The sequence below is a fragment of the Momordica charantia genome (genome assembly GCF_013281855.1).
Source record: "Momordica charantia cultivar OHB3-1 chromosome 2 unlocalized genomic scaffold, Mcharantia_2.0 BLBB01000002.1, whole genome shotgun sequence".
Lineage (NCBI taxonomy): Eukaryota > Viridiplantae > Streptophyta > Magnoliopsida > Cucurbitales > Cucurbitaceae > Momordica > Momordica charantia.
The window spans coordinates 504,309-617,053 of NW_028275160.1; the positions used below are offsets into that span (position 1 = coordinate 504,309).

Genomic DNA, 112,745 nt, shown 5'->3' on the forward strand with positions numbered 1-112,745 from the left:
GTTACAAGCGCTTTTTTGAGCTTTTCTTGGCCTCCAACTCCTCGCATTTCTCCTTTACGATTTCCATTTCGCGAGTTTCTGGTGATATAGTGGTGGGTTTTTATCTAAATGCACTGTAATTTGAGAAAGATTTTGAAGTTTGATGAGCTCCCGATCGATTCTTGGGGTTTTCCGCGGTAGGTTTCTGTAAGATGGCCTGGATTGTACGCAAGTTGAGGAGAATTTTGCATTTTACGAACGCATCTTTTTACTTGTCTGCTTTCATCGGCATTCTGTTGAATATTCTAATTAATCTTCTGAGCTCACTTTCATGCGTTCTGAATGATGATGGATTTGGTTATCAATATTCTCTGAGAATTGATTCCAAGTATGTGGTTTAGATGCCTAATTTTGGAGTGAACTCTAGCTGTGTCTCTCACGGGGATTTTGGATTTGTTTTCTAACAAATTCTGTTCGGTTTTATTCATTTGAATGGTAGAAACAGTAGTTTCCCATGTGGGTGGCCCTTACTTTGTGCTCAAGGGTAATGGCAAGATTTGAAGCCTGTTATTCTATTACCTCTTTTGAAACTCAACATTTGAGGAGCTTATGAGGATTATGAAATATGAATCTTGGTAAATGCTGCTGCAGAATCTAGAGTATGAGATCCACGTGAATTTTAAGGAGATCTATTGATAGGTGAATAGATTCAGTTGAAAAATATGCAAGATGAACCCTAGAATATAAATGTAATATTACCTAAAGTAAGTGTATATGGAGTCAGGCTTTTCATTGTCTCCAGTTGATATTTACATTCTGGAGCAATATGAGCATTCATACCATGGAGGATTGGTGCGATGTGCTCAGATCTTTTAACTCACATTACTTTTTGTAATGGTCTTCCTCATGGCGTGGTAGATTCGAAGTTCCTAACGTGCGGTCGCCATAGGAGCTCTGCTCTTTGCTTTTACTGAACCAGAAAGACACTTGGGGGCAACCTCCAGATTAAGTATTGTCTGTTGTTCTAGAATACTAGTAGACATAAGATCAACTATCCAAATCTAGTGGTGAAAATTTAAGCTACTGTGTGTATTGAAGGCCTTACATGATCCATTGGTTTTGATATGGTTACCTTTTTCTTCTTTTTTCTTTCTTGGAAAAGTTGGTAATGGGTATGTAAACTTTTTTTGAAACTAACTGACAATATGTTGTAGGTTGATTCTGTGTCATGCTATTGTAAAGTGGATTCAGGCTTGAAAACAGTTGTTGGAGCTAGAAAATTCGTCCCTGGCTCAAAAATATGTATCCAGCCTGATATTAATCCAAATGCACACAGAAGTAAAGCTTCACGGAGAGAAAGGACCCGAGTCCAGCCTCCACTCCTTCCAGGCCTTCCAGATGATCTTGCCATCGCTTGTCTGATTCGAGTCCCTCAAGTGGAACACAGGAAACTCCGTCTTGTTTGCAAGAGATGGTACCGACTTCTGATGGGAAACTTCTATTATTCTCTAAGGAAAAGTCTTGGCATGGCAGAAGAGTGGGTCTATGTCATCAAAAGAGACCGTGATCGAAGGATCTCGTGGCACGCATTTGATCCCACCTACCAGCTTTGGCAATCACTTCCACCTGTTCCCGTCGAATACTCTGAGGCCCTTGGTTTTGGCTGTGCTGTCCTTAGTGGTTGTCATCTATACTTATTTGGAGGGAAGGATCCGATAAAGGGATCGATGAGGCGGGTGATTTTCTACAGTGCCCGTACGAACAAATGGCATAGGGCGCCTGATATGCTTCGGAAGCGTCATTGTTTCGGTTCTTGTGTTATAAATAACTGCCTCTACGTTGCTGGCGGTGAATGTGAGGGGATCCAGAGAACCCTTCGTTCTGCTGAAGTTTATGATCCAAATAAGAACAGATGGAGCTTTATTTCAGATATGAGCTCAGCTATGGTGCCATTCATTGGTGTAGTTCATGACGGGTTGTGGTTCCTTAAAGGACTTGGATCTCGCAGAGAGGTCATGAGTGAAGCCTATTCTCCCGAAACTAATACCTGGACGCCAGTTAGTGATGGGATGGTTGCTGGCTGGCGTAACCCGAGTATTTCTTTGAACGGACAGCTCTATGCCTTGGATTGCCGAGATGGATGCAAGCTCAGGGTTTATGACAGAGCAACAGATTCATGGAACAAATTCATCGATAGCAAACTCCATCTTGGAAGCTCTCGTGCTCTGGAGGCAGCTGCACTGGTTTCGCTTAACGGGAAGCTCTGCATTATCCGCAACAACATGAGTATCAGTCTTGTTGATGTTTCAAGTCCAGATAAACAGGTCGAGAGCAATCCTCACCTTTGGGAAAATATTGCTGGGAAAGGTCATTTGAGGACTCTAGTTACAAATCTATTGTCCAGCATAGCTGGCCGAAGCGGGTTGAAGAGTCATATCGTGCATTGTCAGGTGCTTCAGGCATGAGGAGCCGAAGGCGGATCGATATTTTTCAATGGTATGGTGAAACAGGAATGGCAGAGAAAAATAAATATTTTCGGGGAGCTGATGAAGAACAGGGATTTGGTTCAATCAGTTCTGACCGCTTAGTTACAGGAGGAGGGCTTAGTACTAGAATTTGCTTTTGGAGTGGAAATCTGAGATAATTTCATTACATTTTTGAACAGAAAGCAAATACTTGTAAGTAAATCTTATCAATCAATCTCAGACTAGTTTGTTTATTTTGTGGGGGATCTCATGCTCAGTTCTAAATGTAATCTTGGAGATGCCTTGTGAATACAAACATTTCATTAGAATATAAACAACACGAGATTTACGGCTGATTGCGATTAATTTGAATCATCGACACCAAAAACGTTAACGTTTATTATGAGTTCAAATATAAATGATCAAATGAAGAAGAAAGATCAAAAGGCACAGAGCAACTACAGGTAACTTATTGAGTTCCCTCATGCGATCGTTCCCAAAGACGGGTTAGTGACTCCTCTCTCTAAATCTTTAGTTGCTTACGGAAGTTGCTGATAAAAGCTTCAGCTCTTTCATTTATATCGTCTTTCGCGTCCCTCCCGGTCGTCGACATTCGCTTGCTTCTGGGAAAATCTGTGTCCTTGTGGTTGTTCTTGCTCTGGGTTTGAATTGAAATATCTCTGTAGGTCTCCATTGCAGGTAATTCTTGATATTGTGAGAGAAATGTGTGGTGGTGAGCTGGTGAGCTTGGGAGTGGAAATGGCGTTTTATAGGCCAAATGATAAGCAGAGCCAGGAGTATATGTGATGAAGTAAAAAGGAAGCAATTGGGGGGGAAATTAAGCTGAGAAAAAACGCCAACATTTGGTAATAATCTGCACTATTTTATATTCTAAAGTTGGTGAATGGAAAAAGAATTTCAATACAATATGTTGAATTCCCCACGTGGGATTCAACAAATAACCTAATACAAATATCTTCTTTATTTGTTTCTTAACATGGAGCATATGGTTTTATTTCATTATAATAAATTATTTGTTGGGTACAACAGCAAAAGGGAACCACTTCCATTATTCGAATGACATTGATCCGCTATTGGCCAGAGTCTAGACCCGGTTATATATTTATACACCCAATTAATAACTTTAGGAAATAAAATAATATTTAACAAAAAGAATTAAAAATACCAATATAATAAGCTTTAATAAATTTTGATTTAAAAACTAAAAATTAGCCTATCTTCGCTTGTTCCAAACTTTAATTGAATGTTTCAAATTCAGGGATCGAGTCCTATGGCCTATCACTATTAGGGGTTGGACTAAACTAGCCTAATCTGAGCAGTATTTCAAATATTAATTCGATAATACTTTTAGCATTTTTTGATCTATATACTTTTTCAAATTTTGTCTATTTAGCCATCGTATTTCGAAATATTCATTTTAGGCGATACACTTTTAAAGTGATCGTTTTAGTCTTTCATTTTATCTTCTATCTCATTTTTATGAATCACAATTTTAACATGATACTGTATCGTCTATACTCAATATATTTCTTAAAAATATAGCCACAAATTTATACTAAAAGATTTCCGTCGTGAACATAACTTAGTGCTAAACTTTTACAAACAAACACCAAAATGGTTACTTTAAAAATTATAGCGACCAAAACAAATATTTAAAATGAACCAGTACATAAATTAAAATGGATATTTCAAAAATACAAGAACCAAAGTGAATCGGAAAATAATATTTTAACCTAATATTTTCCGATCACTTATCGACTAACCAAACACATAGGAATCAACACAAACTTAATGAAAACCAAGCTAACATCAAATCTTGGATTAGAATTGTGGCAATCAGCTAACATCAATAATTTTTTGTTGAACCATGAAAATGCCTTCATCTTCATTTTCATTAAATTTGAAAGAAATCCCGTTCTTCAAATAATGGCAAAAAAATAAATAATAAAAAATAATGGAACATGCAACACATCCAAACACCACCCAACATTTCCTTGAAGATCACAATTAGCCAAATCTAAGAAACATTGAGACAATTGGAAAAGGTTTTTCTTGTTCGGAGACTGTTGGGATTAATTCGGTGATCTTTAATCGTTTTAAATTGGCAGCAACAAACTACAAGACGTAGGCAATTCATTATAGTTAATATAACATGTCATTCACATACATGGAGTTTATACTTCCTCAAATGCCAAAGTTTTAGGCATTTTTTCTGAGGATCAAGCTGAAGACTCATCCACTATTAACATACCATCATAGTCATATCATAGGTCTTCCAAGATAGACATTGATATTTGACGTCTAAACTGAGACCAGAAGCCTAAAAACTGCTAAACTTTTTCTTCTTCTTCTGCTCATTTAGATAATGCAGTAAGAAGAACTTACAGAACTTGAACAAGTGACGAGCAGCTACTCGGTAATTAGCATCTGGACGTCATCCACGGGCGCTGGGAGCTGTGAACACCAAACGAAAAAGTTTTAGTATGATAGAATCACTCTCAAGCATATTCAATTTGACACCCTTTTCTTAACTTAATTAGGTCGCATTTTAAACTTAATGTAGCGTATTGGTTTGTGATTCATCTAAAATTAGAACACAAAGAAACATCCCCTGAAATAAGTAACTAAATGCCAAAGAAAAACATAAATTAGCAGCAAGCAATAAGTGAGGAAAAATGAAGGGCGGGGGTCAATCCAAATCCAAGCAGATAAATAGAAATGTAAAGAACTGAGAATTATTGTATTAGCACATTGGAAGATCAAACCGTGAAAATAATCATATTCATGAGACATTGTTTCATGAGTAGAATTTGAAACAATAACATAGGTGTGACTGATGGGATATAGACTCAGCTTCGCCCCTCACTAACTTCTATTAACAGAGTTGAGGTGACAAAATGAAGGCAGTTCAGATTAATCTGGTTAGCTGTTCACTGAAGTTGAGCCATGTCCTGAAGAACGATATACAACAATTGCAGGCCCAATAACAATGATAATATAATTCAAACTCTACAAAGATGTGGAACTACAAGTTCAGTTTTCTTATAGCAGAAAAATTCAAAAGAGAGACCACCCAAATGGTTCAAAATGGTTTAGTTCTATAAAATTGAATCAAATCAAACCCATCAAACATCATGATTAATACTTACTAATTTTCTACCACGAAAGGTTCAGTGCAAAAAATGACTAAACAATAGCTATATTCAGCTCTGGATTTCCACAGCACTTGTCGAAGTATATTAACTTCTAGGAATTTTATTTAAATGTTATATCTTCAAAGAACGTGTAAAAATTAGAGTGCTTTCGAAACTTATTTGAATAATGTAATACTTTTGCTCACAAGATAATAACTTGAAGACAAAGGATGATGCACTGCACTTGTTTAAAATCAACACTCCAAAAGAATATTCCACGACGTTACAGAAGATTCTTTCTTCAGAAACTAAAATTAGGAAAACAAAATTTGCTTTTCGAAACATAAATTTTACAGATCAAAGTTCAAGAAACAGCAGCTGTTAAGGTTTAAATTCTCTTCAACTGATTTCTTCTAACAGTCGAGTTCATAATTATTGGCACGCAAGATTTCTAACTTTACATAATCCATCATACTTGTTGGACAAATTACTGTCTAATAGATTTCGCTGGATTGAACAACTACAAAACCACCAAAATCATAGAGTTCTAAGCATGGACACAGCGGAACGAATCACCATGAATTGATTTGATGATAATCAGGGAAAATAACAAAGTAGATTTTCAGCTCCAAAAAAGATTCTGAAGAGAAAAAGATTGCAACTAATAACCAAAAGCTGAAAAGGATTTGAAAGTAGCAAGTGGCGGCGGAGAAGATACCTCAAGAATCCGTTTCCAGGAAGCAAAAGCAGAGCCGAAACCATTGTCCCTGCAGGAGTGGACGGTCATAAACTGGTCGATGTCGAGCTTCTTATTGATAAACCCGACCTGGAAGTAGATGTTATCAGAAGGCGGCAAATCGACTCTGATTTCCTTGACATTCAACCACAGAAACAGTTTCTGGACCTCGATACCGTCCAGATCAGTGATGGAGCCGTATTCGAGCTTTCCGGAGATGGTCTTGTCGTAGTAAACCAAGTAATCGAACTTCACGTAACAGGGTTTCGCCAAATGAACGGCGAATCGACCATCGGACGAGAGGGTGTAGTCGGTGACGGAGTCAGGCAGAAGGCCACGGGGGAGCCCATATTTGGGGAGGATTTCATAGACACTAGGAGCATCGGATCCTGACACAGAAAGCCAAGAAATCGCGGCCAAAACGATTAGACCCAGATGAAATTTGGGGGTCGGAGCCATGCCTGGATTGTTCTTCTTCTTCGAGGAGATGGATTTGATTCGTGGGTCGGGAAGTAGAAATGAAGAGCGCAGTTGATTTGTCTGCGGTGCGTTGGTTTTTCTCGAGGGAGAGAGCGCTACAGATATGGAATTTTGAGCGTTGGATTTGGGAATTGTCGAATTGGGAGATGAGAATCGGATAAAGTTGTTGCTTTGCTTCTTGTTGATCAAGATTGGATTTGACCAATTGTTTAGCTAAAAATCTCGTCTTTGTTAAGCGGCAAACCAAACCAGCCTCATTCCGGTAGTTTAATTGGTTGTTTTTGTTTGCCTAAATGTATTTAATTATATTTTAGTTTCAAATTAATCCTTATTTAGAAAATAAAATCTATTTAATCTCTGGGTTAAATCTTCCAACATATGCGGTAAGATATCATTAGGGCTTTCATGACAATAATAAATCTGGTCTAAATAATAGCAAATATGTTGCAAAATAGTACAAATGTAAGAGTTCATATATCAAACTTGTCATATTTAAAAATTGTATTTTCATATAACAAATTTCAAATATGACAATTATATTGAATCTCTTGACATTGTAACTCCATTAAATCCCATAGTAGTCAATTTTGTTAGGAATATGTTAATTACTTTTTTTAGGAAAGAATATGCTAATTAATTAAACGCCAGACGGTAGCTCGTTATTCACATTTTTAACGTGTTAGGTTTATTAAATATTCTTAATTATAATTAAATTAAAAACATAGCAACATTAACCTATACAAACAACTACCTGGAAGATTTTAAAACTCTCACCCCACTCGTAAAAAAAAAAAAGACAACTGTCTAATTGAAACGAATTTTGAATCCATAAGATTGAAATGGCAATTTAACATATTATTTTTATTTAATAACAAACTATAAAATAAGTAAGATTCTGTAGTTAAATTTATCCATTTCTTCTTCTAAAATAAATAATTTGCATGTCAAATTATCTTTCTTTTTTTTTTTTTTTGGAAAGGAAAAAAGGTCATTTGACATGCAAATTATTTATATAGAAAAAGAAACAACGGTGAGCTTCTTGATAAATGCCTCGGGAATATAAACAATATCAAATTACGATATCAATAGCCATTTTTCAAATTTAGAAAATGATTGAACATTGGACCTAATTTTCCCATGCTTTTAAGTTTTAAGATTACATTTTCCTATTTTTTTTTTAAAGCAAAGTAATACCTAGTAAACTCTTTCCTTTCCAAAAAAGAAAAAAAAAAAAAACTGGAGGATAGTTATCCTTTTTAAAGTTCAACAATGAGTCAGGAGATCGAACCATTAACCTTAAAAGATATCAATAATTTTATTTATAAACGGATATAATTTAGATGTTCACCCAACAATTATAACAGAAAAAAAAAAGTTCATTATTCACCATCTTATCAAGCATCAGTCATGGCCATTTTTCTCCACACTAGTCTTGTATCGTAAAATATTTGATTTATGGAAAAAAACAATTTTTGTAAAGTATAACTGTAAAAACTTAATGCAAAATCTTTGTTAGGTATTAGATAGGATCGAACTTACAACCTCCTGATTGAAGATATTATGTCAATTACTCCTGAACTATGCTCGTTTTGGCACAAAAATAGATATTATATCTAGAAATTTTTGCATTCAAATTTAATTAAAATGAATGTCCAACCTATTTTCATTACCGGCTACAACATTAAATCAAATAAATAACCAACCAACTTTTTTGTCCCTTCCACAACTTGTATGGCTCCTCCATAAATTGCCGTTAAGATTGAGAATTAGACAGTAAAAGAAAGAGAATACAGTGTCACTATATACTATAGGTTACAAAAGTTTAAGATAACCATAAATGTAAGAGTTATCAATAACAACCACATTATAATTAATTAATTGTCATTTCAAACAATTTATCTCAACATGGACGATATAATTAATGTTAGGAAAGCATGCGAAGACAAAATGATTTTATGATTAATTGATCAAACACTTTATTTTTGCAAAGTTGTGAATCACGTGGGTGAAACTTGAAAGAGAGTTTCATAATTATGGAGATGAGAACTAAAATTTGAACTATCAAATACAAATTAGTAGAAGCAATGAAGTGAAAAACCAAAGGAATATCTCCACGCCGAACCATTGTTTCCTCATTCCACCATCACTTTTCCCTTGTGGATTTTCTCCACTTTTTGTAGAATTCCCACTCGCTGCAACAAACACACAACAATTCCACACCATAATAAAAAGGGGTTTTTTTTTTTTTAATTTTTAAGTAGATAAAAAATATTTGTAAGATTCACTCATTTATTTAGGAGGGAAGTCTTCTTTTTCCTAAAAACCCAAAAAGTAAATTTCAATCTTATTTTAGTTGAATTTTCAAAATGTCTATAAATTTTAAATTTAAAACGTTATTTTAGTAAATGCAACTACTTACTCAAAACTCTCCTTAGTCCACTTGTTTAGCTCAAATACATGCCTCACCTAGGTCAACACATTAATGTACAAGCTAAAAAATCAAGGTATCCACTTTGCTAAATTGAAAAATATCAACGTTGATCCAAAATGGGTTTTTTTTGTTGTTGTTGTAATTAAGTCCAGGGAAAAGATAGAAAATTTAGAAGTTTAAATACCAAAATAAAACGATTTAAAAAATTGATGAACCAAATTAAGGATTTAGAAAAGAGAAAAGAAAGATTAAAGAGACGAAGGAATTTTCATTACCTGCAGCTGCTGAAGGAGTGGTTGCAGCAGTGGTGTTATTTTTAGACCCCAGAAAGTCCTTGGCTTCTTGGGAGTTTGGCGGCAGATGCAGAAGGTCTAATTCACATACAGAAGGTGGTAACAACAAAATTATTATTATTTGAATTTTGTTATGAAAACTAGAAACCAAATGGTTACGAGTTAATTACCGACGCATTCGGCTATGTCGGCAGGGGCATGGCAGGCAGTGGGGAGTCCAAGAGCAAGAGTGAGGTTAACTTTGAGGCCGAGGGTGGGGTCATCACGGTCCTTTATCAACACGCAAAGACATTTCTTACTCTTTTGAAGCACGAGCTTGAGGCCGCCGCAGCAGTCCGGCGTCGGCGCTTTGGCCGCCCCGCCCACGTACGGCAGGCATGTGGCCAGCCCAATCACCTGGTCCGCGCACTCCGCCCTGTCCTGCTCTATATTGGACCTCACACAACCCACCAGAAGCACCACCACCGCCAACGCCAACGCGCACCATTTTGAGCCCATGTTGCTAACTGGGCGAATTGGGAGAGCCGAGCCAAGATCAGTGGGTTTTATGCTCCCATGTGGTGGGCGCCGACGGAATTAAAGGAAAGTGGGTGTGTGGTGGATTATGGCTTAGCACTTATTATCCCCTCCCTCCACACCTCATACGTTGTAGTTACATAATTGGACACTTTTCCCCTCCCTAGCTACACCTTGTCTATATCTACCGGTAAAAATATCAGTATTACGAGAGTATCATATTGTATTTGTTCACAGTATAGTTTTCTCTTTATAGATAATTTTTTAATGTTAATAGACCTCACATCATTTTTAATACGATGTTGACGTTTCTAGCAGTGAATGAAATGAGTATCTATACTCCCGTACCTAGTATAGTATAAGAAATTTTCTCATCTCCACTAGCTTCTTGTCATAAAATATGAATGATATTTATGTGTTTTTTTATGAGTAAGTATTTTGTGAGTAACTATTTACTACTTATCACCATTAAAAAATTCCCAACTAAGAGATAAATGTATAAAGGAAGAGGGAGAAAATAGAATAAATAGATGTCAATCTTTTTAACCGTGGTAAATAAGGATATGTACTTATTAGTCGCTAGTCCAACAATCGACTTAATTAAACTTTTGATGAGTTTAGCAGTGATTTAACATGACTCATTACACCTCTCTTTAAATTTTTGTAGTTTTATTTTTGCCCCAATTAATATTATTCCATAACCATAACTACTCGTTGGATTTTTATATAAATTTTCAGATCGACAAGTGAGTAAATATTGCTAAGTTGAATATAAATCAAGTAGATTAGGCATCCAATTAGTCGAAAAGAAAATTTAACCTATTTTAATGTGAGTATTTTTGGCATGTCGTAATTATTATTATTATTGTTCCATCGTTGTCATGCTAGGCTTGAATGGCACATGGAGGTCCATACTATAGCCCTAAAGAAATTAAAAAACACTACGGCACGTATACAAATATTATGTTTATGTATATAAGGATCGTTTCTTAAAGACAGAGAGATAGAGAGAGAGAGAGGGGTGAGAGATGATGGAGTGGGGAGCCAGCGCTGAGCTGTGCGTGAAGAAACTTGGTTGATTAGGCAGGCAGCACAAATGTACATTTAAGAACCAACTTGGCCACAACCCCACAGAAAAAAGAGAAAAACGAGTCGTCACAACCAGAAAAGGTGGTGTTGCAATGAATATGAAGTTAGCCACCACCATATATTACTGCTGGGGCGGATGATCTATATGTACCAGTGCTTTAAAAAATATTTAATTAATAGTATATATTGTGTTTTATAGGCCCGTTTGATAATGTTTTCGTTTCTAATTTTATCTAGGAAATCTAAACTTTTGACAAACTATTTACGTTGGGTTTGTTATAAGCTAATGCAAACAAAGTCTCAAACTGGCTAGAGAAGAATATGATTCATGGTATATACATTAGCACAATTATCTCTGTTAATATAAGCTATTTTGGGTGAAACTAAAAACAAAGCTATGAGAGGCAGAACTATGACTAAAGTGGACAATATCATATCATTATGGAGATATTTGGGGTACGATGGGTACCATTGTCCTTAACAATTTATGTTTCTTGTTTTTCATTTTTACGAACAATCTTAAAATTGTATGGTTTCTGTTTCCAATTTGTTCCAATATAATTAAAGATTGTGTTTTATCATTCTTGAATATAATATGATTGTTGGGATCATGCAATACATTTTTATTTATTAAAAAAGAGGAAACATAGATAAGAGATAACGTAATGGGTTCTTAATGACTTAGTAGGGGGCTTTCTATTTTGATTCACCAAAGTTCGTATTAGATCAAGTTGGAGTCAATTCTATAATTCTTGTAAAAAGTAGAAAATATGATCTATTATTTCACGTTTCATTATCTTTCATAGAACATTTTGTTTTGTATCCCATTTAATAAACTTAATTGGATAAATTATAAGTTTGATTCATAAATGTTGAGAGTATTGAAATTAAAAAAAATATATCCAAAATAGGTCTTTTATCTTTTAATTTTTGTATCTAATAGGTCTTCGAGTTTTTAATTTTATATCGACATATTCAATTTATTATTCTCTTTTTAAAGTTCAAAAATATATTGTACACCAAATTGAAAGTCGAAGATAATGGATTGATTATATTTAAAGAATATTTATCATAAATATTTTAAAGTTTAAAGTCCTATTGAACATAATATTGAAAATTTAAAAGAAAAAACTTGTAATCTAACCAAATTGAGTATCAAAATATACCAACTAACTAAATATGTGTAAATGTGTTGAAAATTATTTTTATATATACAGTCTTAACATAGTGTTACAATTTTCAGCCATATAAGAAGTTCGTTTTGTTCCTCTGTACGTCTCTGTGATGGATAAATCCCCATGAAAAAGGGTTAATTTTTGTTACCTTCCTTAATTTTGAAAATTCTACCATAATATATTATGGATGAAAATAAGAAAAAACGAACCTCCAAAATTCAAATCCACAAACTCTAATATTTATCCTTGAAGTTGACATAAAAATGTAACTAAAAGAAACCATGGTTATTACTACAACTCATGTGAATTTTAGAAACAACGAGAACAAGGTGTCTGGCCTAAAAAGTGTCCCTTCATAATTATCTATTCAAAATTGCATTGCGCCTGGATAAAGCAGGATCAACAAATCTACATGAACTCGTATTTACTATACGTTATTTCGTAGGTGTACGTCTTAATAGTTGAACTGATTTCAGATTAGTTGTCAATTTATGGTAAAATATTTATGATTTTTCTATACTGAAGCAAAATCAATCTTTTAATAAAGCATATAACAGAAAATTTTACTATATTGAATTTTATTTTCTTTCTTCAAGTTTTGTTTGAAAATAAAATTTCCTCTTTTTGCTGCAAGCAACTTATTTTTTAGATTTTTTGATTAATCCATAATCAGCCACATTCAAAGGAGACGAAAAATAAACTATTGAAACCTAAAATTAACAAAAGTATGTTAAGTACGTAAAAAGTCCATAGTAGAATATTGAAAAAATGCTCTAAAATGGCACTAATAAAATAATGTAGTATTTTATTTGCATACGTGTTTGTGTTTGTGTGTTTCTTTCTTCCATGTTAACTTAGACAGGACGGACGTATTTGTATAAAATAAAAAAAAAACAATTATATGTGTTCTTCTATTACTCAATTTCAAAACAATATTGCATAATTTACTTCATCATTTGAGTGGAAATAAAATATGTTGACCCAAATGACATTCCTCTCCTTTCTCTCAATAATGAATGGAGATAAGTATCATAGAGTAGCATAAATGTGAACAATACTTCGTGCTAGTTTTTTATATGTAGGATAGAGAAGTGTAAAATGAGAGTTTTTTTTTTTTCAATTTAAAAAAAAATGAAGAGCGGATAAATTATTAGTAGTGGTCAAAATATTTTTAGCTAGTAATCAAATTCCCTAAATAACAACACTATCACATCATATTTAAACTTTGTAATCTTTATAAGATTTATAATTCAATTTCTATATACTACCCCGAGCATAACTCACCAATCACCTTTTTGAAGGTGAAGGTTCAACCTCTCCTAACCAATACTAAAAAATTCAATTTTATATATTTTCAAATATGATATTCACACAATGGATCGATCCATTTCAGGTTTAACTTAGAGTGTTTTTTTAGGAATAATACTTTAGTTTAAATACTATTTGAGTTCCTCTACTTTTTGATTTTGGTTCATTTTGTTCACTATATTTTAGAAACATTCATTTTGGTTATTGTAATTTCAAACTTTATTCATTTTAGTCATTGTACTTTCAAATTTGATTGTGTCTCTACACTTTTAAAAAGCGACCAATTTGGTTCCTATTTATAAAACTTTAAATATACAAAATTTATACACAATGGAAATTCTTGGATATAAATTTATGACTATATTTCTAACAAAATTATTGAATGGGAGTATCATGCTAAAATTATGATCAAAATAAATGAGATAAACATGAAAAAGAAGTGATCGAAATGGTCACTTTTTAAAAGTACTGGGACTAAATTAGATAATTTGAAAAATAGACTAAAATGAACGAAAGTTGAAAATTTAGGTACTAAAATAGTTTTAAACCTAATACTTAATTGATCCGACAAGCATGTCTATACTCGTAACTTCCAGCCTATGTACCATACTACTTTTGTCCTCCCAAACTACCGGCAGGTCACTAATGTCCTCGCCAAAGTCATTTTTCTTGGAACTATAGAGAATTTCATTCTCATTTTTCTATCAAAGTGGGTCATACTACAACATTATTATTATTATTATTATTATTATTATTATTATTATTATTATTATTATTATTAGATTATACGTGAAAGTGAAACTAAACCTTTTCATTTAAGTACAAGTAAAGAAAATCAATTACTTTTTTTTATGTTTCAATTCTAATTTCAAACAAAAATTTCATAAACATGATATTCAAAATTTTAAACAATTCTCTATGGTTCGGCCTACTAAAATTGAAATATCTTTGTCGGTAAGAATAATTTGTTTTGTTTTGTTTTTTTGTTTTCGGACTCGATAATAATAAATTGATTTTGAAAATAGTAGGGTTCGAAATTTGAACCAATGAAAGCGACAAAACATTGTTTATGAGGTACAAGGGCATTCATGGTAAATAGTTGATTTTCTAACACAACTTATGACGTACCGCATTTTGGGATTTTTTTTTTAACTTATTTTCAAAATATTACTTTTATCAAATTTATTCCACAACTAATTAGAAATTGTTGATGTAAACATTATTTTTTGACGAGTTTAGAAATTATTGGTGCAAATATTATTTTTTGAACAAGTTTAGTAGAAGTAATATTTTAAAAATAAGTTCTAAAAAAAGTCATAACGATCTAATAAAAAACATTTATTGGAGGTTTTTTTTTTCTTTTCTTTTCTTTTTTTTTTTTCCGACAGGAGTAATTAAATGTTAAACCATTAACGGCGTATGCAAAAAAGAAAAAGAAACTGTGAAATTCGTTTGTGTCCCTTAACAATAGGATTTTAAATAATATTATTTTATAAACTAGCTTTTTCAATTTTATTCTACGCATCTTTTCTAGTTTTCTGTTTTCGAGGTTATGTTATTTTTAGTAGGTTTCAAATTTCTTAATGTCATATTTGATCGCTTAGTCAAACTTAAAATAAAAACAAAATAACAAATAGTTTGAAAACTATTTTTTTAGTTTTCAAAATTTGACTTCCATCTAAAAGATGTTTTAAAAAAGTATAGACAAAACAAAGAAATACATAGATGAAATAATGTTTATAACCTTAATTTTCAAAAACAAAAAACAAAAAACCAAATAATACCTAAATAATTTTTTTATTTCTGAAAAAAATATTTTTAATTCAAATGGTGTGAAATAGATATTTGAACATCTAACATGTATGAGATAAATATAAAAATATCTAAGTGTGAGTAAAATTTTGATAATGAGAAAATATGTGTGCATATATATAACAAAAGTAGGAAGGAGGGATTGAATCTCCGACCTCTAACAGTTGAGCTAAACTTGTTGACAAAAAAACAATATATTTGATATGACAAAGATTTCTAGACTTTTTTTTTTCCTGTTTCTCTTTATGCGGTTGACGGTTATCAAAATTCAAGAAAAAAATATATTTAATACATGCAAGCCGTACTAAACAAAAGCATATAAACAGTAGTAAAAAAAGGCCAAAGCGAGCTATACCCTCCCACATTGTACTAAAAAAAACAATAATAAAAAAACAGCAAACATATAAATTAGGGATAATTTACTTTTAATTATATGTATATAAGAAAAGAAAATCCAGTTGAATAACTTGGGCTCAAACCTTTCAGCCTATCTCGTATAGCCGGCCCAGGGCCAGACTCAGGCCCATTCATGTTGGATACTAACTGCAGAAATTGTCGCAACGCTGGACGACAAGTCGGCCCAGTGAGCTGAGAACAAAGGTGCCCGACGGCCGACGGGGAAAACCTTGTTCTGTAATCTGTCTAAAGCCATTTCCCGGAGCACTGGGTTTGCCGCTTTATGTGCTGCAGCTCGTCAATGTTTCGATTCTGAAGAAGATAGCGGTTCAGGTACTTTCATCTCTCCATCGCCTGGTTTCTCTTTGGTTCTTGAGATGACTTGGGCGTGGAAAAGAAAATGGACTTTAATCGTCAAATTCTGCACCCCCTTCTCCCTAAGCAAGCACTAAATAAACAACAAAGTTGTATTTTGCATGTTCACTTTTTATTTTATTTTATTTTATTTTATCAAGCTATGTAATTCCCATGGGAGAAAGAAAGCTTGAAGTAATTAACTTTCCTAATTTCGTTTAATTATATAATTTTATAAATTCATGAATCACGACATTTTTTTTTCTTTAGCTTACTGAATGGATATAATATTTGTGGGTTTTCTTAACCAATGGGTTGGAAATATCGTGTTTTAGAGAATGCATCAATGTGATTATAATGTTATGTGTGCTATGTCGACAGAAACGGTTGTTCCCTGTTAATCAAAGCACAATCGAGTTTTCTTGCAGTGGTTGTTTATATTCCTCCAATAAAACTGAAGATTCAAAAGAACCTTTTCCTTCATAGCACCACAATCTTGATTAGGCCTAATGCCACCTTAAATGTCTGGATAAACCTCCCCAAGCTTCACGATGAAGAGGCATCTCCAAAAAAAATGTGATAAAAAAAATGCTCTCTTGGGTCTTAAATTCTGAAGGTGATACAAATTACAAAGTTCTATCCTGAGAAAAAGCTGAAGCTGCAAGAATCTTGCTGAAATATTCATTAGGATGTTCTTCCTCACTTAATGCTCTCTTGCGTCCAAAATTCTGAAGGTGAACTTATGCAAGTAGTCTGCTGCATAGAATTTGGTTGTGGAAATGCATTTTACTGACCCATTGTCAAATGAGCAGAACATACTTGCAGTAAAAATTTATGGATAACTAAACTCAGCTATTGATATTGATTAAGTTACTAGGCATCAATGTCTGATTTTGCTATACCTTGATACCCCTTTCTGTTAACCAAATTTCATTTTGTAAACTATTATAAAAAATTATTTGAGTTCAAACTATGGTGGTCGCCTACTTAAGATCTAATATTTTACGAGTTACTTTGGCAACCATGTAGTAGGGTTTGGTGGTTGTCGTGAGATTAGTAAAGATACGCTAAAACTGGCTTGAAAACTCATGGATATATAAAAAATAAAAAAAAATAAAAAATAAAAACTATCATAAAATATTATTATACACAGGGCTATACAAGTTTCTTGTTCCGTTTAATATATTATTCATTAATACTTTACAGAGAGTGTAAAATGACAGTTTCAAGTTTATATGTACTCATTATTTCTTATATATGCCATTTTCTTATGTTGTTAAGGTGATTGTAAAACAATGAGTGCAGAGGTCGAGAAAACATCTCATATTGAACCTGGAAATATGAAAATGTCTGGAGCAACTATTTCATCTCCTGCACCAATGGGAAGCCAAAAGGTTTCCATGTTTGCAGCAAAGACTGGATTTGTTATACCAAAAAACAAACTTTCAGGGTCTTTGGTTCCTATCTTTCGAGTGAACAAAAAATCGGGAGGGAATGAATCAGTTAATGGAGAAAATGACAAACAGGCACAAAGAAAAACAAAGTGGGGTCCTGATTTAACACAGGATACTGCAGTCAGAAAGGGGAGGCTCATAGCTTATCAGGTATTTGTGGAGCTTTCTCTTTCTCTTTCCCACCCTTACACTTTTTCGTGTTTCAATGCCATTTGTTCAAGTTACAGCTCACAATCACTAGAAAATGTGCTCCTTCATCTTATTTATTTTGTGGAGCTTTTGAAGTGCCACACTTCACTATCCAATGTAGGCGTTAATTTGTTTTAGGTGCTCTCTGGGATAAATTCCTAATCATATCTCAATCCTAAGCCTTCTCTCTTCTAACCATCACTGTAACTTCTGATATTTGGTATTATGATTTGCATTGTTAATATCATTTATGCCAGTTACTCCTTTACCAGTAACTTTGTTTCAAGCATGCCAATAAATATGGCTGGAACAGAAACACTACGGATGGAAAAAGGAAAAGAAATAAGATTTCAAAACTTCCACCCTGAACAGATTTTTCTTTCTTTGAATTGAAATATTATTCTTTTGAAACCATCTTTCACCCATTTTCATATAATAGTTGAATATTCTCGATTTGATACTATTTAATTTCCCTTTTCTTATCTGGTTCTAAAATGTCAGTGTCTTCTGTGTGACTGTTTTGCATGGAAGATTCCCATTCCAGGTGCTACTTAGTGACATAACTGCCTCTATGGTTAATACATATTTTGAGCAGACTCGATTGGAACAAATCACTGAACTCCTTAAGTCTGGAACTTTGGAGGTTCCAGAAACACAAGATTCAGCATTAGGAGCTGAGAATGTAGAGGATAAATCCCCTGGATCCCAAGCAAGTGATAAGGTAAATTTCAGAGCTTATATTATTTCCACAGACTGTTTTTTATTTCTTTGGATACGGAGCTGCCATTTTAAGAAAATAATAATAATAATAATAATAATAATAATAATGAAGTTGTATAACTGTCATTATTTTTGTATGATTTTGATGTATGCCTCCTTCAGAATATACAGGTGCAGAACACTGAACTTTTGGAACTTGAAAAACGTGAAGTTATTGGTATGCTTAGTTTCTATTTTGTCCTCAAATTGAGATTGAATCCTATCTATAGAATTGTCCTTGATGTTTCAGGTGAAATACTGAAACTGAATCCAAGTTATAAGGCCCCTCCTGACTATAGGCCCTTGTTGAAAGAGGACAGGTTTCCTCTCCCGGTAAGATTGGTCTTGGATAACGTTTCTTCTGTCCAACCTTTTCCGACATTTGGTAATGCTGTTGAACCTAAAAACATATTAACCTTTAATTTTATTCATTCTGCCCTTTAAGGATGACTACGTATTTTGTGTCTTGATCATATCTTTTACTTGTTGCGTATGGGATGAGGCTTGGAAGTATATCTAACTTCTTTAAAGGAAAAACTAAAAAGAATATTTTCAAATGAAAAATTACAAGAAAGTAGTTAGAAGGATATATATATATATATATATTTTTTTTGAGTTCAGGTTGGTGAGTGTATCAAATTATAGCATTGTTATTCTTGTTTTCACAATTCAATCATGGTCTTTTAATTTGCCCCTATCACATGAGGATCATTCACTTGATTTATAAATTAAAATCATGCTAGGAAATTGTCCTTAGCTTAATGATATATACATAGAGATGTATATTTATCAAAATTCAGTCCAAAATTTATGGAACTATTTGTAGATGCAATTCTAAAATTGTGTGTTTCAACATTTGTTTTCCTTTTCTGAATCATAATTTTTAATTTTTATTGAAAAAGTTGGTGAAGTAATAACCTTGATGAACGTAATGAACTGTTTTATGAAAAGAAATGAATTCAAAAGTAATTTGAATCAACTATAAAATAAAATTAAGTTAAACTGATCATTAAACTTTCTATGAATATCTAAGATCCTTAAAATAATTTTAGATATTTGGAAAGCGTGCTGGAACTAATTTGAATATACTACTAGATTTTATTATATCATTTTTTGGGGAAAAAACATGATAAATCATTAACCAAAAGCACTTGTAGTTGGAGATGCTATTGGTCTGCTTAGAAAGGTTTCGAAGCCAAAATTTGATCTTAAAGTTGAATCAGAAAAGAAAGAGTAATGCTTGCTCTCCATGTGTGCTTAAATTGTACTCCATATTGCCTATGAGGCAAGGGATAAAAGGCTGGACGAGATCTCACAATCATCTTTCCTAACTTAATAGTTTAATGTGCTCTAGTTTGCTGGAGATTTTTGCTCGGTCACTTGTTGAGTTCCCTCCGTTTGTAAGCCTTTTTAGACCAATTTCAGCTATTATTTCCATAACCATGTGGAATTTACGTTCAGGTTAAAGAATATCCTGGTTATAACTTTATTGGCTTAATATATGGCCCCAGTGGTGAAAATCAAAAGCGATTAGAAAAGGTAAGCAAATCATTTTAGACCATAAGATGTTCTACTGAAGATTATCTCCATTTTCCTCAACTTTTAATACATGTTTTCATTCGCCTAACGTATCAGGAGACTGGAGTCAAAATGCGAATTTGTGGTATTAAAGCAGAGACAGGTGAAAAGGTAAATCCCCTTGACCCATGAAAGTCGTAATATGGTCCATATATCAGTTATACACGTTCTGGTGTGTCATCTTGTTCATATCTTTTATTCTTATTGCATTGTAAACTAGACGACTATATTTTAGAAAATGGGGAAAATAATTGGTCACCAAGATGGAGAAAACTTCTAGCAGTGGCAATATAGTGTCATCCCTTTCTATTCCCCTGCAAGTGGAACGCCACCTTAAAAATTACAGAAAATAAGTAGTATTTTTTTATATATTGATGATCAAGTGTCCAGGCCAAATTTATACACAACTAATCTCATAAGACAACCACTTAACCCTACAACCCTACAACATTTTATTGTCAAGAAGTAGGTGGTTACTATGAGTTTAAATCCATTTCCCAAAGTCTCTTTTTACTTTTTCGCCGGTCTCAAAGACCAATAGGTTAACCTATGGTGGTTATTTTGTCTATAAGTTAGAATCTGTCCTCTGATAATCTCTCTGAAGTCTGAAGGCACCTCAGGGATCTTTAATTTTGCTGAGATTTAAAACGTGAGGGAGATGTAACCTATAGTTTAATTTGTCCCCCTCTTTTGCAGGACGAAATTAAACCAACTGATGGACATGAAACTCAGAATGCTTATGAAGAGCTGTATGTTTACATGTCAGCTGATACATTTGATAAAATCGATGCTGCAATTTCTGTTATAGAACTCCTAATCACTTCAATATCGGTTAGTCAATTTCTTCAAGATAATGAACTAATCTCTTTCATCTAATTTGAGATAATTTCTGCTCATTATTGATAATTTCTCGACTTCTTCTCACAGGGTAATCTGACCACTGGTTCCACATTTTCTGACTTGGTTTCTACGGAGGTAAGCTCTTCCAGCCAAGCCGAGGGCACTACAATCTCAAATATTGGTCAGACTCCGGTGCCAAACCAGGGAGTTATGCAACAAGTACAAGTTTATGCGCCAACTTCTGTCCAAGGGCAGTTTCATTATCCTAGTACGTGGTTCCCAGCAGGCCCTTCTCACAATTTGACGCCTGCTCCTGGATTTATTTCCCCACAAAATCCTCCATCAGTTAGGAACAATCCAATCCATTTGTCAACACCAACCTCAAACATTTCTAATGTGCCATCATCATTTGCGCGTCCACCTACTCAAATTCCTTTCAACCCAGCTTTCCATGGCCCTCCTGTTCATCCTCCCAGACAACAGTTACCTGTACAAGACTTGCAGCAACCTTTCATGACTCAAACCAGTCATGTTGGCCAGTCCAGAGTTCATGGTTTGACGATTCAACGGCCTCCATTGGTTCAATCTAATGTTTCAAATCCTAACTTCACTGGTAGCGGTCCATTACCTTCAGGACTACTCCCGAATATGCCAGGATCAGCAGTTCCCAGTAGCATTCCACCAGCATCACTGCCTGATCGCCCATTGGCACCTATCATGGTTTCTACTGGTTTTTCTGGACCCACAGTTGGCGGTTCAGCGTCTGTGGGTCCAAATAACATGGGACAGACGGCTCTATCACTTGCCCCACCCTTGGGACCTCATACAGCTCTGCCGCACGGTGTTAATTCTTCTGGCGCAGCACCTGCAAATATGGATGTATATTCATCTTTTCCTTCTGGACCATCCAACCCCCAAGCAACGGGCGTTCATACAAACCGCCCTATTGCAGCTCCAGTGCCGTCACCTCAGATGGGGCATCGCCCACCATTTTCAGTGCCTTCAGCACATAACCCTGCTGGCAACTTCATTGCTGGATCTGCTTCAAACCTTCCAACACCACCTACAAATACAAGTAATTTTACATTCCAACCACGTGGTCCACAAAATCCACCTACTCAAACAATTCTCAATTTAAACATTCAGAACCCTTCAACCGTACCTACATTGCAACACCCTGCATCTGGGGCACCCTCTTACCATCCAGCGGGCCCAAATTTTCCCAGAGTTGGTAATCAACCATTTCCTGGACCCCAAGCTGGCAGCCAGATAGGTAATAATCAAATTCAAGAGATTGCAGCTTCACATCCTATTGGTATGCAAGCCTCACCTAGACTTCCTGCTTTCCTGGATCCAGGGCCTCGAACACCACTACATCAGAGAAACTTCAGTCCAGCCATGCAAATGCCAAATTTGCCAGGAAATTTTCCCCACAGACCAGGGAATCCCATGCAACTTGAACAAGGTTTCCCCATACGAGCTACTCGACCTGAAGTCCGCTTTGCTCCTCCACAGTTTGGTGGCAATCTGACGTTTTGTTCTGGTAAGCCACCTCCAAGTTCGGGAGGGCAGCAAATTTATGATCCATTCTCCCCCACATCTGTGTCAGGCGCACAACAGCAGGGGAGGAATCCTGCGAAATGACAACTGACGAACTGCACCAGGTTTTGTTAAGCCAGGCTGCCCTGAGTTTATTGATTGAAATTTGTCACGGATTCTCTGTATTCAAGTTTTACTAAAAAGAATGTGAAAAATTACCCTCGCTTCTAACGGTGAACGATAGTTTACAACTTCTATGGTGCACTGGGTTAGATTTCACTTATTTCCATAATATCTTTAAAGTTTCTAGCTTCAATGATTACATTACATGATATAGCCCTTGTGGTCTTTTCCTATGCATCTTTGTGTTGAATGCCACAGTTCTGGAAGCCGCTCCGAGTCTTAAGAGAGACATTTCATACTAGGAGTGCAAGATTAAACTGACAAACTAAATCGATTTGGTTGGGTGATAGATTGGTTCAGTTTGATAAAAAAAAAAAAAACGAACTCCATGAATGTGTCTATATATTTATTTGTATTTTTCTAAAACCCTTCTTTCATTTTTCCTTATCCTAAGCCCTTCGGTCACCGGTTCGTAGACTTCTATCTTTGCAGTTGCTCTTTTTTGCCCAGCCTGCCGCTACTTGACCTCACGCTCAGAAATCACCAAACCGAGCCGACAGAATCGTTGGTTTACAGTTTAGTTCGATGCAGTTTACATTCTTTTAGTGGATTTATTTCGGGTTTTGCCTATGGTTTTAAATATCTGTCGACACATTGACATTTCTATCGACATATCTATGTTTTTATGAGTTCAACATCGACCTGAGGAGTAAATCGACATTTCCATCATATTAGAATAAAATCTACAAAATAAAAAAAAATCAACAAAATGTCATAATATATACCTATATTAATATTAATTATTTTTTAACTAATTTAGAAATAGGAAAATGTTTATTTGTTAAATTAAATATTTTTTATGATTTTTTTTAATTTTTTTAATTTTTACAGAAATATCAATCGACATCGACATTTTATTGATATTTCCATCGATATTTTTATAAAAATTGAGACCTCGACATTTTGATCGACATTGACATTTAAAATCTGGGCTCAAACTGAGACAATAACTTTTTTAGCGAGACCATCTGTTTAGTGAACTTTAATCCACTATTCTCAAATCTTCTTAACATCCGGAAGTATCTTCTCTTCTTAACATCCAAAACTATCTTTTCTATATTCTGGCAATCTCATCCGACAATTTTCTTATGAGACATTGGAGGGCCAAAACAATGAATTATTTTAATCAAGTTCAAACACGAAAAAAATCTATGCAACCAAATCTTTTCTCGAATTTAAAACCGTTGGATGCTTAAGAAATTGAGGCACTGAATCTTGAAAAAATACGAAGCAATACAAAAGAGGGAGAGAGGCATGCAGGAAACCGTGGTTCTAAATATCCACCGACACGTCGACATTTCCATCGACATATCCATGTTTCACTGGGTTCGACATTGATACATAATACGATGGATAAATCAACATTTCCATCATAGTACAAGAAAACCAACAAAATATGAAAAGTATCAACAAAATGTCACTAATATATGTATAATATTAATATTTATACATAATATTAATATTAGTTATATTTAACTAATTTAAAAATAAGAAAGTGTTTATTTGTTAATTTAAATATTTTTATTATTTTTTTAATTTTTTTACAGAATTATCCATCGATATCGACATTTTATCTATATTCCGTGTTAATAATATTTCCATGAAATTGATAGCTCGACATTTCCATCGACATTGACATTTAAAGCCTTGTTCACAACCACCGTTAAATTTGTCAAAGAGAGAGAAAAGAGGGAAAAAGTTGGTAGGAATCTCACATTGAAATTTAACAGCTAATTACTTTTTCCAAAAAAAAAAAAAACCAGAAAACCCCCTCTTGGAAACTGAAATATTTAACTAAATTATGACCACGAAAAATGAGATAAAAAAAAATCTTGGCAATAGCTAAATATTAAAAAGAGAGAGAGAGAGAGAGAGAGAGAGAAAAGACTGTTTAAGCACTCCCCGTAAAAGAACCTGATGCTTTTTCAGAATTGCAAAATCGTTGAAAATTTTAAAAAATATTTTTAAATGATTAAAAACATCTTCATTTTTCACCATTTCAAAAATCAGCCCCGCTCTAACATAAGCTGTAATCTTGATCCGGAAAAGGCCACCTCCAATAGCAATTTTTTTAAAAAAAATTAATCGTTTTTTCTTCAATGCCCTAAAATCAGATATCTGCTGCACAAGACGGTTGAAGACTAATTATGTACCCGTCGTGAAAGTTGAGAATAAGATCTCTAATCACATCATCCATACAATTTGTTCATATTTTGACACCTCGAACATCGTTTTGACCAAATGCAGTTCCACATGCAGGACACTTTCGATTCCGGCGTTCAATTCTCTGCTGAATGCATGAACTGCAGAATAGGTGATAACACTTCACAATCACAACCTGCCAAGATCATCAGCAAATATATCATTACATCATCATAACATACCGGAAAAAACATCCCCAACAAATCAATATTTGTATGGATCTATGTGATATCTTACCTCCTTTGGATGATCATTACAAATACTGCACTTCAGAATAGTTTTACAGGAATTAATTTCATCCTGCAATTTCTTTACGGCAGCCTCTCCAGTTTCAGAAGTCAACTTGGCAACTTTACTATTCAGTTCCTTTAACTCTTCCTCGAGCTTCTCCCTGGCACTTCTGTTGACAATTGAACTTTGAATCAGAAGCAGATGAAGTTTCAATCATTGCAGCCATATAATATACAGATGTACTTGAATAGACGTGATATTATACCTCCTACTCTTTCTTACTCACAATGTCCTCCAAAGAAGAAACAAATAGAAAATCGCAAGTACCACAAATATGCAGCTGCTGGTACTTGCCAGTGTAAATACTAGTTTTCTAACATGTCTGGAGCTTAACATATTATGAAGACCGCGACTACATTTGTGACCACAGTAGTGCAGAAAGAATGAAGATAATGTGTGACTTCCTTTCACATATAATACAGATAAAAATAATAACTGATGTTATTTTAACATAAACTAAAACTAGTTAATTTAAACCGACTGAAAATGCACCTAAGACAAACCTTTCACTCTCCAGTTCTGCTTCAATATCGGTAATCTGCTGCTGCGTTTGCTCATAATCCTTCTCAGAAGAAGAAACTGCGGACTTGAGCCACTTCAGTTCCTTCTCAGCATCAGCTAGCTCCCACTTCGCAATTTCAAGGTTAATGGTAAGATGTCTTTCTTCTTGTGTAGATCTAATGACCTCTGTCAGGCTGGCCTTCATCTGCAGAATAAAGGATCCTTATACTGATGATTGATAGAGAGGTCATTGCCATCATTGACCAAGGAAAAGAAAATCTAACCTGATCTTCACTAAGTGCAATCTTAGTTCTAAGAGATTCGAGAGATGCATTAATTTGTTGAAGCTGTTTTTCCAAGGCCTGCTTTTCAGAATGTAAAAGGCTCTGAACCTGCTTTGATTTTACGCTTTCTGAAACTAACTGCATAAATCAATGATCAATTAAAATTTACCGTCAAGTAACTTTAAAGACACATGCAGTAAATCATTCAAAATCTGAGAAATAACTAGTGCAAGTAAATAAAAACACAGACCTTAATATTAAGATCATCCCTCTCCGTCACCTGCTGTAATAAATGCTGATTCTGTGTCTGCATATCTTCATATGCTTGACCAATTGTCTACAAGAAATTAATTCTACAAATCAACCATGGGGGTGGGGGGAAGTTTTGGAGAGAATTATATAAAATTAGCTGGGGGGAGCTGAGAAATATCAATAAGGAGAGTGCAACAAACACAAGATAAGGCACCTCTATTTCTGATATATAAGCCTCTGCTTCCCCATCTTTAATTTTAATGGCCTCAGTAAGCTCAAGAATATCCCTGCATGTAAGAATTATAAACAAAAACAAGCTGGAATGTCCCCAAAAAGGATCATAAAAAAATGTGGGAGATCAAACAAACCATGCTCAGTTACCAAAATAATTGCAACAATGATAATTTTTTGGCAACTGATTCATTCAAGTCCTAAATGTCCCAAAAGAAGGAAAAAAGGCAAGTACCAAACATCATTACTTCATGAGAATTTCAAGTGCTCAAGAGATCACATTCTGAAAGAACAATCATTAGTTTTCTAGAGATACAATAGAAACGGGTGTACCACTAACATACCCCATACTGATCAAAGTTTGGCTTTACTGTGCAGCTTGCCCAAATTAACTCAAAACAGTTGAAAGCTTAGCCTATTAAGATATAGGACATTCTGACCAACCCCCTAACCCTTATTCGTTATTGAAATCTAGATATATGCTCAAGTGTTCTTCATTCATCCAATCTTACATCAACATCCTCCAATAAACCCCCAAATTAGAAAAAGGAAAACTATTTCTTGCTCAATGAGTGAGGAAAAAAGCCATTTGCACAATACCCTGTTCAATAACCAGTGAGAAGTTTATGTCTAAGTAGATTAAATAAGATTAGATAATCTGGAGAACAAACCTCTCTGAGGAATCAAGGTTAGATCGTAACTCTGCTATTTCAGTTTCTGCAGCGGAAAGCCGTTGTTGACAAGCAGCTTCAGCTTCATTCGCAGCTTTCACTCTCAATTCAAGGCTATGCTCATCCAAAGCACTTTTTAAAACATCAGCCTGAGAGCAAGCTCGGCGTTCTGATTCTTTGATTTCCACCAAGTTTCTATAATAAAATTTAAACCACAACGTGTTTGGTTTAAGAAGGCAGCATGAGCGTTAGCAATTGGAACAATAGCACAGTACACAGTAGACTGTAGTCACACAAACATATCAATCTTTACCACAATGTCCAACAAGTTTAATGCATACTTTAATGAAGAGAAGCCCAACAAAGTAATTGATCAAGATACAGCATGATTTCCATAAATATTAGTGAACAGGCATTTTTTTCAAAATTCTTCTTGGGAGAACCTCCAAATCCATTTATCAATGAGGGCATCGTTCCTTTGCTTAATACTATCCCATCCACCGGGGTGGGGGGGGGGGGGGGGGGGGGGGGGGGTGGGGGGAGTACTAATAAGACTTTTTATTACCTAAAATAAAAGGAATTAAATAAAAAAACGCAGCCACTTGAAGTATTGGTGGTTACAGAAAAGTGCTCCAAAATTTTTTTTCCCACGAGAAAAACATATTTCATTGATAAGATGAATTTTTTTTTTTTTTTTTGTCACAAAATCCTTTCATGACGTTCATTGATAAGATGAAATATACAAAATAGGAAAATCAAAAGCTACATAAGGGCCTCCAATTTCTCATAAGGTCATTTAAGCTGTACCTAGACAAGGAAGAGAAATAACTTTTACACCAGTCAAGAGCCAGAAGCAAAACCCCATTACAAAAATTGCTGAAAGGCTGTGCTCCCATATGTATACAACTATAAACTAGTTAAGAAAAATGATTTGTGCAAGCACTCCAAATGGAAGTGTTCCAAACAACCACTTAAAAACATTCAGCATCCTCTCTGTGAATTCATTGAAAGCTCTACTGTTTTTTTTCCTATCATATGTCCCAAAGAGAATCATTGTTCTTCTTTAGAGATTATGACCTAGCTAACTTTGTTCCATTAAGTCTTTTACCGATTAGGGGAGAGGCTCCAAGAGATGCGAATTTGTTAAGGATGTTTTTTTTATATCCGTGAGTGTCCGGGTCAGTTTACGCGCATCTCAACTAATCTCACGAGGTAGTCGCCTGATCCTACCACATTTGGTGCCGGAAAACATATAGTAATTAATTCCTAAGGTAGATGGCCATAATGGGGCTTGAACCCATTCCCTCTCACTTTACCCTAGCCCCTTTGGAGCAATGAGCCAACCATGATGGTTTTGTTAAGGTTGTTAAGGATGTTTCTCCGTAAGGAACTTGCAAACTTGCAATGAAGGAAAATATTACCAGTGTTCTCCCATGCTATTTGCTTAGGATGCACCAATTAGGATAAATTGGTATATTCTGATATTCTTATTGCATTCTCCAAGGAAGAGAGAGTAAATTTTTTATCTTATTGGGAGTTTTCCTCCTCTAAATCATTGTCATGTGTTCATGACCGGTTGAGAAGGCAAAACCGAGAGAAATTTACAAGAGAATGATACCATTACTTTCAATGCTCCATATTCTTCAGTCTTTAGATGGAGAACTTTGCAAGAGATCTAGAAGGGAAGAGAATCTATCATCCTCTAGGTTTCTTCTGAAAATTAGATTCCATGAAAGGGAATCTTTATGTCAATAACCTATGATCTTGCTCCGTCTTTAACAATGGCATAAAGGCTTGGGTTAAGATTCAGCTAGAGAATGTTCCACTTGAACTGAGCCTGTAACAAGTAGAAAATGAAGACGGAACTTTTCACAGGAAATGTGCACTTTAATTGAAGGAACAGTGAAAATTGTGTAAATCACCTCCCTCTTCATTACTTATAACCTTTTCTAGGAACTAATAAACTCCAACCATCTCGTATGTATATTCTATACTAACTGGCCTACTTTCTAATTAAACCTCATTACCTATCAGCTACTCGGACGAGATGGTACATAATAAGAGACAAATTGTGTAAACAAAACTTAACTGCCAACAAGAAGACAATAATGCAGTAAAACAAAACTTTCTTGCACCTTTCATCATACGTTTCCTGTCCATACATGTCTAGAAAGAATTCCAGCTCAAGTTTGTCCTCTCGCAACTTTTCAATCTGCAATATAAATATTCATCATTTCCAGTTATTCTATCTGGACAGAAATCGTCATTAGTTACTGAAAACAGTCAGCAATGAACTTCATGTACCTACACATCAGTACAAAAAGAATACCATTCTACAATTTCTGTCATTGAAGTTCAATATAAATTTTAAGTCTTAACTTCAGTCTCTCCTCGACAATTAAAAATAATCATACTTTATCCTTCCTGCCTCAAAATGGGATATGGTCAAAGCACGCTAAGATATTTCCAGGCTTTGGCTTTAATTAAAGTTCAAAAACCTAGGGACTGATGCCTAGACGTTCAGTAGTTGACCTCATGAAATGTTTAACAACTCCTAAATGGCCCTACCAGATTTTAAACTGATAAAAAACTTGAATGAACCAACGGATCGGGTCATTTTTCAGCATACCAACCCTTACAGATTTCAAGTTCTCAACCATTCAACTTTCATAAGACAAACCTATTTAGTTGCCATGCAAAATCCAGAAAAAGTTACATAGATGAAAAAAAAATAATAACAATAACAAGGTAAAATAATGTGGTTCAACTTAAACAGGCACATGATAAAGGCAATAGCATAAATAAGGTCCACGTCAGTTTATCATGAATTGGATAAGATTATATCATACAGCAGGAGAAAAGAATATCCACGCTGAAAAAGACTCACAAAGGTATATGATACTGTTTAAGTGATATTCATGTAAAAACTTTACATAATACTAAAAACAGTATATAAAAAAATCACTAGAAAAAATTGTTAACAGAAATGGATGGAGTGGAGAATTTTACCAATGCCTTGAGAGACTTTATCTCCACCATTTGTTGAGCACAAATGTCTCTTAAGCTCTTTTTCTCATTTGTCTGAATAATCAACCAATAATGGTCAGCTTCAAATGGCTAAGCATACTTTCATAAGATATAAAGAATGATATATCCAAACTACCAAAGATACAATCAAGCATCATATAGTTAATGATAATAAACCAACAATTTATTGCTACATAATAAGTACAAAAGGTATGGGACTCCCACCCTAAGACCAAGTGAGAATTAAGAGTTACTATAATTGGGAAAAATAAAAATAGAATAATGATTACGAAAGTAACTAGAGAGGGAACATCAATAGAAACTAAACAGCTTAATAAAATTCCAAAGCTCAACAGAATTAGCAGAAGCATCAGCAAAGATTCTTCTTTTCCTGGCTAACAAATATTCCACGGTTGCATATCCTATCAACATCATTCAGAAGTTTATAAAGTAGCTGCAAACTTCTTAAAAATTAAAAAAAAATAAATACAATAAATTAAAAAAAAGAAAAAAAAAAGAAGAAGAAGCTATCAAAGAACCACTCCAGTTGGTATTGGTACTTAGAATTGTAATTACAACAGGGGTGAAAGAGCGCCAAAAACTCAACTCCATTGCTCATGTGCACTTCCAAAGTTTTTCTCTCTCTTGCAAGTTTGGCCCAAATAAAAATTGAGTGTCATTCTAAACATTACTAAACCCAATGGTAATTTCTTCATTGTAATTTCTAAACCAAAGTAATTATAATTGAAGTAATAACATGAGGTTCATCCTCATCTCCGATTATTCTATTCTAATTGTTTTTCATATTCACTCTCCTCAAAATTCATTCTCCTTTAGTAATTGAACATTAAGGGAAAAGACTAGGAGATCCAAGCTAGACATAAATAGCCAAGCCTCCAAAAGAAATGAAGAAAGAAAAAATGCATTACAAAACCATGTAGATGTCTTTCTACAAAAGCACTGATGCCAGCACCATTAAGTAGTTGGCAGACACGTTAACATACCAGCTGAACTACTTGTCCTACAAATAAAACTTGATAATAGCAGAGTATCAAATCATACGCCAAAAGAGAGGAATAAAAATAATCAAGGACCTTTTCCTCTTCTTTAAAACTCAGTATGTATAGGAAATAGAACTAGCAAGCACTCAAGATCAGTATGCATCAAAGGGACAAAAACACACCACCTACAAGTATGATCTTGTATCCTCCCGTCACTACCAAATTCCAAACCCCCACCCACCCAGTTCTCTTCAAGGTTTGGATATTCATTAACACCAGTCACTAGAGAGGAAGGACGATCAGTGCCAAGGAAGGAAATCATTACGCTACCAATTCATATAACTGATATGGATGATGGATAGAAAGGATAAGAACAACCTTCCCACTTAACAAAGTCTCAAGTGCCTGGACTTTCTCACGTATAGAAACTGCTTCATGAGCTGTCTCCTTCCAACGCTTTACCTGAGCTTCCATCATCCCCATTTCTTTAGACAAAGCTGACGCCATTACATGAAATTCTGCTTTGATATCCTCTCTTGCTACAGATGGAAACAAATTTTCAAATCAATACCATATTTCAATACCAAAGGAAGAATGAGAGACATCTTTTGAACTTACCAGAATCTTGAACCGCTTCTTCCATTTCAATCTCTACATCATTTTTTTCAACTAATATCTTTTGGAGCTGATGCTCTAACTCCTCAATCCGAGAACCGCTGTTGTCAATGGAGCTCCTTGCAGCATCTACGGACTCCAGTTTGGCATTCAAGTCTTTCTCCCTCCTCATGACATGAGACCTGTCAGTCTGAAATCTAACCTTTAAATGGACCTCATATCATAGTGGGTATCAACTAACATGGAAATAACATGAGACAAACTATTTAACCTGCAAAGTCTCAGTCAATGATTTGTAACGCTCCACTTCAGCAGTCAAATGTTGGAGTTGGTCATTTAGTAAAATATACAATCGGGACGAACGTACATACTTTTCATCCTTCAGATCATTCTTCAAGAACAGAGAGACAATGTTAAAAACTAACCATGGGGAAAAGAAGTAAACATGGAAGACTTATCCCAAAAACAGCTATTAAGTGAAGAAGATTACAAACCTCAAGATCTTGCAATTGATTTGACAAGGTTGCATTATCTTCCCAGGCATCTCGAAGCTCAAAAAGACGATCAGCTGCCAGTATCTGCATATTATTCATGACATTAGTTTCCAGCGTGAGTGAGAGAGAGAGAGACCAATCATACAACTATACCTTAGTTTCTTCAATAGAATCCTTTAATTCCCGGAATCCTATAGTCCTTTCTGCAGGTTTTTCTGGTGATAAATTTCCATTCACCACACCTGAAGTGGGGGCATGCATTGCAACTGCAACGTCCTTTTGCATCATAAGACTGACAAGTTTTCTTCTACATTCTTCGAGTTCAGCCATACTCTCATCTAGCTCATCTGTCACCGACAAACAAACATAGACGATCGGCAGATTAAAACTCAATTTAGGCAAGATGATCCATGGAAAAAGAATTTTTATCCTCTCGTCTAATTCAAATAAGACATATATTAAATCTAACAGTCTTCATGTCCTGCCATATCACATGAAACAAATATTCACACAATTACATTGCATTAAAGATTAAAAATATAGGGAAGAAATGCCTCAGAGACCTGAAAGGCGTTTGATCTCGGCTCGATCCATCAATTGACTGCTGACATAACTTTGAATCTCCTCGGCATATTCTATATGCTTCAAGTGGAGAATTTCAATGATTTCTTGTAGATTTTTAGCCTCCTCTTTCATCATATCGTCGATCTTTGACAATTGAATGATAGCATCTAAAAAGCCCGTGATCATATAACAATGCATTGTCACATGTCTGCTTCTACAATTGTCATTCAAGTAAAAATGAATTTCCTACATCTAAACATCAGACAATAACCTACTGAGTAAAAGGAATATCAATTCTGGAAGTCCATTAGAGCCAGCTGGCTCATCACTGCATTCCAACTATACTAAATAAAAAAATAAAATAAAAAATCATTCTGACCTTCTGATGATTGTTTCTCATTCCATGCAGAAATTATGTTCTCAGTTTTTTCCCTCTGAGTATAAAGAATATCCTCCAAGAATTTAAACAACTCCATCGTGGATGCATGACGTGAGGTGAGGGCTTCTTTTACATAGTTGATAATTTGTTCACCACGTCTGACTTCAATAGAATCCTTCTGTAGCAATCTACAAAGAAACATATCCTCCGCAGGACATGAAGGAATTGAACCTATAAAGTACCTCAAGTCAATGTACATGAAAAATAACTTCAATTCTACCTTGGCAGGAGACTGAGAGAGAGTAAAGACAACTTTTCAATAGGCAAGTATTTCTATGTACTTGCTATAACCCAAAAGTACCTTGAGAATGACCAGCTTGTCCTAAGTTTTGTAAAACCTCTCCACCTCCTCCAGCTTGTAGTCCAAGAAAAACTAAATCATCAACCAACTAATAGAGAGAGAAAGATCAAACGCATTGAAAAAACAGGCAGTTTACATGCGAAGAAGGAAAAGGTCAAAGGATATCGAAAGATCACCTGATTCCAGAGTTGGTTGATGACAATCAATGAGTCGTCATAAGAACTCTGCTTGACCTTCAATTGACTTATTTTTGCTTCAATATCTTGCAACTCGTGCTTTTGAGCGTCAGTCTGCTGGACGAGTTTTTGATTTTGGAAATGAAGGACAGCTGCATCAACCTGGAATGATGTTCAAAGATATTTAAAGAGCAAAACAAATCATTCTGTTCTCAAACTGGTTTTTCTAGCTCAAAATAATAAAAATATCTTGAGACATGTTTGATAACAATTTTTTTTTATTTTCCATTTTTTTAAAAATTGAGCTGATAGAAACTATTTTTAGTTTTTTACTCATGTTTTCTTTGTTTAGTTTTTCACTTTCTAAAACTCTTTTTGAAATCTTGGCCAAATTTAAAAAATGAAAAAATAGGTTTTTGAAAACCACTTTTTTTTAAGTTTTTAAAATGCTCCTATGATTTTGGAAGTAGAAAACCAAGAAACTGTTTAGTAAATAAGCATATCTTTTAAAAATAGAAAATTATAAACAAAAAGGTTATCACATAGGTCCTAAAATATTGAAATTCTATCTTTTCCCTATAACCGTGGGTATTTGAACCAATCTCCACATTTTATCAATCCCACAGAAAACCACCCGATGAAATGTGACCCTAAAACATCGGATTTTGCGAAGTTGTAAGATATTAATATCCTAGATAAAGATTGGAACCATCATGGCCTCGAGGACATGTGAGTTTTCGACTGGCACTTTGTACTATTAGGCCAGCATGCATCCTACTATGATTAATGCATGTTTAACAGTATCAGAATAGCAGTCACTTGGATGTTGACTCCATAGTACCGCAACAACATAACAATATGTATGTTTGATACGATCATACGAGATAAGATAAAAATAACAGAAGGGATTTTAACAAAAGCGACAGTAAGTAACATAGGGAGGTCAGCAGGCATCCGCAGGGTCAGGCAGCTGAATGAACCTAGCTTTATGCATAGGAATTCATGAAACAGTATATCTAAGCAACCAACCGCGATGAAAGACAGTGAATTAAATGAAGTAAAGCATATTAAATAGCTACATATTATAGGTACAAAAAAGAAAAAAAAAATCCACAAATCACTTAGTTCACAGCTCAAAGCTCATTCTCTGCAACAACCTTCTTCCAGTTGTAAAACAGAGCATAATGAACCACACTGATGCCGGAATTTTAGGTACTACAGGGACGCAGATATCCAATGGCTAAGGTAAGTACAGGCAAACTGTTTAAACAGACTACTTATCCAATTCCAAACGAACAAGAAATATATAAATTGACGATTCGGGGGGGTGGTGTCGAGGCTCACGCTATTATTGTTTGGTTGTGAAGTGGTGGAGTTGCGAGCCATGGCGGGCGTAACGGAGCTCAAATGAGGCCTCTTCTTATCAGGTTCGTCGGGGTCGGCGCTTTCCATTTACGACTGCGAGAATCGGAACGCCAATTCGAGGCATAAAATTGAATGCTTCTCCGAACCCTAATGACGTACCGGAGTTCTGGGGAGCAACCGGGGGAGCGGGAGTTCCCAAAAAGACCGGGAGGCACAGTTTTCTTGCGACGTCGTTTGGTACCCGCCGCTTCGTACCAGGCCGACACGTCGCCTTGGTGGTCTTGACTACTGCAAGCTGCAGCGGCAGTTTTTTCTTTTTTCCTTTTTTTTTTTTTTTACCGGTGCAATTGCAGTAAATTTATTTTGGTTGACATATTTATATTAAATGGTACTCAAAACAAAATTAAAAAATAACTTTAATTAAATGCAGTAAAACGCTATAGTACCTTTTTTATACAGCTAAGCTATGATACTTTTTCTATGTAATCAATCTAAAATAACTTATTGAAACAGTTGAAAGTTTACATTATATTGACTGAAACTAAAAATAATACAATTCATAACACTTTTGACTTTTAAAAGTTTTATTGTGTTTTTATTAACCAAAAATCATATCCGGGATTTTTTTTTTCATTTTTCGTGTATTTCATTAGAAATAACGCCGTTTAGAAATGGAAAAAAAATTAATAGTAACAATATTAGTTTCATTGGACATTAAGACACAATTTAAGTAAAGTTGTTCTACTTTGCAAGTAAACTGTATTTTTTAAAAATACTTCATTCAAAGTTACCTCTCACATTTTTGTTGAATAATTTTTGTATAACCAAGCATATAATTCTATCAGTAATATACTAATATTCATATCATTTTTTTTATAATTTCATCTACCATCCTTTGACTTTACAAAAATGAAAAAAAAAAACTGCTATATTTTGTGTTAAAAATAAAAAAAAATTAGGTTCTTTTATGCTCATAAATGTTTGATAAGTGAGAGAGATAAATGTAAAGATAGATAATTCTTTAAAAAGACAATGGTAGTGGAGTACTCATGACCTAAGTATTTTTGATAAAAAATTTCAATATATAAATCCACTGGATGAATAGTACCAACTTCGACGTAGGTTGCTATTCAAAGTTTTTTTGGTACTGTAGTTTTAAAATGGTTGAGTACTCATGACCGAAGTCCGTGTATGCACAACACAAATACTTATCGGCACTCTATATATTATTTTGAATTAATCAAACATCCATCCCCACGGTGGACCTTTCCGAGTCGATCCCCCACCATTCCCACCGACTTCTCACCTAATTCCCTAGTTCAAAAAAATTCCAAATAAGTTATTTATCTTGCTATTGATTTCTCTCCTGTCACCCCGACTAAATTATATACCATATCAACACAAAACTCCTGCCGCATGTACATGTATATTATATATACACGTGTAACACAATTAGTTAGGTTATGATTAACTTGTTTCTTTAGTTTCAAAAAATATGAGAATATGATGCCCCATTGAACTTTAAACTTAAGTTGAAAAAGATAATAAGTGTAACCATTAATCAAATACCCACCAACCACATATATATATATATATATATTGACAAACGCACGAAAAGTGTTTCTTTGTACAACTTGGATTACTTCTTGGCTCAAGTAATTTTACAAAGTAAGCAAAAAAAAAGTGTTGAATCACCACCTAAGCCTAATGGATAACAATTCTTTAATTAATTAATCACACACATCCAATTTAATCCAAACTAATTAACAAGTCCCTTATCCACTGTTCCGTCTTAATTCTCTCTATTCTTCTACCTTTCCATGCTCATATCTGTCAACTTTTGCCCCATTTGAATAAAGCTCCTCGAGACTCCATGCTTGTCCTTATCTTGTGATTCGAGGTCGTACGCTGATGATCTTGCTACGGCTTCTTTCTCCTCTTCTTCCTCCTCATTGGTCATCAATGAAAAGTACTCCGCCGCCTTAGGCGTTTCGTATACTTTAACCACAACCAAGTAGAACGTCAGAGTCAGAATGGTGAGTGCAATCAAGACCCAGCTGAACTGAATGTTGATTAGTGCCTTCGCTCTGTGAAGAGACGCGTCCCCAATGCATCGCACCACTTCGTGTCCATCTTCCAAGTGGATAAAACAACCTGAATTCAAAATATGAGTAAAGATAAGAGATATAATAGAAGTTTTATAATAAACATGGTTACTCCACGTAGAAAAAAGAATTTACCTTTAGGGATGAAAGAACGGGTCCAGAGGGCGAAGCCCATGAGCATAAGCCAGAGGCCTTGAAACAAGATGGTGAAGGACCTAACAAAGGCCACCAAGAAGCTGACGGGGAGAGCAATCCCGAGGAGAGTTGTGGCCAAGGAAAGGACCACCAGAAGTTGTAGAAGCAAGTGGTATTGGGCTTCTGGGCCCATGTGGTCGGCGGAGTGGAGGTGGAAGAGGAGAAGCTCCTGCCCGAAAGCCACGGCGCCAACCAACTGGGTCAGCTCAAAATAAGCCTTGGGACGGAGCCGATCCAGGAGAATGCAGAACGCAGCGAACACGAAGAAGGTGATGGAGATGTTGGAGTGCTCCAAGTTGTGGAGGTGGTACGAAGGGATGGTGCCGTCGGTGTCAAAGGGGTGGTGCCTCTGGGGTCCGATGAACAGCTCCATGGCCACGGACGCGGTGGCGCCGCCCATGATCAGCAACGGCTCCAGGTACTTCAATTTCCTAGTGGGGAACCACGAGGGAAACATAATGGTGTTATTGTTGCCATTTCGAGCCTGGATTTTGATGTTGTTGAAGAGATGCCATAGGCCAATGATCAAGAATCCAAACCCCGGAGCTACATGACCCACCAAAGTGCCCATAATATATAACTTTTTTTTTGTTTTGTTGTTTTTTTTTTTTTTGAGGGAGTTATGTGGGGGGACGTGGTTTGAGGGGGATTTTAAACTGTAATGAAACTTATAAGAGAAGGGTTTTTGGAGTGGAGGCCAAATTTCAAAGGGTCTAGAGGGTTCCAATTAGAAGATGTTTTTGTTGAAGTTTTGAAGAAAAGATTAATAATTGGGCAATGTGTATATGGTTACGTATTTGATTAGGTGTAGTAGTGGTCTGGCCCCTTGGTTTGGTGTGAGCAAGTCTTCAAGTCTAACTTGACCTAATTTTGAATCTCTCTCATGTCTTAAAAAAACCTAATCTTAATTATATGTTGTCAATTACGTGTTTGCCCCTCGGTTTCTCACCCAACAAGTCAATTTATGAGACCCAACAGAAGAAAAATGGAAGTTTAAACCTAACAATAACAGCAAGCTGAAAGCCAACGCTCATTAATTAAACTTATTAGTAGTTTTGTGTTAAAATTTTAATAATATGCTTATAATTATTATAACTTAAATATTTTCTTAAAAATATATATAATTTACCCCCCCCCCCCCACCCCTCCCCAGCGAGCCTAGGGACCAATTTTACAAAATCCTTCTTCTCTATCGTCATCAGCTTTTGTAGATCTCTAGAGGTGTTTGGTAATGGCTATAGTTATGGTTTTCATTTGAAAAATACTTGCCTACTGCCTACACACCAATCAGAAAAAATAGACCCACTACAAGAATTATGATTTTTCCGACGCCACAAAACGCTAGGAAAAGACGTAAAAATGTCGGGGATCAATAATTTCTCCAAATATTTTCGTTGGAAAAAAGGTCAAGAATGGACTATTTCTCTCATAGTTGTCTAAAAAAGCGTCGAGAGAAAACTTTAATTCTTTCAGTTTAATTAATACCAAATTGCTCTCGATCTTTTTTATATGACCTGAAATCGATGTCGTATGGCTTTACTTGATTGGATCCCTACGATCGAGGGGTGTCAATGGCCAAACAACACTGTAACCAATGCTGCAGGACTCGTCTCTGAATGGGGGAGGAGGAGTGGAACCCGAGCTACGAGCCCCGCCGGGCTCAAATTGGGGAGGGGGTATCCCCAATCGGCCACAAGCCCATTACGCCAGATCACCCGCTAGTGGTGCTCTTGATGCTTTTTAAAAAACATTGGAAATAGACTATTTCGCCCGACATTTTCTAAAAGACGTCGGGAGAACTTTAAGTTTCAGTTAGATACCAAACTTCTCCTGGAGTTTTTTTTTTTTAAAAAAAATGTCAAGAATGGACTACTTCTTGAGAATTTTGGTATCTCCCAATGATTTTTATTCGGTCCAGAAGAATAGTTATGCCCAATGCACTTGCATCAGGCAAGAAAATGTCGGGAAAGTAAAAAATTATTGTAGTATCTTCACAATAGTATGATATTATTGTCTGCTTTGGGCATAACCCTTACCGCTTTACTTTTGGTTTCACTTAAGAAGTCTCATATCAATGAAGATAATTGTCTCCATCTATATACCATAGATGACTCTCCTCCCTAAATCAATGTGGAATTTTGTTGGCACATCTTGCAACCCCAATATAAAAATACTTTCATGTCGAAAAATTAGTTAGAGCTCCATATTAAGTAGAGTTTTGTAAGATTTAAAATATTAAAAAATGAGGTCAAAATATTTGAAAAATAATAATAATAAAGCTCAAACTTATACCAATTCACAGTAAAATTAGGACAATTTTTTTCACAACATGAAGGGGTGGAATATCAAATTCACAGCCTCTTAATTGAAAATATATGTCAATTACCACTAAATTTTTGGCAAAAACTAGGATATATAAAAGTAAAAGAATCAAATACTTGTGGGAGCTGTATAACCTTAAAAAAAAAGACAAAGAGGCCCATGGAACTTTTGATCAATAAATTATAGTTGCTATATATATATATATATATATATATATATATGCGTGTGTAAAAAGTTAGTTAGTTAGGTAACTGTCATTTGTTGTTTTATTAGTTGATTTGGTAACTCCTTCAAAATAATAACACACATTTGATTCTTCCAAGCCTATCTTTACTGATATTCTCGGCCATTTCGTTTCTTAAGAACACTGCCATTATACAAATGAATATGTGAAACCAGAAGTTTCTAAAGTTGGTACTTATTCCTATTATTTTCTTAAATTTGTTATACTTTTTTTAATGTTAGGGGAAGAATTCTAAGAATTTTGGATGCCAACCTATAAGTTCAACAAGTGTGAGTTATGAGATTAGAGATTTGAATCTTAACCTTCTACCTTCATAGTACTTGAAAGGGAAAAAAAAACAATTCTTCTGATACTAAAGTTTTGTTTCTTTTCATTTTTCTAATAAATAAACAATATATATAAACTCGTATCATTCTAGGGTATATTTTTTAGTTTTGTTTATTATTTCATATCTCCTTCATTATTTAACTTGAAAATCTTTTTTTTACGTAAATTATTTCATATATATCTCTATGTTTTATATTGGATACACTATCTGAAAATTTGTTAGTTTCTTAGATGTCTACTTATTATGATATTACAATTGAATTAAAAATGATGGTCAAAATATTCAATATAAAATATATGGTAGTAAATAAAAATAATTAAAAGAGTAAAATACAATAAAAATGGCTCGATTTCTTTTTAGACTCGTTATGGATCAAAAATATGAAAAATAATCAGTCATAATGGAGTGAATTAATTACGAGGGTTGCATATCACCCAAGCATATAAATAAATAAATAAATATATATATATATATACATACACATACACGACCACGTAGCATTGCTCCTTTGATGTGATCTCCTTAAATTTTTAATAATTGAGTGTGACTATCCAAATACTAAGTACATACTCCATGTTGGAGTCTGAGGAGTTGAGGTCATTTTCAAAATCCAAACTAAATAAATAGAGAAAGAGAGAACAAAAGAGCAATGCAGCACATGACCAAGTTAAAAAGACGGTGATAGGTGTTGCCCACAACGATACGACGATCCTAGAATGTCGTAGCGCTGCTACTTGAAACATCTTATTGTTTTTTATGCTCATTTATAATATCATGAGGCTAGTTTGCACTGCCAGCAAATCCTTGGGTGTTCCCTATTTAGATTAGGTTTTTCCATTTCTTTATATGTGTTAGCCGCCAGCAACCACCAAGAAGAAGTGAGAGAGCAGATAGTACAATAACATCAAATCAAGCAACCACATATACTTGTGGTTCCTTAGACTATTATTAGATAATCATTTTTGTGATATTTTGAAAACCTCGAATAGTAGATTTCATTGTAATATTCATAATATAATATAACCTGCAAGTGCAGAAGTCTTAATTTAACACGAATTAGTATCTAGATGGATAGTGAGATTAATTCCTAACCTTCAAAATATAATAATGCTTGGTTTACATATTTGGATATTATTAATCATTTACATTTTCATTGATTTGTCATTTAGAGTAGCTTAATTATGTGTTATCTTGAGTTTGAGGTAATTTTTGAAAACAGTAATACTTTAAAGTGTTTTTAAAAATCATAAGTTGCTATTGATTATATAATTAATGAAATATTGTAAAAACATTTTAAAATATTTTTTTCAATCCACAGGCCTCATTAAATAAATATGTATAAATGCCTTAATTCTTAAATCGCTTGGCCCGAAGTCCTATCATATATAAACTGTTGGAATTGTATGCGCAATAATAGTTAATGAATTTTCAACTTATTTACAACGAAATATAATATAAATTTAAATTAAAAATTAAAACAGAAAGAAAATTATGTTATTTATTTAATACCAACCTGGGTTGTTTGGGTTAGTTGTGAAGTCTTAGATAATTTGCTACTATAATATTTGTAATAGATTTTCTTCATAGCCAAAATATTTTTTGGTTGCCCTAAAAAAATATTTTTCTAATTGCTTGGAGATTTCTCTCCGATTTTTATTAATAAATTATTCTGCATGTAATTACATCAGCAGTGACGTCAGCATAAAAATTGGATTTGCCTTCCGTTTGGGACGCTCTTCCATGGATTTGATTTTGGTTCTGTATGCAATCTTTGAATTTCTTGTCGTTGTTAGATTAAAAAAACCTAAGTTATAGTTTTTTAGAAAAAGTTCAAAATTACAATTTTTAATTCTGAAGTATTTTTAAGAATTTATCCAATAAAACCCGTTTCTAAAAGAAACAATATGTAATTAGTTAATTTCATGTTAAAAAAATTACTTGTAGAACAAACACTCATTTAAATATATTATTATAATACATTAATAGTTTCATTATTTTGACATTTAGTTTGAACATATAGAGATTATTCAAGATCAAAACGAGGAGTGAAATTCGACACACAAACTCTTTAATTCCAACACTATAAGTATAATTCGACACCATGTTATACAAAATTTAATTTGATTTTTACGATTCATGATTATTGAAAATTTCCATCTGTGTGTTTGGAACTTTATGAAAGGAGAGTATTCTAAGCTGATAAATTTAGACCATATGAAATGGAATTGGAGATAAATTTCAAATTTCAACTAATAGAAAAAGAATTATGTTTTGACTTTTAAAATTTTCCAGCTTAGGGTCTAAATTGTTTTATCGATTCGCTTCCTTTTATCGACTTATTTTTTTTTTTTTTTTTTTTTGGATAAGAGCCGTGATGGTAATTTCATTTTTAGTTGACGGCAACAAATAATTATTTAAAATTATCTTGGTGAAAGGTTAAAATAAACACAAAAAAATTAAAAGTCTCTTGGTGAAAGTTTTTTTTCTTTTAATCATCCCAATGAAACAGTGGTAGTTTTTTTAAAATAATATTCACGAAAATTACTTAGTTGTGATTTATTGAGTTAACTTCAATAAACTACCATATTGTTCTTTTCTTTTCTTTTTTAACTTAGACTGTTATGCAAGTTTTCAAATTATTTTTTACGAGCAAAAATTAATTAAGATAGTAAATTAGAGTAAAAGACTAAAAAATATTGTTTCAGTTCAACAAATATAAAGATAGGAGATCATACTTCTAACTTCATCAAAAGAAAAAAAAAAATATATATATATATATATACTCAAGCTAATACTACAAAAAAAAATCTACATATAAACTGGAGTCCATTTTTAGTTTAGTCATTGTAATTTTAAATTTGATAATTTAATAGATATTTGCTTCTGTTTTTTTGTTGAACAAATAAATATTTGCATTTAGTCTTTTGGATGTTTTGACTATACATTTAAGATTTGTGATTTCTTTTCTGTAACACCAGAGTCAAAAAGGTGTGGCGACAATATTAAATTTTAAATCAATAAAAAAACATTATTTTTAATTATTGATAATTTCCCTACGTTATGCACCACCTACTCATTCGGAAAACAGAAACTAAATAGAAACAACAGTTATTTGGCTGCTTTAACGGCTTATAAAAATTTTGAAAGCACTTTATTTATTTTTAGAAAAAGTAAAAAACTATCTATTTCTGCATTTGTTTCTCCCATCTGTCATTAGTAAAATATAGGCATGCTGACCGATCAAAGTTCTCGTGCAAATGAAAGAAAAATCCAAAACAACCCAAACGTAATATCAAATATTATTAAAAAGAAAAGTACATATTAAAATAACTCATACTACAGAGTGCTATTTTTAAAAAACAATAATAATATTTATATATTTATAGACGTAATACTTGTTATAATTTTGAAAAAGGCAAGTAACATGGGCCAGAGGGATCAAGTGAACTGGGAGCTACCAAAGGCCCACTAAACTTCCCAATTCTAAATCATGGGTTTTCTGCTCAGTCTTGGCTAGCAACCCAACCTCATCATTCATTGTATATTTAGTATGTTGAGATGGGAATCCAACTCACAACGTCTTAGCTAGAGATTGATGGTTGGGATGAGAGACAAAACCATGGAAAATAAAAGAATGAAAAAAAAGGAATCTTGTGACAATTTTGAGACCACTGACTCAGATTTTGGCAACAGAGAAAGAGCCTCCAAAAAAATCAATATTTTTGGAGTAATTGTTCTTATAATTTTTTGTGTCATATTTTTGTGTTTTACAGTTTCTTCCTTATTTACGCATATTGTGGTGTATGTTTGGATATTCTTGTGGAAGGGTAAATTATTTCACAGAGATATATATCTTTGGTAATTATATATTAATATAATAATAATAATTTATTATATCGGATCGAGTCTCGGCCAACCTTTGAGCTTCGGGCTTGATGATGAGACTGACGCTTTGGGATCTTTCATTTTGTTGAGTACAACAAATTGGGGATCTTCACTCGATCAAGCATCATTGTCCGAAAATTTTATAATTAGTATATATTTCTTTTCTTCGTACTATAAACTTTTACTTATAAATAATTTTTTAACACCGTTTTTTAGTACAACAAATATAGAGGTGAGGAATTGAACTTTCGACTTCTAGAAAAAAAATAAAGTGCATTAATTATTGAGCTAAACTAATGTTTGGCATTTTTTAAACCCCGTTGAATTCTATCACTCTTGAATAATAACGAACAATAAATATAAATAATATCAATTGCGTAATAGGTGAAAATTTTCCTAATTGCTTTTGTTCATAGAATATATTATATTGGTAGTTTCAAACCATCGTTATCAAATTTGTAATATAATCCATAAAAAATTGTAATATAATTTTTTTTTTAAGTTTCCCCTGTTAGCATTAATATGATTCTAGATTATATGGGTAGTTTCAAGTTATCATTATCAAATTTGTAATATAATCCACAAAAAATTGTAATATATATATTTTTTAAGCTTCTCCCGTTAGCAATAATATATTCTTTTAATATGATTGAATATTTGAACTTCCGACCTTTAAGAAAAAAAAGTATATACCTTAACTGAATGAATTATTTGATTCTAAATAATGTATAAATCCAGGTTTCACATATTATATATAAAGATGGTTGGTACATCCTCAAATAGGTGTATAGATTTTTACACAAATACCCAAAATAAAACAAAACCAAACATTACTTCAATTAACCGCAACTCACACAAACGGTAAAAAGTAAAGCAATTGAAGGGCCAGCGCTTTATAAATTACAACTCAATTTATTTAATAAAACAGTCCAATTTTAGAGATCAGGTTGTGAATTTGCCATAGTCTCTCTTTTCATAGTCTCAGATTAGGATGTACTTCCGCGCATCGAGGTATGACGGGTGAATCCACAGAAATAAGGCGGAGGTTGATCTACACCACAATGACTCACACATTAAACAAAATGTACCCGAACTACTAGAGACGTTTGCGAATCCACCATACTTCGATCGTCTGAGTTATCAGCTGAACTAACCTATATTTACTTTTTTATGTCCCGATGAGTCATCTACTTAAAAAGAACCCTCTCTCCCCTCCTTGAATTATTCTATTGTTTACTAGGTGCATGATAATTGGTACACCACAAGTGCATTCGTTCTTCCATAACCCAAGCTTGAAAAAAAGAAGAGATAAGAGGGTCCTATGGAAACTGTGGTTTAAGATTTTTCAGAACCCCGATCCAGCCTACCTGACTGATATAATCTAAAATACACTCTCCACACTCTCCGTTTTCGAAAAGGAAACCTCTATGCCTGTGAAACCCCTAAACTACAAGCTAGCGCGCAACGGCTTTTCTATCTAATTGTACCACGTAGTCTTTTGGAAGGTGTTTTGGGTGAGTTATTTCAACTTCATGCTTCCGTTCCCTCGATAAGGTGAAATAGCGTTGTCGTAACAACATGATCACGTTTCTATTGCTACACAACATCAAATATTTGAACAATGGAAATAGACAAGTCTTTCTTTTTTTGTCGTACTCCTCTTCTTGTTCTATCTTGTTCTATTGATTAGAAGCATCCGACCTCCCTAAAATGACATAACTCAATTAAGGAAATCTCAATCCATTGAATCTTACCTGCAAGCCATGTTGTCCTATTTCATGATACGATGCGAAAGGAAATGGAGATCTATGTTGACTGGAGTTAGAACGTCATAAAGAAATTATAGCACTACAATTCTCATAGTCTATTGTTAACCATTCGTCATTAAGAGTAGACGAATTCCAAAACAATATTGCCAAAAATCATGGAGGTGTATTCATATTTGGAGAAGAGTTTAGCGTGAAATACTCAAAAAAGGAGGAGAGAAGGGATTGGGTGGAGGCTGTCTTCTAAAATATATTAAAATTTTGCCACTTACATCACTGTTTATGGGTGGATGTTAAATGTGGCTAATGATAAGGCGAGGCTATAGAAATTTGAAATAAATAAATTGTTTAAGAGGAAAAATAAAAAATTTCTGCCACTTTTTAGAATTTTAGATTGAGGAATTTAAAATTTTTCCTCACACGGTATGATAGAAATATAGGAGAGAAAATTTGCAAAACATATATTGAGTTTGTATCAATGGTTAATAGGTGATATATGCAGATAATGGTTATTATGAAATTGAAAAATGTTGGCTACTTAGAGTTAAAAGAAACTTTTTCCTTAATGTCATTAAATATTTGACAACTAACAAAGAGAAATGAAAAAAATTATAAAAAGATAATGAATTGTAAAATATTTAATGGTATTGATTGATGATGAAGTTTCTCATTCATCCAAAGGAGTCTAATTTTTTTTACTAATTTTTACTTTAATAAGAAAAAGACTTAAGTTAAGAGAAACCCGTTAACACCATTAAATATTCGGCAACTAATCAACTAATTAAGAGAGAAATGTAAAAATTAAAAAAAATAATGAATGGTCAAATAGTTAATGGTATTGGGAAGCCAAGTTTTTTCTCCTAATTTATCTTTTAAAATTTTACCAATTATTACATCAAATTTTATCAATTTCACCATCTTTTCGTTACTATGAAGTTCAGGAAAAATATAAAATAACCACCGTTAAAATTTTGAATGATTTTTAAAATGTTGTTTTTGAAAGGGAGGGGCCAAAAGAAAATATTTGAATAGGTATTTATCGTTGTCAAGAGTAATTATAATTTTTTATTTTTGAATTACCGTTCTTTTAGTAAAGGGTTGAGAATTTAAATTATGACCTCTTGATCATAGACATGTATTAATTACCTCTAGCTAAAGTCATGCTTACAATTTAGTTGATGATTTGTTTCATCCATTGAGAGTAATTTGAGATTAATCAATTTATTTTTCATTTACCACATCTTGTATGTACAGATGGCTCATTTTTGGAAAATAATGATGCGGTACGTTTTTTTTCCTATTTATATTCTAATCAATCATAAAAGGAAAAGACTTAGATCTAGGGAGCTTCATTTTCTCTGTGACCAACCTAAATGAGGTGATGAATTCTATTTAAATTCTAAATGGGGATGAGGGAAGTATTTATCCTGTCATCTAACCGATCCTGTCAGCATTAAATATTTGACAACTAAGAGAGTAAAATACAAAAACAAAGAATTTAAAAAAAAAATAATGAGTTGTGAATTTTTCAATGATGATCAAGTAGAAATGGATAATCACCAGTCATGACCTAAATATTTTCAATCATATAAAATATATATATCCCGAGAAAAATTATAAAATATAAAGGGTGAAAAATATAGATATGTCAACATGTGCATAATTCAACTCGTTGAAGTAACTATGTCCAACTAAATTATCCTCGATTTCAATCCCCACCTTCAAAGGTTTTAAAAAAAAAAGTCAAAGAATTGAATAGTTATCTTGGAAGACTAAAAATGTTTTTTAACCCTTCAGTTTCTGTAACGGGAACGTTTTCCAAAATAATTTTTGATGTTCTAGAATCCAAACTATATAAACTCAAAGGTAAGGTGCACCTTTTGAGGGGAAAATAATTAAAAAGAAAAATGTTAGTAACTTCCTAGTCACTTTCTTCAGTTAGGTATGTACAAGATTAGTGTCCTAGATTTAGTATAGTTTAATGGCTGGGAACTCAAGACATTAGTAATATTATTTAGTCGGTGAGTTCATTTAAATTTATTTAATCGTGAAAAAAGAACTATTAATATTGAATTAAAATTAAAATAAGGTTGTATAATTTAATGTTTGGTTCCTATGAATTAAGAAAATACAAATTTGGTTCATCAAATTTAGATTTTATGTCAATTTGGTCTCAATAGTTTGGTTAAACTTCAAAAATGGTTTCTAAATTCTCTGCTTTACTTATGAGGAGAAAAGATACTATTTCTCTTTTTTTTTTTTTTTACTCAAACTTAAATCCTAAGCATCTAATATAATTAGTTAAATATAAAACATTAGCTCCATATCACCTAAAAAACTATGGTCATAGCATAAACTATTGGCAAAGTTTAACTAAATTTAGAAAATTATCCATTAAAATACTACACAGAATAATTAACTTTTATGGGTGGGAAATAATAAAAGGCAAGAGGGGACATTATAAAAATCAGGGTAGTAGCGGAAGGAAGTGCGCGGTGAGAGTGAGAGCAGAGCAAAAACAGAGTACATCATCCTATGGCCGGAATTTCTTCATTCTCCGCCGCCCACTTCCTCTTTCTGTTTCTCTTTGTCTTCTTCTCCTCCGCCGTAGTTTCAGAAGATGATTCCTTCGTAACAACTGTGGAAGTGGAGGACAAGAGGGTTTTGGGTCTGAAGAACGAGAAGCTGACACACTTTCGCGTGTACTGGCACGACGTTTTGGGCGGAAAAAACCCAACGGCAGTCCAGATCGTAGCGCCGGCGCCGGCTTCAAACGCATCGACGTCGTCGTTCGGTTTGGTCCGAATGATCGACAACCCATTGACAGCGGGGCCGGATCCGAGGTCGAAACTGTGGGGGAAAGCTCAAGGGTTGTACGCGGCGGCTTCCCAAGAGAATCTGAGTTTTTTAATGGCGATGAATTTCGCGTTCATGAGTGGGAAGTACGGCGGAAGCTCCATCACCATCTTGGGAAGAAACCCAGTTGGGGAGAAAGTGAGAGAGATGCCGGTGATCGGAGGAAGCGGGGCTTTTAGATTTGCGAGAGGGTATGCTCGAGTCAGAACCCTTGTTATAAATCCGGTGGCAGCAGTGGTTGAGTATAATGTGTATGTACTTCATTATTAATGCCTTATGCCTACATATGCTGCCATTTCAGTTTAATTTGGCTGCAGCCTGCTGTGTCTGCTAAATCTATATATATGTTATCATGTTATAATAAGTAATCTGTGTCTGCTAAATCTATGTCATCTGTCACCGAATAATCCAAGAGCTTATATGTGTATACATGTTTGATTTTACATGTAATGACTAATAATGTTGCCCTTTTAAAAAAAAAAAAAATTGGTCCCTTAAATTTAAACGACTCCAATTAAGTTTCTTATGTTCCCACGAGCCATCTGCTTAAAAGAACCCTTTCTAAAGTGCATGCCTCCTTAGGTCGTTTACTATAGGCGCGATGACTGGTACACCAGATGTGCATTTTGATGAAAAGATCACAGGGCCTATAGAAAATATGATAAGAGATTTTTCTAGAAGCTCAGTCCAGCCTACCCGGCCTACTGATATATTCTAAAATCTATTTTCCATTTTAAAAAAGGGAACCCTAAGAGACCCCTGAACTACAAGCTAGTGTGCAACGACTTTTTTGATCCAATCATACTACGTAATCCTTTATTTCAGCTCCATGTTTTTGTTCCCGTGAGAATGAAGCAGTATGAACAAGCTTCTATTGCTATGCAACATCAAAGAGGGGAACAATGAAAATAGATGGTCTTTCTTTTTGGTTTACTCCTCTTCTTGTTCTATTGGGCCTTACGTGCGAGTCATGAGTGCACTATTTCATGATATGATCGAACAAGGAAATGAAAGTCAATGTTGACCGGAGTCAAAAGGTATCTTAAAGGACTGATATACAACACCATAATACTTAGAGTCATCGTTACTCTTTCGTTCTTTAAGAGTAAGACGTTATTTCAAAACAATATTTTGTCAAAGCTCGTGGAGGTGTATTGGTATTTGGAGGAGAAGAGCTTCGTGTGAAACGCTTAGGAAATGGGCATAAAAATGGTTGAGTGGAGGTGTCTTCTCGGACACATTAAATTTTGCCACTTATATCATTGTTCGTGGATGGACGTTAAATGTGACTAATAACAGGTTTATATGATAGTTAGCGAGACTATAGAAATTAAAAAGAAGAGGAAAAATCAAAATTTCTCTCACTTTTTAGATATCTAGATAAGGAAAAAAAAATTCCTCACAATTTGAGAAATTATCGAAAAGACTGCCGAGATATAATATAAATATAGGAGAAAATAATTGTAAAACATATATTAAATTGTATCAAATGGTTAATGGGTGATATTTAGATCATGGTTATTATGAGAATTGAGATAACCATGTTGCACAGTAGCTCCATTCAATAATTTTACTTTTAAGTTGGCCTAATTTATCTTGTAAAATTTTACCAATTATTACATCAAATTTTATCAATTTCACCATCTTTTCCTTATTTAAGTCACAATTTTGAATAATTTTTAAAATTGGGTTAAGATAGCAGTTTGGTCCAGGTATACTTTTAACTTTAGTTTATTTTGATTCCTATACTTTCAATATTAGTTCATTTTGGTCTCTATACTTTTAAAAGTGATGATTTTAGTCTCTCTTTGCAAAATTTTAACACAAATTTTGCACAAACGGAAGCTTTTAATATAAAGTAATATTTACATTTTAAGAAATATATTGATTTTAGCGTCGTATTGAAATTGTGATAGAAAAAAAATGAGATTAAGAATAAAATTAACAGATAAAAATGGTCACTTTTTAAAAGTACGAGAACCAAAATGAACATTTTGAAAATAGAGGGACTAAAATGAACTAATATTGAAAGTATATGGATCAAAATGAACATTTTAAAAGTATAGGGATCAAAATGAAGTAAAATTGAAAGTATACCTGACACCTAAACGAGTATTTTAACCTTGAAATTTTAAGTGCAAGACTGCTGTATTTTGAACTCAAGGGACCAAAAGAAAATATTTGACAAAATTTGGGGATTAGAGTAATTATAGTATGTTATTTTTCAATTAATCTGTAATTAATTAGTTTAGTCGTTGTTTTGTTTCATTATTAGAGGGTTATTTGAAATTACTCAGTTTATCTTCCATTTACTATAGGTGGCTCATTTTTGGAGATTAATGGGGCACGTTTTTTTCTCTATTATATTATAATCAAAGAATTAGGTTTGTCCATTTTCTACCGAGGATGGAGCTGTGAGGAGATCCATCTAAATGGGATAGAGAATATATTCCGTTTAGATTTTTCATGGGACGGGGATATCATCTAAACAGCAACGACAACGGGAACAGAGAATATATTCCTCATCTCTGTACATCTCTACTTAAGATATGTCAACTTGAGCATAGTTCAATTGATTAAGATACTTACTTCCAGTCAAAATGTCGTGAATTATACATTATGAAAAAAAAATTGTTTGTTAGGAAGGAACAAAAGTTTCAATGTTTTCTTGCAACCAATTTTCATTGGTTCGTTCTTGTTCCTCAAACATAAGGTTATTCTTTTTTCAAAAGGTCCTTCAACGGGGTTAGGTGTCTAACAACTTAGTAAAATTTTCAACATATTGGAGGGGTCAAAAACCTATTATATAGAAAATTGAGACTTTAATAATTAATTAGATAAAAAAAATTTAAATCATTTTTCACACTTCATGGATTAGACATTATTTTTAAACTTTTTTTATTTAAAACTCAAATTTATGTCTAATTAAAATATGTCAATAACTTATTAAACATAAAATTTCTATTTCTATTTAACTCACTTATATAAATTTATCATCCATGAATTTTCAGCTACACAGAATATATATAATTGAAAGATGACAAATTAAATTGAAACATCTTAGTATTACAGAACTAAATTAGAGAAATTGGAGGGAAAAATAAAATGAAGAATTATGTTTTTGGAGTCAACTAGGCGTGATTGCTACGTTGATGAATTATTTGAATATAGGGAAAGGCAGAGGAAAAAGAAAGTTAGAATATTAATTCCATATTGTGGAAAGTGTGGCAAAAAGAAGAGTATAGAATATGTAAAGATATTATATTGGTTGGTGTGAATGAATGGATTGGTTCATTTTCATATATGTGATTTGGGAAGAGCATCAAATTCAATTTCAAAGTAAACAAAACCAAACAAATCAACACTCCAATTCCAACAACCACAACTCAATTTCAAACCCCACACAAAATGGTATAAAACCACAAAGCTCATCCCACCTGTTCTAGAAACTCATTAATCAACCAAACATAATAAAATAAAATTATTAATTTATGATGAAATGAAACATGAACTTAATTTTCACCTTTTACTTTTTTAGAAATTCATCTAATTTAACTGTTGCCTTATCTTACGAGTAAATTTTATTTACAAAAAAAAAAAAAAAAAAACCCTGATTTTCTTGTGATGCTTTGAGTTAGTCAGTTAGGTATTCCATGACATGACCCATTGACCCACTTCACTCGTAAAGTTTAAATTTATTATTATTTTTTCGAAAAATAATATATAGTTAATTATTTGTTGGAATGTTTCCCATCTCTACATTATAGAAGCCCTAATTGCAAACAGAATAGTAACCAACTCGCTTTATATATATATATATATATATATATATATATATATAGACTGTGAAGTCCGCGTACTGAGAGCAGAGCAAAAACAAAGGATTTCCATTCCATGGCCGGAATTTCTTCAATCTCCGCCGTCCACTTCCTCACGCTCTCTCTTTTCGTCTTCTCCGCCGTAGCTTTTGCAACTCCCGAAGATGAGGATTCCTTCGTAAGGAGCGTGGACAGGAAACTGTTGGGTCTCCGAAAACAGAAGCTCAGCCACTTCCGTCTGTATTGGCACGACACTCTCACCGGTAAAAACCCAAGTTCGATCCGGATCTTACCGCCGGTTTCGAACTCATCGACGACAGGGTTCGGTTTTGTCCAAATGATCGACAACGCATTAACAGCGGGGCCAGACCCGAGGTCAAAACTGTGGGGAAGAGCTGAGGGGTTCTACGCAGCGGCTTCGCAGGAGAATCCGGGTCTGTTAATGGCGATGAATTTCGCGTTTTTTAGCGGGAAATACAACGGAAGCTCACTCACCATCTTCGGGAGAAACCCATTTATGGAAAAGGTGAGAGAGATGCCGGTGATCGGAGGAAGCGGGCTGTTCAGATTTGCCAGAGGATACGCGGAAGCCAGAACCAGCAAGATTGATTTCAAAACAGGAGATGCGGTTATTGAATATAACATCTACGTACTTCATTATTGACCCTCTGTTTCCTTTACTTTTCTAAAAGGTGTTATTTTTCTTTTTCTTTCCTTCCTTTTTTTACCTTTTAATAATTTAATGTTAAGTGGGTTTGGTTGTTGGAATTGAAATGCAAGTTCCCTTTCCTTTTGAGTTCAACGGATATATTCATCGAATTATTAACTTAGCCTTTTCCAACTCAACTATGTTCAGATTAGATTTTTATTATTTGATTTCAAACCCACAACTTTACTTCACTCCGAACATTAAGATTATTTAAACAATAGGGAAAAAAAAGAATCCAACCACATCTTAGCTAAGCGGTATTGACGCCTATTTGAGACGGTGAATTTGAATCATTTCTATTCATTTGTTGTACTAAAAAATAATAGGAAAAAGAAATGAAAAAGAAAAAGGCCAAAACCTCAGAAGTATGAGTGATTTTTTTTTTTTTTTTTAGAAAAAGATGGCTTGAAGAAGCAAATTAGCTATGCTGATTCCAGAAGCATTCATTATTTCCCAGGAAATGATGAGGGCGGTATTCTTCCATTCTCTGTGAGGATCACCATTTCTCAATAATCAATATTATCATCATTTTTTGACCTTGCAATAATATATCGTCAAGCGTAGAAAAGTGTTAAAATAACTTAAATATCAACAAAATCTAAGAGGTTAGAGGGAGGATTGAGTAAATTTAATTTATATATAGATATCTAAATATATAAAATAATAAATTTATTGTAAAATACAAATTTAAGATTTTGGATTGAATAAAGATTCTTAGGAGAGTGAGAGTTAGATGCATTAGATGATGAAGTAAAATTAGTACAACTTTAAGGATGAAATTAGAGAAATAATTGAATGAGAATGTCTAAATATGACTATCTCACCTTGAAAATATAAAGAATAATATAAGTGGACTATTATATTAAGGATCTCACATTTAAAAAATAAAAAAAACCTAACAAAAGTTTATAATATAGATGTACTACTCTTGTCCAAGATATCAAGAAAGATAGATTTTAAAGAACTTGACATTAGAGAGGAAAAATATCTCACAGATAAATTTTAGAAGGTAAAGATAAACGTGAAAACTAAAAATTTCGAGAGAAATTACAAAAATATGATAGAAGGACCATTGAGATAATAAATAAAGGCATAGAGTGACAACAAATTTTGAAAGAAAATTCTCAATTTATAAGGTGAAATAGAAAGAAAGTTTTGAAATTTAAAGCACTAGCCATTTTAAAAATTAATTTTCTGTTAATTTTTTTCTTGACAAAAAAATCACTTAAAAATCACCTTATAAGTGATTGACTAAAAATCACTTAAGAATTATTGACAGACATATCATCTTAAAATGGTAGTGCTTTTAACATCAGTGGAAGTTATTTTATCCAATTTCATCCTAAAATTGCCACTTCATCTAAAAATTGTCACTTCAATTATACCACGTCATTTTTTGTTAGTCAACTAACGGTAAAATGTAGTCGAAAATTATTTAAAATCATTTCTCAAACATCAAAAAGTTAAAGTATCGTTTTTTTTTTAACTTCAAAGACTAAAATTGAAGTTTATCTTAGATTGAATCATCCCATCCTTGTTAGGAGCCATAAGGTTTTTTGAATATGTATCCAAATATTTACCATGAGGTAGGCTCAACGTGGTGGTCCCATTTAATAATTGGAGCGGTAGTAGGAGAAAATTAAAAAAATATATATTTTAAAAAAATTTCCCCTGCATAAAATGTATTCATCACAATTCACATTACAAAAATATTTAAAGAAAAAGCTATATTATTTTATGTTGGGTAGAGTAACGAAAACTTAACAGCAAAGACAAGAGAAGAAATTACCTTTCTTTCTTTCTTTTTTTTTTTTTTTTTTTTGAGTACTGAACAAATAGTTACTAAATAAGTAATATATATGGAAATTAAGGCTAAAAATGAGATGCCATAATTGTAGACTCGCACTCGCTTTATATACGGAGGCAGAGGCGGAGGGATTCTCGTGTCTTGTGAAGGGGCAGAGCAAAAACAGAGAGCTCAAATTCTATCATCCATGGCCTCGATTCCTTCAATCTTCACCACCCACTTCCTCTTCCTCTCTCTCCTCGTCTCCTCCGCCATAGATTTTGCTTTTGCAGCTCCCCAAGGCCAAGATGAGGATTCCTTCGTAAGGAGCGTGGACAGGGAACTCTTGGGTCTCGGGAAAGAGAAGCTCAGCCATTTCCGTCTGTATTGGCACGACACTCTCACTGGTAAAAACCCAAGCTCGGTCCGGATCGTACCGCCGGTTTCGAACTCATCGAGGACAGGGTTCGGCTTGGTCCAAATGATCGACAACCCATTAACGGCGGGGCCAGATCCGAGGTCGAAACTGTGGGGAAGAGCACAAGGACTGTACGCATCGGCTTCGCAGGTGAATCCGGGTCTGTTAATGGCGATGAATTTCGCGTTTGTGAGTGGGAAATACAACGGAAGCTCACTCACAATCTTGGGAAGAAACCCATTCATGGAAAAGGTGAGAGAGATGCCGGTGATCGGAGGAAGCGGGCTGTTCAGGTTTGCCAGAGGCTACGCCGAAGCCAGAACCAACAAGGTCGATTACAACACAGGGGATGCGGTTATTGAATATAACATTCACGTACTTCATTATTGACTCTCCCTCCCTCCATTTCTCTGTTTAAGATTTTATTTTTCACTTTTCAATAATTTAATGTTAAGTAAGTGGGTTTGGTTGTTGGAATTGGAAATGGAACCTTGCTTCTGATTCTGGTTGGCTGTAGACTACAGTAGCTGTGTTGTGTTCATTGTTGAACTCTGTGAATTGCACATTCGAGAAATTCTAAACAATGATGGAAAAGGAGAAGCCTTTAGAACATAAAAGGCAGAGTGGTCGCCGACACTTCAATTTCAATTGAAATTATAATGGGGAAGGAGAGAGAGGTAGTGGATGATAATTAGATGGTGAATTAAAGGTAGAGAGGATGTGATGATGACGATGATTGGATGTTTGGGCGTGAGATATAAGGCTGTTTCCCATTTTCTTCAGCGTCCTTCACGTTTTGTTTGGGCCTAAATTTCAATTTCAAAACAAACCCAATGGGCCTGCCCCTCTCTCCTCTCTAATGTGGGCCCGTTGACCTCGAAGTCCTTTTTTTTTCCTTTTAAATTTAGGTTAAATTCAAGCGGATGGATGGATTGAAATTGAATCATGAATGATGATAGGCTGACGAATGCCACTTTCAAGCAAACCAAACGAGACTTTTCATCGCCACGCTACCCAATTTTCTATTATTAAAAAATAATCTTCAATTACCCAGTTTTTGATTGATTTGAATTTATTCCATATTTTTGTTAGTCAAAGTCGAATAGCATGACATAATCCAATAAATTATAGAAGAATTATGTAACACTCTGGTTAAAATGAACATAGTTCAACAATAATTGGAATAAATTATAAAAGAATTACGTAACATTTCTGTTAAAATGAACATAGCTCAACGATAATTGAAATAAATTTCAAATCAAAAGATTGTGAGTTTGATCCCTACTCTCGGTACTAAAAAAGAAAAATAAAAATGCTCATAATTTTTTTTATTCCTTTTTGATAACTTGTACAAACTTCTAAAGTACACTCACGTATTTTCCTTCATTAATTACTCATTTTTCCGCCAAATTTTCTATGGCTAAAAAGATCTTCAGTTATTCTATTTGTTTATTTTTGTAAAATATATATCTTGGGTCCGGTCGGCGGCGCTATACGACTTTTCTTTAATCTCATTATTTTTATTTTTATTATTACTTTTATTTTTTCTGAATGACATTCTTTTTTTTTGGTTAAACATTGTCGATGACTGATTTAAATTTTGTTCCATCTTATTTTTCTTTACTATAATATAAGTTTGGTAAAAGTTGAATGGCATAATGGAATCCAATAACGTAACTAACAACAACTACAAAATTATTTTGGAAGAATAATGTAAGTCTATGAAAATTGTGCTGCATTTTCAGTTTTCCTTTAACTAAATTAAAAAGAAAAATCAATCTAATAAATTTAGCAACGTATGAACCATTTCATTCCGGTATGAAACAAGTCGTTTAAGATTTAAAATGAAATGATCCAAATTTGAAACGAAACGTTCCATATTTAAATGTTACAACAGCTACCTCTAGTACCTTGAGTATCTCCACAATTGTATCATATTGTCTACTTTGGACATAGTCCTCACGACTTTACTTTTGGTTACACCCAAAATGAATGAAGATAGTTGTCTTCTCTTACATACCTCATGATCACCCTCTTTCCTAGTCAATGTGAGACTTTGTTTTTACTCCTTTACAAACTCAACAATCCACCAATCCCTCTCAGGCAGTCACTCATCCGTCCCTTGGAAGACGAGAATGTGAATAATATATTAATAAATAATAATAATCAAACCATGCACGAACCTATAAGTGGAAACATGAGAATTAATTAGTCAAACACGTCCTGCCCATTACGCTGACCGACTTACTACTCCCTGCCACGTCACAACTTTGACTCCAGATCATATATATATAGATAGAGCCTCTCTAGGTTCCTCATTCACCAAGTTAAGAAGCTCCAAAATAAAAAATGGCAGCTAAAATCCATCCTTCAACCACGATCATTTTCTGTACTTTTCTTTTCGTGTCGTCGATGGCATCGGCCATGGCGAAGGAGCAGCCATTCGCAACAAACCTGGACCCCAAAGTGTTGAGGCTGAAGAAAGAGAAACTGACCCATTTTCATATGTATTGGCACGACGTCGTTGGGGGGAGCAAGCCGGGTGACAAGCCCACGAGTTTCAAAGTGCTGCCCGCGCTCAGGCTCAACGACACCACAAATTTCGGGCTGGTCAACATATTCGACAACCCATTGACCGTCGGCCCGGAGCCGGAGTCGCAGCTGGTGGGTAAGTCGCAAGGGCTCTACGCGTCCGCCTCGCAAGACCAATTCGGGCTTCTGATGGCCATGAACTTCGCCTTCACCTACGGCAAATACAACGGCAGCACCATCACCATTTTGGGACGGAACGCCATCCTCGACACCGTTCGGGAGATGCCGGTGATCGGAGGGAGCGGCCGGTTCCGGTTTGCTAGAGGCTATGCTCAGGCCAGGACCCACTTTGTCAACTTCACCTCATTGGATGCCATCGTCGAGTATAATATTTACGTGTTGCATTATTGATTTGGGACACCGTTTACTCGCTGTTCATTTGTTTACTCTTCTCTAATTTTTGTTTTTGTTTTCTGATGTGATGTGTTGGAAATTTTAAACATTTTATATTTATTCTTTTTTGTTTTGTTTACTCGTTCAACTTGGCCAGCATTCTTCTTATTAAATAGAAGAGAGTGGTGGCAGCCTGTTAAAATTGGACTCTCTGATAATAAAAATAAATTTTTGTGGGAAATTAAATTCGATCAAATTAGAAAAATAAAATCGTCTCTAGTATTTGTTTTCTTTAAACTTTTATTAATTTCATATCAAATTATGTATATTTTATAATTCATTAAATACAAATGAGAATATTTATTTATAATGACTAGTATACAAATTTATTAGAAGGTAAAAATTACAACATTTAATCAAATTTAAGACAAATATTGCAATATGACTCTTTTGGTTCATCGATCTTGACCAGATCTCATTTTTTAACCGGATGCTCGTTTGAGCTTTTGTGCTATGATAGCATATCAATATTCATGGGATTCCATCTCAAAACCAATTGGCTATGAGAGGAGTAGCCAATGTCTATTATAAACCTATGTTAGGTCCCTTTTTTTTTCAACATGGGATTCTTAACCGAAAGTACAATTTAAATGAAATTAAAAATTAATGTTAAAAATTAATAGTATATTTATTCAAGAGCTTTTTGAAACTTTTTTTTTTCCTTCCAAGAGTATATTTATTCATGTTATGCTAACAGTTACAAGTTTATTTTCTATATATTTTATGATGTGCTTTTAAATATGTAGCCAAAATATTATACAACAAACAAAAATAAATATAGTAATTATTATTATTATTTTGAAAATAGCTGAAAATTTCAAAAGTATAGAAACGACAGATAACAATAATTTTTAGGACAAAGTAGACTTTTGATCCGGAAGGTTTTAGGTGTCCAATTTAATCGTAAAATTTTAAAAAGTTTACTTTTAGTTTGGAAAATAGTTTAAAATAGTCCTTAAATTGAGTATTAGTTAACCAACGTAAAAATAACTTGTTGATGTGTCAAATTCTAAATGACAATGAAAGTGTAATTTTTTTTTTTTATAAATTTTTAACTATTATAGTATTGGGCTTTTCTTTTGATTATTTGGCTTGTTTAATTATTATTATTTTATTTATTTTTCCTTTCTCTCTCTTCCTAATCTTCTCATTGAATTCCCCTTCATCTCCCTTCTTCTTCTCCGGCAAAGCTTGCCACCATCGTCACCGCCGGCTGCCGAAGCCTTCATCCTCGTTCTTTCATTTCAGATCTGGAACATTTCGGTTTCAGATCTGTTATTCTCTTGCTTCCCTCTCTTATTCTTCTTCTCATATTCTCCGATGAACCGCCGCCCGACTTCGTTCTATATCTAACACGAAATAGTCCAAAAACGTTTAGATCTATAACGTTTAAACCATTTCATTCCGATATGAAATAAGTCGTTCAAGATTTGGAACGAAACGGTCCAGACTAAATGTTACGGCAGCATACGATATGTGATAGAAAGATATGGTGGACGTGCGCTCCTATTAATCCTTTCAAATCCATACCTATTTTTTAAGACAGGAAATTTCTCTCGAGGAAGAAACAATAAAAAACGGGAGCCAAAGGCAACGGATGAATAGTGTGGAACGAGAAGTATGTGCAAAATCTAGATCCAATAACGACGACGGCGATGGCGGTTCGCCGGAGAAGGAGAGAGCGGAAGGGGGAGAAGAAGAACGAGAGAGGAGGCCGGAAAGTGCGGAGAAACAAGAAAGATTATTTGTCATGTCACATATTGGGAAAATAATGACCACGTCACTTTTTTTCTTAATGGATTAATAATCAATTAGCTATTTAGCTTCAAACACCGTATATTTAGAACCATTTTTAAAACTTCCATGGTTAAAAATTTCACCTAACTCCAAGTCTCATTCACCAAAAATACATTTTACTTCATTTTTATAAGTGATTTTTAAAACTAAAATCAGCTTCTTCCTTTTTTTTTTTTTTTTAGTAAATACAATTATACATAAGGGTGGACATATCTAATGTCGAGTTTATTCAAAATAAAATCGGTGAAATGAAGGCCTAAAATTGCTATTTGTTAAATAGGGAACCAAACGACACAAACTGGAAGTTTCCACGTAAAAGAAGCCATCACACCAAAAGCTTGGAATTCCTGAATAATATACTGATAAATAATAATAATCAACCATTGCACGCTATTGGTGGAAATATGATTAATTAGTCAAACTCGTCCTGCCCATTACGCTGACCCTCTGCCACGTCACAACTTTGACTCCAAAATTTGAACTCAAATCATATATATATACACACACACAGTAGAGGCTCTCCAGGTTCCTCGTTCACCAAGTTAAGAAGCTCCAAAATATAATCATAATTATCATCTTTAATTTATTCGAAAAGTGAGAGGCATGGCAGCTAAAATCCATCCTTCAACCAGGTCCATGATCACTTTCTGTTTTCTTTTGGTGTCGACGGCATCGGCCATGACGGAGGAGCAGCCATTCGCAACAAACCTGGATCCCAAACTGTTGGGGCTGAAAAAAGAGAAACTGACCCATTTTCGTGTGTACTGGCACGACATTATTGGGGGGAGCAAGCCCGGTGACAAGCCCACGAGTTTCGAAGTGCTGCCCCCGCTCAGGCTCAACGACGCCGCAATGTTCGGGCTGGTCAACATATTCGATAACCCATTGACCGTCGGCCCAGACCCGGCGTCGCAGCTGGTGGGGAAGTCGCAAGGGCTCTACGCGTCCGCCTCGCAACACCAATTCGGGCTTCTCATGGCCATGAACTTCGCCTTCACTCACGGCAAATACAACGGCAGCACCATCACGATTTTGGGACGGAATCCCATCTTCGACACCGTTCGGGAGATGCCGGTGATCGGAGGGAGCGGCCGTTTCCGGTTTGCTAGAGGCTATGCTCAGGCCACGACCCACTTTTTCAACGCCACCTCATTGGATGCCATAGTCGAGTATAATATTTACGTGTTGCATTATTGATTTGGGAAACCCTTTACAGCTTGCTCTTCATTTAATTTGTTTTTGTGACGAATTCAATAATAATGTTTTCTGAAGATATAGTTCGCCTATATCTTGGGACTAGTCGAGTCTTCTCACAGGTTCAATTATAGTTGGAAATATTCTCGCTCAAGATATTATTATCTTGCTTCTAAGTATCCTAACAATGCTACTAGGATTACACAAAACTCTTTTTTCACACACGGGTCACAACCACTCAAGTCTTTTTTAGTTGGATTATGTACAAATGAAACTTTAACAAAAAGATTCTATTTATAAAAGGTCAAATATCCCAATGCTTATAGGAAAACAATGTTGTCCTTATAAATTCCTAGTAGGAATTGGTACTAGTGTTTGAAAATTCTTTTTCTCATACGATATAGGTCATCTGTTTTGGCTTCATTATCCCAACACTTTTTTAATTCCAAATTGTGGAATAAAGTTACGTAACAAGAGGGTAAGATGGACCACTCATTTTACCGTGCTTCTTTTTCCTTTTATATGCTCCCTTTTCATTCACAAAATAACCGAATATTTATTTACTTCTACCCTACAATTTTTAAATCTCAAGCTAGTCTAAATGTCTAATATAATTCAATCAACTGCCATTTCTTTCTTACCTTTTTATTCTTTATTTTTTTTCCACGATGACACTTATCTCCTTTTTTTAATTATATTTTTGAAAACAATAAAACAATAAAATTGAGAGAAATTCCTTTTTTCTCACCTCACCCATGTCATCAATTTTAATCTTAAACATTTAATAAAGTAACTAATAAATCACAGAAAATTAAACAATAAAATATTGAAATTGAACAATAAAGCATCTCCGTGTTGCTGGTATGTTCCAGAAAAATAAAGCCCTTGAGAGAGGGAGAGAGAGGGAGAGAGAGACAAGATTCTCTCTCTGTATCTATATATATATGTATAAATAATAGCAGCTTACTATATCACCAAGTATTTGTATAGGTTAAATTAAGGATGGCTCGATACTACAACAACTGGTATTCTTATTATTGGGGGGAATACTTTAACTTGACGTTCCCTCCGGTGGAGCTGTGCGTGTTCGGGGTGATCCTGGTGCTGGTGATGGGCTTCTCATGGTACATCTTCTACGACTCCATTCTCCAGGAGTTGATCGTCCAGCTCAAGCTGTTCCTCCTCACCGTCCCCCTGCTGCTGCTCCTCCTCCTCCACCTCCTCTCTCTCGGCCTCCCCTTCCTCCTCCCTCTGCCGGAGCAGGACTCCCTCCACCGCGCCGGCGCCTCCCCGTGGGGCGTCGCTCTCCTCCTCATCTTTCTTCTCTACCTCATCTCTCACCAGTCCCACTACCACCAACGCTGGTTCCCTTTCGGATACAGGCAATAACTTTTATAATATTATTCTGTAATTTTATGACAATAATAATGTCTCTGCCTCTGCATCTCTGTTACTACCCTGCACAATTGCAAATCAATATTTCCAGCGTAAGGATTATATTATTAGCTCATTGCACTTAATTTTAATTTATGACTTTCTGTTTTATCTGTAAATTAATTTTTTTAGAATAGATGCTTTAACCATTTGAGCTATGTTCGATTTGGTCTATAAATTAAAATTTTCATGGAGAAACAATTGGAATTTTTATCCTCCCTAAAGTTTAAAGCTCTCCATCCACTTTTAGAGGTTCGGTTCTCTTTGGCCAGCTTTTTCGGTGCATGGATTTTATATTCTTCTTTTACAAGCCTTTTCTGTGCTTGCAAAGCAGAATTACAAATTAAAAAACAAATCCCAATTTTTATTACGATTTTGTCAATATTTTTGTTGTCTTGTGAATTTCGTATCTTTCTTTATCCACCCTAATTTGTTGTGTTTTTTTTTTCTGAGGAAAAAAGTTTGGTCGTCGCATGTATATATATTATTTGGTATCTTATCTTAAACTTGTAAAAGAATTCATATGAAGAAAAAAGAGAGTAGAAAATTAAGGCCTGAATATGTTATGTGATCCTTGAAGTTTTATGTCGTTTTTCAATTTTGTTAGATAATATTTTAGAAGTTTCAATTATTAAAGGAGAAGAAATGAGAGTCGTGTGCATTTTAGTAACATCATATCCCATGAATCTACAACATATTAAAATTGGAAAGTGAAATTTAATTGAATTTATTTTTTATTGTTAAGTAATTGACCATTATATTATTCCATTTTGATGATGATATTGTTGATTGAATTTTCTTTCTGAAATATTGGAGATAAAATTGAATCTTCAAATGTGGATGAAGTAGTTTTTCGACCATCTTTAAAGAAGAAAAGGTAGGCCACTTTGAACCTTGACACCATTCTTTATATGGAGTAGCCCATAAATCACACATGGGACGAAAATAATAGAATCTCGAGGAGTCGAAATTATCCTTTTAGCAAATATAAATCACAAATAAAAAAATTCTATGGAATAATAAAAGTAGAAAAGTCCTCCAAATGGTGTCATGTTATTCTATTATTTGTATATTGATAATTTAAGAAAAGAACTATGATCACTGCATGATGCATGGTAGTCGGACAAGTATGCCCCATTGTCTAGTGATTTAGGACATCTCTCTTTCAAGGGACCGACAGGTATTCATTCGACTTTCCCGTGAAGGTAGGATATTATAAAAGGAAGTTGATCAGATCAAATTAATTATGGTTTTTGTTTTCAATAAAGAAAAAAACTATATTTACATTTTAAGGATGAAATGAAAAAATAATTATAGTTTAAGGATATGGAAGCTATAATTTTGGTTGAGATTCTTTTCAAAGCATAATTAATTAATTAATTAATTAATTGTAGTGAAGATTGGGATGTACAGAACCTTATTTGTAGGGAGCTCCTAACCTAACATATGGAGAGGGAAATTTCCTAAATCAATAAGTGACCACAATGAGTATTAAATCAATAGGAAAATAATAAAGAACTTTATTATTTCTTTTCAAACCTCCAGGTATAAAATACTTTTTAAGACAATCATATATAAGACAGTTTTTGAAATAAATCATATAAAAATAAAACTAGTTTAATTATATCAAGTTTCTATTATATTATTTATATAAAATTAATGTTAAATGCTGAAAAAATTATTTTATGTAAAATTATATGATTAAAAAAATTTAAATTTAAAGATTCAAATAATAGTCCTGGTGCCAGGTAAGTACATGGAGTCTTGTAGTATCACCTACGGTTGTGTTCGAGCTTTATGGTGGTCAAAGTGTTGCTCAATCAGACAATGAACTCCTATTATATCCCCTACATGCATTAAATGAACTATAAAATATATGTAGGGTACGAAATTAATTAGTTTTTGGAAATGTTTATGTTATTTTTGTTTGGTTAAAATGAGTGGATAAATTAACCAAAATTGAATATATACAACATTATTTAAGGTTAGGGTTAATTTGACAAAAATTTAGAATTTAGATGAAAATGGATAAACCTGTCCGTAAAATTGGAGATCAAGGGTCATTCTTCGCGATAACCCCAAAATTTTGGTTAGGGATTTACGTCAATTACCCCTTTCTGCACTCTCAACTCTCAAGACGGCCATCGAAGTGCAAACTTCAGATCAAAAGAACCTTTCAAAGCTTCATAGAGTGACAATGAAAGCTCCGGAGCTTTCAACTCCAACCAATCCGACGAATACTGGAGATTGCAAGGACAGGCCCCAAAAACCGCCTTTCAGACCTGCTAAAGATGACACCAAGCTTGTTCTCCAAGATCCGGTTCTCCAATTCTTTCCTTCCAGTTTCATTCTTGAATTTTGTTGTATGAATGGTGCACGAAATTGACGGTTGTTCCTGTTTCTTTTCCCCCTCAATTGTTTTTGGTGGTAGATACGGAGGTCAGATCCAATTGAGACGGAGGAAGCCGTGCTCCGACCGCCTCCCTTCAATTTCTCTGTTCCCAAATCAAAGAGCCCTTCTTAAATGGGGTGAAAATGTTGTTTTCTTATTTTGATCTTCGTTTGCTCTTAGTCCATGGTCACCTTGTGGAATATCGAACAATTGATGAAAATAGAAGTCCATTTCTTTGTGCGCATTATGGTTTTTTGCCCGAGTAGTTCCACTATCCAGTTGAATGAAATTACGCTTCCAAGTTATATATAATTTTTCAGTGTGATGGTGAAAACGAAAAACGACCCTCATTAGTCATCAATGGCTTCATCGTGCGCGCCAAGTGTTCGACGAAATTCTTACGTAGAAAGTAAGCTTTGGAGACGACCAACCACTTCACTTTCTTGTCATCAGACGCCTATGAATGTTGATTTGCTTTGTCTGTTCGGGCTGTGGAGCCTTTTGGAGCATTCAGTGGTGATCCCAATCTACAGGTACGCACTCGCTCTGCATATCCTCTTACTTCACTCGCAATCCAAAATGTACATTATAGGGTGTTGGTACTTATACATGAATGCAATTCATATACCTCGGAATGAAAAAAGAGTAGCTTATGGTTTGTAGGAATGAAACTCTGCAGAATGTTTTTGAAAAGAGTAGTGTATTGTCTGTGGGAATAAAAGTACCCACATGTATCCCCATGCTTGGCATGGTCTGTAGTCCATTCCCTAACTGACTTGCATTGAAGCCAAACAGGGGCGGAGTAAAAAATTTGGGCAAAATATTACCTCATCTAAAAAACTTTAGATAGTGGAGGGTTGAAAATGAGTTCAAACTTTGGTGGCCACACATAGTTATGATGTAATATGTTATGTGGTTGTCTGCTGAGAATAGTAAAGTTGCCAAGCTGGTCTGGACACTCACGGTTTTAAAAAAGAAGTGGACGAATTAGAGAAAAATCTTGAATATCTTAAATCGTTTTTGAACTTTTTAATCTAAGGCAAACGAAGAGGAGAAAACTTTTTCGCTCCACCCTGGTGTCCAAGTTAATCCAAGTCGAATTAGGCAATCCAAATCCCTGACTCCTTAGATCACCACCCTAATTAGCCTAGCTCATGAGATAACCGGCTCAAGTAAGCAGCCCACAAACTAAGGTTAGCCCTTAGCAGACCTGAAATCATTTGAGGAGCTTCGAGTAGGAAAGATTGGCTAAAAAATCTTGTTACGCACAAGCTCTTTTGGTGTTGGGTTCTATATAAGGTTACTTGATCACTTATGAATCATCTATGATCTATCAACAATTAGCAACGATGACCCTCAAAGCATCCCCATCAAGTTGCTTGTGAACCTATAGAGAAAGATCTAACAAAAATACACTTGTTGCCACACACGTAATGTCATCCTAGCTCCACATACGACTAAAACTGTGATCTCATTATTATAAAGAGTTTGGATAGATTTTGACTGGTGTCTAATAGTGCTTTTCCTATCGCAATTACTACTTAAGTACACTTATCTTCTCCAATATTGTAATGCTATTATTGGTTGATGCTGACGTGAACCGAATTAGAGGAGATAAAAACAGAGAGAGAGAGCTGATGGAAGCAAAGAACCTGAATAGGAGAGCTGAGAAGACAGAAGTAGTGCCACACCAACCCAACAATAATTATAGATTATTAAAATAGCAACATTAATATTATCCCATTATAGTTCTACCAACATTATTCATTAATAATTAAGGTAGCAAATATGGCACAAACTTAACGATTAAGATATCTATTCCTTCTATATATCTATTCATTCTATTAAGGTCGGACGTTCAAATTTCACTCCATATATTTATTGTATTAAGAAAACAATGCATTTAACTGAAATTTTCATGACTTTTTTCTTAAAGTGTTATCTTGATTTGGCTCAATTTCACTATGGTTTACATGATTCTGAAGGTTTTAATTTAGTCACTGTGCTTCTAAAAGTTTAAACTTAATCCTCATTGTTTGGCTCAACCTCACAAATTATTCCATAACCATTTTTTACCCACTCAAAAAACTATTAATTTTGCTCGACTTTTTCTTTAGATCCAAACTATAATATAAGTAGCCCATATAGTTTCCAAAATTAGAAACATAGAGTCAAATTGAACTTAATCTTAAATCATAAAGACCAAATTGATAACTTTGAAACGGTAGAGTCTAAATTGAGAATAAGCGTGAAAATAATCAAATTTGTAATTTAACTAAATTATAACTTAACCTTCTAGATATCAGTGCCATCCAGCCCAGACGGAGCCCAAATGGAATCTAAAAGTTTGATGAACCAGTCCAGTCAAGCCCAATCTGAAGTTCAAATTTGATGGATCGAACAAGCCCATTTGGCCACACTTCATATCCATATTTACAGAAATAAATAAATAAACTAAAAACATCACTCGAATAAGTTTTAATAAATATTCTTAAAAAAATATAATTTAAAACTGAGCATCAAGTGACTCGATCTAGACTAGACATATGAAACTGATCTAGTAAAACTTAGATATCTCAAATCTAGGAGTAGTTTACAATTTCATAAATATTTATTATTGGTATTGTTAAAAATTTATATAGATACATTAATTAGTTGAGTTAATGAAAAATGAAAATGTTTTATATGGAGAGTGGACCCACCGTTACGCGTTCCAAATACAAATACGCTGCACATGATTTGATGACTTGCTCGCATTCGCTTCCGTTGTTACCACGTCATCTCTACAGTTGAGACGACGTAGAGTCGTTCCTTTTTCCTTTTTACATTTCTTTTTTTCTTTCGTCAAACCCTAACCCCGATTGCAAGTGCAAAGCCCCCCTCAACCTCAAGATCGGTTTTTCCTATCGGCAAATCAGTTTCACGCACTCACTCATCCTTGAACCAATTCTAGATTGGATTCCTCTTCTCGTTTCCTGCAAATCTCCTTTTCTTATTTTCCCCCAAATTTCGGCCATGTCTACGCTATCGGACCTTAGTTGAATCCAAGATAATGATCACACTATTGCCGTTGTTTCGCACCTACTTTTTTATGGGTTTGAACAATGCCGGTGCTTCGCAAAGGTGTGCGCAGAGGCCGCGCTAGGATCCTTCCGAAGCGGTCCGACGAGCCTCCGCGTGTAGGAAATTACGTTAAAACTCGGGCTGCGCTCGCTAGAGAAGCTGCGGAGGCGAGACCCAGGCCAAGAACTAGATTGGCGATCAGAGAATTAAACAAGAATCAGGACGACGAGGTGATTGTTATATCCGAGAGGGATACTGGGTTGGAGGATAAAAAGGTGCAAGAGCTTCAGGAAGAAGAAGACAAGGGCGCGATGGGTGACGAAAGTGGCGGCTTGAGTGCTAACAAGGCTGCTGGCATAGAGGAAGAGGGTAGTTCAGCGCCTTTTCCGGAGAAGGTATGTTTCATTTTTGATTGACGTTTTGTTATTCTGATTGTTTGCCCCCCTTTTTCTTATTTGGTATTTTTATTGATATGTGTTTGGAGTAAGTGCTTGATTAATTGTGTTAACAATGTAATTGAAAAATATGAGCGTCTATCTTACAATCGGCAGACCGTAGACAGTGTATTTTACAAGTTTCTTTTTGGTGATTGTAGATGTCTGGCTAGCTCACATGTAATCTTATGGGACAATCACCTGTCAAACGAAATTTAACATCAAATTGTTCATATATAATACTGTAGTTGACGGTCAAAGTCTAACTTCTAAGTCATCTGCATTTGCTCCTTTGATCTTTGGCTGACCTATGATGGTTTACTTTAGGACTTATCCACAGTAATTTTGAACTCTAATGGATCTCTAGTTGAATAGTTTCATGATATCTAATATGCTTACTTGTAAATGTTTAGTGTTTCAATTTTATACGATCGCAAAGAAAGGAATATCCTCTTTATGACTTGTTCTATTGTGCTGAACTTCTAAAATTTTAGGTCCTGTTTGATAATGATTTCTGTTCGTAGAAATTTTGTTTATTTCCTCACAATTTCTTTACTATAGTTTTCACCTTTCTTAAACAAACATTTGAATTCTTAGCCGAATTTCAAAAATAAGAACAAGCGTTTAAAAACTACATTTTTTATTTTGTTTTCAAAATTCGACTTAGATTTTGAAAATGTTTTTAAAAAGTAGATGTAGATAACAAAAGAAACTCACAGGTGGGAGTAGTGTTTATAAGATTAATTTTCAATAACCAAATGGTTACCAAAATGAGCCTAAGTTATAGGACTTGGCATATCCTGGGAGTACCTCGAGTGAGTTTACTGTGCCCAGAATTGTTGTTTCATTGTAAGTTCATTTATTTTTTGTGGCCTATTTTAAGGTTCAAGTAGGAGGCTCACCAGTGTATAAGATAGAGAGAAAACTCGGTAAAGGTGGATTTGGGCAAGTATTCGTTGGTCGTAGGCTTACAGGTGGAAACGATCGTGCAACAGGTGCTGCAGCTACTGAGGTAATTGTCTTGGAAGTACTTTTTATTAATTAATTCAATATGTGTTCAATTTTAATTTTCAGCATCCATATAGTTTCATATCTTTACCTGTTATTCATTTATTTATTTCAGGTTGCTCTTAAGTTTGAACACAGAAATAGCAAAGGTTGTAACTATGGTCCTCCATATGAATGGCAAGTTTACAAGTGAGTGAATTTCTGGGTTTTATGAATGTTTTTCTTTTGATGAATAGAACTTGTAATTATACTCACCTCTGTTACTTTATTGAATAGTGCCCTTGGTGGTAGTCATGGAGTGCCAAAAGTACACTATAAGGGCAGGCAAGGAGACTATTATGTAATGGTGCGTGAACAGCTTCATCTTATTGTGGTATATGGTTTTCATTTTTTAAAAATATTTTTCCTTAAGTCCATATGTTCAATTTTCCTTTTCAGGTTATGGACATGTTAGGACCCAGCTTGTGGGATGTATGGAATTCTTCGGGGCAGGCGTGAGTTTCTTAAGCTTATCTCTATGTGGTTACATTTCTCACATATGTATATGTACATATTTTGCATTTCCTAACATTTTATCTTTACTTATCATTAACCTTAAAAGTAAAATGCTGGATAAATGCAATTTGCAGCTGCGGGATGTATTAGATTTGCATTCTTTGTTTCTGACAACGGTCTAGGGATTTTTATTAAATAAATACTTGAATGAGATTGGATGAGATCTTGAGATGACATGAGGTTGAGTAGAGGGATGTATACTATTAGGCTTTTAGAGATAACACTCAACCCATTATAGCTAATGCTATTACAAACTAAATACGAATAAGAATGCCATGGGTGTCTCTAGTCTTTTAGTAAAGAAAATTGTCAGTGCTTTGGTTTATGGATCGTGGAATATCAAATTTTGAACATTCATCTGCATGTTTGTCGTGATTGGATTTATGCAGCATGTCCGCAGAAATGGTATCTTGCATTGCAGTGGAATCATTATCAATCTTGGATAAGATGCATGCAAAAGGGTATGTAATTGTGGTTTCTTTATATTCATGTATTTATATTTTGGTTTACATATTTCTTCTTTAAAATAATTGATCAAATTTATAGTTCAGCATTTTGTATCTTGACCATTTTGTTAAAAAATGATCAATAGTTATGTGCATGGAGATGTTAAACCAGAGAACTTTTTACTTGGTCAACCTTCCACAGCACAAGAGAAGAAATTGTTTCTAGTTGATCTTGGATTAGGTGAGAAAATTTCTACGACTGTTATATTTGTGGCATATTTTTTATTGGTTTATTACTATTGCATAATGTTTCTTATATCATCTATATCTGCGAATCTTGCTATAGCAACTAAATGGAAAGACAGCTCTTCTGGACAGCACGTTGAATATGACCAACGTCCTGATATGTTCAGGTGGGTGATGTGTGCTTTCATTAACTACAAGTGCTATTGTGATCCTTATGACTGTTATTTTAATCCATAGTAATCATTTGCATGTTCCATTTGCTACTCAGAATCAACACTAGCATTATTTTTCTATCATGGGTCGTTATGTCTAATTATGTTGATATTGAATCAATGATCTTGATACTTTTTCTTGCCTATGACCTCAGAGGAACTGTTCGATATGCTAGTGTTCATGCACATTTGGGAAGAACTGCTAGTAGAAGAGATGATCTTGAATCTCTTGCATACACTCTTATATTTCTCCATCGGGGTAGGCTACCATGGCAAGGTTATCAGGTATTAAGCGTTGAAAGTGTATTTAGTATTGTGCTCAAGTTTTAGTTGCATTATCGAACTGATATGAAAACCTGTCCCTTTATGTTAGGGTGACAACAAATCCTTTCTGGTTTGCAAAAAAAAGATGGCAACATCTCCTGAAATGTTGTGCTGCTTCTGCCCTCCACCTATTAAAGAATTTCTTGAAATTGTGGTGAACATGAAATTTGACGAAGAACCCAATTATTCTAAGCTAATATCTTTATTTGAGGGTTTTATTGGGCCAAATCCAGCGGTAAGACCCATAAAAACTGATGGTGCCCAGAAGGTAATATAATTTCCCAATGTATTTGAATGAGGTTTTTCTTCCAATGTGCTATTGTATAAATTTTTCCTCTGATAATCATTGCTAGATTATCAGTCAAGTTGGACAAAAGCGTGGTAGGTTGAATATGGGAGAAGAAGACGATGGGCAGCCAAGAAAGAAAGTTCGTTTAGGTGTTCCTGCCACACAGTGGATTTCAGTTTACAATGCTCGACTGCCAATGAAGCAAAGGTAATGTTTCAAAGTGAAGCTTTCACGATGCCATAAAAATGCGATAATGAGTGTGACCTTTTGTGTTGACTCTCACAAATTACCGGGAGATTGTCAAACATGTGTTCTTCATCCCAAGAGCATTTATCTGATTTAGAGGATCTTATGCTGTGAAGTGTAAACTGTGAAGCATCTTATTAGTTCTTCCTTAAAATTTCTAATCAATTAAGAACTGTGGACTATTCTGTAATGTATTTTGAATGATACAGAGAAGGGGATATTGAGTTGGCATTCATTCCGTGAAAAATTTATAATGGCTTGTTCACAAAGAATTTTCTTTCTATGGTGATAGGTATCATTATAATGTGGCTGATGCAAGGTTGTCACAACATGTTGAGAGAGGAATTGCAGATGGTTTACTTATTAGTTCTGTGGCATCTTGTTCAAATCTTTGGGCATTAATCATGGATGCTGGAACTGGTTTTACAAACCAAGTTTACGAGCTCTCCCCCTTTTTCTTGCACAAGGTCATTTTCATTCTTTGAAGTTTGGAGTCAAATTTTCACTACCGAAGTTTTAAATTACAATAAATATTCCCTGAAAATTTGGAGACTGAAATGTTAAGTTATAAGCAGGAATGGATAATGGAACAGTGGGAAAAGAACTATTACATCAGTTCTATTGCTGGTGCTAATAATGGAAGCTCCCTCGTAGTGATGTCAAAAGGTTTGTTTGCTTTAATTATGTTTAATTTGAGATAGGTTGTTGCACTGTAGATTGATAATCTTTCTATCCTCTGTCCCCTGAACCTCCTTATTGTGATAAATCACAGGACATTGTTGTCTAGGTTTATTTGCACAATTAGGAACTGGTTTTATTCTTTTAATATTTCCTGCCTATTTCTCTATTGAAAAGGTCACAACAAGACTATAGTCAATAGAAGAGAATATCCTGGGAGGCATGGACATCCAAATTTTGGAAAATAATAATTCTTTGCAAAATTTGGGATTACTTTTTGTAACATGTGTTTAGTTTTTTTTTTTTTTTGCTCAAGTCTTAAGTTGATGAGCTTGGTTTTCTCTTTTTATTTTCTTCTGTACTTCCTTTCATCGTGATGAAAGTTGGTTCTTCATAATAGAAGAAAGAACATATAATTAAATGCGAATGTAGACAAACATTTATAGTTGCCTAGCAGCAGATTAAATAGATACTGGATAACGGACTTTATTCTAGTAGTCTGTTGGTTTGGATTTTAAGATGCTTTCATTCTATTATCACTTCTGCAGCAGGGTTCTTGCTATATGAATTTACGTATTTGTATTTTCCATCATTTTCATTCTCCATTTATCCTGCTTCTGCAGGCACTCAATATACTCAACAGTCATACAAAGTGAGTGATTCTTTCCCCTTCAAGTGGATAAACAAGAAATGGAGAGAAGGATTTCATGTGACCTCAATGGCAACCGCCGGAAGCCGATGGGGTGTTGTCATGTCACGCAATGCTGGTTTTAGTGATCAGGTTGAGTTTTGTTTATGTTCTCAGCATCTATGGTTAATTATGTTTTAGTATAACATTTTCTCTCAGTTTAAAGTTATTAATGCACAGGTTGTGGAGCTTGATTTCCTGTATCCAAGTGAGGGCATCCACAGACGATGGGATAATGGGTATCGAATAACATCAACAGCTGCAACTTGGGATCAAGCAGCTCTTATTTTGAGCGTTCCCAGGCGCAAACCTGGTGACGAGACTCAGGAAACACTGCGTACATCTCAGTTTCCAAGCACCCATGTAAAGGTACACACACAGCAGAACTGACATATGTGCAATTTGGAAATGGAAAAAATAGATTTTCTTAGGGATGTTTGTTTGTTGGTGCAGGAAAAATGGGCGAAGAATCTGTATCTTGCTTGCCTGTGTTATGGAAGAACTGTAGCTTAAATGAGATTTGATCCATCCCCCAAGGAATTCTAAAGAAGCAGCAGAGCCAGAGATTGATTTTGTTGTTGTTATGGGGCTTCCTCCCTGTGTTGTGATAATAGAAATAGTTGTTGCATTCCAAATCATCCTGTATTCTTAGCATATGGGAGTGGAGTTGGAGTACACGTCGGTGATTGTATATTAAATTGGTTCCGTCCAAAAGCTGTATAAATGGCTTTCTTTTTTCGGTTTAAATTTAGTCCTAAATTAACAAGTAAAGTATTCTGCCATTCAAGCTCGTCCATGTGTTCTAAAGAGTAATATAATAATCATATCAGGTATTTGAACAATTTTCCGAATTTCATTCCATTCCAGGTGCTGGGAAAAGCTATTTTATTATTTCATTTTTTATTATTCCAGGTGATGTGGTGATGACTTGTAAGGTAGTGGTATGCGCGCGATAGAGTAAATTTCAATTATGTTTTTCTTATTGTTTTTAAATGAAACATAAACATTTTACGAAGGAAGAGTTAATTCTAGATATGACCCTTCAGTCACCGACCCAATTCTATTAAAATTTTTTAAATAGATTAAAAAATTCAAAATTGAAAGAGAAATTAATTTCATCTCATCAAATGTAGTTGGAACTGCAACGTGTTGGCCATTTTTTTAAATAAATTTTTTGTTCCTGCAACTGGGGTTAAAATTAATTGTCATAATTTAAAAAATATCATAAGAGCCAAATAATATATAGTTTAATGATGTATTTAGGTAAATTTCTGTTTTATTTAAAGTACCCGTTTTTTCCTGCCTTTAAGGAAAAAGTTTTGCTATTAGAAAATGATGAAGTGAAATTGAATTTTAAGATTGTGGAAGAACGGGGGAGGGCAGGCGTAGGAACGAGAGTTGAGAGTGTTGGGTAATTAATTAGAGTAGCAGAAGGAGTGGTGCAGAGAGAAGAGAAGATGATGGCGTCTTCTTCTCATCTATCAGCCATTCCCCTACGCCTGTCTTCCACCTCCACAAGAACGAACTTATCCCACGGTGAGCGCTTTTTCCCTTTCTTCTCTACCCTCTAGAAATTGTTCAAGTTTGTGCCCAATTGTCGACTATCCTGCCACTTGCATTGCTGCACAGTTCTATTAGTAGAGGGGTTTAAATTTTCATCTCCGCTGCCCTGTGTTGTCGATCGCAGCACTTAATCCTCTGTCTTTTTCAGCTCTTGAAACCATGCGTATCCACTTAGTATTTAGTTTTATTTGCCGATTCAATTGTTTCTGGTCCCATTTATATGCTGAATTACTGATATAGCTGCGGACATAAAAGTTTCCTTATCCAGTTTTGGTGTGCTTCTTGTCATCTCCTTCTCCAATTGTTGTTTGAGACCACATTATTCTTCCGTTTCTGAAAGTTTTTGCTGTATTGATTCACTTGTCAACTTCTTCCCCAAATGGTCATTGAGAATACTGTCTTGCTGAGCTAGTTAACCACGAGCAGCAATACAACTGCTAAATTATTCCCAAATTATATTTTAGCTCGGTTTCAATTGGGTATTTGTTTCTTGTCAAACCTCAACAGCTAAATCAAAGCCAATTGTACTTAATGGGACCTCAAATTTGGACAATGAAAGCTGTAGTAGTGGAGATTCTAATACACCATCAAAACCACTTAAGGTAAGGATCTCCGTTTACTTCTTTGTCTTTTTAGATTTTTTCACGGCAACAACAGCCCATTCAAGATAGTGATACTTGTTTTAGTTTCCTTATTGTATTTATGATTTATAACCACAATTCTATACTGGGCAAGCAACAAGTTTATGTTAATATTATCATGTAATGTATTTACTGTGTAATGTGGATCTTTTGACAGCTATGATTTCTCACACTATCTATGACTGATTATGGTAGATTTAAGTTTTTGGAATGGTTGTAGACTGCATTTCATCTTTGATGCATGACTTGGATCAGAGCCCCTTAGATTTTTGGATGAGACTGACCGACAATTGTATTATGTCTTTGGACTATAAGGTACAAGAGCTCTGTAGACTTGGATATCAGTTTCTGAAATTAATTGATTGACCATATTCCAGAAACTGACACCTTTAAGTGCATTTCCAAATCTTTCTGTGATTTGAATCATTTGATATTTTTGTAATATAATCTAATCTTTCTGTGACAGCATTCAGAACTTAAGTCGATAACTATTATTTACCACAGGGAACTCAATTCTTGATCAGTCGCCGATGGTGCCTCACATGTTTGTGTTCATCCATGACACTGATAAAGGATTTTGGGGGCACGACTGGAGCTAGTGCAAATACCATGGATGGAAAACCTGTTTGCCGAAATTGTGGAGGAAGTGGTGCTGTACTTTGTAAGTATACCTTTTTGATTTGTTAGAATCTTCTTTGTTCCATGGATGGAATTTTTATTATTCTTTCATGGAGGCAGTTGAACTTGTTTAGTGCTGGCATTTCTTTACTAGTTATGAGGGATCGTTGAGGTTTAAATTTGATTTACTTGGAGATGGTGTTGATGGAGTTGCATTTATAGCCTCATAACATGTAGAAGTCGAGGAAAATCCATACGATGTTGGTAAAATTTCATTTCGGTATAATATAAACTAGGTAAGGAAATTGATATTAATTTTCTCTTTCAAAATACACATTATGGAAAACTTTCAACAATTTGACATTCTTTATTTGCTTCATTATTTATGTTTCCTTGTCTAAATTGTCATCAAGTTCTTCTTCTTATGAGCCTATCTTGGAGTTAAAAGACTCATTTCCATTTTCATTTTTATGTTGCTAGTTATTGAGCAATGCTTGGAATTTCCTTTCTAAAGATGTATAGAAATTTGAAGAGAATATACATGCAATAGCAAATTTTCTTTATGGTTTCCTTTTTCCTTTTATTTATTTTTATTTTTATTATTATTATTTTTTATCAACTTTATCTATATGGGCTCCGTATTTTCCATAGATGCTTACTGTTATTCTTCTTAGGTGACATGTGCGGTGGTACAGGCAAATGGAAAGCTCTGAACAGAAAACGGGCTAAGGATGTCTACGAGTTTACAGAATGTCCAAATTGTTATGGTAATATTCATCTCGATGTACAAATTACAGTGATCTCATCTATGAATGCGACATATCTTTGCATTGTTTCAGTTTGATATAACTTCACATCTGCTGGTACCTGGAAAGTAATGTCCTCTTATGCTGTTTCTGATAGCCTTGGGAAAATTGACTTTTAGTTCATTTTTTTCTTGCAAATTTAGGTACTTGAATCCATGATCGTTTGATCTTGCGAGATACTGAACTGACCTCTTAAGATCCCTGGACAATGACCAAATTCTGTTCCTAATTTACAAAAATTTCAAAAAAATAAAATAAAAAAGAAAAAAAAGGAAAGGAAAGAAAAGAGGGATTTCCATACCTTAAGCTTCCATTATTGCATTCATCACCTGTTTGTGTTATCGCACTGGCAATATCTATATTTTTATTATTGCAACTTGCACGGGAGATTTGTTATTTCGTTTTATAATCTCATCTCTCTTCTTTTATACTGATTTGTAATTTCTTGTGCAGGTAGAGGAAAACTTGTATGTCCTGTTTGTCTAGGAACTGGTTTACCAAATAACAAAGGTCTCCTAAGAAGGCCTGACGCACGAAAATTGCTCGATAAGATGTACAATGGTCGCTTGTTACCAAATTCTTGAACTTCATCTCGTTTCTCACAAATTAGCCTGTCTAGGTGATACATGTATAACTTGTTTCAGCTGGTATAAGTTACATGATTGTAGTTTTTGTCATGGTTGGCTTCATGTCATTCATTGAGTGGAATAACGTAGGTATAACTTAGATGGCCATCCTTTTTGATGCTCAAAACACCCTCTAATCGTCAAATTCATTTTGTTCATACCAAAAAGAGTAGAGCATATACGTCAAATCACACTGTTCCATCCTCGTCGCAAAGCATTGTCAAACATGATCTAGTTTTCATAGATTACAAAGGGGCAACGTGAATTCAAATTTATAAGAAATTCAAAATCACGTTAATGCAAATGAAAGAGAATAAAGAATAGAAACAAAGGAAAAAAGATTAGGAAAGAATCAGAAAGAGACAGCAACAATCATGCCAACTTTTCGGTGCAGCAAAGTGAAACGGATGTAGAAGCTCAAGCCAGTATCCTTATGAATGAGGCAGTGGATTAAATATCCTTTGATGAAGTTACTTGTGATTGTGTTGAGCGAGGCAAGTGATCATCTAAAGAGAATTATAGTTTATACATCCTCATAGCTCTCGTTCAAGCCTTGGCCTCACTAAGATTCGAACTATTGATTTGTGTCGTTGAAGTTCGAAAGCCTTCAAAATCTTTGTCTCCACACAGTAGGCTTGAAGATGCATGCCTTGTATTCTTCATCATGAATTCCATATTGATGAGGATAACTTTCTGTTCATGCTACAAATTTTAAGCAAAATCATTTCATCCAACACAAACTTTAGGCTCACCCTTTTTCCTCTTCTTTTCACTTTGATCAAGTGGTTTGTTTGCAGCGTGATCAGTCTTGGAGACAATTTTTGATACTGTAAATCCAGCATCTTCAAAGAAGTTCGATTGGTAAGGGATGACAGAACTTCGAATAACAAACTCGACTCCCTCGTAAGTCCACCATAGTCCTAAGATTGCTTCTCCTTGAAGTCAAATAGCAAACCACCCGAGGCCAGCAACAGCAATGTCTACCCAACTTGAATCCCAACTACTACCACAAACACGAAATTCTCTTCTCACCCATTTTCCAAGCTCTGCAACTCGATCTTTACCTATAGGTGGCTGAAGCATGAAACATTGAGGATTCCTTAACAATTACATTTACTATAACAGAAACCCTAAACAACTACATAAATGTAAGAGAGTAAGGAAATTCCGAAGCCAACTTTCCACAAATATGAGATCAAGGCTTTCCAAAAAAGAATATGAAAACACTATGGCACCCCAAATGTTGCAAAATGAAAAACGAGAAGGGCAGTTAAACCACCGATTAACTATTCATAACATGATCATAAGTATCGAATAATAAAAAACAGGATCATAAGCATCAAACAATATCGATATGAGATAAATAATAGAAGCCATATGCACATTCTTAAGACTATGTCATTTAGGAAGCCATTGACAATGAAACTCGGAAGACGCTTACATAAACCAATTCTGGGACAGCACTCAAATTTCAGCAACATGATGCAAATGGTTATAGTGAAAATAATACTGTAACTGATTGCCAAAATCATCCTCTTGTATCTTGCTTGCATTTTCTATTTTCCCCATGTGTAATAGTAGATAAGGAGAGCCCACACTGTAACATAAATTGAATCTACAAATGTTTCTTCCACATCTAGCCTCATGACACCCGCAACATGAATTGTATGACCAGCCTAAAAAACGGACAAAAAGAATGAAATCTCTAGCACATTACTTAATACTAATGATCTCAACTTATGCTTGAAGTTAAAATTAATGTATATGCTATTTTGCATATTAGCCAATAAAAATTTCACTTCAATCCATATAATACATTTCAAAGATCATGAATTTATAGTTCAAGGAATATATAGCTAACCAGCATCTAAATCTGATTTAGATTTACCTTTATCCTGTAAGTCCTCGGCTTCAATTCCTTGCTAATGTGAACAAGTTTCTGCTCTTCCCTTGTCAATCTTGTCGTAATCTGGTGGGGATTCAGAAGCCCAGGCGTATCGAACAACTTGGCTTGACCCGGAAGAATGCCCTCCACTCTGATTATCCCCAAAGTTGTTCCAGGCACTGGTGCTTCAGTCAATTGCGTGATCTTCCCACCAACGTGCATTCCTATTGAATTAATCAACGTGCTTTTCCCAGCATTTTGTGCTCCAATTGCCCACGCATTTCCTCTTGGCCCAGCCAAACTAATAACATCCTCCACCAAATTTTTCAATCCCCAATCTCTAATAGCGCTTACCATGTGCAAGCTCGTTATCTTCCTTCTTCCCTCGCTCTCCATCTCACCCAGTGCTCAAATCTCGTGGGTTATAACGAGGTAGGCAACAGATCTATTTTTGTCACCACAAGCACCACTCTAGGCACATTACCTGATTTCCCCTGTTTCCAGACAGCTGAATTCTCCTCAAATTGTCTCCGACACCAAATTTGCTACCTTCTTTGAAAATGACCTCAACGACCATCAACACGATAGATCGGGTCCTCGTAGTCGACGCCAGCCTCCTACCAATAGTATGATTGAAATCGAAATCCGGTAACAAATTCTCTACTGTAGGACCCTTCACCTTCCCATGAAACCTCAATGAGTGGCACCGCGAGCATACGATAGGCGCATTTGGGCTTTCTCGATCGCATTATCTTCCGTTTTCTTATTCCCAGACTCGATTACGAGGCCTCTCTTCAGGGAATCGGAGCATTCAGACTCGTGATCAACGGGCACGAGATGCGTAAGCAATCGATAATTGGAATCTTTTCTGGAGGGTTTGACGAAGAAACCAGGATGGTTGGGATTTGGTGTCTTGCATGTGAACTCCACATCCAGGGCAGACGAGGAAGAATTGGGAAGCGGCTTCGTCGTAGTTGCCATCTGGGGCGTACTCATTTAGCACTAAAATATTTGGGAAATGTGGTCAGTAATAAAAAATTATATGTTAAAGTTAAAAGCTCTTCACTGCAATCGCTTCGATCCACCCCCTTGGGAGGGTAAAGAGCTTTCAACGCGGCCTCACTTACGTCTCTCTTTTTTTTGCAGGTTAAAAAGAATAAACTCATCTCATTCTAAAACCTTCGATGCCGACCGATTACCCTCCATCCACGGATTTGCAATCACCCTTTATACCTGGAAGAAGCCCTCCCCACTTGCTTCTCAGACCTGGAACACATATTTGGTTAAGATTGATGGCGTCGTGCAGGCGATTTCTGCAAGAGGAGGAAACAAAAGGGAAGCGAAAGGGAGAGAAAACAGGAGAGAAAATGCCACATCTACCCTAAAATAAAATTATATAAAACTAATATATTTTGCCATCTCATTTTAAAATCCATGTCAATAGAATCCGCCCATCAATTTAATTGCTGCGTCATCTTTTTTTTTGTTAAATATATTAATGGAAGTTTGACTTCACGTATCTTTTAAAATTGTTAATTTTTTAAACTTATGATCTAAATAGAAACCAATCTTCAAATTCAGGAACCAAAGGTGTAGTTTTGATTTTATTATTCTTATAAATGTATAAATGGGTTGCCATTACTGTGAATAATTTGTCATTTCTGTCATATATATTTGAAGCAAAAAATTATATTATACAAAAAAAAAGAAGCAGAAATGTAGATGATGATGAAATATCAAGCTTCTAACAATGCTGAACCGTAGCCTTTACAGAGATAAGTCTCACATATTGTACAAATTTTGAGAATGTATATATTGTTCTCAAATCTCACCGTACTCTCCATATTCGTCCTACAACCTTGAGCTTCAGTTCCTGGCCATGATTTCCAGAGCAGAACAGAGCCAAGTTCCTGTGAATGATCAATCCATCCTGACTGTCCCGAACCTTCCGATGGCTATCCCTGATGCTTCTCGGCGTACCTTGCCACATGAGTTTTCTCCCATTTCCACCAACTTCCAAACTGTAAGAAAATTTCTTCGCATCATCGTCGTCGCCCATGAACCGGAGGAACGCCATGTAAACAGGTGCTGTTCCTAACCGAAATGCTTCAAAGTGCAAACAGAATTGTCGTCCAAAGCAGTTAAATACCTGCAATAGATTCATATGAAAAACAGAGAATGTTAAATGAAATGCTGCTTCTTTCATCCTAAACACGAAAATCAGAGTTTATGCAGGAGATTCCAGCCATAAACAGAGAGAAACAGAGAGGGAGATCTCACAGTTAGCATCCATGTAGCATTTTCAACTTCTCGGGGATTGGATTTGACGTATCTATGGCTGAAGGAACATCCCTCATGCATATCAACCTCGTGATCGTCCTTGAGATGCATGACGAGGTACGGGATGTCACCAGTTACAGAACATTCACCTCCTGCATAAGGGCAGTTGTAGGGGCGATATTTACAGTTCTTCTCATGTTTAAGCTTGCTGTAGTATGGGAGCGTGTCAATGCAGCCTAGATTTTGGTACACACAAGGGAGTTCGAGCGACTCGGCCACCTTTTCCAGCACTAGGCACCTTATGTTTCCAAGCTCATGGCGGCACGTAGGGCAGCAGTTGTGAACCCTTGACTTGCAGCTTGAACAAAGGGTGTGGCCATTTGCACACTAAAACATAAAACTATATCAGCTGCTATGGGATTAGAGTTACCTTAAATGTGTTAATAAACTCAGCCACAGTGCAACTCAATGATTTAACAAAATAGCCTTCCATTTGAAGGTAGAGTGAAGCCAGCTAGAACGCTTTTTATACTTCATTGAAAACTATTTTCGGGGACAGAAGGATTTCTTAATAATGCACGAGGCCTCTAGGCATTAAACTTTGATTCAAGGTCACAAACTTATGGCATTTGTTTCAAGATTCCTTCTTGGATGGGCAAGCATTGTAAGTTCTGAAATTCATCACAATTAGAATATGGTACCTGGTAAATTGGAGGGTGCATTAAATCCATGCAAACAGTGCAATCTAGTAGCTCATGTACATTGTTACAATTCCTGCCAAAACCAGTGGAAGATTTCCTGGAAGAGACGCTTTTGAACTCTGGACGAGAAGTTGCTGCTTGAGAATCTATCGATGTAAGGCGCAACTCGGTCACTTCCTTGCAGAAGCTGGCCCCAGAAGAAGAAGTATGTTCTTCCCTTAACTTCTTCTGCTGGTACATCTCCTTCTCTCTGAATTCTACAATACTCATGGGATCTCTGAGATTTAGTTAAAAGAGAAGTGTGATTACCAGAGGGACTTGTTTGAACAACTTATAACTGGTTCCGTAGAAACTTTATGTTATGCAAGCATCTCAAAACTGGTTCCATGGACCAATTAATTTGTAGGAAGATCACATCAGCAATGTGGAGTTGATTCAATCATATTTATTGCCGAAGGTGCAATGTAAATTGCATAATAATACAAAAAAGGGATTCAATTCTTGAATCTCTGGAAATTACAAATCAAGAATTATCGATCTATAAAGCCATACGTATATTTATAACATACCAAAGGCAAAATTCGTATCCAGAAATCAAATGAAAACTAGAAGTGAGCTGAAATTTGATAGAGCAAGATGTGCAAGGAGGAAAAACAATTAAGGTTCAATCATTCTTCAATGCTTTCATAAATGTATTTATGAAAGCAAGGGATATCTTGTAACAGTGCAGGAAGTACAGAATAACCTGTTCAAAATGGAAACTATAAGGAAGAATCTTCAAGGTATTTTTGAATTAAAAATTCATGTTTGCATTACAATTTACAACAACTCAGTAGTCATAATTGGATGGAATAATTGTTGCCTTGTACAACAGAAAAGTGGGTTAAAGAGTGAGAAATTAAAGTTACATCAGCCCAACAGGAGCACAAAATTTTATTTTCTTTTGTAGTTTGGCAACTGTGATGGGATAAGAATCTATAAACAGAAAAGTAGAATATAAGGGGAACTAAAAGAAAACAACAATTTATCTATTAATAGCTGGTTTTAAAAACACCTCCGTTTAAAATTAATTGAAAAGAGCTAGCATTATTCCGTCTTAGTTAACAATCAAGAACGAAAAAGAGAAGAACTAAGCCAAATTCCCATGGTTTCGAATTGTTTAACAGTCACGAAGATAACCAGAATGCAGCATCCTACATGACAACAATGAAATTAAACGACGATAAATTTTCAACTAGCATTTTGAAGAATCAACAGAAGAGCAACAGAATGACGAACAAACATTAAAAGTAGACAAAGAGACCGCCGTACCCAGATGGAAAAAAATTGAAGCAGAAGCAGAAATTGCAAAATGGTTAAGAAATGCAGTAGGCAGATAAGATTCTGATCCCCAAATGCTTGAATATCCAACTTTGCGCCGCTCCGCCTTCCAATAATTGCAAAATTCTAGGGCCCCAAAAGGAAAATCAAAGGACGAGAAAGAACAAGCTGGTGGGTGGTGAGGTGGAGCAATGTCGCGGGCGAGGATTGTACGTGTGGCGCCTTGATTGGCACAACAAATCTCTGGAGAGTCAAATAATTTTGGTTGCTGAGCAGCCCCAAACGGATCGCCTACTGGTGATTGATCCTTTTGGAGAAAACATTTGATTAAAACAGAGAAATAATAAAGAAATTGGGGAAAGAAACAAGGAATCGAGCTCCTGAGGCACGGCGACAGCTAGCGTAGCGTTCTCGTTCATGGGAATAATTTTTTTAAGAAGCTTTTGAAAATGGGGCTATTCCTGTTCCTGTGCCTCGTCTTTATTAGTGGAGTGGCGCAGTCTTGGCTTTTGCAGACGCGAAGAAGCTGACATTTCCCGCACGCAACGTCTCCCAAAATTTATTTGCCATTCCCTGGAAATCTGGCCGTTAAACTGGCACCATTTTTTAAAGAACCACAGTGCTATAATCCACTACGCGTGAAACACTTGAAGCTCTACCACATGTCGGCTGTGGACTGGTTCCCCGAAGATGGATCGAATTCATTCCTTTTGTGTATTCGAGCTCACGTAAACCTGAGCGCATTTGATTACAAGTCGGCGTGATGTCCACGTGGTAGTGAAATGCACAGGAATCCAATGTAACCAAAGCATAAAAAACTTTGGTAATAAAACAAATTTGAGAATGGTGTGACCATTCCTGAGAGATTCAACTAATTTGTTGACTTAATTAAAATTTTGATCACATCAATGATGTCAATTTGAACATAGTTCAACTAATTTAGATATATATCTATCGAAACATTGTTACATATATTGTACTAAAAAATGTAATAATGACTAATTAAGATTATTTAGTTATAATTATTAATTTATTGAAATTTTTAATGAGCAAATTTGATTTTCCTTTATTTCTAAGTTATTGGATTCTTTCTAGTGGCTTAAATGTTGTCTATCAACAAATGTATCAATTGATTTTTCCAAAGGTCCGTTGTTGGATATATAAAAGTATTGTGATATGAAATTTAAATGGGGATAAATTAGTATAGAAAAAGAATTTTTTTTCCTCTTTTCTTCTTTCGAGAATGATCGAATATTATTTTTTTTTTCTTTTTAAACAACATGACATGAAACTATAATTATCAGATACAACTTCTATAAAGCTTAGAAATTGAATTGATCTAGAAATTTCTAACATAAAATCTTCATTCTTGTTATCTCACAATTAATAATCTAATCATATTTATATCTAAAGATTAGTTAGAATCTTTTTGTTAGTAATATTCCAGAAATCCGATCATCTAAGGTTGATCCTAGATTTAAAAAGTTCAAATTTATTGGAGCCTAACAACTTAAAAGCAATTATGGGTGAAAATTGTATTACTATTATGAAAAACATGCCTAACAAGTACATGATTTTTATTTACGTAATTAAAGAATCTTTTGAAAAATACTATATAGGAATCTACGACCTACCTGTCAAGATTCTACGTATCATCGTTTACTGATTTTTTAATTAATGTGAACATAGTTTAATTAGTCAATGTATTACTTACTCCTTCTTCCTACCGACTTTAATTGTTCTCATTTTAAAACATTAAAATTCAAACTTCTTCAATTAAATTATAAAAAAAAATGGAAGGCCCATATTTAACAATTATGATTCCACCAATTTATGGGTGAAATAGATGTGAAGAGAATGATGCATGGACTTTCGTAGGGGAGAGCATATTTTGGTTACCTTTCATGATTGAAATGGAAGTTGCTTTTGGATTATTTGAGTCAATACTGTGGCGAATATGTAATATTTACATCAATTTGATTGCAATAGAGACGTGTAATTTAACCCGAATCTAACTCATTATTAATATTGTTATAGAAAAATAGAACGGTCCAGACAAGATGTTTCCGGTCAGGGCCGATCCACGACAATGAGGGTCGGCCCATTCAAGGCCGACCAAGCCTTGGTGTCGAGGCCTCCTCCTCCACACTGAGGTGTTCTCGGCTAAGGCCAAGAACATCCCAAGACGTCTCTCCCAATCTCTGTGCCATCCGACCCATATTTGTCTTACTCCTATCCCGATTCAACCTTTGGCCCACAACGAAACACTTTAGGGTCCAAGAGCCTGGGTTGCATGATTGACCTAGGGTTTAAGTCATACAAACCCGAGGTGAGAAGGGAAGACCTCAAATAGAGGAAGAGTCGAGCATTAGAGGTATGTTGAATAGACTTTATTCCTGATATTATTCTTCTTCGATACTAACTTAGGCATTGGAGTCCATGTGGTAACAGCCACACCAATTCAGAGCGGTTTGATTTTACAGGTCATATAGTCCCTCTCGTTTTGGAAGAATTGCTATGAGTTTTACAACATATGGGGGTGGGGATCAAAGTCAGAACCTCTTGATCAAAGATATATGTCAATTATTGTTAGGTTCATTTTGACACTTGAAATGGCATCCTCTTAATTTATCCCATGTTAATTAATGACTGATGTAATTAATAAATTGTTAAAATATTTGTAGTTTTAATTTTTATTTCGTCTGTACTTTTATAAATATTTATTATTATTCTTATCATTTAAGAGATTATTGTGGTTGAAAAAAAGGATATATAGGTTGAATGTTACTTTTTACTGCAACCAATAATATTATTTAGATTTCTTTGGACTCACTTTTTAGTGCCTAGGTATAATATGTGTTCCTATTTACTATATCTGCAGCCATATTTAGAGTGATGCCCACTTTGTCGGCAGAGTACCACACTAATATTAAATTTTTGTACAAATTTAGTTGGAGTTTAAAACAAAAAAACTACGTACTACCCATATATCACTTGCTAGCAAGAGAGTTTGCGTATACCTAACTCCAAGGTCTTAGCGTTACTTTATATATGGAGAGAGAGAAAGTGAGAGATGCAGTCGAGAGGCCTTAGGCCCACCGTCATTCTGGTGCTTCTATAGTACTATAGAGAGGTGTGTGGTGCCTTCTCGACACATGTCAGGATCGTCTATAGGGTGTCAGCACCTCCCTTGCTGACTACATACTCAGTCGAGTTGTTTTGGTGTAGTCGACGCTTCAATCCAGTGCGCTTGGATCCTTTTAAGCCCTTCTGTGTGCTTGCACGTTGGAGTCTGATGTGTAAAAATATAGTGCAAGAGTTCATATAGTAGCAAGAGTTCAGGATAGGAACTAAATTCAAACCAAGAAATTAAATAAAATATTAGAATACGAATTGCAATTTTATCGAAAGGAAAGATAAAACCTTATCCAAGAAAAAAAAAATATGGGGGACAGAACTTTAAATTTGATGGGGAAAAAGGCTATTCTTTATGAAATGAAAAAGAAAGTAGCTTTTTCTTGCCATTTAAATTGCAAAAGAAAATAACTACGTTGAGAAGGAATCACATTCCGGGAAGGATATACGTGGTTTGCCATGTATGGTTCATTTTTTTTTTATAAAAAAAATAACACTGCATTTAGAAAGAAATAATACCACTAAGAGTTAAATAGTGGTGATCACGCACCACAATCAGAATCAATTAAAAAAATTATCTTCATTCAATGACGTCGGAGGAGAATCCTCAATAAATGGAAGGATCTTATAAATTATGGTATCCCTATGTAGAATTGGATATGAAATAATTACCTTCCAAAGTTGTCTTAATCTCCACCATGACAGGTAAGGGAGGATTAGGTAAATTCCCCAAATCATGTTGGCGAATCTCAATACAATAAAGACCGATAGCCTCAATAAATTCCAAAACGGTGTTTGAGTCGATCGCCACCGCACCTCCGCCATCGCCCACCTTTTGCTCCATTATCATTGCCACAATGTAAGTTTTCTGAACAAGGATGGAAAGAAGATGAAGAGTCATCTCAAGAAATCATAGGTGGTTGCCCTCTCCAATTTTGAACTTGATAACTCTTCAAAACTTCCTGATGACGAAGCCATGAACCATACATAAAAATGTTGTCTCTGATTTTTGTCAACCGCAACAGCACTGTTGACATCCAACGGGGAGATTTCGACACCTGACCACCATCCACCATTACAGAAACCAGCAGAAAAGAAGGCTCCTCCCCGAAAATTGCCTCCACAACAATAAGAGAGGTCTATGTTATATTTCGACGTATGCCTACTTACTTCTTGAAAAAATTCATAGAAAAACTGAAACAAAACAGAGACGGACACCATTTGAAAAAAAAAACTCAATCGGAGGATTGAGAGAAAACGCATATCCTTTGCAGGGAGGATAAGGAGGAGAGAGGAACAGACCATTGAACACTGGCCACTCCGCTACTCTCTTTTTTCTCTAACACTTCTGAAAAAATTAAGCCTTCACACTGTATGGTTCCATTAAAAACAACTACTTATTCGGTACTTTAAGAAAAGACCAACTTATTCCAAACTTACCTTGCTAGTAACCTAAATCAATGTTTGGAATAACCTAATTACTTAGACTCTCTTATATTTCAATTTTAACTTGAAAATAATTTGTAAGTTAATAAAAAAATGTATTATCTCTTAAAGCTCTCTCGCTCTAGTTTCTCTTCGCGATTATAAAATTTATTGTCACTTATTTTGGCCTTTGCTAGGAATCATATCAATTTGATGTATATATATATTTAATACCTAACTAGTCCATCGTTTTTTGGAGTGATATGTGGCTAGTTCAGCTATAATTGATTCAAGAAGTAGAATATGATAAGGATGAGATCCTACTTTTTTTTCAATCTGATTTCATTATATATTTCAATTCAATTGTTAGTTCTTCAATTTATTGTGATTTATTCTTGCTTCTTTTTAATATGCTTTTCTAGTTATAAATTCAACAAGACGTCTATCTTCCTTATTTATTTGTTTCCTTATTTATTTGTTTTAGAATTCGGAACTCAATTTAAGACGACACACTTTAACCATCATGCATAGGTTGAACCTATTTGTTCAAAGAAGCCAAAGAAATTCAAAATAATTTTGAGGGGAATGAATTCAAACTTGGTGGCCAACCTACTTAGGATTAATATCTTAGACGGTCTGCACACCCACAAATATAAAAAGAATACGCTTTTCTCATTAGTTAAGATTTTTTTTCCATTCAACATATATATTTAAAACCCAAATTTGCACAAGTCAAACAATGAGTTTATGGATAAGAATAGGATAAATTTCAAGGTTGAACTTATTGAACCCCTTCTACTTAAAATTAATAAACTCTGTTATATTTCACTTGCAAACCATTTGTAGTTAATATAAAAGATTTTATTATTATCTATAAATTAAAGCCTTCACCTGAAACTTTAAACTTCATTTGAACTCCTTTTTCCTCATATTGAATTGCCGCCTGATGTTCGCTAGGATCATATCAATTTGGTGTATGTATTAAAATCTAATTAATTCGATGGTTACGTGTTTGAAGTATATAGCCTAATTAATGAAGTAGAATATGATGGGGATGGTGGAAGCGCCCTAGTTTTTTTTTTTTTTTTTTAAATATGATTTCATTACATATATTAAATAATTGTATTGGTCAATTGTTAGTTGGTCTTGTCATTTATTCATGCTTCTTTTTCAAGTGATATACTTTTACGTCATTATTATTTCAGTTATAAATTCATGGAGACCGCTTTCTTATCCTCATTTATTAGGAACTCAATTGATTAAGTGACTTTTTCCGAAGAAAACAATGAGCTTATTAGGACATGGATAAATTCAAGTTGCGTTGTTAAAGCAATGATAAGCATATTTTTAAAACTTTATTTGACTTCTTATCCTAATTTAAAAAATAAAACATTTAAGTTTTTTTTTTTCGTTTCAAAATTACTTGGTTTCTGATAAATTAAACGAAATCATAGTGTTTATAAGCTTAATTTTAAAAAATAGAAACAAAAAAAAAAACAAAATAGTTCTCAAATGGGTCCTATTTTATCCAAAGAAATACGATGGAGTTCAATTTGCCAAAATGAGAACTAATCAAATGGTCATTGCTTTTGGTCCCAAATTTTTGGGGTTGTTTTGGTTACATTTCTTTATAAACAGTTTAAGGATGAGTGATGTTTGGGGTAGTTGTTCATATGTGCCTGTGACTTCATTTTTTATCATGCAGTAGAAGACCTGGAAATTTTTGTGAGATTCTAACTTTTTTTTTATCATATTTTAAGAATGATCTCTAAACTTTTAATTTAATTTTTAATAGATATATTTAATTTAAAACTTGGCATAATAACTATTTATTATTTATATTTTTTTAATAATATTGCAAGCCACATAAATATCAAGCATACAACCCATAAAGAAGGAAAGAACCAAACATGTTGTACTGATGAAAGAGGCTAGAAAAGGGAGGGCAATTGTCATGCTAAATAGACCTATCGTTACAAAACTCATCAAATTTTGTGTTTTTCGTAAACTCAAAAAGTAAATAAAATGCTTCAAAATTTGTAAATCTTCTCTACTTTGTCCTCGTCCCTTCCCTTCCCGTACTACATTTTTAGAAACGAACGATTGTTAATATAAAATTTTATCTCTCTATAATTTTTTTCCACCGTGCTAATAGACCTAGACCTATCGTTAAACTAATAGACCTAGAATAGAAATTTATTGGTCATAAAATTGAAAATTTATAGATATATTTTACTATAAAAGTAACGGGTAACTATTTGTTAATTATGACGGGTGATCAATTTAGGAATTGTTGTTGGAGTAGGGGTATGGTTCTGAATGCAGTCGAAGAGCAAATAGAGTGAACGCAAAAAATATTAATGATTGTGGATGGATGAGAAAATATATGAAACTTTGGTCACTTTTGTTATGATTGATATATTGACCATCAAACAAAGTAGATAGAAACACAAAAGTATATATATTTTGTCTTCCTGAAACTAAACTAAACAAGGACTCCAATCAAACGAAAGCTTGAGCAAGGGATCCACCGCCCGCTCCCGTTTTACATTATTTACTATTTATTAATTGTATTGGCTATTGGGTCTGAACTTTGACGACATAACCGATGGAAATTAAACGACACAGGACAGATGCATTTGTATGAATTATAATACACTTGGACGGCACGTATTACTTAATCTGTGGGTGTGTTTTTCAGTTGAGCCTTCTGCAATTGGACCTGATTTCGCCGGCGGTTCCGGTCAAAGGGTCAAGATTTCCCATTCTAATCATGGACTGAGCGAAGGCGGAGAAGAACTGGCTCTGGCTGCCGGCGAAGCTGTTGACGATACTGACGGTGGGAGCCCCGGCGGTGGAGAACAGAACCTGGTCGCTTCCCAGCAGGCCACGGTTGTTTTGGAGATTTGTGAAGTAGTTGCTGTCGAACGTGTCCGGAGTGGTGGGGTCCAGATTCACGAACGTGTCTCTTCCGGGTTGGCAACTCTGCCGGAGCTGATCTGCGTACGTCGAGTCCAGGGGCGGGTCCGGGCTTGAACCGTCCAACCGATTGTCAAAAAATCTGCATCTTGATCGCCCGAACGTGTGTGCACCTATATTATATTATATTAAAAAAATAAAACACTATTGTAAATATATAGTATAAGAAAAGAATAATGGCGTGTGAGTTATTTAATTAAATTAATTACCGGATAAAGCAACGAGATCAGTGGTGTCATCTAGGCCAACATCACTGAACTTTCTTTGAAGTACAGAGAGATCCTCAAAAGGACTTGGAAGCCTATTCCTGGCTCCATCCACATTTGCTGTTCTGCTGTCTCTTCTTCCCAATTGAACTGTCCAACCCTCTCCTCCTGCCTAACAAATTCAACAACGTATTCCATCAAACTTACTGAACAAAAACATTAATCTGCATGCTGTGTCAATTATATTGAGATTTTTTTTTTTAATGGAAATTACGTTGGATCAGTACCAATGTAACAGCATCTCGAGAGGATAGGGCTAGAATGTCGGCACAGGAGACGACGCCTGGGCAAACATTCTCCACAGCAGTTTTGATGTCGTTAACGATGTTGAATCCTGTGATGCCTCCGTTTCCTGGCGCACCAAGCTCGCTCACCACGCCATCCTGATCCTCTAGTAGAACCGACCCGTCACATCCCTGTACCACCATACACATCCACATGCTTAGTTAAGTTGATAAGGGAAAATAATCTCTCTTCAATTTGAATAACCACACCTAAGCTAATGAGTCAGAGTAAATTTAATCCATCATTATGGAGTAAATTTAATTTATTATGGATATCTAGTACTCTCATCACTTGTGGACTTGAAAAATTGTACAAAGTCCAACAAGTGAAAATCAATAGTAAATAAGGAGGAATCAACGTGATACCATCTTAAATATGAATAAATGACCACAAGTGAAAATCAATAGGTTAGGATAAATTTAATTCATTTATGGATATATGAAAATATCTTCGTTATTAAATCGTGTTTAGATGGACAAATTTTATACCGTTAAACAAGAAGAATTTGAAGGGAAGAATAAAAAGTCAGAAAATTTAATTACGTCGACAAAGCAATCGTGGAAGTGGAGGCGGATGAGTTTGGCCCCAGCTCTGTCGTCACCTCGGAGAGCTTGCTGCACAACACCATGCACAATGCTGGACACATTGGGACATGTGGAGTCGTAGAAAGTGGAGCTCAGCTGAGCAGTGGCACACCCAACCATCAAACACAAACACAAAACCAAAGGAACAGTAATAGCGTTAAGAGAAGCCATATTATATAATGGAAGGGAAAGATAGAAAAAAGAAGCTAAATTGAGATGGCTAAGTTATAAAACTGAGCTCAATTAAGCTCTTGGTTTTGGGCTTGGTGATGGAGTATAAACAGAGCATGTCCTTTTATAGGCAAAAAGAAGGGGTGTGGTGATTACAAGCTGATGGTGCAAAAGATAAATTGAACGTTGAAAATACGCCACCCTTTTACTTTTCAAATACAAAAACTGCAGAGATTTGGATTTGCGGCCCCCCTTTGAATTTTCTTCGCGGGCATTTGATTGGGAACAGGCACAAGGCAAAAGGCAATAGGCAATAGGCAATAGGCCATGGCGGGGGGAAGAAAGATTCAATATTGGAGGAGTAAGCCAGCCACAAGCGAGCCTCTCAGCTCTTGCTTATTTTTATATTTAAACAAAGAAGAACATATTACTTCTTAATTTAATTTATTATTTTGGCTTTATCCAAAACTGATTAGCGGCTGTTGATTAGTCAAAAAACTTTGCTGAATTATTGGCTAAGGCGAAGTAAACTATAGAGAATGAAACAGGAATTAAAGTATAATTGAGTACGTTTGTCTTACTCCATTAAAAAAAATAATATGTATCTCTATCAAAGGGTTGAATTGAATTCGTAAACATGATTGTGATTCTGATAAGACAATGGATTTGCACGGTGAAATTCAGGCCAGAATATACCAATTTGATGTTTTCACTTTTTCAAAATCTTTTACCAATTACTAATCATGCTACTTGCTAGCTTCAACTTTTTCTATTTTTTCTATTTTTTTTCTTCTGAAAAATATAGTTTAAATATATACACATAAAAAGGAAAATATTTTTCACTCCTCAGAGTATTGTACTTCTAAACACTTACGTGGTCCAATAAATCTCAATATATATTTTCTATTTTTTTCTCTCCTCTCAAAATTTTGACCCTTTCTTTATCTCTATCTCTTTTTTCATTTCACAAAATTGCAAGTACCTCTCTTATTCATTTGTCTTATTTTTTTTATTTTTTAAAATTAGATGTATCTTTTTGTATTTAAAAAACATGAGGAAAAAAATAAGACAAATGAAAAGACAAATATTTTTTGAAAAGTTCAACTTTTTCCTGTATGTACTATTGGATTGTGAAAAAAATATCAAGTATTTTGTTTGTTGCAAGGAGAAAAACATAAGAAAATTTTGTTGTAACAATGAAAATAATATATATTTTTTGAGACATAAATATGTGGTATTGGAAAGTATACAATAAATTTGAAAAAAAAGATATAGTAAATTTGAATTAAAAAATTCAGTCAGACATAAAAAAATAAGGTGAAGCATTACAGAAAGTATAAAATTAGAAGAGATGAGCCTGAGGGATAAAAAAGAGGAGATATTGATGAGATATTAAAAATTAGTAAATAATAAATTGTTTGTATGTGGGCTATAGAGATGCTCTTGAATCTTCACGAGGTGAAGATTTTTCCAACATAAAAATAAACATGTACAGGCTATCGGGATCATCCTAATCTTATGTTAAAGGATGAATATTAATAAATCACCACTCAAACTAAAAGTTTAAATTAATCAATCGGGTGAATTTAATTCATTTATAGATTTCAATACTCCTTTTATTTGTGGGCTTTGGATAATTTCGCACGGTCATTATAAATGCGGAAGAAATAAAAAATGCGGTGGTTCGAACATAAAACCTCTCATTCTCCAACCTAATGTACTAATTTATTAGATTAATTTTTAATTGATGGTTGAAAACTGAAAACGTGTAAGTTGGAATGATGAGATTTTAGAGAGATTTTTCGGTTATATTTAATGAGTATTGAGTAGTAGGATACCACACACAGAAGCCAAAATAGTCAAAAAGAATTAATGATTGATAATTTAGATGCAGATTTAGAATGGAGAACGCAAGGCAAAGGTTATGTGTAGAGAATATCATATCTGGGTAATGTATTCAACTTAAATTTTACTTAGTCATGTTAATTATTAGTTTTTTAAAAAAAGTCATTGGCCAATAATGTCAAATCAGCAATGCCAGCTCAAAGTTTGGAACTTTGTTGAATGAATTCAAAATAATACAATAAAGAATTTGTCTGATCTGCGCGCGTGTGTGTGTTGAGCTTGTGAAAGCTGGGTGTTGATGGTTGGAGCTAGGAAGGTGCAATAATAGTCAGAGGAGGAGGCTCGGACTGGTTCATCTTCTTCCTAAATTTGCTCCAGAAATGAAGAACATGCTCATGTCCTACCAATCTTGGTTCTTGGGAAGTGGACAAATTATTTTTCGTTTACAACAGTGATGGACAAATAGATAAATAGCTAATTTGTTTTGTTTTGAGTTTTTAAAATTCTCCAAACCGCTAATTTGGACTAAGAAACTATGTTTGAGTTTACATCCAAATTTTCTAGAATGGTAAATTCACGTGATTGGTGGGCTACACAGATAGATGCATGTATAGGAAACCAATTGGGAGGGGGGAGGGGGGAGGGGGGAGGGGACCCATGCTATTTCTCATCTTCAATTATTGGGTTTGCATTATTTCTAAATTCTCTCTCCACTTTCTCATCTTCATCAGCAAATTACTCGAATAAATTCTTCAAACTTCAAAATCTTGCCAATTATATGTTACGTTGTTGTTCACAGAATTCGATTTTAAGTGTGCAACCACAACCGCTAAATCTTTGATTTGTTTACTAATATGCAAACTGTGCATGCAATGGAAACCAGCAAAATTTAATTTCCCGATAATCAAAGTTTCTTGGGCTAACTGGAAAATCCAAATATAACTTATCTAATCCAATCTAATTAACAATCAAAGAAAGAATAACAGCCTTTGATTCTCTTCCTAGCATATGCCAGTACACACCAGCGCCACACACTCCTCAGATAGGGTTCAATTATTCGTATTATTTTGTAATCTTCAATATATTTTTTTCCTCTTTTCAAAAAAAAAAAATATATATATATATATATCACCTACTTTTTTTAATGAAGTTGGTATCCTTTTCTAAAAAAAAAAAATCTAATAAAATCATGAAAAGATGGTGTATAAATTAAGTTGTGAGCACGTAGCTATACAAAATTTAAAAGGATAAAAAGAGGTCAACATCTGTCGCAATGCATGTCTCATAAAGAACAGATACTACACAACTTTTTATTTCTCGTTTATTATGTTTTTCTCTTGGTCTTTGTTTATGACTTCGGAAGAAGATTTTAGCCGACGTTTACTTTTCGTGGTTGAAAATTTAGGCTAATTTAGCACTTTAGGGTCCCTCTGTTGGTATTCTCGTTTTTAAGAAATATAATCTTTGATAAATATTTTTATTTCTTGTTTCTCATTTTTAAGTAATATTTCCAACATTATGTATAAATTTCAGAAATAACAAAATCCAATTTCTTGTTTCTAGTTTTTTTAAGTATAAATAAAAATATTATTTTATCATTTTATTTATAAAATATATAATAAATATTAAAAATCAATTTTCATATAAAAATTTTAAGAGAATTGGAAATAAGTTGTTACTAAATTTTTATTTTTATTTTTCAATAAAAAAACAAACATTATCGAAAAGACCTTTAACAGCTTATGTATTAAATCACAAATAGTTATAATATTTTATTTAAAGTGGTAAATTTAAATCGAAATAAAAACTAAAGTGACCCGACATAAATTCCTATTTTCAAATATTATTCGAAGAAAAAAAAATCAATCAGAGTAAACTACCACAACTAGGAATTAGTTCTTTAGGGTCTAAAATATCTTCAAATTTGTATAGAAATTTTGAAAACAACGCAAACAAATTTTTTATTTCTTACGTTCAATTAGTTCTAACCTAAATAAAATTGTTGTTTATATTCTTACCTCTATGAGTATTCAGAATACTAAGAGTCATGCAATTCTATTTTTCTTTATAACAAATGAGGGAATAGAGATAAGAAGCAAGCACTCCCGACCCAAAAATTTATATAAAATTTTGTTAGCAAATACTAGAAGAAAAAATTTAACCAGAGAGGGAATACAGCTTGACTCTATTATGAAAAAAAGAAAAAAATCTTACTTTTTAATGATTAATTTATTTGCATTATATTTAGATTTACAATAAGACTACGATTATGTAGGTTGATCAAATGACAGTATAAGTGAAAAAAGGAAGGTGTGGTCAAGGTCAGGCAACTGGGTCCAATAAATAGACCTATTATTATTCCAAGGGTGTTCAATTAATATTTAATATATTCATGAATTTGACATTTTAACTAATCATGTCACTCTTCTCAATCCCTCTCTTTTTGGGCATCATGAAATTTATTTTATCGATAAGATCTGTGGAACACCAACTGGTATTATTGGAGCAGACATACAAACGGTTAGCAGATTTCAGTAATAATGACTAAATTAAATTATATACAGCAAAATAATTAGTTTACAAAAATTTGATTAATCAAAGTCCATTAGGCCTGTGGCATACATGCGAATTATTATTATTATTACTATTGAATAAAAATTTTGAAGAATGTCACTTTAAGCAAAGACTTTAAAGTCACAACACATGCACGTCTCTTTTAGGACTATAATTTTCAGTATATGGCTAACCTTGTAACGGTGTCGTTTTGTGTCCAGCTTTCTTTTGAATCTGGATTCTTTCAAACTCAATTCCAAATTGAACTTGTTTTGTGCACAAGTGTCATTAAAACTATTAAATTGTTCGTCGTCCTTTGTACTTTGATGAGATGAAATTGTCTTAAACTTTCACAACGGTTTACCTTCCAACTTTTTATATACATAATCTTTCAAGGGTCAAAATTACGGAAACACAAATTGACAAAGAAAACTTCAAAATTTTACTTTTTAGCTAAGAAAGTTAGGTGAAATTTGTTCATTTCTTTCCCCTTTTTTTTTCTTTATATTAAAAAAGATGAAGATGACGCCCCGAGACCAGACAAAGTTAAAGAAGCAAATAGATTCCTGTGGAGAGAATTTAGATCGAGAGAAATTCTTATTTATTTATGAAGTAATTTTAGTATGACTAAGCGGATGACTCACGCTTATCAAAATCACTATCATTTTAAAATGATATGTTTGGCAATGATTCTCAAGTGATTTTTAAATAATCTAAAATCACTCTAAGTGATTCTCGGTCAATTAATTGGGAGGTGAATGCCAAGTGATTTTTTGTAAAAAAAATTTAATAAAAAATCATTTTAAAATAATTATTGTTTTAAATTTTAAATTTATCTTCCTATTTCACCTCATTTGAATCTTAGAATTTGAGAAATTTTATTTTTTCTCATTTTGAGTTTTGTGTCACTCTAATTTTTTCTTTCAAATTTTTGTAATCTCTCCCTAAATTATTAGTTAGTTCTTCATCTGCTTTCTCTATCTAAATTTTTGTCTCTCACCCTCTAAAATTTTTCTTTCTAAGATTTTTGTTATATCTAACTTTGTTCAAATTCTCTCTTTAAACTTTAAAGATTAATCATTTAAAATCACTCTTAATTATATAAAAATATCATTTTAACAAAATGGCTAAAATCACCCATTATAAAATCATTCTCAATCATCCCTTAGCCTTAAACAAACACTTCTGGGATGAATTTGGGTGCTCAATAATCTTAAAATATGTTTCCATAACATTTTTACGTGTATATATATTTGACAATATTATATTATAAATGAAAGGACAGTAATAAAATAAAATTAAATTATATTTAATATATGATCATTCACTCCTTTTTAGTTCAGGTGGAGATGAAAGATCCAACATCTAACCTTGGGAGGGTGGGACTAAATCATCTCTTAAGATTTGTAAAAACGTAAGTAATGAGGATAAGTATCTTAAAAGAGGCTTTTTAGGTAAAATAAAATAGAATATCTTCATAATTAAAAATGTTATATCCAAAATAGATAATATCATCGATTATGAAGAGGGTTTGTTGCCTTGACCAATATCATATTTCTTACAAAATTTTATCTTTTGTATATATTCTCTCTGACAGAATATTTCCTACCACTCGCCCCCCTTACCCATCGCAATCAAATAATTGAAATCAAATTCATATGATAACGTAAGTTACAACACACACTACTTTATTTTAGTATCATCTCTTTTTATTCAACATATGGAACAAAAAGTATAGGTTTACATATAATACATACACCAGAATATATCCGTAGCATGCCATCCTTCGAAAGCTGCAACAGATTAGAGGCCAGTCTCACAAATTAAATCTTCCTCTCCCCACCCAAAATCCACATCTTTTAATTAATTTCACAACCCACAAAAACACCCCCTTCCTTATTCTCTGGTAACAAATAAACGACGGATTTATATATATATATAATACACTTTTTGGGACGAACCACTTCTTTTCTTAATATGTATGTACTGTTTAATTAGGTGTTTGTTCAGTTGAGCCTTCGGCAATTAGACCTAATCTCTCCCTCGTCTCCGGTCAAAGGGCTGATATTTCCCATGTTGATCATGGACTGCCCAAAGCTGTCGAAGAACTGCTGCTGGCTGCCGGCGAACATTTTGACGATGTCCACGGTGTCCTCGCCGGGGGTCGAGAAGAGGACCTGGTCGCTTCCAAGAAGGCCGAAGTTGGACTGGAGGTTGGTGAAGTAGTTGTTGTCGAAGTCGTCGGGAGTGGTCGGGTCCAGGTTCAAGAAAGTGTCTCTGCTGCTCGAACAAGCCTGTCGGAGCTGGGCTGCGTATGAGGCGTCCAGGGTGTTGTCTGGGTTTGAAACGTTTAAACGTCGGTCGAAAAATCGACATCTCGAACGACCGAATGTGTGGGCACCTACCACATTATAGGTTAGATATCCAATATATGAATTAAATTTACTCAAGATCCATTAATTGAGGGGTGATTTTTTTCAAAAAGAAAAGAGAGGTGATTTATTACACGAATGATTAGATCATATTATTCCAACTATTTATCCCCAACATCTTCATTTCTCTCCTACATGTCACTGTGGCCGACAAACCAAGATAAATTATTTTCATAATATGTATATGATTTGATTTAAAGGGTGCAAAAAAGTAAGCTGCCTCAATCATTAATCCAGAGAGAGAACGTATATGTTGGTAGAAATTAAAACTTAGGGTATTTGGGGAAAGAAGAAATGACTGTTTGATTTGGATTATGAATTGAATGTAAGAAAATTCTATGGGACTCAAAATGTAGTAGAAATAGAGAATAACAAAAATATGTTACGCGTCTATAGATAATAAAAAAGTTACTAGATTAGATTTTAGATGCAGACAAATAAAATAATAGAGGATATTTTAATTGAGATGAAGGAAAAAGAAGGAATGGGAGGTGAAGGAAACCAACAAAATAGATAATAATTGCGATAAAATGATGATCATGACATATCTAATTTAAACAAATTTATAAAACATGTGCACACAAAAAATCCGCCTATTGCCAGCTCATACGCAATCTATATGCTACAACTCGATTGACTACTTTGACTTGATCAGTTTAATATAACATAAATACGACAAAATTTAAGTGTTTATTAATAAGCAGGTATATTTGAATATCTTCGACTTATTAATTATTGTTTTTTAATATTTGTGAATAGGAAGATAACTTATTAAATTTTATTCATATGTCTCTTTCAATTCTCGAAAAAGTAAAATTTTTCTAAAAACAAAAAGTAAAGATTATATTATATTAGAAAAAGAAGGAAATATTTAAAAGACGTGAAATTTTCACGATTGACTTGACAAAACGAGAGAGGAAGGAGGCAGTGATGTACGTCGTACAGGAGAGAAGTTGTGGTCTCTTTTTTTTTTTTAAAGAATAATGTAGATGCAAGTTAAATTAGGAAAACATATTTAATTTAAATGGGAATTTTTGTCTGGTTAATTAAAATGATAGAGTTCATTTGTAGTTACCAGATAAAGCAACGAGGTCAGTAGAATCAAGGCCAACTCTACGAAACTTTTGTTTAAGTTGAGTAACATTTTCGAAGGGACTTGGAAGGCTAGTATTAGCGCCTTGTAAGTTTGCCGTTCGCCTGTCTCTTCTTCCCAATTGAACCTCCCAGCACGGTCCTCCTGCCTACAACCAACAATACAATTCAATTCAAGTGGCTAAATTTATTATAATCCATCACAGTGGTAACTTAGTTAATTTACCAATCCCTAAACAAAATACAAATAAAAGATAAATTTCAAAATTTGTTATAGTTACCAACGAAACAGATTCTACAGAAGCAATGGCTAAGATGTCAGCACAAGAGACGACGCCAGGACAAGCATCTTCGACGGCAGCTTTGATGTCGTCAACGATATTAAACCCGGTAATATTTGCATTTCCAGGAGCACCAAGCTCACTCACTACGCCCGGTTGATCCTCTAGTAAAATCGACCCATCACACCCCTGTGCACCTTAACAAATTTCAAGTAAATTTTTTGTAACGCATGCAAAAAATAATGTATAGAAATTGAATTTACGTCTACGAAGCAGTCGTGGAAGTGAAGGCGAATGAGTCTAGCTCCAGCTCGGTCGTCATTCTCCAAAGCCTGCTGAACCACACCGCGGACAATGTTCGACAAATCGGGACATGACTCATCGTAAAACGTGGGGCACAGCTGAGCTTTAGAAACTCCGACCATCAACCCCACCAACAAAAACAAAGCAATAGCTCTGAAGGAAGCCATTTCTTTTTTTTCTATTGGGAATCTGAGCAGAGCAGTGATGGATTTGGGGAGGGATTATGCGTCCTTTTATAGATGAAAAAAAGGGGGGGTCTTTTTTTTTCTCTTGTAAGGAAAAAGAAAAGGAAGAAGGTTTTATGAATATGACAAGGCGGTGGTGGCTCAATCACTGGAGAGGGTTTACGTGAGAGGGCCGATGAACGTTGATTGCAATGAGACAGAATATTGGCTCTGTTTACTTTTCAAATAGGAAGGGAATTAAACTTTTTATTCTGATGGCTTTTGATTATACGTTTTTTGTTCGTTCTGTATTCATGATTTTTATTTTCAAGTACCAACCTCTGTCTCATGCAAAATAATAGTGTATAATAATAATAATAAGGAAAATACTTCGCCTTATCCTTCAAGACCACCATACGTGTCCAATATCATAGAGACGTGTGTTGCCATTTTGCATTTTTATTATCTTCTCTCTCACTATAACGTCTCACATTTCTCTTTTTTCTCCCTCTATAACTTTTCACTTCCTCATTTTTTTATCTTTCTTTTCACAAAATCACAAATACTTTTTTTTTTTTAATTTACTGTACCTTATTATCCAATTTTATAAGTTTGTTTTGTCGGAAGAAGAATAAAATAAGAAAACAAAATTTGTAACAAATGGAAAAAATATTTTTAAATATGTTGTATTGAAAAGATATAGTAAAAATATATACAATAAATTTGGGAAAAAAAGTACTTGTAATTCTATGAAATGGAAATAAAAAAATCCAAAAAGGAAAGATAAACAGTGGAGGTAAGTTGTTGTAAAAAGAGCAAAAAAGAAGGAAGCAAAAAAGAAGGAACTGAAAAGTTGCAGGAAGAGAGAAAAAGGGAAAGGTGAGACGTTATAGTGAGAAAGAAAAAGAGGAGGAAAAAAAAAGAGATGTTCATGAGATATTGAGCTTCAACAAAATAAATAAAAATAAAAATAAAAGCAAAAAAAAAAAAAAACAGTGGATGTCTTCATGATATTGGGCCACATGAGGGCGAAGAGCATGGTGTTACTCCAAAGGTTTTTCTTTTTTTTTTTTTTGGTAGTTATAATAAACTAGTCTACTTATTCAAATAATAATAATAATAATAATAATAATAATAAAAGAAAGAAAGAAAAATGGGAATATAAGTAGGCTGCAGTGAAGTGTTTGTATTTTCTAGCCAAATTTGAATAGTTGGTTTTGATAACGACACTCTTTTAAGATTTAAGTCTGTTCTAAAGAATAAAATATATAGGTGTTAATTATTAGTATGTAAGTCTCCCCATATTTACCACCATACAAAAAAAGTTTACAGGTATTTATTTTATTTGATATCTTTAATCTTTATTAGTTGTCAATTTTTTAATGGCAGTGGATAAAATAAATGACTATATGGCTATATATGTATTTAATGATGAGTAGTTATAGTTTTATCTCGTTCTATGTGTAATTTGAATCCTCAATCCCTCCAAAAGTTTTATCATATTATAGCTACAAATGAGAAGAAACTTGAGCGTAGTTGGGTCCAAATTCTACGCCCACATGTTGTTGTAGTTCATCAAAATATTGTGTTCTTTATTTTAATTGTATCGAGCAGCGATCGAGGTTTGTAGTACCCCAAAACTCCAAGTGCTTGCCAGTGCACTATCCTCTAGTTAGTGTCTCTAGATTATAATACTATATTGTCTCTAAATTTAACATTTAAAAAAAACATATACTAATTAATTTAATGTCTTTTAATCTTGAAATATATATACTTATTTTATTTAATAATCTAAATTTTTAAATATTATGTTAATAGCTTTTCGACTTTGTATCTAAACTTCATCTAAAAACTCAATGATCCTTTTTTTTAGAATTTTCTATTAGTTATTTAACGAAATTTTGAATTTGTTTGTAACTTGCAACATTTAATATACCAGACTTATCTTCGAATGAGACACTTGTCCTACCGTATGAAGGTAAATATGAACCTAAAAGGTGTCCATATAATATATAAAAATAATTATCGACAAGGAATAAACTAATTTTGATAAGATTGAAATAAAATAAACAAAAATTAGAGAGACAGAAAATAAAACAATGCCATAAAATTTGAATATAATTATGAGAATGTATTGAGGAAATAGAAAATATGAGGTTTATCTTCTGATTGGACGGAAACGCATTTGGGTGGTTGCAAAGTATTTTGATTGGGATTTTTCATTTGCAATTAGTTAAGACGAAAATTGATGTTTAGAAGAATTGACGGAGGGTAGGGTCCCACACTCCAAAAAAGTCAGCAAATTTATGATTGATTACTTTTCATCTTTACCAAAATCCAACTTTATATTATATGCAATAATCTATTGCTACTATGAGATTCTATTTTAAATTATCAATTTAATTACAATCTCCTTCATTACGAGTCGAAATCAATAAGGCCAGCTCAAAGTTTGGAACGTTTCTAACCTAACAATTACGATGTTATCAAGCAAAATAAATTATATATATATATATAAAAATTGCAACATCATTTATTAAATTGAAATTAAAAGTTTAAGATAAAAAAAGTTGATACAAAATGAATAATTTTCTATTATATTCACTTGTGTTGTCGCGATGAGGTTCTTGAAAGGTGGGTTTGGGCTCGGGTCAGAGCAGGAGGCTGCCTCATCAGCTGGTTAATTGATTTTCTTGTCTACTTTTTGTTTTTTTGTAATACCCGAACAGATTAAAGATGAGGATATACTTTTTTTCCTCTCGCAATTATTTGTTTCTTATATTAAGAAAAGATTGAAAAGAAAATATAAATTTTTGAATATCCCACGTGATTGGTGGGATCCCATTGCAACTTCATAGCTGATCCATCAAATCCCAACTTCAATGCCTACAAAAAGTGGTTGCCGTCACTCACTCTCTCTGTCTGGTGTTAGTATTAGCGGCAAAATTGTAATTAAGGACCAAAATTGTCTGATTTAATGTGTTATTTAAGTTAACTATTTGAGTAACGATAGGTTTACTTTAGTTGCGACCGGGATGGATCAAATAAGAAATTAATTTAAGGCTTTGGCACATAATTTCAATGTATTAGGTAGTAATTAACATGGAGCCCGGAGGGGAATCCACCAGTCAGTGGGCCATTCTCGTACACTAATTAGTCCATGACAATATTATATATAAACAGGTGAAAATCTGTCTCCATTTACTATTTTTCTTCATAAGTCGCTATTCTTTATGCCCATCCTAATCTTCAAATAATTTAGATTTTGGAATGTTTTATTCGTACACAACCAAAAGATTATAGTGACGAGTATGAACTATCTCAAAAAAAAAAAAAAAGTTTAAGTATTAGAAAACTATTATCTCATACAATAAGATATGGTTTGACTTTGATTATATGTGTCTATATTCATTATCAAGTAATAATAAATTAGATGAGTATAGTGTTAAGATACGTACCACGAAAAAAAATGGTTAAACATTGATATAGTGTCTCTTGAACATTCTTCAATACTTAGATTAAAATATTGGATTAAGTAAAACTTTGTAGCATAATAGTGATAAGTATGAAATTTTATTGGTAATCTCATTTTTTAATATTAATTTAAAGAGAGAGCAATAGTCACATTTGGAGTAATATAAGTGATATGCTAGATTTGTATTAGCTGGACAATAGTCTAGTGACAGAAAGTCAAATTGATGTATCTCTTTTTGCATCTATTACGAAAATTAATCGATAATACATTATTTGGTCGATTGTTGCTATTGGGTGAATCGTATAAATAATTGATGTTTAGAATAACACGTATTGAATACTACATAAAAGATAATATTATATGACTTGATCGGAGGTTTTCGCTTAACTCACAATCTATTGAAGGATAGAAATTAACAAACTTTAGAAGATTCAAAATAAAAGAAAAGGAAAAATGACATGTTACCTAAATATTTAAAGGGTTTAGGGTATTTTTTTATATGTAAAGGTAGGGTATTGTGTGTTAGGCTTAAACAAAACAGAATTATTTGGGGAAAATAAAAGTGGGAGCGAGTGGTTTGCGAAATAATAGGAAAGAGCTTTCGAAACAAATATTATTATTACAGAAAATTAAAAAGGAGGCAGATGGCAGATGGCAGATGACAGATGGCAGATTAAGATTTAAATAAATCCTTCCATTAAAGAAGTGCGTGGCCACGTCTATCCCATGCGCCACGCCGCCACAAATGTGTTACGTCATCATCCTTTAGTAACGGTAACAAAATTTTTAGTAATTAGTATTATTATTTTTGGATAATCTTCAATTCATTATTTATCACAATGCTAAATAATATGTGATCGTATTTAAATAATAATAATAATAATAATACAGATTTACCAGCACAAGTAAATTTATAATGATAAAATTATAGTGTCATCCATACGTTTATAATTTATTTCCATCCACACTATTTTAAAATTTAAAATATATTGCAATCTACATATTTTTTTAATATTAAATTATTACCCTATTTTAGAAAAAAACAAATTTCCATCTCTGTTATTAAATTTTTGTATTATGTATCCATTTGTTTTTAAGATACGGTATTACATTTAACGGTTAAATCATCTATTAACCGTCGCTGTTTTTTTCATATATTATAAGGTAATGGATAGATTTCGGTTCATCGAGAAATTTTTTTATAGAATATAGATTCAATTTAAATGATTTTTGTAAGTTTTCTAACATCAATATTTTTTTTAACAAATTTTGTCATCTTTGATGGTTTCCATCAATATTATAATATATCTAATAATACTTAGCTCTCCTAATATTTTCTCATTCATATTTTAATTATTGAATTTATAAGGTCATGTTAGAAATATATAATCATCATTTCAAATCTTGAACACCAATGTTATCTCTTTTGCAAACCTTACTTAAAAATAGAGACAAAACAGATTAGTTAGAGGCTTAGAGCTAACACGTGTTAGATTTAGAGCATCCATCATTTTGATTTTTGTACAAAGTGTTCTGATATATTATCAAAAATATATATAGTTCTCGATAATGGAAATAATAAGCATAAGACTCGGAACTTTTCTGTGAGCCCAAGTCAGCCCAAAATATAGGCTCAGCCCAACTAAAGAGCCCACATAGAATGATGATCATCCACTTCAATCCACCAGCCTCGTGGAGAGTTCTAAATGGACTGAACTGAGTTCATAATTTTTCCCCCTACTCCAAGAGATTGAGTTGATATATATATATATATATATATATATATATATATATTATTGTTTACTTCAACAACGTGTAAGGATTCAAACGTTTTAACTTTAGGTCTACGATATATGCCTTAACCGATTGAGTTATGTTTGAGTGACAATTTTTCTTTTTACTTTACAATATAAGTTAGGTTTTGAAGCAATTCAAACTGAATTTTACACTAAAATTCCATTAGAAAGAATATGTTGCAGAAATCATACTCGAATAATAGATGACTCATTGAGGCTTTAAAATGATAAGACTATAATTAAATAGAAAAAATCATTAAAACTACGATCGTAAGTTTATTAAAGATAAGATAATCTACTCAACTCAGTGGTGGATCCGAACTTTTTGTGCAGTGGACTTAGTTCGTATGGTATAAAGTTAAAGAAAAAATGTATTTTAAACCATTAATCTCTAAATTGTCCATCTTTTTAGACTTTATAAAATTCAAATTAAAAACTATATAAAAAAAATCATATCTCAAGAAATAAGCTTTGAATTATTGATAATGACTACAATAGGAATCGAACAGCAACAGTCGACAGGAAGATGAAGCACGTACCACTACACACGAGCCAGAAACTTTATACATAAAACTATACTAATTGTATATATACAAAGTTGGGGGCATGTAAATCCACCCCTGCTTGAACCTATAGTTGATTAGTTATGGATGAACCATTTGGTTTTTGTAGGTGGCTGGATTCTATTTTTTATGAGAGACCTACTAGAAATTGAGACAAAAATTGGCTTTGATAGGGAAGAAAGAATTTCTTTTTTCTCTCTTTCTAACAAGGAAATTTGAAATTAACTTACAACTTTGGTTACATGCCTTTCGGCCTTTGGCTACATTAGAAAACCCAGAGGGAAAAAGACTTTTTCCAAACTAAAGACATCTATTCCAAGAAAAATTGTGTTATGTATGAAAATCTCTCAAAGATTTAATCTCTCTTTTTTATGTTTGAAACTATTCCAATTTTATTTAAAATTTCCTTTTTTTTATATCCTTTAGTGTTCGGGTCAGCTTACGCGCACCTTGATTAATCTTACGGGACAACCGTTTGATTCTACGATATTTGTTGTTGGAAAATACGTAATTCTTAAAATAGGTGGTTATCATGAGATTTGAACTCATTTCCTCTTTAATCCTAACTTATTTGGACTAATGAGCCACTCACAATAGTTTAAAATTTCCAATTTATTAGTGAATAGCTTTATGGTTTGGATTTAGTCCGCTCAACTATGATTCACTTCAATCCAATTCACCGATGATGCATACTTTTTCTATGATATCAAGAATTTCAGCTATCAACTAAGTTGCACCACACGTCCATTCTTATTGATATGAGTTATTTTTATTTCTAAAAATAATAAGACCTATGTATTGAAATATAGTATTAAATAAATTAATGTGGGAAGTGATGAATTATCATATCCTTATCTTTATATGATATCTTAACAAGTTTAAAGATACTCATATCCTTTGTCTAAAACAAATAGAAAATCACCAAATTAGCAACCTGTCATGTTTTCATTTTATAAATTATAACTTGAAATCGACTTTTCCTCCGTTGTTTCTTCTCAACGAATCGTGTCTTCCGGTTCCGGGTTTACATAGTTGTGTGATTTTTTTATTTTTTTTTTCTCGTTTCTATATTAATGGGAAAAACAAAAAGACAAAAACTTTCTAATTATATGTTGGGTAACATGTTTTCCATCTATTACTATTCATCCGACAGCATAAGCTTAATCGATGGAAACAGCCATTTTAGCATAAAACGACGACTAGGAAGAAAAGAAACCAAAAACAGAAGATGAGTGGCGACCACAAGCCCTGCATCTGCATTTTATTCACTTTTTTATACTTTGTTTTGGCCTAAAAAGAAGACCCACACACAAAAACATCCAATCTAACAAGAAGCAGTTTGAAATTCCCATATGCAGGCAGGGGAAGGGAAATTGTGGATTACATAACATCGTGGCCTTCTTCTCCTGATCCCCTGGCGGTATTGACCCTCCTGCAGTTTCTTCTGATTTCCCCTTGGCGTCCAGTCAAAGGCCTAATGTTTCCCATGTTGATCATCGACTGCCGGAACTCCTTAAAGAAGGTGCCTTCTCTGGCCGCGAAACTGTTCACAATCGCGATGGTGTCGGCCCCGGGCGTCGAGAACAGCTCCTGGTCGCTCTGCAGAAGCCCTTTCCCCACTTGAAGGTTGCTGTAGTAGTTTTTGTCGAACACGTCCGGTGTTGTTGGGTCGAAATTCGCACGTGTGTCTGGCCCCGCCGAACACACCCTTTCCAGGAATCGCCTGTAATTTGGGTCCAGTGTCGGATCTGGCCTCCCTGTTTCGTTGAAGTTGGCAAATCGGTGGCTGAAGAATTGGCACCTCGATCGCCCAAACGTATGCGCTCCTGATATATTTCGTCATTTTAGAGCCCAATTTTCAATTTTTGATTTCTTGTGTGTGTATATGATTGCGTAATTAATTACCGGATAAAGCGACCAGATCGGTGGTGCCAAGGCCAACAGCAGCAAATTTGGCTTTGAGTTCGACGAGGGTTTCGAAGGGACTGGCGAGGCCGAGATCAGCCCCTGTTTTGTTGGCTATTCTGCTGTCTCTTCTTCCGTATAATACTCTCCAGCTAGGCCCTCCTTGCTGGAAAAAAGAAATAACCATTTGATTTTTATACCATATTGGAAGTATAATGTAAATATTGGAAGTTGAGATGGGAAATAATAAAATAAAATGGTTAATTATACCACATCGACAGAGTCTTTAGAGGCCTGAGCTAGGATGTCGGCGCAGGAGACGACACCGGGACATTCCGCCTCCACGGCGGATTTAATGGCGTCGACAATTTCGAGCCCTTGGATTCCTTGATTTCCGGGTGAGTTCAGCTCGCTGTCTATGCCGGGAGCATCCTCTAGCAAAACAGAGCCATCACAGCCCTGCAAAATACAATCAAATTAGGTGATCAAATCAATAAGGAACAATGAGTAATTTAATTTAGTTTGATTTATACGTTGACGAAGCAGTCGTGGAAGTGGAGGCGGATGAGTTTTGCTCCGGCGCGGATGTCGGTTTCGATGGCTTTCTTGACGGCGGCGCGGACAATGTTGGGGAGACGAGGGCAAGATTTGTCGTAAAAGTTTTCGGAGAGTTGGGCGAGAGAGGCTCCAAACAGAAGAGTTACAAACAAAAGCAAAGCCACGAATTTGGAGGAGGACATTTTGGAGAGTGGGGAGTGATGAAAGCTTCAGCAATGGAGGCTCCTTTTATAGAGACTTAAAAAGGCAGAGTGGGCCGTGTGGTATGCGCACGACACGGCGGCGGCTCACTCTCCAGCCCGCCACGAGGCCATTGCTAAATCAAATATTTCAATTTTGTGAACATACATTTAATCGTGCTCAACGAAACATAGGTGGCGGCGACTTTTTTTTTTCTTGGATAAACCAATCCACTCCGACCTCTGAAGAAAGCTAAATTCATATAAACAAGATGAGTTTCAATTGGTAAGCACCAAGTATTATTCTTAACTAAATTGTCAAGAATCTCTTCGGAATTCAATTTCATTTAGTATATACCTTTTTACTTACGCAACGTTATTTATTCTATTTTCTCTCTCTCTTTTTTATACATTCATTTTTCTTAATTATTAATCTGGTGTTAATTAGGGAAGACCTACCTACCATGAATACTTAAATGTTATTCTTCTTGAAATTAAAGTATGGTTTACTTATATTTGGTTTTGTAAATTCAATTAGTACAATAAATATATAGATGAGATGTTGAACTTCTAACCTCTCAAGAATAATATTTATTTATGTCTGTCTATATATTTGGAAATTCAACTCTGGAAAATATTATTTATGAATAATGAATATCAAACTATTGTTGAAAATTAATTGTATTACTTAATTATGAATTATGAGGAGTGATTCAATTAATTAACATCAGAATTACTTTTCAATTTAGATTTATTGAAAAATTTTAATTCATTTAACTAAAAAAACTATGAATATCAAAAGTGATAGGGTTAAGAATAATTAAATAGGTATATAACAAAATCAACTGAACATAACTTAGTGGATAAGACACATATTAATCTCAAAAGTCAATTGTTCGATTTGTTAAAAGATCTCACATTGAAAAAAAAAATGAACATTACAATGGTTTATAATAGACATAGGCTACTCATTTCATTGTCAACTGATTTTGAGATTGAACCCTATGAATATGGATACAATTTACCCACCCTCATAATTGTTGAATTTAAGAAAAAAGAAAGTATACTAAATCAATCTAAAATAGTTCTAATTAGCTAATTAAGAAATTGATTAGCTCTCCTCTCAAAGTTTGTAGTGTAAACCCATTTCAATTTGAATGGTACTATTAGAAAAAGAAAAGTTAAGGCAAAGATGGAGAGAGAATCTAATTCTCATCCTCACCCATTTCTCATTATTAAGGGAATATGCTAATGGATATTATTGTGAATATCCCCACAACAAAAGCTCTTTGTTGTACCTTTTTATAGTTATTTTATAAATAAAAACTCAAGTAAATACTAATACATATATTTTCATATTAATAGATTTATTAAATTTTAATCCAAATATATGATAGCAGCAAAAGGAAAACAATAACAATTCGATTGAGTGAAAGAGTTTTAATTTTTTGTCCTTCTCAAAATTAAATAAAAAAAAAAAAAAATCTTCTTCTTACAAAATTTATCATTCATGTCATTATCTAATTTGAAGCAGTTATCTTTATTCACATCTTAATAAGACTTGGATAAAATTTTCAATTGATTTGATAGAAAAGTTAGCTAGAAGAGGAGCTTATTTTTATATATAGGAATGGGAGGAGTTATTGAAATCTTTTATCTCTTTATCTAGATCGAAATTAAAGTATTTAGTGGCGTATTCTACAATTTACTGGAAAAATAAAAGAAGTTATTAAAATTGAATGTTGGTTTGACGTTTTACCGGCCGGAAGGACAGACTACAGAAACAATAATAAATAGGAATCAAAGTGGCGGGCGGGTCTGTTTCTCAAAACTGACTTAAACTCAACAACTTTCCTACTATGTCATGGGCAGAGGAATTACATCATTATCTAAATAAAAATATTTTTAATTTTTATGTGGGACTCGCGTATTTAAAGATAAAATTGATACACTCTATCTCACTTTCTCTTTCTTGAATTAATGGTGTATTCTCCCCTTATTAAATATTATTATATAAATAAAATTAATCCACGGTATCTCACATTTTTCTCTTAAATTAATTGTATCTTCTCTCTTATTAAATATTTTAGATGTTATTATTTATTTTTCTTTTTCTAATTTATTTATCTCTTTAATGTTATTTACATCTTCACTTGTTTCTCTCGTCCTCTATTTTCAACTCTCGTCCTCTAAATTTATTCTTTCTTTTTCTTAATGATTTGAACTTCACCGTTTAAATTATGTATGACTTTTCTATTTATTTTTTATTTTTCTGGTTCTTTTTTATTATTTTTATTCAATTTTCATCATTTTTGTGAATTTTGACTATTTGATCATAAATAGTAAATACACTTTTTTTTTCTTTCAGTACAAATATTGTTGAATTTTTGGTTAATTGAATTATTTTTGTTTCAAATTAATGGCTAGCTAAGAACATATAATTCATCAAAATGACATTTTTAAATACGTCCTCCACATATTTTTCAATATATATAAATATATTATTCATGTTTTATTATTTGATATTTGAACGTCTATTAAAAAATGGATATCGAAATGGATAACAAATAAAATACGTTGGATTTAATATTTTTAAGTTTGTCTATGCATCTACTTTTTAAATTTTTGTTTTTATTTTAAAATAAAGTTACAAAAAATATCAAAATTGGTAATAAATAAAAGGTAATAATAATATTGATTAAATTATACAAGATAATTATTTACCTATTTAAAAATAAAATTACAA

The 112,745-nt window shown here is 34.1% G+C and overlaps 16 protein-coding genes and 3 pseudogenes across 27 annotated transcripts in view; 10 read left to right on the plus strand and 9 right to left on the minus strand.

Moving 5' to 3' along the window:
- LOC111021247 (Galactose oxidase/kelch repeat superfamily protein) overlaps positions 1–2,800 on the plus strand; it is a 3,433-nt gene extending 633 nt beyond the window's left edge. For both annotated transcript variants that reach the window (XM_088120672.1, XM_022298131.2), the window contains exon 2: positions 1,194–2,800. In XM_088120672.1, the coding sequence (XP_087976798.1) occupies positions 1,194–2,444 (1,251 nt within the window). In that variant the 3' untranslated portion in view covers positions 2,445–2,800. The remainder of the gene's footprint in view (positions 1–1,193) is intronic.
- Positions 2,801–4,566: 1,766 nt separating this feature from the next.
- On the minus strand, positions 4,567–7,020 carry LOC111021277 (transmembrane protein, putative (Protein of unknown function, DUF538)). The gene is made up of 2 exons (XM_022298173.2): positions 6,318–7,020; positions 4,567–4,919 (listed from the first exon to the last, which is right to left on the minus strand). Exons 1-2 carry the CDS (start codon positions 6,792–6,794, stop codon positions 4,875–4,877), a joined length of 522 nt encoding a protein of 173 aa, XP_022153865.1. The 5' UTR covers positions 6,795–7,020; the 3' UTR covers positions 4,567–4,874.
- Positions 7,021–8,754: 1,734 nt separating this feature from the next.
- LOC111021200 (non-specific lipid transfer protein GPI-anchored 6) lies at positions 8,755–10,139 on the minus strand. The gene is made up of 3 exons (XM_022298066.2): positions 9,710–10,139; positions 9,522–9,617; positions 8,755–9,007 (listed from the first exon to the last, which is right to left on the minus strand). Exons 1-3 carry the CDS (start codon positions 10,035–10,037, stop codon positions 8,877–8,879), a joined length of 555 nt encoding a protein of 184 aa, XP_022153758.1. The 5' UTR covers positions 10,038–10,139; the 3' UTR covers positions 8,755–8,876.
- Positions 10,140–16,016: 5,877 nt separating this feature from the next.
- On the plus strand, positions 16,017–22,904 carry LOC111021231 (RNA-binding KH domain-containing protein). 7 transcript variants are annotated; one of them, XM_088121088.1, is made up of 11 exons: positions 16,017–16,168; positions 16,571–16,923; positions 17,471–17,793; positions 18,428–18,553; positions 18,715–18,769; positions 18,842–18,924; positions 20,053–20,130; positions 20,227–20,280; positions 20,866–21,000; positions 21,097–22,282; positions 22,367–22,904. In XM_088121088.1, the coding sequence occupies exons 2-11, from the start codon at positions 16,896–16,898 to the stop codon at positions 22,651–22,653; spliced, it is 2,355 nt and encodes a 784-aa protein (XP_087977214.1). In that variant the 5' UTR covers positions 16,017–16,168; positions 16,571–16,895; the 3' UTR covers positions 22,654–22,904. The 7 variants fall into 7 exon arrangements, with proteins under 7 accessions (XP_087977214.1, XP_087977212.1, XP_087977213.1 ...); XM_088121086.1 differs by having other exon boundaries at positions 21,097–22,904; XM_088121087.1 differs by having other exon boundaries at positions 18,724–18,769; positions 21,097–22,904.
- Positions 22,905–24,766: 1,862 nt separating this feature from the next.
- On the minus strand, positions 24,767–35,430 carry HUB2 (histone mono-ubiquitination 2). The gene is made up of 19 exons (XM_022298103.2): positions 35,125–35,430; positions 33,781–33,942; positions 33,605–33,692; positions 33,244–33,474; positions 32,864–33,031; positions 32,454–32,647; positions 32,301–32,384; positions 32,078–32,197; positions 31,810–31,996; positions 31,570–31,730; positions 30,173–30,244; positions 29,299–29,375; positions 27,164–27,358; positions 26,476–26,548; positions 26,260–26,346; positions 26,010–26,147; positions 25,728–25,930; positions 25,171–25,333; positions 24,767–25,069 (listed from the first exon to the last, which is right to left on the minus strand). Exons 1-19 carry the CDS (start codon positions 35,230–35,232, stop codon positions 24,938–24,940), a joined length of 2,643 nt encoding a protein of 880 aa, XP_022153795.1. The 5' UTR covers positions 35,233–35,430; the 3' UTR covers positions 24,767–24,937.
- Positions 35,431–36,702: 1,272 nt separating this feature from the next.
- LOC111021221 (uncharacterized) lies at positions 36,703–38,093 on the minus strand. The gene is made up of 2 exons (XM_022298092.2): positions 37,386–38,093; positions 36,703–37,299 (listed from the first exon to the last, which is right to left on the minus strand). Exons 1-2 carry the CDS (start codon positions 38,014–38,016, stop codon positions 36,956–36,958), a joined length of 975 nt encoding a protein of 324 aa, XP_022153784.2. The 5' UTR covers positions 38,017–38,093; the 3' UTR covers positions 36,703–36,955.
- A 10,366-nt stretch (positions 38,094–48,459) lies between these two features.
- LOC111021255 (dirigent protein 22) lies at positions 48,460–49,291 on the plus strand. Its single transcript, XM_022298140.2, has one exon. The coding sequence runs from the start codon at positions 48,526–48,528 to the stop codon at positions 49,114–49,116; it is 591 nt and encodes a 196-aa protein (XP_022153832.1). The 5' UTR covers positions 48,460–48,525; the 3' UTR covers positions 49,117–49,291.
- A 3,384-nt stretch (positions 49,292–52,675) lies between these two features.
- On the plus strand, positions 52,676–53,466 carry LOC111021252 (dirigent protein 22-like). The gene has a single exon (XM_022298137.2). The coding sequence runs from the start codon at positions 52,741–52,743 to the stop codon at positions 53,326–53,328; it is 588 nt and encodes a 195-aa protein (XP_022153829.2). The 5' UTR covers positions 52,676–52,740; the 3' UTR covers positions 53,329–53,466.
- A 1,792-nt stretch (positions 53,467–55,258) lies between these two features.
- On the plus strand, positions 55,259–56,093 carry LOC148212620 (dirigent protein 22 pseudogene; annotated as a pseudogene).
- A 1,788-nt stretch (positions 56,094–57,881) lies between these two features.
- On the plus strand, positions 57,882–58,643 carry LOC111021253 (dirigent protein 22). Its single transcript, XM_022298138.2, has one exon. The coding sequence runs from the start codon at positions 57,927–57,929 to the stop codon at positions 58,518–58,520; it is 594 nt and encodes a 197-aa protein (XP_022153830.1). The 5' UTR covers positions 57,882–57,926; the 3' UTR covers positions 58,521–58,643.
- A 1,958-nt stretch (positions 58,644–60,601) lies between these two features.
- LOC111021262 (dirigent protein 22 pseudogene) lies at positions 60,602–61,645 on the plus strand (annotated as a pseudogene).
- Positions 61,646–62,422: 777 nt separating this feature from the next.
- LOC148212621 (uncharacterized) lies at positions 62,423–63,055 on the plus strand. The gene has a single exon (XM_088120784.1). It carries the CDS (start codon positions 62,556–62,558, stop codon positions 62,940–62,942), a length of 387 nt encoding a protein of 128 aa, XP_087976910.1. The 5' UTR covers positions 62,423–62,555; the 3' UTR covers positions 62,943–63,055.
- A 5,097-nt stretch (positions 63,056–68,152) lies between these two features.
- LOC111021235 (Protein kinase family protein) lies at positions 68,153–74,410 on the plus strand. Its single transcript, XM_022298117.2, has 16 exons — positions 68,153–68,837; positions 69,760–69,888; positions 70,000–70,073; positions 70,161–70,230; positions 70,323–70,378; positions 70,829–70,900; positions 71,032–71,126; positions 71,232–71,298; positions 71,499–71,628; positions 71,717–71,935; positions 72,021–72,163; positions 72,495–72,669; positions 72,778–72,868; positions 73,504–73,661; positions 73,749–73,937; positions 74,022–74,410. The coding sequence occupies exons 1-16, from the start codon at positions 68,484–68,486 to the stop codon at positions 74,079–74,081; spliced, it is 2,082 nt and encodes a 693-aa protein (XP_022153809.1). The 5' UTR covers positions 68,153–68,483; the 3' UTR covers positions 74,082–74,410.
- A 483-nt stretch (positions 74,411–74,893) lies between these two features.
- Positions 74,894–77,873, plus strand: EDA3 (DnaJ/Hsp40 cysteine-rich domain superfamily protein). 2 transcript variants are annotated; one of them, XM_022298160.2, is made up of 5 exons: positions 74,894–75,104; positions 75,639–75,733; positions 76,277–76,433; positions 77,065–77,157; positions 77,650–77,873. In XM_022298160.2, exons 1-5 carry the CDS (start codon positions 75,026–75,028, stop codon positions 77,778–77,780), a joined length of 555 nt encoding a protein of 184 aa, XP_022153852.1. In that variant the 5' UTR covers positions 74,894–75,025; the 3' UTR covers positions 77,781–77,873. The 2 variants fall into 2 exon arrangements, with proteins under 2 accessions (XP_022153852.1, XP_087976909.1); XM_088120783.1 differs by lacking the exon at positions 74,894–75,104 and adding an exon at positions 75,975–76,087.
- A 128-nt stretch (positions 77,874–78,001) lies between these two features.
- Positions 78,002–84,577, minus strand: LOC111021266 (putative E3 ubiquitin-protein ligase SINAT1). 3 transcript variants are annotated; one of them, XM_088120781.1, is made up of 5 exons: positions 84,000–84,577; positions 82,689–83,881; positions 81,988–82,374; positions 79,711–81,856; positions 78,002–78,896 (listed from the first exon to the last, which is right to left on the minus strand). In XM_088120781.1, the coding sequence occupies exons 2-4, from the start codon at positions 82,956–82,958 to the stop codon at positions 81,536–81,538; spliced, it is 978 nt and encodes a 325-aa protein (XP_087976907.1). In that variant the 5' UTR covers positions 82,959–83,881; positions 84,000–84,577; the 3' UTR covers positions 78,002–78,896; positions 79,711–81,535. The 3 variants fall into 3 exon arrangements, with proteins under 3 accessions (XP_087976907.1, XP_087976908.1, XP_022153850.1); XM_088120782.1 differs by having other exon boundaries at positions 78,002–78,886; positions 82,689–82,965; positions 84,000–84,576; XM_022298158.2 differs by having other exon boundaries at positions 82,689–82,965; positions 84,000–84,576.
- Positions 79,121–80,728, minus strand: LOC111021268 (GTP-binding protein BRASSINAZOLE INSENSITIVE PALE GREEN 2, chloroplastic pseudogene; annotated as a pseudogene). Its single transcript, XR_015789336.1, has 2 exons — positions 79,711–80,728; positions 79,121–79,498 (listed from the first exon to the last, which is right to left on the minus strand). The product of XR_015789336.1 is annotated as a GTP-binding protein BRASSINAZOLE INSENSITIVE PALE GREEN 2, chloroplastic pseudogene (transcript).
- A 6,374-nt stretch (positions 84,578–90,951) lies between the features above and the next one.
- Positions 90,952–92,968, minus strand: LOC111021188 (peroxidase 2). The gene is made up of 4 exons (XM_022298053.2): positions 92,641–92,968; positions 92,041–92,229; positions 91,757–91,925; positions 90,952–91,660 (listed from the first exon to the last, which is right to left on the minus strand). Exons 1-4 carry the CDS (start codon positions 92,851–92,853, stop codon positions 91,266–91,268), a joined length of 966 nt encoding a protein of 321 aa, XP_022153745.2. The 5' UTR covers positions 92,854–92,968; the 3' UTR covers positions 90,952–91,265.
- A 5,970-nt stretch (positions 92,969–98,938) lies between these two features.
- Positions 98,939–101,578, minus strand: LOC111021279 (peroxidase 2). Its single transcript, XM_022298176.2, has 4 exons — positions 101,320–101,578; positions 101,057–101,245; positions 100,759–100,924; positions 98,939–99,652 (listed from the first exon to the last, which is right to left on the minus strand). The coding sequence occupies exons 1-4, from the start codon at positions 101,524–101,526 to the stop codon at positions 99,258–99,260; spliced, it is 957 nt and encodes a 318-aa protein (XP_022153868.1). The 5' UTR covers positions 101,527–101,578; the 3' UTR covers positions 98,939–99,257.
- Positions 101,579–108,586: 7,008 nt separating this feature from the next.
- LOC111021192 (peroxidase 2) lies at positions 108,587–110,143 on the minus strand. Its single transcript, XM_022298056.2, has 4 exons — positions 109,796–110,143; positions 109,533–109,721; positions 109,263–109,428; positions 108,587–109,183 (listed from the first exon to the last, which is right to left on the minus strand). The coding sequence occupies exons 1-4, from the start codon at positions 110,000–110,002 to the stop codon at positions 108,738–108,740; spliced, it is 1,008 nt and encodes a 335-aa protein (XP_022153748.1). The 5' UTR covers positions 110,003–110,143; the 3' UTR covers positions 108,587–108,737.
- Between the last annotated feature and the right edge of the window lie 2,602 nt (positions 110,144–112,745).

Bases quoted from the DNA above. Each gene is read 5' to 3' on its own strand.
- LOC111021277 (XM_022298173.2), bottom strand. From the start codon at position 6,794: ATGGCTCCGACCCCCAAATTTCATCTGGGTCTAATCGTTTTGGCCGCG. The intron at 4,920-6,317 runs GTATCTTCTCCG...TGGTGTTCACAG, and splicing joins CCTGGAAACGGATTCTTGAG to CTCCCAGCGCCCGTGGATGA.
- LOC111021200 (XM_022298066.2), bottom strand. From the start codon at position 10,037: ATGGGCTCAAAATGGTGCGCGTTGGCGTTGGCGGTGGTGGTGCTTCTG. The intron at 9,618-9,709 runs GTAATTAACTCG...TATGTGAATTAG, and splicing joins CGACATAGCCGAATGCGTCG to ACCTTCTGCATCTGCCGCCA. The intron at 9,008-9,521 runs GTAATGAAAATT...TGTTTGTTGCAG, and splicing joins CACTCCTTCAGCAGCTGCAG to CGAGTGGGAATTCTACAAAA.
- LOC111021231 (XM_088121086.1), top strand. From the start codon at position 16,896: ATGCTCTCTTGCGTCCAAAATTCTGAAG. The intron at 20,131-20,226 runs GTAAGCAAATCA...CTAACGTATCAG, and splicing joins ATCAAAAGCGATTAGAAAAG to GAGACTGGAGTCAAAATGCG. The intron at 20,281-20,865 runs GTAAATCCCCTT...CCTCTTTTGCAG, and splicing joins AAGCAGAGACAGGTGAAAAG to GACGAAATTAAACCAACTGA.
- HUB2 (XM_022298103.2), bottom strand. From the start codon at position 35,232: ATGGAAAGCGCCGACCCCGACGAACCTGATAAGAAGAGGCCTCATTTG. The intron at 32,648-32,863 runs GTCTCTGAGGCA...TGTCGGTGACAG, and splicing joins CGAGATCAAACGCCTTTCAG to ATGAGCTAGATGAGAGTATG. The intron at 25,334-25,727 runs GTTTGTCTTAGG...AATTGTCAACAG, and splicing joins GCAGAACTGGAGAGTGAAAG to AAGTGCCAGGGAGAAGCTCG.
- LOC111021221 (XM_022298092.2), bottom strand. From the start codon at position 38,016: ATGGGCACTTTGGTGGGTCATGTAGCTCCGGGGTTTGGATTCTTGATC. The intron at 37,300-37,385 runs GTAAATTCTTTT...TTTTGAATTCAG, and splicing joins CCGTTCTTTCATCCCTAAAG to GTTGTTTTATCCACTTGGAA.
- LOC111021255 (XM_022298140.2), top strand. From the start codon at position 48,526: ATGGCCGGAATTTCTTCATTCTCCGCCGCCCACTTCCTCTTTCTGTTT.
- LOC111021252 (XM_022298137.2), top strand. From the start codon at position 52,741: ATGGCCGGAATTTCTTCAATCTCCGCCGTCCACTTCCTCACGCTCTCT.
- LOC111021253 (XM_022298138.2), top strand. From the start codon at position 57,927: ATGGCAGCTAAAATCCATCCTTCAACCACGATCATTTTCTGTACTTTT.
- LOC148212621 (XM_088120784.1), top strand. From the start codon at position 62,556: ATGGCTCGATACTACAACAACTGGTATTCTTATTATTGGGGGGAATAC.
- LOC111021235 (XM_022298117.2), top strand. From the start codon at position 68,484: ATGCCGGTGCTTCGCAAAGGTGTGCGCAGAGGCCGCGCTAGGATCCTT. The intron at 70,231-70,322 runs GTGCGTGAACAG...TTTCCTTTTCAG, and splicing joins AAGGAGACTATTATGTAATG to GTTATGGACATGTTAGGACC. The intron at 70,379-70,828 runs GTGAGTTTCTTA...GGATTTATGCAG, and splicing joins TGGAATTCTTCGGGGCAGGC to CATGTCCGCAGAAATGGTAT.
- EDA3 (XM_022298160.2), top strand. From the start codon at position 75,026: ATGATGGCGTCTTCTTCTCATCTATCAGCCATTCCCCTACGCCTGTCT. The intron at 75,734-76,276 runs GTAAGGATCTCC...TATTTACCACAG, and splicing joins CACCATCAAAACCACTTAAG to GGAACTCAATTCTTGATCAG. The intron at 77,158-77,649 runs GTAATATTCATC...TTTCTTGTGCAG, and splicing joins AGAATGTCCAAATTGTTATG to GTAGAGGAAAACTTGTATGT.
- LOC111021266 (XM_088120781.1), bottom strand. From the start codon at position 82,958: ATGAGTATTGTAGAATTCAGAGAGAAGGAGATGTACCAGCAGAAGAAG. The intron at 82,375-82,688 runs GTACCATATTCT...TTTATGTTTTAG, and splicing joins TGCACCCTCCAATTTACCAG to TGTGCAAATGGCCACACCCT. The intron at 81,857-81,987 runs GTGAGATCTCCC...AATCTATTGCAG, and splicing joins ATGCTACATGGATGCTAACT to GTATTTAACTGCTTTGGACG.
- LOC111021188 (XM_022298053.2), bottom strand. From the start codon at position 92,853: ATGGCTTCTCTTAACGCTATTACTGTTCCTTTGGTTTTGTGTTTGTGT. The intron at 92,230-92,640 runs GTAATTAAATTT...ATGGTGGTACAG, and splicing joins TCCACGATTGCTTTGTCGAC to GGATGTGACGGGTCGGTTCT. The intron at 91,926-92,040 runs GTACTGATCCAA...TGAATTTGTTAG, and splicing joins CTCGAGATGCTGTTACATTG to GCAGGAGGAGAGGGTTGGAC.
- LOC111021279 (XM_022298176.2), bottom strand. From the start codon at position 101,526: ATGGCTTCCTTCAGAGCTATTGCTTTGTTTTTGTTGGTGGGGTTGATG. The intron at 100,925-101,056 runs GTAACTATAACA...TGTTGGTTGTAG, and splicing joins CTGTAGAATCTGTTTCGTTG to GCAGGAGGACCGTGCTGGGA. The intron at 99,653-100,758 runs GTAACTACAAAT...ATAATGTGGTAG, and splicing joins TGACCTCGTTGCTTTATCTG to GTGCCCACACATTCGGTCGT.
- LOC111021192 (XM_022298056.2), bottom strand. From the start codon at position 110,002: ATGTCCTCCTCCAAATTCGTGGCTTTGCTTTTGTTTGTAACTCTTCTG. The intron at 109,722-109,795 runs GTATAAATCAAA...TGTATTTTGCAG, and splicing joins TCCACGACTGCTTCGTCAAC to GGCTGTGATGGCTCTGTTTT. The intron at 109,429-109,532 runs GTATAATTAACC...TCTTTTTTCCAG, and splicing joins CTAAAGACTCTGTCGATGTG to CAAGGAGGGCCTAGCTGGAG.